The following is a 144,179-nucleotide window of genomic DNA, read 5'->3' on the forward strand; positions in this document are numbered from 1 at the left end:
AGCTTCCATTGCGAATACCAAGCGAATACCAATCTAGATTTCAAATTCTGAAAGCACAAATTTTCATGATCGTCAGCTTTCAGTGATCATGTGTGGCTCAGGATGTGCAGTATTTGAGACAATTTTATGGTGCCATGAGTGACGTAACTGTTTGTAACTGAATGGACAGATCAGTGGAAATATACATGATTCATTATTGACAAAATACGTATAAGCCAATGTGACTGTGACGTAAAATTCCAGTGATATAATTGTCCTTTTTTTATTTTGTTTGTTTTGTTCTTATGTTTTCAAACTCAACACGACAGCAATGTGGTAACACGTTTTAAAAAAATGTCATTTTTAATATTTTTGCCGACAAGCATAAACAAATTGTAATAAAATCGTTGTACAAGAAAGAACTGCAGTGTGTGGTGAATTATAGGGATTTGTTTCCAATTATGATTTTACACGATCCCACCCTTTTAAAAGAATTAAGTTGTGTATGTACTTTTCATGCTAATGACTCGCGTCGAAATTCTCACTTTAATTAGAACTGTGCACCCCAGAATTTAAGGAGGGACAAAGGAGTGATTTCCGGGGGGGGGGGGGGGGGAAGTATCCTGGGGGGGGGGGGGGGGGGAAGGGAGGGGTATGGTACCTGTCATAAAATTCTGGTACTCACTTCCTAAACAAAAAATAAGCCAAATGACGCTGGAGGAAGCCCCCTCCCCCAAATTGAATACACCTGTATGGTAAGATGTAAATCGGATAGCCCTTATTAACCGAAAATCAACTCCCTGTTTTTTAGGCTTCCATCTGAGGGCAGACTTGATAAAAGTACGGTTGAAAAATGGATGCCATTTGTAAAATGACTGCACGAAGGCTTGGGAAGTATCAGCTTTTCGGGAGGTGAGTTTGTTTTGGTGTGAATATTTATAAATTTAATTGGATAACCCACCAAAAAATGAAAAGAAATTGAAAGAGGATGGACAAGACAATAATTTTATTTTTTTTGTTTGAGAAACCCCAGTGATGTCGGCTTGCAACTTATTTGGCCCTGAACTTGGTTGATTTTACACTGTTTTCAATGGGGCAGTGCATCCCTGGGTACACTGGTGACGGTGACTTGAATGTTCTCTGCGCACTCAACTTTTTAAGCACCAGACCCATTTGCACATTCTAAAGAGATTCCATGGCTGTCATCCAAGGTGTGTACTACATGTATAATTATTTGATATATATTATATATTTGGCGCCCTCAGTTTCCAACAAAATTGCTCCCCACAGATCGGTAGGATATGCACTTGAGGGCGCTATCACAAATGTGTGGAGTGTGATTATGTAGTGGGTCTGTCGGGCGTCGGGTGATGCGTTGTTTTGTGGTTGCTTTTTTCTCGGGAAAAAAACAACTAAATCACCCAACTTGTGTCATCTGTGAAATGTTTGCAGCCTCGGCCTCGGCATGCATGTCATGCACACTAATTAGCTAAGGGGATCTACCCCCCCCCCCCCGTGTCAAAATAGGAAAATCATGCCGAAAAAAATTGCAAACTACCTGCAGTCGCCGCCTCTTGACAGCTCAAGTTAGTACAACCCCCTTTTGTATTCTTAGTCAGTTCTTGTTATGCAGAGCAAAGCCGCTTCCTGCCGCGTGCTTATCATGATATTTATTGGCCCAATCATGTAAGATATTTACCCAGTCTCCCTCGGGTAATAGTTTGGCTTCTAGACAGTAGTTGTTCATCACAGCACTGATACATAATCTATTTTACTTGTTTTGTCCGTTTATTTTCTTGTCTAAATTTCCCCTTTATACACCCTTAATCCTGCGTACCTGTAAACCTTGTCAGGAGCAATTTCCATAAAAGGGGTTCCAATCCTGCAGTTTTGTAACTCGATCCTTACAGTTAGAGAACGGTACCTATAGTTAGAGAGAAAAATTGCACTCCGACTGATCAGCTGGATAAATTGTATTGAGGGCGCTATTTCAAACAGATAGTCTGCACAAAGTACGATGACATTGGCGCGCACGCTGCATTGTTGTGCGGAAATCTATTGAATTGCCATTATTTTGTATTATCATAAGGGCGATCCATAATGCGTGAATGCGTTCGGCCAAGGTCGTGTCCACTGTGATTCCGGTAGTATTGGGGTGGTACGTAGTACAAGGTACGCCTAAAGAGCTCGGCTATCATCGTCACTGTCATGTGATGACTAAGGTAGCAGACCAGTAAATAAACTTCCATAGACCCCAATGGTAAATGCTCCCACTTCAAAAATTCGGGAAAAATACTCACAACTCTCCAAGGTGTTCGAGACACACATCAAATTAAAGCTTATTTCATCATCTTTCATGTTCTTTTCAATTTTCGGGGGGTCAACTGATGACTTTTAGGAAAAATTTCCATCTGAAGATGATCACCCCTAAAAATAGTCCTGAAGCCCATCGCCATTTTGAAAAACGATGCCTACACTCCATTGCAAAATAGAGCGCTTTTAGGGTCCAAATTACATCAAAATTACACAGAACTGCAAGCTCCCAGTCCTGTGCACGGCTTCCACCCATATTTTTTACAATCCCTCAAGTTCATGGCCCACAGCATGCTCAAATACCGAAGATTTGGCCGGCGCAGGCAATTTCGGACCGATTTACTGGTCTGCACCCCTAAAATATCCTACACCTATAATAGACTCGCTCCAGTCAGCCAATGCCGAATTATACTCCTCGTTTTAAAAATGGACGACCAGCGCAAAATCGAAGGAAAAGTATAAGCCTATAGTAATCGTACGTACTTTTTAAGGAAACTTCGACATTACATCAAATACTCGTAAATCTGATGGATTCACTGTATCCTGAAGTTAATTACCTGTGCGGTCGTACGTCAGCTGGATTGTGCTTTAATCAAGGGGCGTAGGCCTACTTCTAGTTTTTTCTTTTAATATTTTCTATTTTCAAAAAAAGTTTGATCTGGTGACTCTAGGATACGCAATTTAGACCGGTAGGCAGTGAGCTGAAACCAGTACTAGGACCTGAAGAGCTAGGCCCCCTATAGACCATTATCATGTTGCGGACATCATGATTTTTTCCCCATCCAAATCAAGGTAACCAAGGTGAGGCTAGACAGAAAGATAGTCTGGTTCCTTTTTCACACACACAAAAATCATCATTCAGTACTGTTATTGGATACAGGGATCATGACCAATATGGTGGCAGCATGATAAAGGTCCGTAGCTGTTTGGCCCGGGGGAATGCGCATTTTTCCCCCTCAAAACTTGGTTCATGACACTGGAAGGGGCAAGACTATAAAATGAGATTTGAAAAAGTTAATTTTGTGTCCTATAATTGTTGTAGTCAAAAGAACTTTCTCAAAGAATAAAAAGGTCAAAAAAGTTAACAGTTAAAATAACTTCTAAAGTTTGATTATTTAGCGTCCCGCTCAACAGCATTATACATGTATCAATCTTCATAATAATGGTAAAATTATTTTTGGAAGACCAAAAAGAGTATGGTAGTAACTGCTTTCTATTTTCGATAAAAAAATGAAGTTCTTTGTCATAATTCGAAACATGCGAACAGAGCACGGATGAAAATTCGAATGCGAGTGTGAAGCGGTATACTGTGGCACCGATAACGCTGCATCATGGGAACAAAACTTTCTGTGTTTTTAACAGTATCCGGAAGAATCGATTGATGCTTTCGTTACGTTGTAACCGTATATTAGCTTTTTGATAGATGATGTATTTTTCCCGCCAAATTTCACGACACCATCCGTTTTTTTGTTTGCTGCAGGGTTCCACTCCGTTATTCCGTGCGTGGCCATAGGAGAGTTGCTGGTACCCGTTTTCCCTGCTGAATTTAGTAACTCTAAATTGACAGAACTGTGCTAATAATCGACTCGGTAACAATCCACATTGTCCTAGACTTTGAACCGTAGACAATATCCGTGTCTGTGCTGTAAACTAGGCCTACCTGATGATAAATAAGTTAATAAGGTTTACACAATTTTTTTCTGCACTGGTTTATTTATTGTCTACGATATATTGCTGGTCAATTATATTTTGTTCATCGTCATATTCTTCAGTGTTTAACACCTGTATAGGCTTGTTGTTTTAACGCCCTTTTTATATTAATTTGACATCAGTGACATAATTAACGAGCCATGCACCCCCATCTCTCGGAGAGTAAATAATAAAAAATAATTATGATAATAATACCAAAGAGTAAGCTTTGTTTATTTGGCGTCTGCTAGATTATGGGCTGCCCCCTCCCCAAAACCTGGTCAACAAAATCATGCATATACGAAACTGTTTGACACACTGAAGACTTCCATTATTCCAAAGTTGTTTTTAAAAAATTAAGAGGGCATGTCTTTTACATTTACGAGACCAAAAAAAGTTTGGAAAACTGTACAGACAGACATAAAATCTACAGGATTTATATTTGGGGCTACCTGTGCTTGAGTCTTCATGACACGCACATGAGAAACGAACGGCAATAAAACACGTCGCTTTAAGAATAACAAAACATGAGTAAGTACATGACATTGTAAGGTTAAAAAAGCCATGCACCCAAAACTCATCAGTTTCACGACGTCTTCACTGAGAAGAACGGAAGCCCATTGTCAATAACGCTGTGAGCACTATGAGCATTAAACAAGCAGCACAAAATATAATCTGTCATTTCGGTCTTCCTATAGCCTAGGCCTAAGATGTTAATATTTGACCAGTATTGAAGGAGCCGTGCTGATAACTGTATAAAATATAATGCACTGTAGGGAACTAGAAAATTTGGAAGGAACAGCAGAGGCAATAGAAAGACAACCGGAAAAACGTCCTCTTTGTGTTTACAATTTTTTTTTTTTTTAAAGGGCCCGTGTAATGTAATTTTCTTTAAATACGATCCTTGAAAATGCACTGTTGTGTTTAATTTAACCTCATTTACAATTTTCATTTTGCCTTTTTGGTTTTTATGCTAATGCGAATTTCCATATTCATGAGCAAAATTGTGATGTCATTTCAGGCAGAAATCTCAATGTTACAACTATTTCAGTGCAAAAAAGTTGCCAAAATTTAGGATACCGTTGCTGTTGTAGATTTTCTTTTGGTTTTTTCTTTGGTGATTCGTTGTCGGCGGGGGGTACGAGCGAAGGGATATATACCCCCATCACCCAGGCCGGGATTTACGGCCCAATGATACAAACAAGATCTCAAGAAAAGTCGACCGCAAAGTAAAATCGCAACATTTTTTTTTGTAAGGACCGTTAGATATTTGTGGGGTGTGGGGTGGTGGTGGGGGCGGGCTTGTGTCACGCCCTTCCCTTACAATCGTGCCCAGGGCTGTTGCCCCTCCCATTCCCAGTTTAAAGCCATAAGGCAACTTGGCAAGTCTACCCTAAGCGTTCTGTTTATATATTGCACGACGTAAACACCAAGTTCAAAAAGTGGGTCAGCTACACTCACGTGCGGGTGAGTCATAACTGAATTGTTCGGACCAATTGTCAGGCGGTACCGGGCTGTTCGCGGGAGTTTTGGCGATCCAGTTAGTACCCTTGGACCCAATAATAGTAATAATCGTTGACATTGAATCTCGAACTTGACAATTCGGTCGCGGAATGTCTGACTGCAATACGAGTAATTGTTTTTATTCAATTCGTCACAGGGCCACCCAGATGCGTTATTTCATACAATCGCCTCCTCGACTGTTTGAACTCATGTTCGTGAGTGTCCGTCCTGCCCAACATGACGTAATACTCGGCGTCAGTGTACTAAACCAATCAGTGATCAGTGCTGCAACGTGATCACGTGGGCGTCTTCTTTTTTCGCTACTCAATTATGGTCTGTGTTCCTCGTGATCTATAATTGCGAGCTTCTATAAAAGGCGCAGCATCCCTGGATCAGCTACATCATTTACAGTGACATCATCCTACCCAGAGGTTCATCACACATGACAATATAGTGGCTTAGCAAAGCAACAGCTTGACCACCACACACAACCATCCTCATCATCGGAGAAGAAACACCGCATCATTGTTTAAGACTGCTACACTGGTAAGTACACTAGAACTTTATGCGAGGGACCTGTTTACAGTGCGGTACTTGCAGTGTTGTGGTCCAGACATTTTGAGACTTCTTCTTTTCGATCTATAGATTACAAAAAAAAAAAAAAAAATGGCAGCCCCGATATTCATTCACTATTGATATTTGACTATTAATGAGCTTGTGTCTACAAATGTAAAAATGATGAATAAAGTCCAGTAATTAAACTTCCCCGACCAGATTTTATTCTCATATTGTAAATTGGGTCTGAAATACACTGAAAAACTATGGAACATCAATTTGATGGCGATAAAAAAAAATGTTTTTCTAGTGTCCCCCCCCCCCCCCCCAGTTTTACCCCGAAATATAGAATTTCTTTTACCGAGCAATACAAAGGTTTTCACGTAGATGTGCATCGAACACACAAATCCGACCGCGTTCAGTTTATAGGGGAGAAATTACTTTGCAAGTTTGGAATAACTTTACAACCCGACAATAATAAGGCGGATATGAAGCCCGGGAAGGGACAGGGTGGATTTTTTTTTTGGAATTTCCTAATTCGTTCGCACGAATTACTAATTCGTTCGCACGAATTGCTATTTCATTCGCACGAATTCCTATTTCGTTCGCACGAATTACTGGAGTCATTCGTGCGAACGAATTGGTAATTCGTGCGAACGAATTACTGGAGTTTGCTAATTCGTTCCCACGAATTAGTAATTCGTGGGAACGAATTGGTAATTCGTTCGCACGAATTAGTAATTCGTTCCCACGAAATACTAATTCGTGCGAACGAATTACTAATTCGTTCCCACGAATTAGTAATTCGTGCGAACGAATTAGTAATTCGTGCGAACGAATTAGTAATTCGTGCGAACGAATTAGTAAACTCCAAAAAAAAATTCCACCCTGTCCCTTCCCGGGCTTCATAGGCGGACCTTACGTGCGTACAATTAGGAGGCGCAAAAACAACCCACAATGAACCCCTTTTACAAAGGGTATAAAGGTAGTAATAGAATATTCCTCTAAACAGGCCTATACAGGGCACACGAAATAATTTTTGGTTCGTTTTTGGAATAAATGTGAAGATTTTTTTTCCCAGAACACGATGAATCCATTTGAAAAAGGTTGGACTTGAACTTGTGCACGGTTATGACACTTTAAAGAATAAAAACAGTATAACAGCTGTTTCTATAAACTTCATTTTAAGTTGAGTTTATAACATCCGTCGAAAATTGCTTTTGGGCGGCCAGGAGAGAGCAAGGATTCAAGGAAACAAAATGGCGTATATCGCGTTTGGGGAAAAAAATCATTTATTGCAAGGTTCATGGAAACAGACACGAAAATTGAACAGCTTCAACATGCCTTTGCTTTTACCATTTAAACCTAACTTCGCCATGCCGCAGGAATTCACAGCACTGCGCGATCATGTGTGAAAAGAGCACTAAAACGAGTGACAACAATAATCGTTTCCACTCAACGCCAATCTCCGCATGAGGCGACTTTGTCAAAACTAGGACGCTTGACAATGCTAAATAATTACTAGGCTGCACTGCACCAACGTGAAATGTATTAATAACTGAAACTGTAGTAGCAAATTAGCAATGAAGCCCGATCATGTTGTGGAACGAAACTAAAGTAGTTTTTCAATTAATTTAAATTTGATACAAGTGTGAAATGAACCGAAAAATCTGTACTTAATATTTTGACTAAACCAATTAACAGGTAGTTTCTCGAGTAAGGAATGACATTTTTTGAAAAATGAAGAATGAAGTGCAATAAAGATGTTTAATTTCAAATTATTTGCAAGTACGAAGCTCATGTAGTGTCCCTATAGGGTTGTAAGAACTTGTCGTCTGAATTTGTTGTTAGGCCTATGTGAAGCAAATTTGTAGCAACGGGGTCCGCTCGAGAGTCCGACGCCTTATAGGCCTAAGTCCGAAGTTTCGGACTAATTAGGCGTCGGACTTATGAGGCGTCGGACTCATGAGGCATAGAATTTATTTATTTCCCCTCATATAAGTCCGACGCCTCATAAGTCTGAAATTTCGGACTTTTGAGGCGTCGGACTTATGAGGCATAAATTCCGCCTCATAAAGGTCCGACGAAATTTCAGACTTATGAGGCGTCGGGCCTATGAGGCGTCGGACTTATAATACGGCCCCGTAGAAACAATTGTTTAATGAAGTTATTGCAGTCAATATTGTTTCCTTCGCAACTTAGCGCTTCGATCGCTAGCTAGCTGCGAATGGTCCCCACCTAGCTCACCCAGACACCAGATTATATCCCTGCGGCTATTTAACAAGTTCATGCAACCTTATCGCGAATCAGTCAATGTTTGCTAAGAGTGTGTGTACACAACAACGTTCATGTAGATGGTTACAAATTGACAACAGCGGTCATGTAAAGTGGGGCATCTGCGCTCACGTGTTTTGCGTAGTTGAGGATTTGTGGGCCAAGTGGGCGTGACCCAAGTTCAATCGTAAACAAAAAGATGAACTATGCGCTCCAGCTTTACGATCTTGATCATTGTTGAATCGGATGTCAATAATATCATTGTGGATACTGACTTTATATTGGACCTCCCATCCTATGACTTAGTGGTTTGCGTAAAACCCTCAGACCCAACTGTCAACGTCATCAGTGACGTTATATGTGACTCAACCAATCACCAGCCAGTGCCGTGATAATATGGTGCGGGAATGCAGTGCATTGTTTAAACTGGTAGGGCGTTGCTTCTCAAGCGGTCTAACTCGTGATCTCGGCTAGGCCTTCTATAAAATAGGGGCATCCCTGGCCTGGATCCACTCAACATAACTTATAGCCCTTGACTAAGGCTTGTTCCCGCTACCGCACACAGCGCGCGCCGCGACACACTAGTTGTACGATGCCGTTAGCCTCAACGACCCTTGCGTGTGCTTTGTGTGCATGTAACTGATAGCCTTTGTCAAGGACATAACTTACAAACAGTCGATCCTAATTATATATTGCATCCTATTATATATTGTACCGCGTCTCGAATTAATCAGTGGATCATTGACGAAATTGGGACTTTGCGAAAGGATTCAGTGACCGTCATCATGCACTCGGAACCTGTCTCAGTCACCGAAGATTGAATAAAATAAGTGCAGCATCACTTTGAACCCGCTACAATGGTAGGTTCGTACCCTTGATTTTTTGGTCGACTCACCCTTGCACAAATGCGAGCAAAACAAAACTGCGTGTGGACTTGACCTCGAAATTCTGACCATTCAGCGGGCGCCTTGTATCGGGTCTTTGGCGACCCGTTGTAGGATTACAAAAACATGTACGCCAAATTGACCAATCAACAGCTTAATTAGTCCACATTTCTGATCGAAATGATGCCACAATTTCTAACCTCGAATTCGATTGGCTGGCGCGCGGGGTCGCATAAAATTTGCATTTAGATATAAGGCCAAAAAATATATATATTCGGTCTCTCTTCCGGAATTGACGCGGCGACGCGGCTTTTTTTTTTCTTCAACCTTGATTGTACAGACAAGGTGGGGTACTATTTTGCTTTTTTCGTGTCCTCATGTACATTGGTGTCCTCCATAATTTGCCTTGGTGCTCTCAATCATTTGCCTTGATGCAATTTCCCATTCCTTGGTGCTCTTTGGTAAAAAAAAATTGAGGAGGTGCGGCAATAGAGGGCGCTGTTGGAGCTACCGCGGAACATTTTGGAAAAACAAAAGATTGACGCGCATGATTTAAATCGACGCGCGCGCTGACCAGAGACCGACTTATATTTTTTTGGCCTTATATCAGACCTTGGATATAAATCAGATAAGTTTTTACACACCGGACCAAATATTCTTTTTTAATTGTAACGTTACTTGTTCATGTTCCCGTCCTTTCTCGTCTTCGTCATTGTCATTACTAGATCTATAGACACAAAAGCACCGTGTTTTTGCTATTTTCATCCCTGCAATTATGTTAATATTAATGCGACAATATCAATCACCATACGGTGGTACCCTATTATAACACTCGAACCTTGCGTGGACGATCGATCGCTTGCGCTTGCAATGATGAAAGCGTTCGAATAGGCGGCACTATCACTCAGTGCGAAAAATATTACGACATAATTTCTATGGGAGAGAACTCTTGAGGGCGTTGCTTATGACACATCGCGCTGTTTTTGAAGAGATTCGAGACTTCAAGTTCAAGATGTTTGCGTCGTTTTTGAGGTCAAAATTATGGATTTGGTTTAGACTCCTGTGTACATTTGGTGCATACAATGTATCAAGTAAGTTGACTCTTTTTATGCACATTCTCTTTTCTGCTTGGACTTTTTAGGGCTACGAATTCGAAGTGCCAATTTCCGGACAAGTAGACTGACATTGCCATAATGTCATGAATGTTGGCGATCGTGAAGCTTGAAGTGTAGGGCCCCTGTTTTGTTTTGATCAAATTAAAGTCAAAAATAATTACCTTTTTTGACTTTGGGTGCTGATAATCAGCATCCAGACTCTAAGCGGTCTTAAACAGAGTAATAAAAACCTCTCGAGCACACATTTATTCCCTTATTAAATTGGCAGTGTATATTTTGCCGGAGACGGCAAACCTTTAGTAAACGTTAGTTTGCCGGATATGCACTGAACATGCGCAGTTACTGGTTTTTTGTACTTAAACATTTTCCGGTGTCAAGTTTTAGTCTGGCTCCATGCCAAAATTATCGTTGTAACCTCGTATTCACAAGATGGGATTCAGACCATTTTATAATTTCGGACTTTATTTCCCTTTTAAAAAAAAATCCTCCAGAGCCACAAATCTGAAAAAGAAAATGTAATACTCTGCAAAAAATGTTTGAGACATGTTAAAATAATAAAAGAAGAATATTCTTATTTATTTGGGGATGAGAAAAAAAATTTTTAAATGTGGTGCGGTCGGAATCGAACGCGAGTCATCCCGCTTACTAGAGCCTTTGCTTAACCATTACACCAAACGTGCTGCACAACTTTTGGTGGGAATTTAATACATCTTATAATTCAGCCCTATTTTAAAGAGTACAGCGCCCTCTGTTGATATGGATTGCCGCCGGCAAACCTTTAGTAATCGTTAGTTTGCCGTCATTACCTCCGGCAAAATATCCACTACCTATTAAATTAGGATTAGGCCTAAAAGAATTGACACCTTTTTTCGGTTTTTGTAATTTTGATCAGTTTTTCTTACCTTTTCGAAAATTTGGGACTCTCAATACTGATTACTGTGTATGACTTTATTCAGTATAACTATGAGCATGATGAGAGCCCCAAAACATCTTATACTGTGCTGCTTTATAGTGCTTAAAGTTAAACAAAATGAGTGTGCATTAAATGTGCAATTTCCAAGCTTCTTACTCGCTACAGTTTCCTCAAAGTTCCTCGAAACTTGCGTCGCTAAGTACATTGTAAGTTGCTGTTGTGAGCATTGCATCACTGAAAATGCAGCTGAAAAAAATGTTGCAACCTGACGCCACTTTTTTTTCTTCATTTATCATCTTAGTGAAGGTCGTTCAGTGCTAAAGAAACAATTTCCAATTCTGTTAGAAAATACTTAGAAAAGGTTCCTGACTCTCCATAGACTTATAGTACACAACCGCTGAAGTGACGTCAGGTTGCAACATTTTTTTCCCAAAATGACACCTCAGCTAAAAACATTTTCATTGATGAAACAAGCGCCCTCTTGTAGATCTATACATCTTCACACCGTAGAAAGGCGTTTCGGGCACCAGAGTGAGTAATAGATAGGAAGGGTTGTTTTGCGCAGAAGGCATTTTTGGAATAATAAAAACACTTCATGGACCAAAAAAAGAGGGCCCATAACTACACAATCTCCCGTACAGTTATAAAATGGCACCAGTGAATTACTGTGGAGTGTGGAAGAACAACTCTTTCAAACGACTGGTTTCAATAACTTTGGACTTAATTTGAACATATTTACAGTAGAGACACACCAAGACTTTGCTACTGGAGTTGAGCAGTTGCATTCAGCATTATGGCAGACTTTGGGCAGCAGCTTCGGTATCTTATTCACCGAAACCTGCTGCTGAAAAGAAGAAACAAGAAACAGTTGTACCAGGTAAGAATTTTGGTAATGTGTACTTCAGGACCCCTATCCTATGCATTGTGTCCCCCCTAAAAAAAAAGGTAACCTGCAAACGCACTTTTGAAGAAACATTGTGAACACAGCCAGACATAAAACTTTGTCCAACATTATTTTACATACCATTTTCAAAACAATGAAACTCGGTGATGCATGACCAGATGTGTGCATCCAAGATATCAATGGAAAGCTTACAACCCACAGTTTATGATTTTAACCATAATTATGGTCATAAAGTTCATAGATTGTTCATAATATCCCTTTGTTAGTGGGTTATCTTTGTATCAGGCATGCAACTTTTCCTCGGATCCGCTGATTTCCTCGTATTTTACTTCTCATAAATATGCCATTACACATTGAAAAGCACTGCACAAAGTCTTGTGTGGTTTAGAATTTCCTTGTTTTTTTCTAAATTCCCAGTTGCATGCCTGCTTGTATAAGACGACAAAATTCATTTTTTATCTAATTGCACTCACAAAAGTAGCTGGTGATGTTGAAAAGCAACAGGAATGTTTTGGACAGAAAGTTTAGTGGATTTACACACACAGGTATGCAACTTTTCCTCGGATCAGCTGATTTCCTCTTTTTTTTTTATTCCCACTTCAGCCATTCAAAATAGAAAAACACTGTACAAAGTCTTCTGAATTTTTGAATTTCCTCTTTTTTTATGACACACAGTGTGGGTTAAAATGACGGCAATGACGACAAAACACATGACAGAAAGGAAGATAGCGACAGTGCCAGCTCAGCTCAATGGACAGTGAATTTACAAAACTTTGTATTCAGCGCGCCCCAAAATCCCTGCAACTTCTTTTTTTTGTGAGGCCCTATTATAGCGTCGGCGTAGAAACACGTACCACCATTATTTGTATACCATTTTAAAGCTTGGAATCAAACACTTTGGTTTGCAGATACAATTTATGGGTTTGTTTTCAATCTTACCAGGAGCTGCTGTTTCCGTTGCTGTTTGTCATCCTGATTGGCTACATGGGCAGCAACTTAAACACGGAGCGCTATGATCCCCTGGGCTACGGTGCGTTTCACAGTTACAAGCTGCTGCAGCCCAACGGCAACGATTCTTTCCTGCCGGACGCCAGCAAGGCGTGGGCGTTCACTCCCAACACGACCCAAACCTGGCCAGTCATGCTGGCCGTCAACGCATCCTTCGGCAGCGACGCGCCCCCCGAGTTCCTGGCCTTCGACAACGAGGAGGACATGGTGACCGCCTACAACAATTCGTACCAAGACCTCTTCACGATCGGTATCGTTTTCAGCGGGGAGTACCCTACCGACTTGAAAGTCGCCATACGCATGCCAAAATTTGATGTGCCAGATACTGATGCCGATTCCCGGTTCATCGCCTCATGTAAATATGCGATAAATAACCACTTTGCGATAAATAACCACTTTTTACATGTAGAAGCTCCTGCCAGAGATTCAAAAACTCTTTTCTTTCAGGCTTTTTGAAAAAGGATGGAGAAAGCTCAGAAGGCCAAAATGAAAGATTGATTCTTCCATTTCTTGCCTCATTTGCTGATACTTTTGTGTCCAAAAGAGCCGTCATCCATTGTACCAGATTTTCAACTTGCATGCACCCGCGTTGCTGGAAACGTATAAGAAGACAAAATATATTGCAAATGTATCAGGAAAAAAGACTGAGATCTAGTTTTCTTTTTTACTTCTTTCTTTTTTTTTACTAGTTGTTTGGCAGCATATTTTATTTGCTTCTTTGTGTTAGCAGCTGACCTACAAGTTCTGATCTTTCATCTTCTGTTAAGAGAACAAACAGTGTTTTAGTCTCGCGTAGCGTCCGCATTTTGTGAAATAGATTCGTGTCACAGCGCCACCACTGGCAGCACTGAAACCGTGTAATGGAAGTTCTATTCACCTTGCAATAGAACTTCCATTGCACTGTGCCTTGCGCGCGCCGTGCGTTAGGACAAATAATTCAATAACATGTGATCAACGATCCACCAATCAGGTGACGGGGATTTATTCAGGTGTTGTATAAAACAGTCTGTTCTCTTTTCTTGCTGTAATATACAAACTATATATGCGTATGTCTCGAATAAATCTACGGCTTAATAATAATAGTAGATAGGTCGTCGTAGATAGGTAGGAGACTAGTGGAGAGTTCTTTGCCGTCCGAGGATGCCTTGGGCATACTGCGTAGAAGTGACTCTCCTCATAACCTATAAAATCTGCCAGCATGCAAGGGGGATTGCACAAGTTTCACTTGCAGTATTTTTTTTGGTCTGTTAACAGCAAGGTGTCGGTCTAGAAATGCAAAGAATCCTGGACTTGCTCTGTGCGGAACAAATAGATACCTGTTTACTGGATTTGCAGCCCTTCAGACTGTTCTGCAAAATGCCATTCATTCGGTAAGTCTGATAGTAGAGGTTTCACACGGGAACCGTTGTGGTACGGGATATTCTGTGTGGTCTTGTGATGTCGTGTGGAACATGCCATCCACTACGCACATACACAACACTGATACATTATACAAATATTGAGTGGCTCAGAGTGAAATGGGAGGAATATTATCGCAACGTAAAATCTGGAGCCGAGTGAACTGGAAAAGTCCAGATTTTACCGAGCGATAATGTTCCTCCCATTTCACAATTTAAAGCCACTCAATATTTGTTTTATATAACTTACATATACATGTAGATCCTTGTCATTTGATATATTTGAACTTTTAGTTCACTACAAAGTTGATGGGAACTGTATTTCTCTCTTCCAAACCACCCCTTCACGAAAATGTTTGAACCCCACTCTGTAGCGCTGGCTCTTTGGAACAATACGCGCTACGCGCAACGCTGAACGCGCACACCAGCGCACACAAATACCGCGTCTTGGAACAAGAATGATCCTAACTGTTCAATAGTATTTGCCATTCATGAATGGGAGTAATAACGAATGTCACGTGATGTGAATTCCACCAATCAAATGACAAGGATCTGTATGTCGGTTATATGAGTGCTAACTGTCAGTGTGGAACGCATACATACATGTACATCGTCACCATTTTCAGGAAGAAACTACATATGTCAAAAATTATCATTTTTTAGATTTTTGATTTTTTTTTGTCGCTATTTTGCTTTAAAACATTGTACTAAACCATTTTGACATGTTTCTGTAAGCAAAACAGCATTAATTTCCAAATTACATTAATGATGCATGGGTCAAATATCTTGATAATTGAATTTTGCGTTTTCATGAAGAGACACAAACTTTTTGGCCCCTTGAATGCGTACAAAACCTATTGCACAGAAAGGCATAAAAGTACATGTAGGTCAACTGAGATTTTTGTTGGAAAAAATGTTGCAACCTGACGCCACTTCCGCGATTGTGTACAAAGTCTATGGAGAGTCAAGACAATTTTCTAAGTATTTCCTAACAAAATTGGAAATATCTCTCAGTCCCAGATTCATGTCTTATCATCATATTTGCAATGAATGACATTTATTGAGATGATATATGAAGAAAAAAGTGGCGTCAGGTTGCAAAATTTTCTCCTTTACGGTTCACGAAGAGCCACATATCTTTGTTACATTCTCAGCTGCGCGCACGTACACATGCGCACGCCTTCCACATGGAAAAACACATTGAGCAGAAAGGGCCAAAATTTAGGAAACTTGAATTTTCGTTTTCACATGGAGACACATATCTTTACTAATTAATTTTGTTGTCAATCAACCACCGCGTTAATTCTAATTACTGGGTTCATGTAAAAATTCATCTCATAAATCATGTGAAGGTTTCCTTACTGCGCAAAGTTGTGTTAAAATAGGAGAAAGTTCTGTGGCTATTCACACAATCTTTTTTTATTATGTTTCAGCAACTGGCAAGCGGGCCCCTCGATCTGCCCGACTTTTCCGTGCGAATGCTGCCCGTCGGTGCGAGCACGTCCAGTTCCGGTGATGACCCCATGAGGATCATTATTGTGATCTTCTTTGTCTTACTGTACGGCATTTTTGTGGCCGTGCTGCTGACCAACCTCGTGTACGAGAAGGAGAAGAAGATTAAGGAGACCATGCTGATGATGGGAATGTCCAATGCTGCCTTCTGGTGAGTTGTAAAAAGCTAGACATAATAATAATAATAATCGGCATTTAAGAACGCTCTTATTAGTAAACTAAATCACAGCGCTTACAAATAATGAACAATTAAATTAAATAAATAAATTAAGTTAAATAATAAAAACAGGTAGCATAGACAATGAATTGATTATTGGTGGAATAAATTGGTCTTGATCAGCTTCTTGAATTGCTCGAGAGATTTGGCATTTTGAATGGAAAAGGGCAGACTATTCCACTCCTTCGCTGCACTAACTGTGAAGGTTCTGTCACCAGCTTTGTTGTGAGTACGAGGGGAAGTCAGGCGAAAAGGATTAGAACTAGAACGGAGGTTTGGTCTGGGGGGAACATGAGGCAAAATGCAGGACTGCATATATTCTAGTGACTGGTTGTGAAATGATTTGTATACCAAAAGTAATAACTTGTAACGAATTCGTTTGGAGATGGGTAACCAGTGTAGTGACTGCAGCAAAGGGGTGGAATCCTGTCTTCGGTTAGTCCTGTTGATTAGGCGAGCTGCCCGGTTCTGGAGACTCTGGAGTCTTTTAAGGCATGTGTGGTATTGGATTTTGGGAGTCCGCGGTATACCGCCCCAAAAATATGGCGGTGTTCGGTATTATTGGGTGTTTTTCTGGGCGGACTATTATGTGATCAAAATACAATCAGATATGTGGAGTTACGGAAACTGCAAACAGGCAGCATGGGCAGAACTAGATCCCTTGGTATTGGAAGTTGACAAACTAGTTCCCTCAGCTTCGCCTTGGCAACTAGTTTGTCCACTTCCATTTCCTTGGGGAGCTTATATACAAATATGGGATGCATCGAGTGGTGTAGTAAAACTAGCCTCCCGAGGTGATCCATGGACATTCTTTTTTCCCGAGAAATATGGGGAGTCAGGTTGGCGTAGCGGTACTTTCCTTGCCTTCCACCGCTGTGACCCGGGTTCGAATCCCACCCGGGCCAATATGTGGATTGGGTTTTCAGTTCCTACCTGATTTCGTGGGTTTTCCTCAGAATATTCCTCTGGGCTTTTCCTCCCACCTCTAAAACTGTAATTTCTTCTCATTGTCTTCTCTCTACAGGTTTCTTCAGGCTTTCGGGCTACAGTGCTTAGGGCACTGTTGAGGGATCCTTGGTTTCATTACCAGAAAGAAAAAAAAAAAAAAAAAAAAAAATTAGAATGCTTAATGGATTCACCGAGGGAGGCTAGTTATGGTTTTACTTCACCACAAGATAAAGCATTTAATATTTGTTTTATAACACTTCACCCACAGATTCTGCTTGGTTTTTAATATTTTTAATTGTTTAAATCTGATTACAGTTAAAATAAACTTCTATTTCAAATTACAAAATGGGTGGGAAACCTAATTCTCTCTTCCAAACCACCCCTTCACGAAATGTTTGAACCCATCTCTGTGGCGCACTCTCTTGTGTACAGTACGCGCAATGCTCAAGGCGCACAGCAGCATGCATTTGCACACAAATACCGCGCCATGGGTATAGTACTTTGGTTGCTAATGGTATAGTACTTTGGTTGCTACGGGTATAGTACTTTTGGCCAGGCACAGAAAGATACCAAAAAAAGAAAGTACCATGTGACTCACTCTCGGCCAATCAAGACACAGAATCTTTGGGTGAGGTGTTATAATATTGACTATCCACCCTCAAACCATGTTATATTTGTATACTACAATGTGGGCAGTCCTAACTACAGTTGGAACGTAAGATAATTCTAGTGCATTAGCCGTCTTTGCTATTTCATTCAGTCTCCTGACGATGACTAGAGCAGGCTAGTCGAAACGTTGAGACCAAAGACAAGTTCTTTTAGAACTCACAGCAGGACTGTTCTAAACAGAACAAAAAAACTACTTAGCAAGTTGATAATAAGCAGGACAAGTTCTTCTCAGAACTAATATCTTCTAAGCAGTAGTTATTACCACATGGTGTTACCGCAAAACCGAAACGATACCGATACCCCACCATGCAAAGCCTCAAATCTTATATTTCATTCTTATTTCCTCTTGCCTTCAGGCTTGCCTGGTTTATAATCTACATTGTCATCCTGTTCGTTTTATCTCTTGTCGTCACTGTATTGTTTGGCCCTCTCATTGGCACCTTCCGCAAGTCGAACTTCGGCGTCATTTTCCTTACCCTTTTTTTCTACGGAATGTCACGTGAGTTCAAAGTTTATCAAAGCCTTTTTGGACATTTCTTTTTTTATGGCCATAACACCAATAATTATGTTATTTTGGATTTACCCTTTGCCGACATCATTATAATTACCAATTGTTTATTTCTTAGTGCCTGTGCCTTTGCTGTTTAATAAGGGAATAAATGTGTGCTTGGGAGGTTTTAATCACTCTGTTTAAAGGGAAAATACAACATTTGCAAACATCAAAAAATAATACTACCAAATCATTTTGAAATACCTTGCTGGACTGTTAGTGAATGACAGTGTAAAGCATCCTGTAAAATCATGGCACCTGGTATACTGTCATTTTCAAGAAAAGTGGTATTTTTGTATCAATTTCCAACGCTGGTCAGCCGACCAGCATTGGAAAAAACTGGCTTTTTTTCAAATACTGGCCCCAATTGACCATCGCACTTGTTTGCAATCGATTACACACCTATGAACGGGTACAAGCCAGCTAGACTGGTTCCCTGACCTTACAATTCCCCAATGTATGTAAACTGCTCTGTTTCTTCTTATATGGAGTCAGGGAACCAGTCTACAGGAAAATGATTGTTTTTCTTGGTTTTTATAGCATTTTCGAACCCAAAACCTCAAAAAAGTCAGTGTAACTATATTTGCTATATATTTCCAGCCCCCCAATTCCATCCATTTCTGAAAATCACAGCAAAAGCAAATGATGTTTATTCCCTTTAAGACCGCTATGAGTCTGGGTGCTGATAATTACCCGAACCGAGAGGACTCCTTTCTAAAGGGTCTTAAAAAGAGTGATTAATACCAACCAAACACATATTTATTCCCATTCATAAATACCTTTTTGGTCAAAAAAATCAAAACTTTTCGGTCAAAAAAAAACGATTTTGTTCTACAAGTTTATGTTTTTAAAAACACCCCTCTTGCTAAATAATGGAGTGTCCAGCTCGCGAGTAAGATGTAAACAACTCCTTTTATGAAGATTGGTGCAGGGGTTGCGCGTTCTGCACGATGTCGCGCAGAATGCACCTGGGGCATTGTGTTCTGAGTTTAGGACAACAAAATACTGACTCACTAGTAGTATTGCGCATGCCTATGTGAGGATTGTGAGCGCTCAACCAATGAAACAGTAAGAGACACTGGATTTAATTTTCATTAGCAACTGCTTGACTCACCAATGCTGATAACTTCATTGCGGGAAGATTGCGGGGCAGTTGTTCAGAATCCTGCAACATCATGCCCGATACAATGTCCGCAACTTGTCCAGAACGTGTACTGGATAGGAATTGAGAGGGGTCCTTAGCACAACCCCAAATGAAGGACCATGGTTTTCTAATCCAGTTCCTAATTCTGCCTGTTTTTTGGTTTTGTTTTGATTTTCCTTTGGAAATAGTGGTCAGTTTTTCCTTCATGCTGACACCGTTCTTCAGCAGGTCCTTAGTGGCAGGAGCGGCCGCTACGGTGGTCATCTTGATTCTTGGATTGATCTACATCCCGTTTGGCCTCTTTGAAATCGCTACCGTCGTCAAGTGGCTTGTTTCGTTCTTCTCACCTGTGGCATTTGCTCTCGCAATGGATCAGGTAGGGGCCCGATAACAATAAACAACAGGGGTGAGATTCCTTAGGATTTTTCCTAATTTCAGGAACTTTTTGTCTGGATTTTTCCTGAACTCAGGATTTTTCCAGTTTTCAGGATTTTGTTGGTCAGGATTTTTCCAGATTTCAGGATTTTGTTGGTCAGGATTTTTCCAGATGTCAGGATTTTGTTCGTCAGGATTTTTCCAGATTTCAGGATTTTGTTGGTCAGGAATTTTTCCAGATTTCAGGATTTTGTCGGTCAGGATTTTTCCAGATTTCAGGATTTTGTTGGTCAGGATTTTTCCAGATTCAGGATTTTGTTGGTCAGGATTTTTCCAGATTTCAGGATTGTGTTGGTCAGGATTTTTCCAGATTTCAGGATTTTGTTGGTCAGGAATTTTTCCAGATTTCAGAATTTTTCCAGATTTCAGGATTTTGTTGGTCAGGATTTTTCCAGATTTCAGGATTGTGTTGGTCAGGATTTTTCCAGATTTCAGGATTGTGTTGGTCAGGATTTTTCCAGATTTCAGGATTGTGTTGGTCAGGATTTTTCCAGATTTCAGGATTTTGTTGGTCAGGATATCTCTGGATTTGATGAAATTTTTTCCGGATTTTTCCCCGATTTTTAAAGAATATCATTTGAAATTTGGAATTCCTGAGGTTTTTTTACCTATAAAATTTTATATACAACAAAAGAAGTGGTATTTTAAGGGGTGCTTTTTGGCAAATACAAATTTAAACATATACTTTGGACCCTTCGTTGCGCTTTGACATTCAGCGACCTTCATAGCCTCTGCCGATTATTTTGTGGATTTTTCATATCCCCCAATCGCACCCCTGAGCTTGATCGGAAATATCTCGGAAGCTGCGGGCCAACAAATTCTTGTTCATGCACGAGTCACGTGATTGTACCATGTAATTTCTGAAAGTAGTGTTTTGAGTAAAAAAAAAACCCCAGATTTTTTACCCCAGTGACCCCATGATGACCTTTGACCCGAGTTTGATCATGTGACATGTTGGGCTGGGCTACTGATACTTTTGACAAAGTTTGGTTGAAATCGGTCAAAATTTGTAGGAGCAATAGACAATGTCCATGTTTATTACAACACTAACTAACTGTATGAAACGCGAACAATACAATAGTCAGCTTGGGAAGAACAAACGCCTCTGGACAACGGTTTGCCTTGGCTTATCTTTTTCTTTATACTGTCGCTGGATTTATATCCAGTTATATTTGGTCTGCGGACTGGTTTAAGAATGTAGCGACACGATCCAGCTCTCTATCCGTGTAAAAATAAGAGCGTCCAAGACCAAGTACAGAATAATCTACCACCGCATAATAATCGCATCTGAATTCACATGCGAAGTCATTGCTGGAAATCTAGCGACAGCATAAAGAAAATCATATCCCAATGCGATCCCTTTTTCCAAGGCGTCCGCTAGCTGCCCCAGTCGATTTGCAGATTGTAGCCGCAGACGCGTAAGGTCGCTGTTCGCGCTTCGTACATTGCATAGCACTAGCGCATGCTTAGCGTTGATGTTATCAGCCAGCTACCATCGCGGAGAGTATCAATGAGTGCTTGGCCAAAGTTACCGAACCTCCTGTTTCAAAGATTTATTGTTTGCAGATGATTTTACACCAATTTTTTTCTTCCTTTTTTTGTTTTAGGCTTTGTCCTTGGAGGAGGTCCAAGTAGGGGCCCAATTTAATAATATTGTCATAGATGGTTTCCCGCCCTACATGGTCATGCTTCTAATCGACTCTGTACTTTACCTACTGCTGGCCGTCTACTTTGACAACGTCATTCCAGGTACCAGACCTGCTGTCTTTCAGTTTGTGTGCAGTACAATGAAAACTAAACCTGAAGGGGGAAATCCATAGGGGATGTATTAAGGGTGTGTTCGTTTAGCTCACCCGGGTCAACACGGGTTAGCCCTGTGCCGTCATTAGCTCTAACGTCATTCTCGGGACTCACCCGGGTCAGCCACCACAGACCCTGCTCGTGGAGCAGAGTCACAGGTGGAAGTACCTCACGCTACTCACGCATGCGTTGTTCATTCCAAGAAACGGACAAATATGGCAGCCGGACAGCGGAAATCTCAAGTGGACTTAAAAGTTGACTTTATTTGAAGTCTAAAGATAATCATTTATTGAGTTCATTGCGACTGTTGAGGCTATGATTTCAGCCCAACTTTTTAGAGTTTTGCAATTGACTATAAAAGCAGTCAATCTCAAACTAACACCCAATCCGAAACGGGCGTTTTGTCAGTGGCTATGGCCACGGCTATTAAGGGCGTCACGTGAGGATCGTGATGGCAGGCGGATGAGCATTCGATTAGCCCGGCTGTCGTGGCTGACCCATCGGCCGTGTTGACCTGGGTGAGCTAAACAAACGCACCCATTAAAGGGAACAAACATCATTTGCTTTTGCTGTAATTTTCAGAAATGGATGGAATTGGTGGGTTGGAAATATATAGCAAATATAGTTAAACTGACTTTTTTGAGGTTTTGGGTTCGAAAATGCTATAAAAACCAAGAAAACAATCATTTTCCTGTAGTCTGGTTCCCTGACTCCATATAAGAAGAAACAGAGCAGTTTACATACATTGGGGAATTGTAAGGTCAGGGAACCAGTCTAGCTGGCTTGTACCCGTTCATAGGTGTGTAATCGATGGCAAACAAGTGCGATGGGCAATTGGGGCCAGTATTTGAAAAGAAGCCAGTTTTTTCCAACGCTGGTCAGCCGACCAGCGTTGGAAATTGATACAAAAATACCACTTTTCTTGAAAATGACAGTATACCAGGTGCCATGATTTTACAGGATGCTTTACACTGTCATTCACTAACAGTCCAGCAAGGTATTTCAAAATGATTTGGTAGTTTTATTTTTTGATGTTTGCAAATGTTGTATTTTCCCTTTAAATGACATTGTCAGTAAGCCGGTTTGGTATCTCGATGGAGGGGTCCGGGTCAAAGGTCATGTCGGTTGAAATTGAAACTCTCTGATAAGTGGAATGGGCAGGCTATTCATATACCAAGAAGACCACTAGCAAGTGAATGCAGTCACAACTATGGAGCAAATTGGAGGATGTTCCACTTGTTTTCTTTAGCCTGTGTCACAAAAAATGGAAGGCTTAAAGGGACGATACAAAATTTGCAAACATCAAAAAACGAAAGGACCACATTATCACGTAATATCTTACTGGATTGTTAGGGAATGACAGTCTCAAGCATCCTGTAAAATTGTGGCTCCTGGTTGTGCTGACATTTTCAAGAAAAGCTGTATTTTTCCAATGCTGGTCGGCCGACCGGCGTTGGAGAAAACTGGTGTTTTTTTTTTAAAGTGTTCCTAATTTGCCTTTAACATTTTTTTCATGGTTGGTTTCAACTATCCGGTTTCCAACATTGAAATCGAGTAATGGAATTCAAACCAAATTTAGAAAAGAAAAAAACCCGGATTTTAATCCCACCATTAGTTTTGGAGAATTAGCTAACCCCCTTGTAGTTCCTCAGGACTTCCCCGCTAAATCCAACAGAATCCTACGGTGCCTTATTTTTCAGTTGTCTGCTGGATCCAACAGAGTCCAACCTGGCGTTATAATGCAGTTCAGTTGCCAGCTGAATCGAACATATTGCAATCAGGAACGTGTGGGTTAACTGCTCATTCCAACAGGCTCCATTGGGTATATGATATAGTTGGTTCCTGTTGGATTCAGCAGGGTTAGGGTTGTTAAAGGGAAAATACAACATTTGCAAACATCAAAAAATAAAACTACCAAATCATTTTGAAATACCTTGCTGGACTGTTAGTGAATGACAGTGTAAAGCATCCTGTAAAATCATGGCACCTGGTATGCTGTCATTTTCAAGAAAAGTGGTATTTTTGTATGAATTTCCAACGCTGATCGGCCGATCAGCGTTGGGAAAAAAACTGGCTTTTTTCAAATACTGGCCCCAATTGACCATCGCACTTGTTTGCAATCGATTACAAACCTATGAACGGGTACGAGCCAGCTAGACTGGTTCCCTGACCTTACAATTCCCCAATGTATGTAAACTGCTCTGTTTCTTCTCATATGGAGTCAGGGAACCAGACTACAGGAAAATGATTGTTTTTCTTGGTTTTTATAGCATTTTCGAACCCAAAACCTCAAAAAAGTCAGTGTAACTACATTTGCTATATATTTCCAATTCCATCCATTTCTGAAAATTACAGCAAAAGCAAATGATGTATATTCCCTTTAAGAAATGCCTGGGTAAAATGTTTGTTTTGTTGGCTTTCTATGATGACAGGGAACTACGGTCAGAACAAGGTCCCTTGGTTCTGCTTCATGCCATCGTATTGGCGCAAGAGCTCAGTGGGAAACTTGGTGGACAGTCTCAGCGATCTGGAGACTATGCAACTCAACGATCAAGACGATGTGGAACAGGTCTCTGCCGTGCTGAGGGCAAAAGCTGGCGTTAGGTAAAAATGGTTGGGTTGGGAAAGTTGACGGTGTTCAACTCGTGTGCCCTGGTACATGGGTTTCGAATCCTGACCGTGGGAAATTGGTGCTTGTGCTCTTGAGCAAGGCACTTTACCATACTTGCTTCGTCCTTCGGATGGGACGTAAAGCTGCAGGTCCCGTGTGTTGTGTAATGCACGTTAAAGAACTCAGTAACACTTATTGCTAAGATAATAGGTTTGCCCCGGTGTTTCTGGCAGTGGCTGCAATAATGCGCCGCAGCACCTTGTAAACCATTACAAGGTGCTACATAATGGGTCTCATATTTCTCATAAACTTTGTTTGCCTTTTCTTTAATAATTGGCATAATTTCCAGCGCCTTGAGTACCTAATTGTTGGTAGATACGTGCGCTGTATAAGACTCCGATATTATAAAACTAAAGGAAATCTGGCTTTTTCCCCCAATTATTTAAATAATTGAAATTAATCAGCAAGATAGGGTGGCCGGTAAGCACCCCCATGGATCCACCCTTGAAATGTACCCACGTGAACAAAAAGTATAGTTAAACAAAACAAAATAGATCCACCGGAACAATGAACAAAAAGTCTTTTAGTATCTTAAAATCTTCAAGTTCTAGACTGAAGTGCCTTTAGTATCTTAAAATCTTCAAGTTCTAGACTGAAGTGCCTTTGGCTTTAAATTAAAAAAAAAATTGTTTGAGAATTTATTTTGAGGTTCAGAGCAAGTTCGGTTATTTGAAGGTTTGAATAAGTGAGCTGCGGTGCATTTGTACACACTGGTTTGCAGTAACTGTATTTTGCAGTTTTCCAGCATTCCAAGTGTTCCAACTTTGAAAGTTCCAATTATCCAAGTGTTTCAATTTTCCAAGTGTTTCATTTTTCCACGTGTTCCAACTTTCTTTGTGTTTCAACTTTCCAAGTGTTTCAATTTTCCAAGTGTTTCAATTATCCAAGTGTTTCAATTTTCCAAGTGTTTCAATTTTCTTTGTGTTTCAACTTTCCAAGTGTTCCAACTGTCCAAGTGTTTCAATTTTCCAAGTGTTTCAATTTTCTTTGTGTTTCAACTTTCCAAGTGTTCCAACTGTCCAAGTGTTCCAATTATCCAAGTGTTTCACTTTTCCAAGTGTTTCAATTTTCCAAGTGTTTCAATTTTCTTTGTGTTTCAACTGTCCAAGTGTTCCAACTGTCCAAGTGTTCCAATTATCCAAGTGTTTCAATTTTCCAAGTGTTTCAATTTTCCAAGTGTTTCAATTTTCCAAGTGTTTCAACTTTCCAAGTGTTCCAATTATCCAAGTGTTCCATTTATCCAAGTGTTCCAATTATCCAAGTGTTTCAATTTTCCACGTGTTTCAACTTTCCAAGTGTTCCAACTTTCTTTGTGTTTCAACTTTCCAAGTGTTCCAACTGTCCAAGTGTTCCAAATCCAAATATTCCAATTTTCCAAGATTTGAGATTTATTTTTTCATGTGACTGTTTACCTCGCCGTTGCATCTTAACTGAATGTCAAGCAGTTTCCTTGACGACCTTTGGTAATAATCCTCTGCAGTAAATTATTTTTAACATTTTTTAATTAATTTTCTTGCAGGATTCGCAATTTGTCCAAGACGTACAAAGGAAACGGACAAAACAACCCCGATATTCTTGCTGTCAGAGGTACGGGTTCTGATGAACATTTTGTTCAGATTTGGCAAAGATATGCGATGAAGTGGGCGCAAGTATGAATCAAACAAACAAATTGCAAACAAAGCAAGCAAATAATTACCGATGGTGGTGCGGATGGCTTGTTTATTGCAAGAACAGTACATGTACACACTGTTGAACCACTTCGCGCCGGGAATTTGCTTTGCGGAAATTATTTGTTTTTTGCAAAAGGCAACATTTTCCAGCCAACTTCTGAGGTACAGCCAAACACTACAAATACTGATTTGCAAGGGTCATTTAAAAAGTATTTGTACGATCCACTGTATACTCAGTGGCAGTTGACTATGGATCATTTCTATCAAGAGATACACTCAACCAAAAAAGAAAGTCCCCCCTAATCAGAGATGCCACTTTTCCGGTTTTAGCCGGAATCTTTTTCGGCCGTCAAAATAAACTGGAAAAAGAGAAGAAAAATTGTTGAAATGCGGTGATTTTTATCTCTTGGGCGCTCTCGAGTTTAGTACATTTAGGCACACACAAGGCACAACGTTGTTCGTTGAAGTAGTCTTAAAAACAAGTCTTTGTTGTTGCTGAGCCTGCATGCGATACAGGGGGCCAACGTACTCGCACGCATATACAACGGCGCCTCGCGCGTGCTTCACCGCGTGCGGGCATGTTGTGGGCTAAGCACACGTAGCATTCAGCCTGGAAATCGAGTCTCATCATTTCAGCTGTCGGTGGTTTGCGAATGTAAAACACGCCAGGTACCAACCGTGCTTTCGTTGCGCGCATCGCGTAGTGCAAAGGTCATGTACATCGACAGTGTTGGAATCGTGTATGTTTTGTGTTGAATACTACGTTGAAAATACAGGTAGGCAGAATAAATAAAAGGAATATGGAAACATTCACAGTGATTGAATGAACCGACAGCTTAAAGGCCATAGAATAAAAAATGAAAAATAAATGGAACTGGACTTGGCTACAAGAGAAAGATGACAACGGGGACTTTGTGTCGGAGTGGCTTTTTCACAAAAAATAAAGTTCCGTTTTTTTCAAGTTCCAGTTTTTTCAAGCAGACCCAGTTCCGTTTTTTTTTTTATCAAGCAGACCCTGTGGCATCTCTGCCTAGTAATACTGTTTTGTCGAACTTAAAAATTACTGCGCCCATCTTGCTCAAATTACGACTGATCAGTACAGAAAATCCTTAGCAATCAAGCCATACTCTTTGTTTGGCCCAAAACAGTGAGATGGTGTGCAAAATTATGCAATTTATGACAAATGCTACCGGAAAAAAAGTTGCACTTTCGTTTACTTTTTGTATACAAAAGAGCAACTGTTTTCGGTATCGTTTGTCGTAAATGGCATAATTTCGTACACGTATGGCTTGCTTGCTAAGGAATTTCTGTATTGATTAGTCGTTATTTGAGCGAAGTATGTTCAGTAGTTTTTGTGTTAGACAAAAAAGTATTGGAAGGGGGGACTTGCTTTTTTGGTTGAGCTTATCTTGGCGCAGAAATCACAAAGTGTTGGGTAATGAAGCCATTAAAATGGATCTAGTACCAAATGCCCATGAACTGTAATGGTAGTCGTTTGGGCTTTTGCTGCCATTTTCCCGAAACTGGCCTCGATAAAAGAAATGAGTCAAGCCTAGCAGAGCTGGTCCCAGAGCACACAAAATACTATTAAATTTGGGCGATTCACATGCAGTGGGCCACCAAGAGCTTGCCATGGAGAGTCAATTTTTCCCAGTGAATTGTGGGAGATGGTCGACAAATTCCCAGCGCGGGACATTTGGAATTGTTAGTTTTCCAGTCAGTAGTTTCGTATTAGCATATGATTCCAGTATAGATCTGTTTGCCCTTTTCTTTTCTTTTTTTCAATTTTTTTTTTTAAAGCGGCAGAACGCTATGCCTCAATCTATAACAAATTAGCTCAACTTGTGTCCTGACGCTCATTTAAATGGCCATGTTTTGTCGACTGTAAATTTGAATAAAATGGACTCTCCATGGCAAACTCTTGGCGGTGCACTGCATTGTGAATTGCCTGAAATTGATTCAGGATTTGTATTCACTGGAAGTTTTCCCAAGTATCTGCTCTACAAAAGATTCAGCCCATTCATTTGCATTGCGGGGTAATCCTATACAATAGCACTGCCCGACTCACAAATGGCTGAGGACCCTAGGCTTGCACTCTGGGACCAGCAAAAATAAGTCAATCCTCCTGTGTGTCATTAAAAAGGAATGAGCCTGGACATCTACGAGGGCCAGATCACCTTTAAATTGTCCAAGTGTTCCAACTTTCCAAGTGTTTCAACTTTCCAAGTGTTTCAACTTTCTTTGTGTTTCAACTTTCCAAGTGTTCCAACTTTCTTTGTGTTTCAATTTTCCAAGTGTTCCAACTTTCTTTGTGTTTTAACTTTCCAAGTGTTCCAACTGTCCAAGTGTTCCAATTTTCCAAGTGTTCCAACTTTCTTTGTGTTTCAACTTTCCAAGTGTTCCAACTGTCCAAGTGTTCCAATTTTCCAAGTGTTCCAACTTTCTTTGTGTTTCAACTTTCCAAGTGTTCCAACTGTCCAAGTGTTCCAAATCCAAATATTCCAACTTTCTTTGTGTTTCAATCCTCCTGTGTGTTGTTAAAAAGGAATGAGCCTGGACATCTACGAGGGCCAGATCACCTGCCTGCTGGGCCACAACGGGGCCGGTAAGACCACCCTGATCAACACCCTGACTGGCCTGATAACGGCCGACAGCGGCCAGGCCACCATCTGTGGCTACAGCATCCGGGATCCCATCCAGATGCAGAAGATCAGGTCCATGATGGGGGTGTGTTCCCAGGACAACACGCTGTTTGATGTTCTGTCTCCGCGCGAACACCTCAAAGTGTACGCTGGACTGAAGGGAGTACCTTCACAGGAAATTGATATGCAGGTGAGAAGCATCTACAGCTTTTTACTGATTACACTGTTCAAGGATATTCTAATTCTTGTTATTTTTATCGTGTGCTTGGGTACTGTGATTCCGTTGATCTAGAACGGCCACATGTCTGGTCTATACAGGCATGCAACTTTTCCTCGGATCCGCTGATTTCCTCGTTTTTACTTCTCGTGAATGCCATTACAAATTAAAAAAACACTGTCCAAAGTCTTGTGTGGTTCGGAATTTCCTCATTTTTTTCTAAATTCCCAGTTGCCTGGCTGTCTATAAAAACGCATGTCACACATATCAGTGATATCGCACTGCGTTCATTGCATGCGTAGATCTGCGAGGGCGCTAGCCCCGTGCAATGTCAACCGCTAAGTCTCGTGTCTGGCAGGACATCAAAACTTTCAGTTATCAAAGGTTATATTGCAGTGATTTAACTGATTTCTCTTACAGTAAGTTACAACCATTTATCCGTTCGACTTATTGGCACGATATAATAAAACAAGTGTTGACTGCTGTGATGTGGGATATGTTGTTTTTAACCCCCTCGGGGCCCATAGCACCCAGGGCGAATGTTATGCGCCCCTCGGGTGTTAAAAACGTCATATCCCACATCACAGCAGTCAACAATTGTTAAATAGCCCATGGTCCAAGACTTGAATTGGGTTCACCTAACCGCCTCGGGTGCTATGCGCCCCTCGGGTGTTAAAAAGGTCATATCCCACATCACAGCAGTCAACAATTGTTAAATAGCCCATGGTCCAAGACTCGAATTGGGTTCACCTTACCGCCTCGGGTGCTATGTGCCCCTCGGGTGTTAAAAAGGTCATATCCCACATCACAGCAGTCAACAATTGTTAAATAGCCCATGGTCCAAGACTCGAATTGGGTTCACCTTACCGCCTCGGGTGCTATGTGCCCCTCGGGTGTTAAAAAGGTCATATCCCACATCACAGCAGTCAACAATTGTTAAATAGCCCATGGCCTAAGACTCAAATTGGGTTTACCTAATGCTTCTGTTTCCTGACAAGTCCAGACACGCCACTCTCGACAAGATGAGTCAAATCCTGCCTTGGGAAGTTTGGCACTTGGATCCAAGCAATAGCTAAGCACACCTCATGTGTGCTATAGTCAAGCTAATGCACTTTTGTGACGTGTGCTCGGAAATTCTTGGGTCCAAGTGCCAAAGTTCCCAAGATTTGATTTGATTCATCTTGTCAATAGTGATATATCCGCTCCGTTCACAAGTACCCCCTCACCGGCAAAGGAAGTACAGTTGGGGGGTGCGCGGCCACTGCGTGTACATAAAACAAATCCCCTGGTGTACGCGCGTCACACACAAGGAACGGTGCGTGTCAACCAGCGAAATGTACCGCCCATGGGACGTCGTTGCTAGGTAAAAGGGCGCCCTCTTTTGGTTGCACGGAGCTCATACTGCCACGTTGGCTTGACTGCGTTCACTAGGGAATTAGACTGGCTATATTTAGGACCGAAACAAAATAGGATGTGTACAGTGTGATGATTTATTGGTGTTTTTTTTTAAGTTTGCATTTTTATTAAACCTTTCCTTTTCTCACAAGGTGGATAAAATCTTAAAACTCACCATGCTTGACGAGTCGGCCGACACCAAGTCTAAGGATCTCAGCAGGGGACAGAAACACAAACTCTGCGTTGGAATCGCACTCATCGGTGACCCCAAGGTGAACGAAAGAAACCTATTGGAATAATTAGTTAGTTCCGACAACACTTTTTTAATCCATCTTTTAACATTTTGCATTTGTGAGAAATGAAGAGAGTCCTCCATTTTCTTCATGCTACAAGGAATGACATAATTACTCATTTGGCATTGGCATTGCTACAAGGAATGACATAATTACTCATTTGGCATTGATGTATCAAGCCAGCAGTTGTATGTGACATTCTCACAAGTAAACATGATGCAACATTGATCATAGGCATACGCGTTGTTGCGGAAACTCTTAATTTAACTTGTCTATTTTTTTGCCATCTGTCCACTGTCGCTACCTGTTCATCCCTCTTATCTTTTTAAATAGTACAGGGTGAGTCCAAAAAAACTAAACCCAAAAGTCGGGACCATTGTTTTAGTGAAGTCCTGCAAGTAGCACCTTCAAAATCTAGGATATAAAAGCCTCATTCATAAGCTTTCTTTTAGTATAATAATCTTTCAAATCACTCATGTACTTTTCAAGTTATTGAAATGCTGTCCACGGATCACAAAAAAAGGTGCGCGTTCTTTGAGCAAAGCGAAAACAATTCACACACATCCCTATGTGATTTGTTTTTTGTTTTTGCTGAAAGAACACTTCCCTTGTTGTGATCCGTGGACAGAACTTTAAAACGGCGGTTGTGTTTAAAATTCCGTAACTTGAAAAGTACATGAGTGATTTGAATGATTCTTGTCCTAAAAGAAAGCTTTTGCATTGGGCTTTCATATCCTAGATTTTGAAGGTGCTACATGCAGAACTTCACTAAAACAATAGTCCCGACATTCAGGTGTTTTTTTTTACTCACCCTTTATTGTTGCCACCGGTCCACTGTGGTTACCTGTTCATTGGTAATACGCTCTTGTCATCTTTTTTTATACAACACCTGAATAAATCCCCGTCATCTGATTGGTGGATCGTTGATCACATGTCATTGAATTATTGGCACCAATGCACGGCGCGCGCGTGGCGCACAGCGCACAGTGCAATGGAAGTACTATTGCACTGTGATTAGAAGTACCATTGCACTGTCACTGCACATGTTGCCGAAGGTGGCGCTGTGGTGTTTAAATTGGCAATAAAAGTTCTGGACTTTTTGAACTGTTTAAGTTCTTAACTTATGGAAAAGTTTTAAATTGAGATAAATTGAATATGATAGTTCTCAACCTGTTGAACAGTTTGCATAAATTAAATATGATAACTCTGAACTTGTCAAACTTGTAACAATTTTTAACTTGAATAAATTGGCTATTAAAAGTCAACCAATCAGATGACGAGGATTTATTCAGGTGTTATATAAAACAAATAATGAGTGTTTCACGTTCGTGCAATAGAAAGAATAATTTCATTCGGTGACAGATAAATGGCTTCTCCTCGTGGAATGGAACATTTCATCTGTCACCTCATGAAATTATTCTGACCATTGCACTCACAAACATTCATTATTTGTATAATATAGTATTGTGCATGTGGATATATCTTCATCCCTAGATTCTGTTTCTTGACGAGCCGAGTAGCGGCATGGACCCGTACTCTCGCCGGCAGCTGTGGAATCTCTTGAAAAGCCAGCGACAGGGACGGATCATGGTGCTCACCACACACTTCATGGACGAGGCGGACATCTTGGCAGGTCAGAGGTCACAGTCATTCGTTTATTGAGCTTGAGGGGCGTGGTTTGAGTTAGTCTACCTTTTAGGGCCTGTCACATTATATGCGATCTCATAGGGGACCTTACGGCCACCAAAATATTTTATAAATTTAACAATCGCAGCGCGGACGCAAGAAAATGACAACTTTCTGTCTCAAAGAAGCTCCAGCAATGCTCATACTGTGCTCTTCCCACGCTTACGATGCGCTCAACTCGCTCTCAATGCGCCCCTGTCAAGCTCAATTACTCAATCTGGTCGCTGCCGCTGCGCTGTCACTGCGCTCACACTACGCTCTGCTCGCTGTTGATACGTCCTAGTAGCTCGCGTCGCGCTCTCTATTCGACCAAAATATGTCATGTGACGTCACTTGCGCTGTATAAATACCAAGACAAAACGGTCAATACACAGTCCAGTTTCAAAATTATTCTACAAGTTCATCGCAGTCGAGTTACTTTCTCATGGAGACTACATCGACTGTCTTGCGCCTAGGCTGCCTCAATGCCACTTCAATGTCGCACGATTCACGTTCGCACAGCGCCCGAGTTGCGTCATTACGGCGCCCTGGCCAGAGCGCAGAGGTAATTGCGATTGTTTTGAGCATGTTCAAAGACCTTTGGGCTCATCGGAGACCATTAAGCCTCTCTGGTGCCCATCTGGCGACCTATGTAATTGTCGCTGCGATCTAGTAGTTGTTGTTGTGCCCCAGCTATTTTTCAAGAACACAGTGAGAGCGCATATAAGATCGCAGACAGTGTGACAGGGCCTTAACCAATTAGCTTTTGTATTACAATGTACCTCACTGTATTTACTCCTTGTTGAATTCCTTTGGTTACGTTGATTTGAATGGGCAAAAAAAACCAAGATGGCTGCAACATGATAATGGTCTATAGGCTTTATTTACGTACGAGTCGGCCATATTACATTGAAAGCGAGGTAAAAGTTTCATTTTTGGAACTTGCAAATTTTCAATGAAAGTAGTAAAATAAAGTAAATTACAAATTAATACCAGTCTGCTCTGATGAATAATTTAAAATTTGTGGTTAATAATATGCTAAGGTTGTAAGCCACATTTAAAAATAAATATGAAAGTGAGGCCTGGAACGCATACCTAGTCTGGCACCATCCTCTACAGTTTACAAGTCCTGTTAACACATACTTGATTTTGTCGCAACGGCTATGTCGCGCAGCAATTTCGCACACGCCCGTGTGTGAACGAACAAATACGCCATATGTTGCGCGATATTGTCGCGCGGCAATTTCGCACACGCGCGTGTGTGAACGAACAAATACGCCATATGTTGCGCGATATTGTCGCGCAGCAATTTTGCACACGCGCGTGTGTGGACGAACAAATACGCCATATGTTGCGCGATATTGTCGCGCGGCAATTTCGCACACGCGCGTGTGTGAACGAACAAATACGCCATATGTTGCGCGTAATTGTCGCGCGGCAATTTCGCACACGCGCGTGTGTGAACGAACAAATGCGCCATATGTTGCGCGATATTGTCGCGCGGCAATTTCGCACACGCGCGTGTGTGAACGAACAAATACGCCATATGTTGTGCGATATTGTCGCGCAGCAATTTTGCACACGCGCGTGTGTGGACGAACAAATACGCCATATGTTGCGTGATATTGTCGCGCGGCAATTTCGCACACGCGCGTGTGTGAACGAACAAATACGCCATATGTTGCGCGATATTTTTAATTAGGGCTCAAGGATATCGTAACGTGGCAAATGCCTCCCATACGCTGTCCATTCTTTCGATGTCTTTGTAGTCTTTGTTAGCTGTGTTGTACAATTCACGATATTTCTGCACCTCGGTAGTGATTTTTTTTCGTCCATTCTGTACAACCAATCAGTTCAGGCACATGTGACATACGTAAGCAATGTTTTTTTTTTGTCGAGCGATCATAAGATCAAATCGAAATTTGATTTTAACAAATCGCGCAATATGTCGCAAGACTTTGTCACGTAAACGTAAACGTGCTCATTGTTTGTGCATATATATATTTATAAAAACGCATGGCATTATCGCACGTCAAAATCCCTTACGTGTAAAAAAAAAAATCAGGGAATGCGATAAAAATGGCTTCTTGTGAAGAAGGTCTGTAGACCATTATCATGTTGCGACCATATTGAAGGAAAAATAGTCTGGTTCCTTTTTGCATACAAAGCATTATCATTCAGTACTGTTATTGGATACAGGGAACTTGACTGAAATGGTGGCAGCATGATAAAGGTCTATAGAGTGCTTGGGCAGTTTGAGGCGGTTTAAGCAGTAACCAGCAGGGCACTTAGGGCCGGAACAGGCACTAATGGGTTGATGACTGTAGTAGTCAGAAGTATTTAGAACACAAATGCCCGTAAAGGCCAAAGCTTTTACCCGGTACTGTTTTCATAGTTTCTTCTGCCTTTGATTTGCAGATCGTAAGGCCATGATGTCATTGGGGCGTCTCCGTTGCTATGGGTCCTCCCTCTTCCTGAAAAACAGATTTGGCATCGGATACCACCTTGGGTGAGTCTTTTCCATCAATGCTACTACTTCCTGACTAAGTTGAAGGCACTCCGCCCCTTGAAGTCCTCGTCCTCCTTAAAGCATCCTCATTGAAATCCCCCCCCCCCCCTCCTTGAAACTCTTTATAGTCTGTCCCCCTCCCCTCCTCCTCCTTCAAGCCCCGCCCCATCTCCTCCTTCAAGACTGGCGGTTCATTGATCACATCCTTTTAGCAGGGCCCAATTTCATAAAGCTGCTTAAGCAGAAAATTTGCTTAAGCACGAAAAAACATTGCTTAGTAAAATTAGGTTTCCGGCCAAAACTCCATGTGATGTACATTGCTTGTGACTGGTATTTAGCTGTTGTTTACTTAGCATAACAATCGCATGGAGTTTTGGCCGGTAACCTGATTTTATTAAGAAAGACGTTTTTGTGCTTAAGCAAATTTTGTGCTTTAAGCAGCTCTATGAAATTGGCTCCTGGTTAAAGCCCTTTACGGTTATAGTTATCACAAAATAAATAATGAAAGGTTTGCGGAAACAATATGTGCGAATAATTTCTCAACTAAGAGAATTCACTTTTGCTACTTAAGTGTTTACTTTCTTAGAGTTTAGGCACTCTCCTGAAGATGGTCAGAGCATACTGACCGGAACGTCTAGTTTATACCTCTGGTTCTTTTCAAAACCATTCTCTTAGTTGAGAAATTATTCCCACATGGTGTTTCCGCAAACCTTTCATTATTTAGTATCTCCACCATGCAAAGCCTCAAATCTTACTTATCACAAAATACTCGGCCTCATATCAGTTGCCGAAACACACAAATTTTAACTGCTATTCTCTTTGTGCAACTTTGTACTGGCGCAGCACGCCGAATATTTGTTCCAATGCAGTTTTGAGTAATCGAATACTAAAAAATCGGAAATGGACAGCCCTATTCATTTGAAAATTGATGCTACAGCGAGAATCTTCCTCATTATTTTATGAGTGCTGATGGTTTAAAAACAATAAAGTAGGAAAGAATGCAGTATCCAGACGCCACTTCAGCGATTGTGTTTCCTAACAAAATTGGAAATGTTTCTCAGTCCCAGATTCATGTCTTTTCAACATTTTTGCAATGACTAACCTTTAAGGAGACGACATATGAAGAAAAAAGTGGCGTCAGGTTGCAACATTCTTTCCATATAAAAAGTACAGTCATCCTTTTAGTGTGAGTTGTAATTGATTTATTTTTTATTTTATTTTGTTTTGCTTTTCCTAGCATGGTGGTAAAGAAGAGCGCTCACATTGACAAAATCACGGAGCTGGTGACAACCCACGTCCCGGAGAGTGTCGTCTCCCGCAGTCACGGCATGGAACTGGCCTATACCCTACCAATACAGGATGCTAACAAGTTCCCAGGTACAAACAAATCCCTCGAAAAACTAATAATTATAATTAAGTGTATTCTTTTGTAAAAAAAATCCCAGTAGTATTTAAAGTTTGAAAGGGAATATGCAACATTTGCAAACATCAAAAAAAAAAAACTACCAAAGTATTATGAAATACCTTACTGGACTGTTAGTGAATGACAGTCTAAAGCATCCTGTAAAATCATGGCACTTGGTGTGCTGTCATTTCCAAGAAATGTGGAATTTTTGTATCGATTTCCAACGCCATCGTTGGAAAAAAAAAATGCTTTTTCTAAATACTGCCCCCGGTTTACCAAATTTAGTTAGTTCACATTTTGTTTGCAATCAGTTACACATCCGCGAAGCCAGCTAGTCTGGTTCCTTGACCTGAGACAATTCCCCGACATAAAATTGCCCCGTTTTGTCTGAAGTAGGGTCAGGGAACCAGACTACAAGAACAGCATTTCTTTCTTGGGTTTTTCCAGCATCTATGAACACAAAACTTTGAACAGGTCAGTGTATACAATATTTGCTATAACTATTTACCCCAAAATCCATGAATTTCTGAAAATTACAGCAGAAGCAAATGTTGTACATTCTCCGTTAAAGTGGAATTATTAAAAAGAAAGTAAAAATGAAATCTGAAAATATTGACACTCTGTGACACACAGATCTCTTCCAAGCCCTTGAGTCTGATGCTGGCATGCAAGGCGGCACGGTTGCCAAGCAACTGGGCATCAAGTCATACGGGGTTTCCATGACGTCGCTGGAGGAAGTCTTTCTGAACATCAGCGACGAGGAGAATGAAGAGGATGAGCCGATCGAGGAAGCAGATATTGTCCAGACGTCAGGTAAAGTAGGGCAAACAAACAACCCATAAAATATGCCATTGGAAGCTTGGTGCACAATTTGTTTTTGTGTCGCCGAAACAAAGTTTTGGGGGACACTTACCAGTCCGAAATTTTGTATCCCCGTACAACCAGACGTTTCAGCAGATGGGAGTTCTGGGGTACTTGCATTTTTGTCCTTTTATCCCTTTTTCTAAAGATTTCACTTGTGGGGTACCGTTTTTCTTAAAGATTTCACTAGTAGGGTACTGTTTTTCTAAAGATTTCACTTGTGGGGTACCATTTTACAGATTTAACTTGTGGGGTACCGTTTTTCTACAGATTTCACTTGTGGGGTACCTTTTTTTAAAAAGATTTCACTTGTAGGGTACCGTTTTTTCTAAAGATTTCACTAGTAGGGTACTGTTTTTCTAAAGATTTCACTTGTGGGGTACCGTTTTTCTACAGATTTCACTTGTGGGGTACCGTTTTTCTACAGATTGCACTTGTAGGGTACCATTTTTCTACAGATTGCACTTGTGGGGTACTGTTTTTCTAAAGATTGCACTTGTGGGGTACTGTTTTTCTAAAGATTGCACTTGTGGGGTACCGTTTTTCTACAGATTTCACTTGTGGGGTACTGTTTTTCTACAGATTGCACTTGTGGGGTACCGTTTTTCTACAGATTGCACTTGTGGGGTACCGTTTTTCTACAGATTGCACTTGTGGGGTACCGTTTTTCTACAGATTGCACTTGTGGGGTACTGTTTTTCTACAGATTTCACTTGTAGGGTACCGTTTTTCTAAAGATTGCACTTGTGGGGTACCGTTTTTCTAAAGATTTCACTTGTGGGGTACCGAGTTTCTAAAGATTGCACTTTTGGGGTACTGTTTTTCTACAGATTGCACTTGTGGGGTACCGTTTTTCTACAGATTGCACTTGTGGGGTACCGTTTTTCTAAAGATTTCACTTGTGGGGTACCGTTTTTCTAAAGATTTCACTTGTGGGGTACCGAGTTTCTAAAGATTTCACTTGTGGGGTACTGTTTTTCTAAAGATCGCACTTGTGGGGTACCGTTTTTCTACAGATTGCACTTGTGGGATACCGTTTTTCTACAGATTGCACTTGTGGGGTACCGTTTTTCTACAGATTGCACTTGTGGGGTACCGTTTTTCTAAAGATTGCACTTGTGGGGTACCGTTTTTCTACAGATTTCACTTGTGGGGTACCGTTTTTCTACAGATTTCACTTGTGGGGTACCGTTTTTCTACAGATTTCACTTGTGGGGTACCGTTTTTCTACAGATTTCATTTGTGGGGTACCGTTTTTCTAAAGATTGCACTTGTGGGGTACCGTTTTTCTAAAGATTTCACTTGTGGGGTACCGTTTTTCTACAGATTGCACTTGTGGGGTACCGTTTTTCTACAGATTTCACTTGTGGGGTACCGTTTTTCTACAGATTTCACTTGTGGGGTACCGTTTTTCTACAGATTGCACTTGTGGGGTACCGTTTTTCTACAGATTTCACTTGTGGGGTACCGTTTTTCTACAGATTGCACTTGTGGGGTACCGTTTTTTCTACAGATTTCACTTGTGGGGTACTGTTTTTCTAAAGATTTCACTTGTGGGGTTCTGTTTTTCTACAGATTTCACTTGTGGGGTACCGTTTTTCTACAGATTTCACTTGTGGGATACTGTTTTTCTAAAGATTTCACTTGTAGGGTACCGTTTTTCTAAAGATTTCACTTGTGGGGTACCGTTTTTCTACAGATTGCACTTGTGGGTTACCGTTTTTCTACAGATTTCACTTGTGGGGTACCGTTTTTCTAAAGATTGCACTTGTGGGGTACCGTTTTTCTACAGATTTCACTTGTGGGGTACCGTTTTTCTACAGATTTCACTTGTGGGGTACCGTTTTCAGCCACTTGTGGGGTACTCGTACAAAGCGAATGGTACCCCACAAGTAAAATCTTTAGAAAACGGTACCCCACAAGTGAAAACTTTTGAAAAAGGGATAAAAGGACAACAATGCAAGTACCCTGGAACTCCCATCTGCTGAAACGGACGGCCGTATCCCCGTTTGACTGTACTGACCAGGACCACTTGTATCCCACAAGTGAAATATTTAGAAAAAGGGGTAAAAGGACAACAATGCTCCTACCCTACAAGTCCTTTTCCGTGATAGCGTCCGTATCCCCGTATTCCCCGGGAGGGAAGACACAATTCTTCATCGGATTACTGAGGTCAAAGGTCACGTAGGAGTCATTAGAGGTCATTGTTCAATTATGTTGCAAATGTTTCGTTGTCTACAGAATTTGATGGATTTTAATGTAACTTGGATGGAGTGATCCTTGGGTGGGAGGTCATATCAAGTCTTTCGAAATTGGAGGTCAAAGATCATCTAGGGGTCATTTGAGGCCATTTAAAAAAATGCACAAAAATTGACCTTTTTTAAGATTTACAAAACATAGGGATCGACCACGGAAAAAGGCGACCTCATTGTTGTCCCCATTGTATTCAATGTAGCAAGGTCACACATACTGGAATTTGTATTCCTGTGGAGACATTTTTTTGTTCTCGTGTAGTAAAGTTTTCGAGTTTGAAATTGAAGTTTCAAAATGCTCTTATTTTAACCAGAATTAATTTCCTGGGCTGAAATTTGGACTAAATATCCCTTTTCTAAAACTCTTCCATTTGCGACAGATCAACCTACCTTGGAAATTCCTAGTTTTTGAGTAAAATCCATATATCTATTTCGTGAAAATCTTGTGGAGACGTATTCATCTATAGAAATTGTCCTGTGGAGACGTATACAATCTTTTGTTCCCTATTGTGTGCATGTCTCCGTAAGGTAGTAAATTCCAGCACTACTGTATGCGAACCCACCATCTGTGTGCACACAAAGTTTTCACCTTTGCAGGTTTGAACTTTGACCTTCTGTTCATCTCCCCGTTTATAAAAAAAAAACCCAGACATTGCACCGATTAACCCAGGACGCAGTAGAAACTACAAGTCGATGGGAGACCAGTCGATGGCCCTGAATGTGGAGCATTTGATCACCAAGCCGTTACAGCCCGGCAAGTACCAGATCAGGGCGTTGTGTAAACTGGAGTTCCTGCAGATGCTGCGCAACCCCAGAGTGAGTTGAAACGTTACAATCTGTGGAAATCGCAGTGTTGTAGTCCAGCTGCTTGTGAAGTCCATCGCAAGTCAATCACAAGTCAGTTGTAAGTCGTCTAGTCCCAACTCAATTCCCAATCAAACGGTGACAAAGGCTTTCCTTTCTCATCGTTGACTTGTGAATTGACTTGTGATTTAATTGTGAAAGCAGTAGCTAAAAGAAATTGTATTCGTGGAGTGGGGGGAGGGGTCTCTTTTGTTAAATCTTTGAAACCAGACGTGCCTAAATGGTTTCAATTGACGATTGAATTGTAGATCGAAATGTGTGAAATAATTCACTGTGCCCATGTAGAAGTATATGGCACAAAACAGTTGTTTGATTGTACTTTTGTAACGTCATCAAAATGGGCTTGTAGCAGATGCTCCTGACGGCTTTTGTAGTTAAGAATCTAGGCATAATTTACACATCTTTTGAAACTAAAAATAAAAAAATCGGACGAGGGGTTGTCGCGCGGCGAAAAATTTTCCGCCGTGTACACAGAGCAGAATTGCCATTCATACATATGAATAATTAATTGGCCATAATTCCAAAACCCTTTGACCTATGGTCATGAAATTTCTTGGGTATGTTCATGAAGAGTTGCTCTATGCATGTACTGAGTTTCAAAATTTTTCGTCACTCGATGGCCGAGATCTTACGCCCCCCCTCCCCCCCCCCGGCTGAGAGATGGTCAAAATAACCCGGCCCTTTTAGGGTTAAAGCTGTATAAAAGCCTGCAAATGCAAACAAGTAAGCTTACATGTATTTGTTTAATACAGGGCATCATATTCCTTAACAATTTATTCAGAAAAAAAATGTAAAATTTTGAAAAAGCATGATTTTACCAATAGGCCATCATCCTGGGGGTTTGGTCTGTACCAAATGAGGGGAATAATGCTCATTGTGATTTTTGGCAAGGTATGCACCCCTGAAAATATGTGATAGCATTGCAGCAGGGGCAGCCTTTTGAGTGCTATCACTTTTTTTTTTTAAATGGCGGCCTAATGGCGACCATTATACCAAATGGCGACCATTATAATTGATCCAGTAACAAGCATATTGGCGGCCAAATTAAAAGTGATAACACCCAAAAAACTGCCACCGCTCACACTGCAAAGCAATCACCCATTTTCCAACTCTAGATGTGCATACCTTGCCAAAAATCGCTATGAGCATTGCTCCTTTCGATCATTTGATACTGGTGGCCCAATTTTTGGACCGAAGCTGACAGCCTACAACTATAAAAATAGTTATAATATGAGTCATTGAAGTAAGTTTTTCGGTATTTTTTACACAAAAAAGTGTCGTTAATGTCATGAAACATTGCAGTCGTACGTCACAGGTTTTTTTAAAGGGACAGAAAGTACTTTAAGTTGTTCTTATTTCATCTTGCAGACGTACATATTCCGTCTGCTCTTTCCCATCGTCCTCCTGGTAGCGTGTGCCATTGTGACCGGCGTGGTGCAACCTGATGACGGTATAAACAAAGACCAGCCGGAACTGGCCCTTGACCCCACACTGTACCTGAAAACAACTGCCTCATCGCCGCTGAGTGGTCTGACTAAGTTGCTGTACCAGAACAACTTGACTAGTGGTCAGGGTAAGGCAAAAAGCCTCCCCCCCCTCAAAAAAAAATGTAGTAGTTTCCATACCTTAAAGCTATAGTCCATCATTTGCAGCCATCCGAAAAGTAACTGGCGTAATTATTGTTGAAAAACATACTTGGTTGAAAGATAGTAAGGGGACTAAACTCCCTGTGAAATTATTCTTTCTGGCAAGCTGTCATTTTGAAGTAATCAACGAAAGAAGGCCTTTCCAACGGTGCCTCTTAAGACGCACCGTAGGAAAATTTAAATTAATAGTTCGTTTTGTTATTCGGCGAAGCGTGCGCAAGCACTGGCAAGACGTACACACGCACTGGCAAGACGCACACACGCGCGCGGTTGCTATAATTCATCGGATCAGTGCGCGACATCGCGTATAGCTGCAGTCGGCTCAGTGAGAACGCGTCTCGGACGCTGAATTCAGGCCCAATTCAAAACATGATTCAGCAACTTTTGATTTGAAATTGAGATCCTAGAATGCTGTTTTTCTCGGAATATACAGCTGAAGCTGAGCTGAAACTTCATCAGGTTAGTTGTTCAGTATCCTTCATTAGATTTTGAACACTTTTGTTGCTTCAAACGAACAAAATGCACAAATTACAAATGATGGACTATATCTTTAAATAATTGCTATGACGTCACAGTATTGTTAAAAGTGTGGATTGGGAACTTTGAATCTGTTGCTCTGGTCAAGTAGTGTGGATTCGGAACGATTAAACCATTGCTATGACGTCACACTATTGCTAAAAGTGTGGATTCGGAACTACAAATCTGTGACACTGGTCACAAAGCCTGGATTCGGAATTACGAATCTTTAGTAAGGTGTTACGAATCCACACTTCAAACGTGTCGGACAATTGTTCTCCTTAATGAGCATTAATAGGAGACGCATCCTTGGCAATTTCTTTAGTAAATCAATTTTTTTTATTCGGCGAAGCGCAGGCAAGCGTTGCTGTTATTCGTCGGTTCAGTGCGCGACATGGCGTAGCTGCAATAGGCTCAGTGACTACGTGTCTCGGACGCTGAATTCAGGCCCAATTCAAAACATGATTCAGCTGAATCGAGATCTTAGAATGTTGTTTTTTCTCGAAATAAACAGCTGAAGCTGAGCTGAAACTTCATCAGGTTAGTTGTTCAGCACCCTTTAGATTTTGAGCACGTTTGCTGCTTCAAATGAACAAAATGCACACATTACAAATGATGGACTGTGCCTTTAAGTGTAGAGCACAAATTTAACAATCAGAAAGATTAATCGTTATACAGCAATGTTCATTGAAAAGTTTCAACAGTAGCATTGCCATTTAAAGAGTAATAATTAACTAAAAAATAAGATGAATATGGATAAGTACAACCGGTAATCTAAAAATGCTACCATCTCCTCTGCAGACATCGAGCTTCTCAAGAAGGAATTTGAACGCATGAAATTGATCAGTGACGAAATCACCGATATGAGTCTAGTGAATTCAAAAGCTCCGCGTAGCATGGCTACTGTGGCAAATGACTTGGGTACAACTGTAAGTACATAAAGTATATGCACTACTATCGTTACATCTAGATAGGCATCTCCATAACTGTGATTTATTTATTAGCGGTAAAACTATTGGATTATTATGGCTGTAAGAAGGCATTCACTTTTTCAGCTATCTTTTGGTTTTGGGTAGGTATTACAAAGATTGAGGGAATTTTTTGAAAAAGAAACCCACAGCTCATTAGCTATTTAACAATACAGGGTGAGTAAAAAAAAATAACGAAACCCAAATGTCGGGACCATTGTTTTACTGAAGTTCTACATGTAGCACTTTCAAAATCTAGGATATAAAAGCCCAATTCATAAGCTTTCTTTCAGTACAAGAATCATTCAAATCACTCATGTACTTTTCAAGTTACGGAATGTTAAACACAACCACCGTTTTACAGTTCTGTCCACAGATCACAAAATGCTAAGTATTCTTCAGCAAAAGGAAAACAAATCACGTAGGGATGTGTGTGAATTGTTTTCGTTGTGCTAAAAGAACGCACAGCTTTTCTGTGATCCGTGGACAGAACATTGAAATGGTTGTTGTGTTTAAAATTTCGTAACTTGAAAAGTACATGAGTGATTTGAATGATTCTTGTACTAAAAGAAAGCTTATGAATTGGGTTTTCATATCCTAGATTTTGAAAGTGCTACATGCAGAACTTCACTAAAACAATGGTCCCGACATTTGGGTTTCTTTTTTTTGGACTCACCCTGAGCTTGTTGACTGCTGTGATGTGGGATATTACGTTTTGAACACCCGAGGGGCGCATAACACAAGAGGCGAAGCTGAGGGTTCTGCATGTATGCGCCCTGAGGAGGTTAGAAACGACATATCCTACATCACTGCAGTCAACAATTGCTTTGTTATATTGTGCCAATAACTCAGATAGATAAATGGTTGTAACGTACTGTGTGAGAAATAAATTGAATCACTGCGATGTAACCTTTGATAAGGCCAAAAAAAATAAGTATCCGGTATCTGGTATGCGCGTGCGTCGCCGTAGCCATGCGTGTCGGCAAAATGAAAAAGGTTTTTTTTCACTGAAAGATGATGTCTCAAAACCACCAAACTCACTGGTTTGACTGGAATCCTGCTGCTGCACAATTTTAACGTGTTGTTAGATGGGGTTATGATCGAGAATAAGCTTTATGTGGCCTCTCTGGACTCCCATATATTTGCACTAAGTTTAGTCGGGCACCATTTCGCAGTCATCCGCCGACATTTGAAGCAAAAAAACACAGGTAAAAAAAAAAAAAAAGCCGCATCGCCGCACCACTTTTTGGGCAAGCTCCATACCAGAAACGGGAGACTTTTTTTTTTTGGCCTAACTGAACTACGTCAAAAACTTCAACATTTGATCAAAATTTAAAATTCACATATTCAAACATTTCAAATGTTTCAAATTCACTCCTATTGAATGAAAAATGCACTGACATGTGAATTTTCAAACTTTCATAATATTCAAATGTATTCATGGTATTAGAATTGACTTGGGTTGAATAGAAAAATCAATGGAAATTTGAAGTTTCAAATGTAATCATATATTCAAATGTATGTAGATTATTCAAATTGACTTTGCTCAATGCCGGTTTGAACCACCCCCAGGGCAATGCACCAGAGTTCCTGGCACTGTATAACAGCACAGCCCAGCACTCTATCCCCGTCATCTTAGGGTTGCTGAACAACGCCATCGCCCGCCTGCAGGCGCCAGGCAAGGATTTGAACGATGTGATCATCGCCAGCAAGCCCTTTCCTAGGCAGATTTTCGGAGCGACGATCAGTTACACCTTCCTCTTGGTTTTGCTAGTGGCTTTATCCGTCAGCCTGCTCCCCATAGGATTTATCACTGAGGTTGTGAAACTAAGACAGGTATGTGAGGAATAAAAACCTCTTTTTATCCCCCTGGCTTTTAAAGCTATAGTCCATCATTTGTAATTTGTGCATTTTGTTCGTTTGAAGCAACAAAAGAGTTCAAAATCTAATGAAGGATACTGAGCAACTAACCTGATGAAGTTTCAGCTAAGCTTCAGCTGTATATTCCGAGAAAAACAGCATTCTAAGATCTCAATTTCAAATCAAAAGTTACTGAATCATGTTTTGAATTGTTTTGAATTGCAGCTATACGCGACGTAGCGCACTGATCCGACGAATTATAACAACCGCGCGCGCGTGTGCGTCGTTCCAAACCTTGTGCGCGCTGCGCTGAATAACAAAACGAACTACTAATTTAAATTTTCCTACGGTGCTTCTTAAGAATCACCGTTGGAAATGCCTTCTTTTGTTGATTACTTCAAAATGACAGCTTCCCAGAAAGAATAATTTCACAGGGAGTTTAGTCCCCTTACTATCTTTCAACCAAGTTTGTTTTTCAACAACAATTACGCCAGTTACTTTTCAGATGGCTGCAAATGATGGACTATAGCTTTAAGCCAAGAAAGGGGGATTTCGCAGGTGTATTCATTTCCTTCTGTTTGTCTTTGTGTTTCGTGTTTATGGTGTAAATCGAGGACCCACACGTGCAACATCATAGATAAATCGAGGACAGAAACCGAATCGAGGACTCTTTGGTTGGAAAACGTGTATGCAATCAATGAGAGCTGTTGCAAGTATAAACAAAGGAAAAGGGAAGAGGAACAATAGAAAATCCTCAATTTACACCATAGACAAACCTATGTGGCCGTGTGTCTGTCTGTACTTGTTCTACATAACCCCCGAGGACAGACACACAAAGGGAGAACAACAGATCCTTTCAGTCCTTGGGAGTTGGGTCTCAAAATGGTCCTCTGTGTTCAAAATGGTCCTCTGTAGTAGGTTTGTGTGCTTAGTCTATGGGAGAGTGTTATATTACAGGGACAAAGGTAAACACAAAGCATTGTCCTCGGGAGTATAGTAAAACAAGAGTCTGTGTCCGCGTTTGTTTATGGTGTAAATCGAGGACACACACGTGCAACATCATTGATGAATTGAGGACAGGAACCAACTCGAGGACGACCTCGATTAGAAAATGTGTTTAAAACCAATGAGAGCTGTTGCCAAAAAAGTTTGAGTATAAACAAAGTTTATCTCTGTTGTATCTGCAAAAACAAAACAGGAGAAGATACGCACCCAGCTACGCGTCTCGGGGGTCAAAATGACCCATTACTGGGCCTCCCACCTGCTGATAGACGGCAGCCAGCTGTATCTGATTGCTGCCGTTGGTATCGTCGTCAATCTGGCCACAGGCTTCGCAGTGGGTGGCTCCGCGTTCACCACAGCAGGGGCAATCGTCTGCCTCATCGTCTTCATAATCTTCTACATTCCCTTGGAGGTCCTTTTCTGCTTCTGTCTCAGCTTTCTCTTCAGGGAGTTCAAGACGACCCAGTCGATGGCTCAGTTTTTTTACATATTCGTAAGTACATATGTAAATTCAGAAAAATAGACCATTATTGAGTACTTTTCGAGTACTGCTATTCCAAAATTTTTAGTAAAATTAGCGTGTTCGATTACTCTCCCCGCGCTTTCTTGTGCCTCTAAATCGGGGAAAGTTGTACATGTGCAATACATGAGAGTAAATGAACGATCTCGGGTCACTCGACGACATACGAGTGACAAACGTGGTCGTAATGAATAACAAACGTTAAATATCGGGGCCCATTTTTAAAGTGAATTGGTTTTAAATAATGAAAGGTTTGCGCAAACACCATTTGCGAATAATTTCGAGGGATTTGTTTGTACCTGGGAACTTGTTAGCATCCTGTATTGGTAGGGTGTAGGCCAGTTCCATGCCGTGACTGCGGGAGACGACACTCTCCGGGACGTGGGTTGTCACCAGCTCCGTGATTTTGTCAATGTGAGCGCTCTTCTTTACCACCATGCTAGGAAAAGCAAAACAAAATAAAATAAAAAATAAATAAATTACAACTCACACTAAAAGGATGATTGTACTTTTTATATGGAAAGAATGTTGCAACCTGACGCCACTTTTTTCTTCATATGCCGTCTCCATAAAGGGGAGTCATTGCAAAAAATGTTGAAAAGACATGAATCTGGGACTGAGAAACATTTCCAATTTTTTTAAGGAAACACAATCGCTGAAGTGGCGTCTAGATACTGCATTCTTTCCTACTTGATTGTTTTTAAACCATCAGCACTCATAAAATAATGAGGAAGATTCTCGCTGTAGCATCAATTTTCAAATGAATAGGGCTGTCCATTTCCGAGTTTTTAGTATTCGATTACTCAAAACTGCATTTGACCAAATATTCGGATATTCAAAACTGCCAGCTGCACACTGCGTACTGCGCCGGTACAAAGTTGCACAAAGAGAATAGCAGTTAAAATTTGTGTTTCGGCAACTGATATGAGGCCGAGTATTTTGTGATAAGTAAGATTTGAGGCTTTGCATGGCGGAGATACTAAATAATGAAAGGGTTTGCGGAAACACCATGTGGGAATAATTTCTCAACTTAGAGAACGGTTCTGAAAAGAACCAGAGGTATAAAGTCGGTTTTTGACAAATCGGCCATTGTCAAACATTCCCACATCAACGACCACAAAGTTGATTGGGATGCGGCCGAACTCATCGCACCGATCCAGTTCTGGCATCCAAGACGCATACGGGAAGCCATTGAGATCCGCAAGCACAACACAGTTCCGCAAGACATCGGGTTTCACCTCAACGACATCTGGCTCCCACTTCTCCAGACTGATGGGTCTCCTATACCCTAGGTCCTCAGCTACCACCTTAGACTGATGGGTCTCCTATACTCTAGGTCCTCCCTCTACTGAGACTGCAACCCTACTGTTCCACTTCAGTGGGCACCAAGCTTGCTCTAGGATCCCGTCTACTTGGCATCCTCACAGGATGCAACTTCACACTTCATTGATTTCGCCTTTTGCTAAGTATTCACTTTCTTAGAGTTTAGGCACTCTCCTGAAGACGGTCAGAGCACACTGACCGAAACGTCCAGTTTATACCTCTGGTTCTTTTCAGAACCATTCTCTTAGTTGAGAAATTATTCGCACATGGTGTTTCCGCAAACCTTTAATTTTTTAGTATCTCCACCATGCAAAGCCTCAAATCTTACTTGGTTTTAAATAATTATATTGAAGGTGACATGCTTGACTGAAGCCATGCTGCTTCAGACACACTGTTAACACAATGTCTCAATATCCACCCATCGTCTAGAGTTGTTTTTGAACTTCCCAACGCTGGCCCACCGCTGGCGCATTGCCGCACATATTACCCGCAAACTTTCCGGTGAGCTTGCCTGCAAGCTTGCTGCAAGTTTGCCGCAAGTTTGCAAGCTTGCAAGCTTGCCGCGAGCTTGCAAGCTTGGCTGCAAGCTTGCTGCTAGCTTGCTTGCAAGCTTGCTGCTAGCTTGATGCAAGCTTGCAAGCATTTCTGTAAGGGATGGGAGCCATGTTTTAGCACAGTCTTATTTTTTATGGGATACTTTAATACCCAAGTAACTGGCTCGGCAGGTCAGTTGCTTGGGCCAGGCTCAAGTAAGCGCGAGACGTCAGTTGAGAGTTTAATCGAACGCAGTCGCGCTTGCATGAGTGAACGCGGAAAGTAATTGAACACGCTAAATGTATTTTCATGTATTCAAATACCTTAGTTTATTTTTCTGTAACACTGACTTCATTTGCTGTCTACTGTCAATGTTTCTCATGCATTGTTCACAACAAACAGCTAAAGTACTTGGAAAATACTCGACTTCAACTCCAGTTTGAACCCTGACAGGAAACATGCTGCTTGGGTTCTTGGGCAAGACACTTTACTGCAATTGACTCTCTCTCCAATATCAACGGGTATCTGTGAGGATAGAAGCTTCATCACGCTGACCTCAAGCTTCTGCAAGAAAGTGGTCTCATGGCCTGATGAACGGGGATAATATTCTGGAACGCCTTGGCTAGATATAAGTCCCATGCTACCGGTTGTTTGTTTCTCCATTACACTTGCAGTTACCCGTCATTCTGATGACTATCGTACTGATATTTGATGCCACAAACTCCCAGGCTGTTGCCATGATTATGCATTACGTAATGTGCGTCCTGTGGCCACCCTACATTATCTTTGGTGAGATGTATTACTTCAATCAGGTGAGAGAGGCTGGGAAAACAAAAATTTACTGATTATAAATATTTGTTGATTTAAAGGTAGCGTCCATCATTTGTAATTTGTGCATTATGTTCGTTCGAAGCAACAAAAGTGTTCAAAATCTAAAGAAGGGTGCTGAACAACTAACCTGATGAAGTTTCAGCTCAGTATATGCTGTATATTCCGAGATAACAATATTCTAGTATCTCGATTTCAAATCAAATGTTGCTGAGACATGTTTTGAATTGGGCCAGAATTTCAGCGTCCGAGACACGTTCTCACTGAGTTGATTGCAGCTGCGCGATGTCGCGCACTCAGCTGACAAATTATAGCGACCGTGCGCGTGTGTGTGTCGTCGAAAAAAGAAACAAACTACTCAAGGAAATGTCCAACAATGCGTCTCTAGAGGCATTGTTGGTAAGGCCTTCTTTCATTGATTTCTTCAAAACGACAGCTTGCCAGAAAGAATAATTTCACAGGGAGTTTAGTCCCATTACTGTCTTTAAACCAAGTATGCTTTTCAACAATAATTACTTCAGTTACTTTTTGGATAGCTGCAAATTATGGACTGTACCTTTAACAGTTGATGACTGCTGTGATGTGGGATATGGCAGGTTTTTTAACACCCAAGGCTGAGGGTGCTTTACGCCCCGAGGCAAGGGCGGATCCAGAACACAATTTTTTGGGGGGCCAAAAAAAATTTTGGTCCCCCAAAAAAGTGGGTCAAATTTTGATTCTAGATGCTCTGTGGTGCGATCTGAGGCAATTTCTGACCACTTTAACTAATGTTTTTTTGAGGAAAAGAAGGTGGTGTACTCATTGCCTGCCTTTATTGCGATGTCACATAAATAAAAATTAAAAAAAATTGGTTTCGGTTTTTTTTTGGGGGGGGGGCCATGGCCCCCTTTGGCCCCCCCCCCCCTGGATCCGCCCTTGCCACGAGGGGGTTAAAAACGTCATATCCCACATCACAGCAGTCAACAGTTGTTTTGTGATATCATGCCTAAAGCCAAAAAGATCGTAACTTACTAGAAATGAAATGAGTCACTGCATTGAGCCCTTTTGATGCCTGCGAGCTTTACTGGGTCACTTTAAACTGCCATTCATAAATACCGAGGACAGTTTACCCATTCCTATTGGTCGAGAGCCCGTCACGTGGATGGTTTTAAACGGTTGGCAAAACACCAACTGGTTTGAAATACTTTTTTTTCCCAGTGTCCAATGAATTTGGACTCGGGTCCCTTTGACCCTTTTATTGGTTGAACCCGATCACAAGTGACCACTCACTCTCCATATTATCTTCATGTAGGTATGCGCAATACTACACACTGGCACTGCTAAGTTCTCCAATCTCCATAAAAGGAGATTTTTAGTACTACTCGCAAGAGGCACATACCATAACCATAGCTAGAGGGGTGTTTAGCTAAAGGGTCCCTTTGACCCTTTTATTGGTTGAACCCGATCACACGTGACCACTCACTCTCCATATTATCTTCATGTAGGTATGCGCAATACTACACACTGGCACCGCTAAGTTCTCCAATCTCCATATAAGGAGATATTTAGTACTACTCGCAAGAGGCACATACCATAACCATAGCTAGAGGGGTGTTTAGCTAAAGGGTCCCTTTGACCCTTTTATTGGTTGAACCCGATCACAAGTGACCACTCACTCTCCATATTATCTTCATGTAGGTATGCGCAATACTACACACTGGCACCGCTAAGTTCTCTAATCTCCATATAAGGAGATTTTTAGTACTACTCGCAAGAGGCACATACACGTACCATAACCATAGCTAGAGGGGTGTTTAGCTAAATGGTCCCTTTGACCCTTTTATTGGTTGAACCCGATTACACGTGACCACTCACTCTCCATTATTATCTTCATGTAGGTATGCGCAATACTACACACTGGCACCGCTAAGTTCTCCAATCTCCATATAAGGAGATTTTTAGTACTACTCGCCAGAGGCACATACCATAACCATAGCTAGAGGGGTGTTTCATAAAACATGCAGTAAAATGGTTGAACAAAATCATTGGAAATTTATAATTTTTGAATTGTTTTGACTTCTTGAACGAACACTATTTACGAATGGGTATGAATATGTGCTTGGCTGGTATTAAACAAGTATCCTTGATCTACCAGTTTTCTAAGAATAATCTATGGTTTTTTGTTTTGTTTTTAATCAACTTAGATCTATGATGGTGCGAAGTTCAACAAACAATTGGATCAGCTCACCTTCGGTTACTATCTTGACTTTAATCAAAAAATTCTGCCAACCATTCTCTGTGTGAGTAGCACGTTTGTCATTCTCAGTGTGTTCCACTTTAATACACAAAGAAATCGCTGTCTGTGGCCATAACATTTGCCCAGACTCTAATTTCTGGGTAGTGTATGTAATAGACCACGGGGAATACTGTGGTCTATTTCGCGTGAACAGATTTGCTGATTAATTAGGCAAGACCCCGCCTCTTGACCTCCCAGATTTTGACCAATCAGCGGGCGCTTTCTATATCGGGTCATTCACCCGTTGCGCGTCACATAGACAATGGATTTAAAAAAAAAACGTGTCACGCGCTCTGTATCATGTTACACGATATGGGGCCGGTTGTTGTGGTATTACAAAGCACTGCATTCGAATTGACCAATCAAACCATTTATTCCTGATTTGGGAAGGAAATGACGTCACGATTGAGTAAAGTCGACTCCGATTGGCTGGCGCGTGGCTTGCATAAATTTGCATGTCGGGAGATGTCAGACGTTCTCCAGGATTTGGCTCTGTGGATAATGGGTGATACTCAGACTAATTTCTGGGTTGGTGCCAGCCTTAAGGCAAAATTAAAAAAACAAAAACATGTTAGGCCAAAACAAAAAGTCTCCGGTTTCTGGTATGCGCGCGCGTCGCCGTAGCCATGCGCGTCAGCAAAATGAAAAAGTTTTTTTCCAATGAAAGATGATGTCTCAAAACCGCCAAACTCACTGGTTTGACTGGAATCCTGCTGCTGCACAATTTTAACGTGTTTTTAGATTGGGTTATGGTCGAGAATAAGCTTTATGTGGCCTCTCTGGACTCCCATATATTTGCACTAAGTTTAGTCGGGCACCATTTGCAGTCATCAGCCGACATTTGAAGCAAAAAAATCAGGTAAAAAAAAAAAAAAGCCGCGTCGCCGCACCACTTTTTGGGCAAGCTCCATACCAGAAACCGGAGACTTTTTTTTTTGCTTTAAGCGTGCTTCCCTTTTGGAGGCCGCCTCCTTCTTTTTTTTTAATTGAAAAGAAAAAAACTGGAAAAAAAAGGATAAATTTTAAACATTGACATCATGTTGGCCTCTTTGTCTGTTGCATGTAGTCCATATAAAGCTGGTATGTCATTTCCTGAGTTCAAGTGGCCGCCATTTAAAAAAAACCAACTTGCGGCCATCTTGAAAAATAGCCCAGCCTGTCTTTTTGGAAAAAGGGTCGGGCGGCCATTTTGGGGAAAGATGCTACTACATTTGCCTCCCTCCACCTTGGAGTATAGATGGGTACCTTAGTCGAGGACCGATTGAGCGCTGATATCAGCTGCCGCGTCCCATGGCCTTATGAACGGGGTAATAATTGTAAAGTGCTTTGAGATTGTTGATACGATGAAAAGCGCTATATAAGCACTACGATTATTAGGTTTAGTCTACCTATCTTTTTTCAAAGGACAAATCTGCGATGGCCCTTTAGCCATATATATCATTTGTAAGACATATACTCTGACTGTGTGCCAAATGCCATGCTTGTATCATCAAAGGCATTATTCCCCCCAAAAACGTCCCCTATCTGCCCCATTAAGAGATTCTTTAGAAGGTCTAAACAAAATTGCTGACTGAGCAATTGTTTTTGGATGAAGACCGTTTGACGATCAGGTTTATGTATTGCAGGTCGTGGGTGAGCTCGTACTGTTCACCTTCTTGCTGTACGTCCTGGAGATCCGCTCAACCGGAGGTTCACTGTTGGAGGAATGGAAGTGCAGGTAGATCCTTGAGTACTTCCTGGCAGGGGCGTCAATCGCTTCTCAAAAGTGGGGGGACATACCTTGATCAGAACTGATGCGAAGCTCGAAGCCCTTACGGCGTGGGGTTCGGGGCCCGCTTAAGGGCCCCGAAAAAAATTTGATTCTAGATGCTCTGTGGTGTGATCTGAAGCAATTTCTTACCACTTTTCTCCATGCTTTAACTAATATTTTCGTAGCAAAAATAATTATTTGAACATCGTTTTCGAGGTTGGAGTCATTGAATTGGCTACCAGAATTCTAAGCTACATGCGTGGGGTTCTGGGCCCACTTAAGGGCCCCGAAAAAATTTGGATTCTAAATGCTCTGTGGTGCTATCTGAGGCAATTTCTGACCACTTTAACCAATATTTTTTAAGCAATAGATACATTGAAGTACATAATAGGGCCCTGTAAATGAGACACGAGTTCAAAATCTGGGGGGGGGGGGACATTTGATATTGTGTCCCCCACCCTTCAAAAAGTGGGGGGGGGGACATGTCCCCCTGTCCCCCCCAGGATTGACGCCCATGCTTCCTGGTCAATCAGGGAGCCATTCACAACACAGGCTGGTTCAAAATAAAGGAAATCCACTTTTGACAGCAATTTTCACCTAGAGTTAACTTATTTCAATTTTTTTCACATAAAAAAACATAAAAATTTACATAAAATTACATAAATAGTAAAGTATAGCCCTTTAACCATGCATGGTGAAAAAAAGCTCAGTGAAAATCGCAAGAATGGTGATATTATGCTAATTTGAATACTAGAAAGCACTCAAGAGGGCGCAAACCTCTGCCAAAGCAAAACAACTTCCAAACAGTGAAACATTTTACTGTAAGCCAACTGTGCAATTATCCTTCATTTGTGCAATTTCTTTAGTATTTTGAAATATTCATGGTGCTGAAAGGGTTTAAACTTGGACTAAAAAGGATGAGATACCTGTTCAGGTAGAAATTAAAAGGTATTTCCTTCAAATTCATTTGCACTCTTGTCTCATTATGTGCCATGTTGTTTGTAAGGATTAGGAAATGCTCAAATAAATACGGTGAAAATCCTTTACTGTGGTAATTTTTTTGTGTACAGGATGAAAAATAACTACTTTTACATAATTGGCATTTTCTCAGCAACCCAAAGTGCTATTTTCATGATTTTTTTTTTCAGTATTTAAAAGAAAAAGCTGTCAGCTGATACCAAAACCATAAAAATCCACCGATCCCTTTTTTTTTTAAAGAGGCAAATGTTTTGGGGTTGCATTTTTTTGGGGTCACCCTGTAGGCTTGTCTAGTCTGTTCTGTTATCAAACTTTTCTCTATACCGTAGAAAGAGGCAAGGCGGGGCCTTCAACAGAGACATCATTGAGAACGAGGACCCCGATGTCAAGGAAGAGAGGGAGAAAGTCCAAGCAATCTTTGACCAAGGCCTTAATACTGAGGTCAGTCCTTCAGTGGTGTTTGACTTAGCGTTGGGCGGTTCCAGCATTTCCGGAGCAGGTTCCGGTTCTCTAAGGGACTGTGGCCATTCAGCCCTGGTATGAAAAGGGCCCCCGGGTACCCGTCCGGTCCAAAGCCAGTCCGGTCTTCAGCCCAGTCTCGTCCGGTACATGGTCCTGTCTGACCAGAAGTTTTGAAGTCAGTCAGGCGCATCAATTTATTGCCCTGCAGAGAACGTCCAGAGCAGAACAATAGCAGACTTACCGGATTAAAGATAAAATCCTTCCATAATGCCTTGGTAATTTACGGTCCCATTGTGTGCGAAACCGCATGGCAGGGGTTTTGATCTGTGCCGACGAAAGTGTTCTATTGTTTCGCGATGAGAGATGAAAACCACAAGCGGGTTTCTTCTGGGATATATTACATGTGTCAATGCTTGCAAACAATAGACCCCAGGATAGAGGAGTTCCTGATTAGCAACAGGACCAGCTCCTGGGCCGGTAACTGGGACGGTACGAGAGGACTTCTTGGGAGGGGACGAGCTAACCGGGGGGCCCTTTTCATACCGGGGCTGAATGGTCACGGGCCCTAAACAGAATCGGAACCGGCTCCCGAAAAATTCAGTGAAAAACATAAGCCCATGAAATTCCATGTAAAGTGAACGGTGTCACCTTGTGAGGTCCGTGCTCCACAGATTGCGGCATGCAATACCTGTTATTCCACGATGTCTTTGGTTTCAAATGTGTGTCTTTTTCCTGTGTGACTATGGGGATTGTGTTATTGACAAAAATTATACTCGTTATTCTGTCCCTAATTGCCTATGATTTTAATAATTGCGGCAACCGCCGAGCGTGTATCTCTCCAAGATGTATCTGAGTCTGTGCAGTTTTCCCTGCCATTGTTTTGACTAGCCAGAGTGAACGTCCCTTCGCTTCTGGTGAATTTCTCCCTTCTAGAAAAAATCCTGGCGACGCCCGTGGCTATTAGCCTATAGTGATGTGACACAAAGGCACATTATACATATACAAAGGTGTTATGTTTCTCCTTTTTTTTTCCCCCTTCTGAATTTGCCTCCAATTGCTCAGAAATGTGTCGTGGCAGCATCAGGCATCCGCAAAGAGTTTGATCGGTCCAAGGGCTGCTGCCGGAAGCAACACAGCAACAAGTTGGCCGTCCGTAACCTGTCACTGAGCGTGAATGAAGGGGAAGTGTTCGGCCTACTGGGACCCAACGGAGCTGGTAAAACCACTTCCATGAACGTCATCACAGCAGATACTGAAGCTACCAAAGGACAGGTCGGTGTTTGATGAAATATTTTGGGAACAGCACGGCGTCAAGTAAACGTCCTTCCTTTTCCCTGTCTCATCTTTTAATACTAATACTAATAAAAACTGGATTTTTAAAAGTGCACATATCAACCAAACAAGCTGTCGAGGCACGGTACATTATTATTACCCCTGCTCAGCGGGCCAATGAAAAGAAAAACTACTGATCATTTTTTTCTTGAAAATGTGGGGTATGAGGCTATTGCCTATGGAGCGGAACAGAAAATGACCGTTCGTGACAGACCTTTGGTTGTTTATCTCAACATATCTCGAGATCCCAATGTCAGAACACACTGGGGGTAGCGGTTTTGTAAAAAAGATGAAGTTCTCTTTTCATTCATATAAGGCTCGATTTCATTGGTTAAGAAACTGCTGATCATTTTTCATGACTGGTTTTCTTGCAGAGGTCAGTTGTGTGAGTGCACATGGCCAGCGTGTTGCATGTGCTATGCAAATCGCAAGGTCAATTGGGCAAGCTGTGGAGCTGTATCACACACATTGATCTTTTGCGCGTTTGGGCCCCAAACTTTTTGTTATGTAGACAACGACCGTAAACATTCCGCACGCTAAGTGCAACACAAATTCGTTGGGAGTCCGCAGCTAATTCCGAGATCATATCGAGCTTGTTATTTATCAAATTGACTGTTTAGTGTCATGTCCTGTCCCCCCTGTTCAGGTCCAAATTGCCGGCTATGACATCACCTCCTCTCTGAGCGAAGCCTTCCAAGTCATGGGCTACTGCCCTCAACACGATCCGCTGTACTCCCATGTGACAATGCAGGAACACCTGGAGGCCTATGGGTTGATTAAGGGCATTCACCCTACCGACGTCGAGACCGTAGCTCAGCAGTGAGTAGCCTCACATTCGCAGGGTGCATGAATTCTAGAGGGTGCCATTTTGTAAGGGCCCTGTCACACTTCTGCGTATCCTAATTCCTTATGAGTTGCGCATTGACATTTTTTTCATAGGCAGTCGTACGCACAATACGCACCTCATATGCATCTCTATCGTTTTGTGTAAGTTTTATGTACGCAGGCATACACACGGTATGGCCCAGTACGCTGGATAGTTTTGGGCATGCACAAAACTACGCTGCGTACGCTGTTACGCAGGTCATGAGTTATAAATACGCAACACATCGGTCGAGCGCGGTACGAGTACGCTATGTGTTCATGGGGGACAAGCTGTTCATACGCGGTAATACACTGACCTCCTATATACTATGCGCAGATACAACGCACGCTGAACGAACTCCTATCGAATGCCGACGTATTGCACGAATTAGTACCGCTCGTCCTGCGAGCGGGCAGCGCATTGTACTTATTCGTAACTTATGAGAAATGCACAGATACGCAGTGGATGCGCTGAATTCGTTACTTGTTCGCTAGATGTGCGTCGCACATAAGTCAAAGTAATCAAAAAATTTCGACGTTTTTGATCGTACGGCTGCGTATTGAAAAATTTTGATAAGGAACTCATAAGGAATTGGGATACGCAAAAGTGTGACAGGGGCTTAACATTTTATTCAGAGCTGGCCGTTATTTGTGTCAGACGACGCAGGTTTGAAAAAGTTGAAAAAGCAAAACTTGAAAATGCACCTGAACAGAAAACCCCTGAAGTGAACAGTGTCTTCCTGAAATGGCATCATAGCAAAAGCGCCCTCGTTTGTCAGATATTCCCAAGTAAGATTCATGCCAAGTATTTTTTTTTACTTCAAAATTTGCCTGTGAATTCAGCAGATACAATATTTTACCCTACCAGGAATGTTAGAGATAAGGTGATTTTAGTGAAAATGTGTCAATAAAGCATTTACTTTCATGACCACTTTACCGTTTGGTTTCTGGGTCACTTTTGTACCTAGACAAATGTTGGTTATATTGAATGCCAAAAACCATGTACTTTGGTGAACAGTTAAATTTTAATTCAGCTCCAGTTGCCATCATGATGTTTGAATGATGAAATCTACATGGTCAATTTGTTTTATCGGATTCTATCGGATATAATTCTTTCTCTGTCATTATCATCTGGCTTGTGTTATGTTTCATTGTATTTGCTGTTTTGAGAATGAAATTGAAATGATGGAATACTCTTTTTGTACCCAAAGTTTCATGGATGCCCTGAACATCACGCAGCATGCAAGCAAGAAACCTTCAGAGCTGTCAGGGGGCACCAAGAGAAAGGTTAGTCTATGTAAAAGACCCTGGCTAAAGCCTGGGTCTATGATATGTAGGCAGATTCGGCAATTAATTATGCAAAAAGACTGCATTGTCACCTCGAGATTCTGACCAATCAGCGGACGCGTTCTATACCCGTCGTCGCGTCATAGACATCCAAAAATAAAACCCAGACACAACATCCATTATTCTTTTGGCTTCAGTCACGCGCTCTGTATTATGTTAAGCAATACGCGCCAACCTTAGAGCCAAATAGATCTCGATGCCCGGCCTGGCGCCGTTGTTGTATTGCAAAAACACTGCATCCGAATTGACCAATCAAACATTTAGTCCAGATTTGGGAATGACATGACATCGTGATTTTGTAAAGTCAACTCCGATTGGCTGGTGCGCGGTGTCGCAAAAATTTGCATTCCTTGATATATGAGATGTTCTTTTGGAGAAAGGGCTTCTCGGAGAACGGGTGATATTCAGACTAGAGAAAGGTATGATGCCTAGCTAGGAAATTGAGGAGTTTGTCAAAGAAAAATTTGAAAGTTGATATTCCTTTTGGAATGCTCAAACACTTGAACCAACACACAAATTTCACTCATTGGCTTACTGCCATGTACTGACGCAGCAGCAAATCTCCGTACAAAAGACAGTTTACAACAGCAAAACATCCAAAATTCTGGCAACTTTTGTGGTGCTGAAATAAATGTTAACACAGAGGTTTCTGCCTGAAATGCAGAGGTGGTAGCAAGTCATTTTTTACAAGTCCAAGTCAAGTCACAAGTCTTTTTTTGCAAGTCCAAGTCAAGTCACAAGTCATTAGGTCCAGTCACAAGTCAAGTCACAAGTCATTAGGTCCAGTCACAAGTCAAGTCACAAGTCATTTGGTCTAAAAACAAGTCAAGTCACAAGTATCTTTGTCCAAGAACACGTCAAGTTGCACATTATTTTGTCCAGCTGTAATAAGCTAAAGAATTAACCTGGCGTGAACTTACGAGTTATTTTGAACATGCCTCCTTAATTCCCCTTTTTCAATGTGTTGCAATTACTATTCTTGTAGTTTATCACATGTCTGTCGGATATTAGCCCTTTGTATACTTTAATAAATATACTTTACATTGTAGAAATAAATGTTGAGATGACCTTGAAAAAGACTTCCTCACTCGATTACATGTAGTATATTAACACTTTATTGTTCATTTTTCATGTATACTAAACGCCTACCAATGGGTTAGGCTATCCGGTAGTTTACATGCAATTGACAAAGGCCTGCTTTCTTTTTATGACAGGTTCCTTTCAAAGTTTGTTCAACCAATACATTAAGCAAGAGACAATTGGTCATTGAAAACTGTAGTTTGTTGTGACAGTCTTATTGAAAACTTTTGAAACTAGTGGGAACTATTCATTTTACTGGATTCAGTCACTGAGGTCTATTTTATGGAATGAAAAAGCTGATTAAAAGTATAATAGCTTAATTAAAGTGTATTGGTGGCTCAAGTAGCGTCTGACTTGGGTTGGTAACAAGTAATTTTTTGCAATCCCAAGTCAAGTCACAAGTCATTGTTTGCAAGTCCAAGTCAAGTCACAAGTCAAAGCTGGTATTTACAAGTCAAGTCACAAGTCACAAAAATAGCGACTCGAGTCCGACTCAAGTCCAAGTCACATGACTCGAGTCAGCAACTCTGCTGAAATGACGTCACACTTTTGCTCAAGAATTTGGAAATTTGCATTAGAACTGAAACAAAAAGGCACCAATTACCCTTGAAAATGGCGACTCAAAAAATGAAAATGAGATTAAATGGGACACAGAGGTGCATTTTCAAGGATTGCATTACAAAAATTGCATGGGCCCTGTAACGATTCTGTTTTTTCTTCCATCTTGCAGCTATGTTTTGCTATCAGCATGCTGGGCAGGCCAAAGATTGTCTTTCTGGATGAGCCGTCGACCGGAATGGATCCTACCTCCAAACGTTTTGTCTGGTAAGTCGGCTCAGATATTCAGATGCTGTCAAAATCACTTGTTATAGTTTTGAATGAATTTTGTTTGCTAAGAAGTTATCTACCCCTGATTTGGAGAAATCAACTATTGGAAGGTGGCTTTAAAAAAAGTGTGCCCGCTGACACACTTTTAAAAAGATTTGACGATATTTGTTGCATACTGTGACCTCAATGTCACATGCACAAATTGTCTGTCTGAGAATTACAACCGGAGTGCGGGTTTAAGGATTGTACACAAGAGAATCTGATTCCAAATTTGAAACAGCTTTTTTTTTTAAATTGGAAACGCTAGCACCCATACCTGCTAACGAGACCAACAAATTGTGCATAGGTTTTGCATGTTTTCTCAAGATGTACAGTATCCACTGAGCTGAAACTTGAACAGGTTAATTGTCATTGGACCCTACTTAAAATATTTTTTTTGCAGTTTTGTCGCTTCAAACAAACAACTGCACAATTCGGGCGATTCACAATGCAATGCGCCACCAAGAGTTTGCAACGGAGAGTCCATTTTTCAAGTTTACGGTCGACAAAACATGGCTCTTTTGAATGAGTGTCGGTAGACAACTTGAGCTAATATGTCATAGATTGGGGCATAGCGTTCTGCGGCCTTACAAAAAACACCATATTGATAACAAGAAAAGAAATGGGCAAACAGATCCTCGAATCATACGCTTACGAAACCACCTGACCGGAAAAACTAACAATTTCAAATGTCCCGCGCTGCGACTTTGTCGACCATCTCCCACAATGCACTGGGAAAAATTAACTCTCCGTGGCAAACTCTTGGTGGCGCACTGCATTGTGAATCGACCGAATTGCAAATGATCTTGTGTACGTACTTTTGGTATATTTTTTTAAAGGGGAAAACATTTCAATGAATTTCAAGTAAATCACAATATGAATGGTTCTCCTAGGCAGTTTTGCTCGGGAAATTGATACAGTGAATAAAATGTTGTTTATCTTTGGTTTTATTTTTTTGCAGGAACACCATCATTGCGAGTTTCCGTGACGACAGAGGAGCTGTCCTGACGACACATTACATGGAGGAGGCAGACGCCGTGTGCTCCCGTGTTGGCATTATGATCTCTGGCAGGTTAATGTGAGTAGCATTCGGGAAAAAATAGTTCTGTGTTCTCAACCCTTTATCAGGATGAGGGACGTTCAACTTATCTAGTGTTCCCAATCGAAATGGGGAACAGCTATTGTTTTTGTTAATTTGTTTTTCTTTTCTTTTTTCTTTTTCCACTTTTCCTATAGACTTTGTACACGTTTTTATTCTACAAGACCCTAGACCCTAATGGTCATATCTCATTAATTATGAAGCTGATGGGGTTTATACCTTATAGTATTAGAAACAATATTCAAAGTTTACTAAATTGCATTATTATTACTGTGCAGTTTATTGTACTTATGTTATGACGTCATGAATATTTAATGAGGCAATTTCATGGTCACCATATCTCAACAATACGATAAGTTAGGATTCCAGTTTTTTGCACATTTCCTCATATCAGTCTGAAAATGCACCTCTTGGAACGCCCAGGTCATGTGACCCTTACTACATATTACTACATTGTATCACATTGTACTAAAAGGCTCATGCAATGTAATTTTTTTTAATGCTGTCCTTGAAAATGCACCTTTGTGTCCCATTCAACCTTACTTTCGTCTTGCCATTTTCAAGGGTATTTTGGTGCCTTTTTGGTTTTTATGCTAATGCAAATTTCCATATTCATGAGAAAAAGTGTGATGTCGGTTCAGGCACAAACCTGTGTTACAGCTATTTCAGCACCAAAAGTTGCCAGAAATTTGGATATTTTGCTGTTGTGCATTTTCTTTTCTTTGGTGATTTGTTGAAATACGGCAGTAAAGCCAATGAGCAAATTTTTCTCACAATTGTTTTCAACGAGCAGATTTTTTTGGTTCACAAGTGAACAGAAAACCCCTAAACTGAACAGTGTCTTCCTGATATGGCATCACAGCAACAACGCCCTCAGTTGTCCAGAAAAGCATGGAAAATTGTTCATGTTTAAAGAAGTGCATCTTTGAATAAAATTAACCAAAAAGGGGATGTCAAATAGTTTTCATACATTTAAGAGGAGTAGAAAGTTGCGCAAAATGTGTTCCTCAGAATAATTCATTTCACGGACACTTTAATTTCTAGATGAATCCTGATAAAAGCAAACAATGCTGGGGCGGTTTTTCGCAGTACGGGGAGAGATTAAAAGGCAGGGCGGTTTAGGGCAATACAAGGAATAATTAGCTCCTCAATTTGCCGAGAATGACCGAGCTTCCTTGGTCTTTTGTCAGGTGCTTGGGTACGACCCAGCATCTTAAGGGCAAGTACGGAGGCGGCTACCTGCTAGAAGCCAAGCTCAACCCTGGAGAGGCCTACTACTCCATGGACCACACCACGGGGGAAGCCACACGGCTGCTGGAGCAGAAGATGCAGGCATTGGACGACAAAATCCACCATGTGTTTCCCTCGGCGGAGTCAGTTGAGAGCTTCGGGGAGCGGGTGACTTACAAGATTCCCAAAGAGGATGTCGGATCGCTGGCGAGGGTCTTCGCTGCCTTGGAAGAAGGTAGGTGCATCATTGTGGGCGGGGCTTAGATAACTAGGAAAGAGAGGCGGGGAGATTGATACAGGCCTTTCTTTTGACCTAAGCCTTGCTTGGCTAAGTCGCATAAAGGTATGTTAGGGGGAGGTGAGAGAAGACCAACCTCGTCCCCAGTACTTACTTTATTTTTAACCTTGTTTCCAATAGTAAGCCCTGGATAGGAAACTTTCTTCCTGATTTGATACCGCAATTGGCAAGTAATGGATAATGTATCGTGTACTTGGTGTTATTTCCAACATGCATTACGTGATTTCACGTTCATTTTAATTATTACGTCCACACCTTCCCCAAAATACTCCTTTCCTTTCCAATTTGCTCATATTAATATGAATGTGATACTGCATAATGGCTGGAGAAGATTGCAACATTTAAATTTTGGAGAAATTTTTTTTGTTTACGTAACTCACGCCGTGATAAATTGATTGTTTTTACCCCAGAGACTGCATACAAAATAAATACTAACGTAAAGCACAGGCAGGCGCCAGACTATTCCTAATTTGCATACATGTCCTGAACATTTTGGACATGCAAAATAATGATCCAATACCAGGATGAGAGAGCAGGTAGTGGTGGGCGCATACTGCTCGACACCCCTGGGGACGAGGTTGGGAGAAGACAGATACAGATCTGTCTTGTAACCTTTGACCTCAGCTTTGATTGAAAAATGTGCATAAAGAATCATTTTTGATTGGGTTCGTTTCAGGCAAAGAGACGTTAAACATTGAGGAATACAGCTTCAGCCAAGCCACCCTAGAACAGGTAGGGTAAAATTTGTTGTTAACATTTCCTCCGGTACAATATGTCTACTCTACTACAGGGGAACGCCGCTATAACGAACATCGCGGGATCCACAGAAAATGTTCATAATAGTGATCCTTCGGTATAGCGATTTTAAAGGGAAAATACAACATTTGCAAACATCAAAAAATAAAACTACCAAATCATTTTGAAATACCTTGCTGGACTGTTAGTGAATGACAGTGTAAAGCATCCTGTAAAATCATGGCACCTGGTATACTGTCATTTTCAAGAAAAGTGGTATTTTTGTATCAATTTCCAACGCTGATCGACCGATCAGCGTTGGAAAAAACTGGCTTTTTTTCAAATACTGGCCACAATTGACCATCGCACTTGTTTGCAATCGATTACAAACCTATGAACGGGTACGAGCCAGCTAGACTGGTTCCCTGACCTTACAATTCCCCAATGTATGTAAACTGCTCTGTTTCTTCTTATATGGAGTCAGGGAACCAGACTACAGGAAAATGATTGTTTTTCTTGGTTTTTATAGCGTTTTCGAACCCAAAACCTCAAAAAGGTCAGTGTAACTATATTTGCTATATATTTCAAACCCCCCAATTCCATCCATTTCTGAAAATTACAGCAAAAGCAAATGATGTATATTCCCTTTAAGTTGCAGGTGCTCTGGTACTCACTTTTCAATAAATAGCGCCCTTCATAACTTCACCCTGCACGCCCTGGTAGTTACTGAAAGACGACTTCGAACACGTGCCGACTATTGAATTATGTAATTACACAGTTTTGAGTTTACTACCTACATCGATGTGGTGGCTTTCTCTTTCTATGCCTTGGGGAAATAATAGCCACTTGTCACTCTTCTGTTGAAGGTTTTCAACAACAATGTTAGGTTTGTTTTGTACACAAAAGTCGGGAGCCAAGGACGATGTTTGTTATAGCCGAATGTTCGGTATAGCGACATTCCACTGTGTATGTCTAATTCATTGAACCTTACCCTTTTAGGGTTATTTTGGCTAGAAACGCAGCAACATACATACAGCAACATATTTGTGAAATATTACAAGCCTGCAAGATCCATCCGGGCAAAAATCTCAGGGCAAAACTGCCTCAGAGTCCGTGGTCACCAACTGCAGCAGCAGGGCACAAGTAATGAAACACCTCCTTTCGTCTTTTGTTTACTGTTAATTAGGACAGAATGACGTAGCCCCTTGAGACAATATGTATATCAAAAGAAAGATACTTCCAAGCTCTATCAATTACCTGAAAAATCCGAATTTGGCCTTTTGACCCATTTTTCGCCCTTATGACCTTCTTCCAGGCATCCGACGAATTACTCTTACAGATCATTTGTATTTGTATCAGAAGTTGGCTGGAAAATTGTACCCTTTACGATTTTCAGCAAATATCCCGGCCCGGGTTGTCAAGCAGATTCTCTTATTTTGTTCATTTCCCAGGTTTTCATTGAGTTTGCCAAGATGCAACGTGACGATGACCAGCCTTATCAGCGGCATCATCAAGTAGCATGGAACAACGCAGACCCGCACGTTGTGGTGGCATAGGTGTACACTTCTACTAGGATTTTGATAGACCAACGTATATGTGGAGTGCCTTGGTGCAGTGATTACTGTGTCCAACTCATGGAACCTGGTACTTGTGTTCTCGGGCAAGACACTTTACTACAATCGCCTCTCTCCACCCAGGAGAATAAATGGGTGCCTGTGAGGGTAGTGACCAGATTGTGCTGATCTCGAGCTGCTGCAAAAATTGGTCTCATGGCCTGATGAACGGGGAAATGATTGAAGAGAGCTTCAAGACTTTGGTATAAAGCGCTATATAAGCAACACATTATTATTAGTAGTAGTAATATATTACTAACAGCTCGAATAGGGTGACAGTTTGTTATTAAATCTGCTCTAATAGGGTGACACACCTTATTAGAGCCACACATAACATGTCGCCCTATTATGAACACTGCCATTTTGCCCCATTCTGACAAGAGTTTTTCATTTTCGCACTGGTTTCATGTACAGTGAGTCCTGTATTGTCAGAGCAGGTTTGGACGCACAAAGATATGTGCCTGTGTCCCTAGGCATGACACTTTACCCAACTCACTGGAGTCCAATTTGAAGTGTTTCGCACTAGGTACATGTACAGTCCTGTATTGTCAGAGCAGGTTTGGATGCACAAAGATATGTGCCTGTGTCCCTAGGCATGACACTTTACCCAACTCACTGGAGTCCAATTTGAAGTGTTTCACATTGGTTACATGTACAGTACTGTATTGTCAGAGCAGGTTTGGATGCACAAAGATATGTGCCTGTGTCCCTAGGCATGACACTTTACCCAACTTACTGGGGTTCAATTTGAAAAGAAAGAGTTGTCAAGTTGCCATTATTGGATAGAAAGAGTTGTGAATTGCCATTGTGCATTGTCTTTCGACTGGAACTTTACTGTAAGTAAGAGAAACTAAACTAGCATAACCTGTTTTGGAAAAAAAAACCTACTTTGTAAAAGTATTTCTGACTATAAAATATTATGTAGCTTATGTGATATGCCAGTGAACATGAGCGTAGATTTCTTTCTCAGTGTGTTTCGGTACATATATTTAATATTGACAAAAACATAGTTTTATCGGCTGGTGTTCTGTATTGGCAGTTTTGGAATGACGTAAGTTCCTACTAAGAACCGTCTTGAAAAAGCTTCTTGCAATTTATATATTTGAATATCAGAATATATGAATATGTTTGGTTCTTACTTAGAATAGTCTTGGTGTTTTTTTGGTGAAGCAGCTTTCAGTTTATATGTTTGAATATTACTGTACTTATGAGCAATCCAATTTTTATTTAGTTATTTGGGAAATATATTCCATTATTTTGAACAGTTTTCAAGTAGCTTGTGTCAGCACTAGGCTGAATCCAAGGCAGACATTTGAAAAAGCTAATTTCAATGTATATGCAGAAGTCAGAATATCAATAATATAAGTTAAAAAAAAAATACACATTTTATGCTTTTATCGTTGCCCAAAGTAAATGCGTATGAAATACCTAAAAACTTTCTTAGACATTTTATCAATATGTATATATGGATGATGAAAAAGTGCAAGTATTGTTAAACTTGTTGCATCTTGTCTTGGAAGGTATCAATATTAAGTATACATAATGTTGTTGACAAACAGCTTGATTTTGAACGGTTCAAAAGCAGAAAGTATACATGTAGATCAATTTATGCAAAAAGAATTGATGTAAATTTTGCAACTGATATGAAATTGAAGTATTTTAAGTGATACAAAAGTACATATAGTACATATAATGGAATTAATCAGGAAAAAACTGTTTATGTATATTTCTGCGAGCATAATGATTATTATAACTGCTGCCCAAGAAATGATACACAAAGTGCAATTCATGAAGAACTTTATGTATAATTTGCAACTGAAATGAAATGGAAATATTTTTTACTTAAGTGATAAAAAGTACTTGTAGCACAGATGATTGAGTAATATCGGAAAAATAAGCAGTTGATATATATTTTGTAATCGTAATGATCTTTGATATATATATATTTTGTAATCCCAATGATCATACTTTTTTTAATGACATCAACTTTCACACGGGAATAATGGAATTATTGTGTATTGGAAAATTAAAGAGTTGGTGTGTATTTTGCAAGTTCAATGCTCCATCTTGAAGATTGTACAGTTCTCGAAAAACAGTGTTCTATAAAAAAATACTTCTTCTCTTAGAGAACTTGGTTTATTTTACATCCAATTAGCAGATACTAGTTCTGTTTGCTTCAACCGGGCAACGAATAACTGACCGTTAATAGGATGCCCGTTTCCAATTTCGTTGGTTCCATAACTAAAATGATTTTGACTTTGTGTTTTCCAAACCCAACACTCCTTAGTACGGTTTTTAAATTTCAGCTCGAAAAAGAATTAATCTATGTTTTTAGATTGCTATTTTTCCAGTAAACTCAAATACCTTTTATTTTCAACCGTTAAAAGGGTTGTTTAGTTCTTTTAACTGTTCAGTACTTTTTAGGTTATCTTTTGCCTCAAGGTACAGGTACGCCCTGCGACTAGACTGCTTTTTGTTCTAGTCCTTGAACAACAAATAAGCTAAATCGTACTGTAAAGCACGAACCGTAGATTCGGATCATATTCTCGACCAGATTTACTCTCGATCTCGCGTGTGAATCAAATACATGAGAACCCTCGTAACTGGGGTGCCGGGCGACATAAGTCGCCGATAGTTTCCCCATAGACAATGCGTGTACGGGACCTCATTGAGCCGTTTTAACAAGTGAAAATGTGTCCCTTGCAAATAAGCTTTTGCCTGCGGCGTGATTCGTACATGCACGTGTGGCATCGAGGACGTTAGAAATGGTCTCCATAAAGCTGATAATATACAAAGTATGTGTTCCGCCATTCTCATAGACAATGTACAGCATGCGAAGCGTGTGTGCGCGATATATGAAAACGCATAAATGACCATTTTTGTCCCGCACACTTTTCATATACTGCGTGTGGAAATATGATTGTTACGAACGGTCCTCATAAGGCTGGTTATATACAAAGAGTGTGTGTCTCACCAATCCCATAGACAATGTAAGCATGCGAAGTGTGTGTCCGCGACATATGAAAACGTATAAATGACCATTTTTGTGCCGCACACTATTCATATACTGCGTGTGGAATTATGATTGTTACAAACGGTCTCCATAAGGCTGATAATATACAAAGTATGTGTTCCGCCATTCTCATAGACAGTGTACAGCATGCGACGTGTGTGTATTTGACATTTGAAAACGCATAAATGAGCATTTTTGTCCCACACACTATTCGTATACTGCGTGTGGAATTATGATTGCTACAAACGGTCCCCATAAGGCTGGTTATATACAAAGTGTGTGTTTCGCACACACTTAGCATGCTGTATTTATGGGATTGGTGCTCGACATATGAAAACGCATAAATGACTATTTTTGTCCCGCACACTATTCATATACTGCGTGTGGGATAATGATTGCTACAAACGGTCCCCATAAGGCTGGTTATATACAAAGTGTATGTGTTTCGCCATTCTCATAGACAATGTACTGCATGCGAAGTGTGTGTATGCGACATATGAAAACGCATAAATGACCATTTTTGTCCCGCACACTGTTCATATACTGCGTGTGGTATTATGATTGCTACAAACGGTCCCCATAAGGCTGGTTATATACAAAGTGTGTATATTCCGCCAATTGTATAGAAATGTACAGCATGCGAAGTGTGTGTTGTGGACATTTGAAAACGCATAAATGACAATTTTTGTGCCGCAAACTGTATTCATATAGTGCGTGTGGAATAAATAATTATGATTGTTACAAACGGTCTCCATAAGGCAGGTTATACAAAGTGTGTGTACAGTGTATGCCGTCAAATTGGCACGCAGGAACCTAGTTGGAAAATGGCCATAAGCCCGTTTCACCACGGGTTTGTCCCACAATGTGGGGACAGACAACTTTGCCATAAAGAAAGCACTGTACGCGGCAGTAAACGAGCGACTCCAGCCCGGTAAATTCGTCCCCGGCGGGAAACACTGTTTTGACTGATTCAGTGTGTGGAAACTGTACATACTGCGTGCACGATTTCTAGCTGTACAAACGGTCCCCATAAGGTCGATTTCCGTGTGTCTGTCCTGAAACACACACTCTCATTGGAAATGTGCAGCGGAAGGAGCCGTGTGTGCTTCGCCGTGCTGCGCTGTGGAGACGCAGAAACGGCTACTTTCGTGGCACAGTTGTGATCACTTGTTTCTGCACGTACGCGTTTGCAGGAAAGTGGTTATGAATGCGTTTCTCCAGGCGCGTGTCGTGGAAAGTGGGGACAGACACTTTGCCATAGAAAATGCACTGTGTTGGCGCTGACGTACGAACTCCTCAGCCAGCACATTCATTCCGAAAGGAACCTCCATTTTGCCTGATTTAGTGCGCTGGAAACGCTGCATTATGGTGTGCCATAGAGCAAGGACGGTTATGGGTGTACTAGACGTGTAGTGTACCGTATTTTGTGCAAAGGCTAGGCGAACATAATAATTACCAAAAACAAAATGTGGGTGTCAGAGCGGGGGGGGGGGGGTGGGTTCACCTCAGTTTTTCTCATGAATTTCTATGGATTTTTTTTTTTTTGACAGAGTTGACTTTTTTCCTTTTACACCCGAACCCTCCACGGATCCGTCTGCTGAACGTCGCCCCTGCCGTCGTGCGTCGCGACGTGCTACGTCCTAGGGGGATGGAAAACTGGTGACAAAAGAATGTCTCCGTCACAGTTCATTTCATTATCTTGTCACGTTATTTAGACACTAACTTTTGAATGACTTATGATTGACTAAAGTACGTAATGTTAATAAACCAGAATCAAGAACAATTGTCACCTTCCACAAGACAAATCAGATGTAATAAGAGATGCATTTTACTAATTCTGAAAATTGTGACTGAACAAAAATGGAAAAAATTTGACTTCAGAATTTGAAATTTGTCAATGTTTTGATACTTGTTCGATACGGTGCAATTTCAGCTGTTGTCCTTGGTCGATGCAGATTGTGTGGCTTTTTGGTCGAAAATAATGACCGCTGCAAAAACCTCTTTAAAGTATTTATCACCATTAATGTCAAAGTTACGAGAAGAATGTAAAACTAATGTATAAATTACATGGTAGTCTGCAAGTATTTTGTACTCGCTGCATTGTTTAGTATTTTACCTCAGTTGTTTAGGCCATTAATGTAGCTATTAATTGCAAGGATATCTGTGACTTATATTCATCTGGAATTCTATCATACTATTAAGAAGCAGCATGGTTGTCGTTATGGTCGTGTTTGTTTAATGTGTATGTTAGTTGAAAAGGTAATGACTTGATAAAATGTGAATCATGACTTTTGTGTTGGAATAATTGGATTTTTGTCTGACCGACAGAGGTCGCTATAACCTTTGGTTGCAAACAAAAAGTGAATAATTATGTCCACGAACAGAATGTATGTTGCTTTAAATTTGATACGGCAATGACAAATTTTCTTTTGAGTTTGATGACATATCTCCTGATGACATATCTAACGTATTCTGTATCATGTCTACCCAAAATAAGCAAATGAATGGATGAATATGTTAATGTATTGCTTGCATTTTTGTGAAATATGCGTAAGTTTTGTTTTGTTTGCATTAGGAGGATTATTTACTGCTCAGTGTCTGTAAAGTATCTGTCGTTTATGTAAATAATAAATTATGCATTGAGAAACATTTCAAATGTACTTTGAGTAATTTTTGGTCTCCTGTTTAATATTAAAATGATGTCTTTGCCCAACATTTCTCACTCATTAAGAGTGTCGAAAAGACCCCCCCCCCCCCCCCAAAGAAACTCTTTGATTTCGGGAGCAAACAAAATCAGGCATCTTTAGAAAATTCCAAATGTATGGGTTTTTTTTTACAAAAAAAAGTGTCATAGCTGGGAATCGAACCTCGGTCGCCGGGTTGGGAATCCAGTGCTGTACCACTCAAGCAAAACCACCCTTATTCAATACGGTGTTGGGCATAACTATAACCGTGTAAGATATAGGCTTATGTAGCTTTACACGTTGCCCATATGTACGCTTAGACGTAACGTACAGTCTGATAACGTTAACACGAGTTTGATTCCGACGTTCCAGTCAATAAAAACTGATTCACTTGATCAGAATTTGATTGCAAATAAGTAGAGGGTGTAAACTGAATTATAATCGTGAAAGTCTACGCACTCAACAGGTTCAATACGTGTTTTCTACACGAAACACACGTGTTCAGCGGATGCAGGGAAGGCCATTTCTTTTGTTAATTTCTTTTGTTGAATCTGGCGTTAACAATAAAATGTTTCCATTGAGGCGAAAGGATTAAACGCCGCGATCTTTTTTCACCCTTGAGTGCCTCTGAATGGGGAATATTGAAGCGGAAAATCACAAAATACAGCACTTAGGCAGCGTTTTATCCCACATAATGATACTTTTTGAAGAGGAAATTACATACTGAAAACAACCATAGTTTCAAAATGCAAAAATTCGCCGTATTTAAAAAGTCGAGGTAAATTTTTTGGAAAAATTTGACCCAAACTTTCCTCTTTCTAACGTAGGTGGCGCTATTTAAAATTTATTTCACATACTGCATGCACTAGTACGATCGACCGGCCGGCCACAAGGGATCGGAGGCGGGACACTTCTTTGGGGGGGGGGGGGGGGGGCAGAGGCGGTGTTAAGCCCCAGACATTAATTCATATTTTAATACAATATGACAATATATGCCTGGGGCAAACAAAAAATTGGCTGTCCTTGTCTGTAATTATAATAGTGGCTGATGGACATGCTCATGGCGGGGGATGTTTATCATTTGTTGTATTGGCATGGTATGTAGCCCCCTTCAAAATAACAATAAGTACCACTGATTATTTGTTTTCCCCAGGCATATATATTATTATATTGCATTAAATTATGAATTAATATCTTCAGTTCCTTATCCCCCCTCCCCCTTTGTTCCCTCCCCCTTTGTTCCCAACAGAAAAAAAACCCGCCTCCCCTTTGACAATAACGGTCGCCCCCAGCGGTACAAGCGTTATACCGCTAGGGCGACAATAGTGGTCGCCCCCAGCGGTACGCGCGTTAATGTATACCGCTAGGGGCGACAAGAAAGGTCACCCCTAGCGGAAGTTCCCCTGGGGGCGATCAATATCGGTCGCCCCCAGCGGTATACCGCTAGGGGCGACGATAATGGTCGCCCCCTGCGTTACGCGCGTTAATATATACTGCTAGAGGCGACAAGGGACGCCCCCAGCGGTACAAGCGTTATACCGCTAGGGGCGACAATAGTGGTCGCCCCCAGCGGTACGCGCGTTAATATATACCGCTAGGGGCGACAAGAAAGGTCGCCCCTAGCGGAAGTTCCTCTGGGGGCGACAATATCGGTCGCCCCCAGCGGTATACCGCTAGGGGCGACAATAGTGGTCGCCCCCAGCGGTACGCGCGTTAATATATACCGCTAGAGGCGACAAAGGGCGCCCCCCAGCGGTACAAGCGTTATACCACTAGGGGCGACAATAGTGGTCGCCTCTAGCGGAATTTCCTGTAGGGGCGACCGTTATTGGTCGCCCCTAGCCCAATTGGCTAAATTATAAATAAGCCTTTGTATGACGCGCCTGTTTTGTTCCGTTAAAGTTGACTTCTATTCGGATCGCATTTTCTCGCTGACCTCATGCTATTGTTTTAGTTGAAGACCCATTCAACTTATTCTTAAGTTTTCATTATAAAATATGCTTGGAAATAAGATCAGGCGGCTAGCACGCACTGAGAAATAAAATCATATATAGCGCCATGGCGCTAACCAACGGCAAATGCGAGAATGAAATATATATAGCGCCACCTACGTTGAAATGAGGAAAGTTTGGGCAAAATTTTTCCAAAAAACTTTCCTCGACTTTTTAAATACGGCGAATTTTTGCATTTTGAAACTACAGTTGGATTCAGTATGTAATTTCCTCTTCAAAAAGTAACATTATGTGGCATAAAGTGTTGTCTAAGTGCTGTGTTTCGTGATTTTCCGCTTCAATATTCCCCATTCAGAGGCACTCAAGGGTGAAAAAAGATCGCGGCGTTTAATCCTTTCGCCTCAATGGAAACATTTTATTGTTAACGCCAGATTCAACAAAAGAAATTAACAAAAGAAATGGCCTTCCCTGCATCCGCTGAACACGTGTGTTTCGTGTAGAAAACACGTATTGAACCTGTTGAGTGCGTAGACTTTCACGATTATAATTCAGTTTACACCCTCTACCCTTTTGCAATCAAATTCTGATCAAGTGAATCAGTTTTTATTTACTGAAATCTCTGAAACAAACTCGTGTTAACGTAATCAGACTGTATGTTACGTCTAAGCGTACATATGGGCAACGTGTAAAGCTGCAGAAGCCTATCTCTTACAGTTATCATTATGCACAACATCGAATTAAATAAGGATGGGTTTTGCTTGAGTGGTACGGCACTGGATTCCCAAGCCGGCGACCGAGGTTCGATTCCCGGCTATAACACTCATTTTTCTTTCTTAAAAAAAGAACCAACACATTTAAATTTTGAAATTGTCTAGGGATACCTGATTTATTATGCTCCCGAAATCAAAGAGGTTTTTTTTTGGGGGGGGGGGGGGGTCTTATTACGACTCTCTGAATGGGAGAGAAATGTTGGGCAAAGACATCAACAGACCAAAAGTTACTCAAAGTACATGTCATCAAACCCAAAAGAACACTTGTTTTCATCGCCGAATCCAATTTAAAGCAACATACGTTCTGTTCGTAGATCTATCTTGATCTATCTACATTCAAGAAAGTTAGACATTCAAAACTGTTTTTCTTTTCTTTTTTTAGAGTACTGACATTTTATTTTCTCAATAAATAACATATGATATATATTTATATAACACAAATCCAAATCCAAAAATTCCAAATGGAATGATTTACACATGAATACAATAAAGAACACTGATTATTTACCTTTGTCATTTGCTAGTTTACCACATTTTCATCAGTACACCCGCTCCCATTTGTGTTAAAATCTATTCCGTGCATATCTAATTCTAATCAATTTTAAGCAAAAGTATTGTGAGTTGATCTAAATGTGATATTCCTACAAAGTACCATTTCAAAAAACACAAAAACTGATGTTACTCGGCTTCAATAGTACTACAATTCTTGTTGTGCATAAGTTCTTAATCGCAAATTAAATCCTTCCTTTCAATAAAGTCAAATTACCAAGTACAATTTCAAAAACACAAAAACTGATGTTACTCAACTTCAATAAACTACAATTCTTGTTGTGCAGGAGTTCTTAATGGCAACTTAATTCCGTCCTTTCGATAAAATTGAATTTCAAATAAGAATTAGTTCGTATTGTTCAACTCGTACTAGAATATCAAGGTGAGGATATATTTCATCTCTTCTTGCGACAAAACTATTATTTGAATACATGGCAATGCAATACCGTGTCTTTGTAACATTTTTTTTTCATAATAAATATCTTATTTACAAATGAAAACTGTTCATGGACAAGACAACACAATGATAAATAAGCGCAGTATTAACCCGAACTCCCTAACTGTCTTTTACTAAGAACTGTACGAAGTCCACAAAAATCCATCACTGACCCTGCTTCACATAATGCTTCAGGACCAAATCTGCTGAAATCCACCACAAGACCACCACTGCCATTTTGATGGACTTTGATGGACTTTGTACAGATGGCTTGTATGCCAAAATTCACCCGAAGTGGGGATGGATTTTGATGGATTTGGGAAGGTTAGGGTTAAAGGGAATATACATCATTTGCTTTTGTTGTAATTTTCAGAAATGGATTGATTTGGGAGGTTAGTATTTTATAGCAAATATTGTTACACTGACTTTTTTGACGTTTTGGGTTCGTAGATGCTATAAAAACCAACAAAAACAATCATTTTCCTGTAGTCTGGTTCCCTGACTCCATTTAAGATGAAACTGAGCAATATATAGACGTTGGGGAATTATAAGGTCAGGGAACCAGTCTGGCTGGCTTGTACCCATTCACAGTTGTGTAATCGATTGCAAACAAATGCAGACTTAAAACTAAATATGGTCAATTGGGGCAAGTATTTGAAAAAAAGCCAGGTTTTTCCAACGCTGGTCAGCCGACCAGTGTGACAGTACACCAGGTGCCATGATTTTACAGGATGCTTTACACTGTCATTCACTAACAGTCCAGCAAGATATTTCCTAATAATTTGGTAGATTTATTTTTTGATGTTTGCAAATGTTGTATTTTCCCTCTGACATTGATTTTAAATGACCAAGTTTGAGGACAAAAATCACTTGTGGTAAAATTCATTGTAGGCAAAATATGTTCAACTTTTTCAAATTTGCAGCACAAACTGTCTTGAGTTATAAACTAGGGGTGTGCATTTACGGGTAGTACGGAAACCGGGTACCCGATCGAAAAAAAACATGGGTACCCGAATACCCGTTAAGTAACCCGGATACCCGTTAAGTAACCCGGATACCCGTTAAGTAACCCGGATACCCGTTAAGTAATCCAGCCCCAAAATTCAAATCTTGGAAGTTGCTGTTCAGTTTGATCATGAAGGTGCATCAATGCAGCAAGATACAAGTGTGTACAGTGAGCATATCTTTACAGTGTAAAGTGCAACGTTTGAAGGCATCATAAACTAATTTTTTGTTTTCCAAAGTAGCCTGGTTTTTATTTTGAAAATTCCCCACAAATGACATTCGAAACCGTTCTTTTTCATTGTCTGAGAAGTTACTATAAAGTAATTTGTAAAGCCTAGGGGTACCTGATCCCTTAATCTGGAACCGATTCCTGACATCAGTGGTCGGGTACTCGGGTACCCGGTTCCGATGCACAGCCCTACTACAAATTTGCAAATGTTGCGTTACATTTGCAGAGTGCAAACTGGCATTCAGCTATATGCAAAGCTGACAGCTACAAGCCTCATTACATGTCTCCCACATTTTGAAATGGTACCATTACCTTTTTTCCCCTTTTTCTTTTTGCAAACAAAAGTTTGTGATGCATCCCAAAGTTAACACCAAATTCCCCCGAAAGTTGAACGACACTTCAAAATGAAATAAATTTATAAAAAAGGTACTTTAGGCCAAAAAAAAAAGTCTCCGGTTTCTAGTATGCCCGCACGTCGCCGTAGCCATGCGCGTCGGCAAAATTGAAAAGTTGGTTTTTTTTTTCAATGTAAGATGATGTCTCAAAACCACCCAACTCACTGGTTTGACTGGAATCCTGCTGCTGCACAATTTTAACGTGTTTTTCGATGGGGTTACGAACGAGTATAAGCTTTATGTGGCCTCTCTGGGCTCCAATACATTTTGTACTCAATTTAGTCGGGCACTATTTGCAGTCATCAGCCGACATTTGAAGGGAAAAAAAAGTAAAAAAAAATTCTTAAAAAGCCGCATCACCGCACACTGTCACTCCCATGACCACGCGTACTACGGTAATGATCTCGTAACATTTATCGCTCTGATCTTGAACGTTTTTGTCCCACCAACATCGTGATATAAACACCGCTCATTTGTTATATGGCTTGTCTGTTCAATCAATCATCAACAATTCGTTTTGTATTTGATACATTTTATGAAATTGTGGTTTTTTATCAATGAAATTGCAGAAGTAATTTTGTTCAGATTCAAATTCCGTTTTCCGTTTCGAGGAGCAGATTCCGCGAATTCCGTCCGTTTTCCGCGATCGCTGAAAATCATTGGCCCTACACTTTGGGGCAAGCTCCATACCAGAAACCGGAGACTTTTTTTGGCCTGAGCTGTTTTTTTTTTTATTAATGTAATGGCATGAAGAACAATGAGGAGTGAAAAGTGTATCAGATGCTTTCATCTTCTGTCTACAATCTAAGAAAGTTGACATCCTTCTTTCAGGATGTAACCTTCAGAGCTGCATACCTGAGGCTTTGACATTTTTGACATAAATCTTCAAGTCCACAGAAGCCGATCACAAGTCAATTACAACTCAATCACAAGTCATCCAGTCCCAATAGAAGTCATAAACTTTTCAAATTAACTCTAACTAGGGCCAACTCTTTGTTGTTCATCTACTGTTAGTTGTAGCCGGACCTGTGAATTGACTTGCCAATAACTTGTGACTGGGCTTGTGATGGACTTGTGGTGGACTTGTGATGGACTTGTGATGGACTTGTGATGGACTTGTGATGGACTTGTGATGGACTTGCGATGGACTTGTGATGGACTTGTGATGGGCTTGTGATGGGCTTGTGATGGGCTTGTGATGGACTTGTGATGGACTTGTGATGGACTTGTGATGGACTTGTGGTGGACTTGTGGTGGACTTGTGATGGACTTGTGATGGGCTTGTGATGGGCTTGTGATGGACTTGTGATGGACTTGTGATGGGCTTGTGATGGACTTGTGATGGACTTGTGATGGACTTGATGTGGACTTGTGATGGACTTGTGATGGATTTGTGATGGACTTGTGATAGACTTGTGATAGACTTGTGATGGGCTTGTGATGGACTTGTGATGGACTTGTGATGGGCTTGCGATGGGCTTGTGATGGAGCTGTGATGGACTTGTGATGGGCTTGTGATGGCAACACTGCATCTATTTGTTCATGTAGCCGGTGAGATGAGCTCCTCCTCCGCCTCCACCACTGCATCCACTTCTTCTCCCGCCGCATCGTCATCTTCATCGTCGTCAAACCGGTTAGCGGAGTCGTAATTGATGGTGGTGCGCAACAGATCCACCTCAATGGGGAATATCTCGGCTTCCTTCATCTGTTGATGGCAGTCTTGCAGATAGTTGGCCATGGCCGAGACAAGCCTTTGCAGCTGGAAGACTATGTCTTGCACTGGAAAAAAAAAGTAAATTGGTATAAGTATAAATCATCAGATGGAAATAAGGTTGTTTTTTCCCCCTAGAAATTTCTCAAAACCTCCAAAAAACTTACACAAGATTAAACCGGCCAGCTGACCCCAGCAAGCTCGGTGGGTGAGTGGTATGACCTCAGTGCTAGTTTAGCAGGAGGTTGTGAGCCCAAGTCGGACTTGAGTAAGCTTGAGGAAGCTTGTGAACATGTTCTCTCAAGCCCCTCGGACAGCACTTACAACACATTGATTAACCCTAACCTTCCCAAATCCTCCAAAATCTTCTTTGCAAAATGTACGATATTGCAGGGCTGAGGCTATATGGCAAAAAGTTGTGGCCAATTTTGGAGGATGAACTGCGTCAAGGTCTTGGGCCAGACCTTGTGTTGTTTATGCTCAGCCGTGCCTAAATTGAGGCCTACATTATACTTGAAATCCTCCGCACTGTTCCAGGATGTCACTGGCTCTGCCTCAACATATTGACAGTGATTGCCGGAGGATTTTGCAGGATTGAGGCAGTGGCCACCCCTACCAAGGACCACATTCAAGAAATAACGGAGGAGTTTGCAGGATTGAGGCTGTATGCAATTTTTACAAGGAGGCAGTTGGAGGATTTTGCAGGATTGAGGTTGCATCCTAGCAAAAATGCCTAGGGAGTTGGGATTAATTGAGAACTAATCGGGGAAGGGCAAAACCCAATGTCGAAACTAACACCGTCTTGGCAGTTATTTAAGGGCCCTGGGTAGTGTCGACTTCCAAATGCCATCTCCTTCCAACTTCCTTCATTTACAAGAAATGTCATTGCAGTCAAGTCTCTTGCTTAAGGACATCAGCTCTTAACGAAAACCCAAAGTCAACTTTACCGATGTATCCAAAGACCTGGAGTTTAAGCCAGTGAAGACCGCTTTCAATACAGGATCCGCAATTTACCAGCAGGTTTCTTATTAAAAAAATTGTTTACCGGACAAATCTCGTGATTGTCTGGGATATAGGAGTAACTCATTACCACTAAAACTGTATAGCGCCCTCTTGAATTTGTCTTATGAAAGGCCAGTCATGCAGTTATCGACTGTTCTAGAATACACAGTTGTTGGTCAGAATCCTGTCTGCACATGTGTCATCTTTCCAAGCCTCAATCATAGGTAAGAACCCCGTAACAGTGACGACCTCTCTAATTTCCAAGTTACTCCAGAAATAATCCCATAATGGAAATGATATTGCTCATGTGTAATTGCACGTAAAGATGACCTCGGCTAGGTCCTGAGGTTCAAAGGCCAAGGGTCACTGTCATGCCTTACCGTGTTTTTGGTCCAGCAGCTCCAATTTTACCATGACGTCAGACCGCAGCTTGGCAAATTTGGCTCGTGCTAGCTGACGACACCTCAAAATTAACCTTTATAAAAGAGCAAGAGAAAGATTTATTGACAAAGGTAAAGCTTCAAAGGCAGTAAAGTCTGCTTAAAATGGAAGTATTATAATATTTACGTACTATTTTTCAATGCCTCTTTTGTAAGTACAGCCTGGGTTTGAATCTATCCCAGCTGACTAATATGGGCATTTCTTAGTCCTTTTTTTTTAAAGGTTATTAGATAGGAGTAAATCTTTCAATACCAGTCTTTAAAAGATTGTGACCAGAATCCAATAAATGAATAATGAACTTATTGCGCTGTACTTCACAAAACTGATTGTAACCAAAATCGTTTAAATCTCTTACTAAAACAGCTGACTTACAATAGTCTCATTTATTAAATTAGAGATTTTTGATCCCAGTGACCCCATGATGACCTTTGACCCCAGTTTGGTCATGTGATATGTTGGGGCTGGGCTACTGATACTTTTGACAAAGTTTGGTTGAAATCGGTCAAAATATGTAGGAGCAATAGACAATGGCAACATTTGTTACTAGCAAATCTACATTTGTTACTAACTAACTGACGGAGATACATAATGATTCGTTGAGCTGCTAACCCGCAGCTAAAAATCTTTATTAGTGAATTGAACTTAGACGTATTGATTTACCTGTATTCATAGTTGCCCGTTTCAACTCTGTAGAGTGGTTCCCCCAATGTAGCATAAGCATATTCCTCATCATCCATCTCTTTTACTTTCAAGCAATAGGACTGGAAAGGGGAACAACACACCATAAAAATCAGGGTGAATACACACATTCTATTCAATGAAAAAAATACTTTCAACCCATTCAAAGATGTTCTAAACTTTGTTCTATTGTTCTATTGATTGACAATGATTCCATGTTCAAGTACACCCTCTACAGTTTAAAGGATGAAGAACGCCACGAAGGAAGAACCATTGGACACTATCTTGCCTCGTGGACACTGGTATGTACGTTAATAATTATATAAATGGTCTAAACAGTGTGCAGAAACCAACAGTGTCCTTTATTTGCTCTCGTTATTTGAAGGTGGAGTGGACCATTAAAAAATTAACTTATTAAAAAAGTAACCAACCAAATTATTCTTTAAAGGTTACTTGGTTTAAAGATAGTAATGACACTATTAAAACTCTCTGTGAAATTATTACTTCTGTCGTGCTGTCATTTTGAAGAAAACAACAACAAAAGAAGGTCATTTCCAAAGATATGTCAAGTGACACATTTTGGGAAATTTCCATTTGTGGTTGGTTTGTAAATTGAGCGAATCCGTGAATGGGTGCAAGCGTTGACATGATTCGGTGTGTGACATATCCCTCAGCTACAATCGGCTACATGAAAATCACGTCCCTAATGCTGATTTTGGGATTGCGTCACGAGAGGGCGCAATTCAAAATATGACATGGCAACTTTTGAACTGAAATCAAGATCCAGAATATTGTGTTTTCTCGAAATACACAGCTTTCACAGAGGTTAAAGTTCATCAGGTTAGTTGTTAAACATCCGTCTTTCGATTTTCAGAACTTTCGTTGCTTCAAATGAAAAAAAAATGAACGAAGGACAAATGGTCCAGTCTGCCTTTAAAGCTTTCTTTTGTTCACACATTGAGTCCATTTTCCTACATTATTTTGGAACCTGTAAACATGTATCTGGAACCTGTAAACGGTTTTTAATGAGCGCAATATGAAGGCAGCAGACTAATGACCAGCGTGGCAGCTCATGCACAATGTCGATGTTGCTGTATGTTCTAACGTTACTACTGTTTTCTCCGATTTTCGTCTTGACTATCCAAATTTCCCGAAGAATGTCCGTGTCGGTGGAGATTGTAAGTGGGTGCAGAACTCTCAAGCCTTATGGCCTTACTGAGGTCACCTCAAGCTCCACTCTGAAGGATATTTTTGAGAGTTTTAAGGGGATCAAAGCGTCATCTGCAACATCAGCCAACATTTTAAGAAAAACAAAGTAGGGGAAAAGAAAAAAAAACGCATCACTGCACCACTTTTGGGGCAAGCTCCATACCAGAAACCGCAGACTTTTTTTTGTGGCCTTATTGTCCTCTTTGTATTTAATTGACTGACTGGCTGACTGACTGCTTGTGAGTCGGGCAGTGCTATTGTATAGGATTACCATGTTACATCCCATTCTGTAGACCACAACTAAACACTTCCAGTCAACAGCCGTTCCGAATAGAATTGTTTGGCATCTAGGACCAGTTTTACTACACTTGCCTTGTAGTATTTTGTGTCCATGGTGTATACAATGATCTAACACACACACACACACAAACTTACCAAATACTCAAACTTGGCATCTGCGTATTTCTTGATGGTAAGGCGGGTATCTGGAATGGCTTTGGTGAGAAAGGTACCCAAATCGGTCAGCATCTAGAAAAGTCAAGTACATTCAGAACAAAAGGAGTTAATATCAGACCTGCTCCAGGAAAAGGTGATATAAGGCCAAAAAAAAAACATATTCGGTCTCTGGTCAGACCAAAGTCCTGGAATTGACGCGGCCACGCGGCTTCTTTTTTTTTTTTGCTTTTTTTTTTCTTCTTCAAGCTTGGATTGTACAGACAAGGTGGGTACTATTTTGCTTTTTTGGTGTCCTCATGTACATTGGTGTCCTCCATAATTTGCCTTGGTGCTTTCGATCATTTGCCTTGGTGCAATTTCCCATTCCTTGGTGCTCTTTGGTAAAAAAAAATTGAGGAGGTGCGGAAATAGAGGGCGCTGTTGGAGCTACCGCGGAACATTTTGGAAAAAAAAAGATCGACGCGCATGATTAAAATCGACGCGCGCGCTGACCAGAGACCGACTTATTATTTTTTTTGGCCTAACTCGCGTTATGCCTTGCCCTTTACGTGTAATACCCTGCTGAACGTTGAGAGGGTGGAATTTTCCATCAAAATCCAAATTCCTTTTTTTGTCTTAACTGACGTCTTTGATACCTAAAGTTTAAGGATTCATTCACAGAAATGTTGATTTCGATGAATAAAGGGAAAAAATTACCTTATTTTGTGTGCATTTTGCTCTTCATTTTACAAAAAAAACTATAATTTTAATCAATATGCAAATTAGCCAAAAGATAGTAATCTGGTTTCAAAAAATCTCTTTTTTTTCCAAAAATCATTGAAAATAATCATTGTAGAATCACTATATCCGAAGTTTGAAAGTGATAGTAAAACAGGAACATGTTTGTTGCTAAGATATTAAAAGTGAGTTCTTCTTGCCCAAATATACAACAGAGCCAGCTATTTCAAAGCCTGTTTTCTCAGTTGTGTAATTTGAACTCCATGGAACTAATTAATATGCAAATTTGTCATATCTCCACAACGAGAAGGGCTACAGAGATGTGTCGTATACCAAATGAAAGCTTAAATTGAGGGCTTTCCAGTCATGTATATAACTTTCAATTTATTATTTACGACTTATAACCCCTTTTTTCTGGAGTGGGTCACATATCATAATGTGTTGTGCTTAAAAATTATATCTACAAATATGGAAAAAAATACATCATATAAAGAGTGTAGAAGTAATGTTTTTTTCTTAAAAACAGTATGCAGAATTAAGAATATTAACACTAACAAAACTCAACCCATCAAACCCCAACGGCATGTTTTGTTGGAATCTGTCGGGATGGGTACAGCACCCCTAAACTGACAGTCTTTTACATTGGGTTGGCACACCTCCAGAATCAAAGTCAGAAATGTGTGTGCAGTTTCCCATATGGTGTTGGAATTTGCCAGGATGGGTATGGTTCCTAGTAAATCATGCTAGGGAGTTAGGGTTAATGTGTACCATTAAAATGGTCAGAATTTTTTCAAAATAATGTAATTGTTTTTTTGTTTTTTTAATTAATCTGTGTGCATATATGTGTTTTGCTGTACAAAAATGATATACATGTACATGTATAGTACTTCTCTGAAGAAAAAAAAGTGTTCAATATGCCCAAAAATATTCTTATCTGAAAAAAAAAATATGACCAAGTCTCGTAGAAAACTTACAGGCTTGACTGTTCTAAGGAGACGGATGCCAAACTTCTCCATGTTCCTGTGAGCGTCTGCAAACACTGTGAATGCCTCGCTAGCCTTTGGCTGGGGCTCCCTGGCACCAATGACACCAAAGATCTCGCCAAAAGCTACATGAGTGGGAAAAAAAGATTCCAAAAGAAGAAAAACATGATGAGTATTGGATTAAAAGCTTTGTCCTCTGTTTTCAAACATGTTATGCACAATTTGGTTGAATAGACTTAGGGGCAGTTTTACGGGAAAGGTTGAAAAATAAAAAATTGGAAATACCTTCATAATTTCCCAAGAAAAGAAAAGAAAAACTACACAATTTTTTCAACAACTCCCCCCCCCCCCCCCCCCCAACTATTGCAGCAATCTACAAATTTGTTTTGATAGGTTTAGGTAAAAAAAATGCAAAGTGTAAAAAAAAAAGGGAAAATCAGAAGAGACCATAAGAAAAGTTTCCGTTATAACAAGCTAAAAAAAAATGCCCTTTGCTGAACACTATTTTTACATGCATTAAAAAACCTCAGAGGAGATTTCATAATAAACTCAAAAATTTTTAATGACATTTTGTTCAACCTTTACTGTTAAACTGCCCTTGTTGCATTTCAGTACCTTAATGTAAAAAAGAAATTATCTTGTTAATCAATTCAGTGCCTCTTTGTTGTTTTCCTTAGTGAGTTTGTTCACTTTTTCAATTGTTCAAAACGTGCGACTTCAACATTATTTCAGAAGGGGAAAACAATATCTGAATTCCAAGCTGTGTATTAGCAAACCTTGGAAATTACCTTGGAAAACAAGTAATATTGTGATTTAATTAATTTTTTTTGGGGGGGGGGGGGGGTGGGGGGTGGGGGTGGGGGCCGGGGACGATTATTCCCCATCACATATTTTTACATACCTTTGTGTGTCTGGGAGAGGTCATAGAATGCTTTCAGCATCTTCTTGGCATGTTCCATCAGGCCCTTGTACATCACCGCTGTCCCCTGAAGCTCGTCCATCTTCTTAATTAACACATCTGCAGCAAGGGCAATACACAAACAAATTTGCATGATTTTTCACTGTTTCTAAGAAAGTATCTCTCGAATTCAAAATTTCAAACACACTATGACTGCTTGACGAACAATCATTATCAAACTCAGAAACAAATATATATAGCCATTAACCTTAACTCCCTCGGCATTTGTGCTAGTACGGTATGCAGCCTCAATCCTGCAAAGTCCTCCAACTTCCTCCACGTAAAAATTGCACACGTCTTCAATCCTCCAAAATCATCCATTATTTCTTGAATGCAAAATCCTCCAGCAATCATGCACTGTCAACATGTTGAGGCAGAGCCAGTGACATCCTGGAGCAGTGCAGAGGATTTCAAGTATAATCTAGGCCTAAATTTAGGCACGGCTGAACATTAACAACACAAGGTCTGGCCCAAGACCTTGACACAGTGCATCCTGCAAAATCAGCCACACGTTTTTGCCATAAAGCCTCAATCCTACAAAATCTTCCATTCTGCAAAAAGGATTTTGGAGGATTTGGGAGGTTAGGGTTAATACGAGTACAAGTACTTTACAACAAGTAACATTTTTTTATTTCTGCAGACCTGGTTCACAGGTTTCAAGAAACGGTTAGCCCAACAATAAAAGATTGAAATTGGGAAAGCTGCTGACCATTGCACAAGATGGCCCGACTGAGACCCAGGGCATCTGCAGTGGAGGAGCTCATGTTCTCTACCATGCGATGCTTGGCCTTCTTCAAGACGATGTCCAGGGACTTGCCCTGCTTGGGGTCGGCGTGCAACTTGTTGTAGTTCATGATCACCTCCGACTGCAATAAGAGTGACGGGGAGACAAAAAATTAACAATATAAGTAGTGTTACATACATTATTAACCCTAACCCTCCTCAAAGACCTCAAATCTCCTAAATCCATCAGGTGTTTTGGGAGGATTTTGGAGGATTTAGGCTGAATGCCTGTTTATTAAGTGTCCATTCACTGATTTTGTAGAATGCACTGTGTCAACGCCTTGCGCTGTAGTGTACCCCCTCCCAATAATTTCTCTCTGTCTGCATTTAAAGCTTCAGTCGGCATATAACCCACCAAATCAAAACACTGAACAAGGACATGTCCCATGGGCATTGCTAATGGAAGGGTCGGGGGGGGGGGTGTTTCCCACCCCCAATTAAGTGTTTGTCGGCATAAATCGTATGTGTTAGCAAATATGCCATAACGAACAGCGCCACCCATTGTCCGACAGTGTCAAAGATCATTTGCTTTGCTTGAATAGTGCCTCCATTAGTTAGATGGTGTCCAGGGTCTGTTGGCAAATTTGTTGTGGTCCCCCCCCCCCCCAATTCATATCAGTCTCGCTATGCTACACCCCTGATTAGGGTACATTGGTTGTGCCAGAGCAGCAACATAGGTAAAATGGACCCTGCCACGTCATACCCGGTAGGAAAGCCACATACACACTTGAAATCATACTTGCAGAGATGCCAAGTTTACAGACTACAAATTAGTAATGATTCTTCCTGCAAAGAGTAATGCTAATGTAAATACATCGGACAACAGTCAAGTTTAAGAGTAACCACAGTACTCTTCAGAGTAACCACAATGTTGGCATATAGGACAGCTGGAATTTTCAAGAGTAGTAACATGCCTCAAAATCCTAACAATTACTCCAAAAGAGTAATGGTTGGCATCTCTGTACTTGATGGATTTCAATCGATTGAATACAATTCATAGTGCATGCATGTGGATTTATGCAAGACCAAGCTCAAAGTGTTGAATTGTGTTCAAAGTTTCATGAAAACATTCTTGGCAAATGCTTTCACAGTCGGTCGTCTTGCGACGATCCAAGAATTTCACCTCTCACACCGCAGTAGGAATGCCCCCATCAGTCCTTCTTAATCATTACCTCGAGTTCCGAAAACCAACGCAATAGAACCGAGGTCATATACCATTATTCCACGCTCTGCTGTCCAGGCGGTCGGCCTGCTTTGAACACTCCAATTTTTTTGTCAAAGTAAACGTTTCAGCTGCGCTCGGCACTCTCTCGGAGACCGAGAGGAAGGCCAGGCGGGCAGTGGCGCGCCTTGCAGCGGACCACCAGCATGCACCCAAGATAAACTACGAGCTTTTTAACTCACACCCTGTGAGTGACCACTGATAAAAATAGCTGAAAACAGCTGAAAAAGGTGTAAAAAAGGTGAACTTTGGAAATCTCCTATACTTTTGTACACAGCATGTGAGGGAAAAAAGCTGAAAGCCAAAACAAAAAAAGCTGAAATCAGCTTTATTAAAAGCTGAGATTTCACACCCCTGTTAACTGCAGCAATTTTAATATACGCTATTGGAGCTGGAATTAACGCGGCTGCTGGCACCAGACTTGCCCTCCAATAGATACTCGTTAATCCAGTTCGTTAGTGTGACGTCAGTTCATTCTAAACCACGCCCACTGGCCATTAAGTAGCATTGGAACCATTGCAACCGGAAGTTAACGCAACTTGAGTGCTTATCCAATGGGCGCTAGTAATAAGTGGTGCACGTGCCTGTATGACGTTTTTACTAACGAACCGAATAGGCCACAGAATGTTGTTGTATTCTGGCTAAGCAAAAGGCACAGAGACCCTCACCAGTACCTCTCCATCTGCACTGACAGTTTCTCAAGCACTTGTTTGAATTCCTGCTCACCTTGATGGCCTGTATCATCCGAGCCACCTCCACTTTTGTCCTCCCTTTAACCGACTTTCCATTGACTCCCACAATCTCGTCTCCTGACGCCAGCGTGCCGTCCTTAGATGCTGGGGTATTATCAAACACCTACAGTCAAATCGGGAACAAGAAATCCATTTAATCAATATTCATAAATACCTAAGACAGTTTACGCATTCCTATTGGTCGAGAGCCCGTCACGTGGCCGGTCTTAAACGGATGATAAAGACATGGCTAGCTGGTCTTAAACACTTTTCCAGTGTCACAATAAAATGTGGACTCCTAAAAATACAGTGCCTCTTATCGTTTCATTGGTTGAACGTTCACAATCCTCATGTAGGCATGCGCAACACCACCAGGGAGTCAGAATTTTATAGTTCTAAATTCAAAACGCAACGCGCCAGGTGCGTTCTGCGCGACATCGCGCAGAACATGCTACGCGTGCGTCAATCTCCATAAAAGGGTTGTTTACATCTTACTCTTGGCTGAACACTCCATTATTTTGCAAGAGGGATGTTTCAAAAAGCATAGAGTGAATTTGTTGAACAAAATCGGGATGTTTTGAACGAATTATATGATTTTTTTTTTACTGAAAAGGTATTTATGAATGGGAATAAATATGTGCTCCGTCGGTATTTATCACTCTGTTTAAGACCACTTTGAGTCTGGGTGCTGATAATTACCCTCGCCTCCGGCTCGGGTAATTATCAGCACCCAGACTCTAAGTGGTCTTAAACAGAGTGATAAAAACCTCCGGAGCACACATTTATTCCCTTAATCATTACAGTTACAAGACCATGCTGGCCTAGTTTAGCTGGACCTGAAAGTCTTAGTTTAGGGCATTCAGTCAATAAGGGGGCAAAAGGCTGACCCTTTAGATCAAGGAAATATTATCTATTATTATTTACATCAGGCTTCCAGCAGTAAAAGTAAATCAGCTTATTGTACGCTTTCATAAAAAGTACCCAGATGACTGCCATAATTAAGTACCTGCTTGACTGCAGTCATCCGGGCATTTTCGCTGGTTCCCGCACGATCAAGAGCATAGAAAGTCACAGTTGTCAACCACTCAACCGAGCGTAGCGCGCGCGTACCGTCGAACACGGAACACGCTGCGCACATGCAGCGGCCACATGCAGCGCGCAGAAGGCCAGGTATACGCGCACTGTTGTCAACAATATTACAGTGGCAGCTTAAAATAGTTGACGAAAAAGACGAAATGAGGACAGTGTCTTGAATTGTATTTCTTGCGGATCAAGTCAGCCTGATATAATTATAATAATAATAATACTGGATGGCTTTTTTTCGCTGGATACAAGAATATATTGCACTTGCTATGATAATATTGCACAAGTCGAATAGCTCGTGCAATATATTCTTGTATCCACCTCAAAGCCATCCAATATTATGCAAATATTTCATCCATTATAATTTCTGTACAAATGAGGCAATGGGCAGGTTTTAGAAACAAAAACGTTTCCCCGAGCTTTTCTATCATCAAATAAGAACTATTTAGCCTACCGTGTACATTTTGAAGAAACGATTTCTGTAATGGTTTTGATTTTGAAAGTAAATTCTGAGTAAGACAAACGAGGCAAGCCTAGAAAAGCTGGACCAAGAGTGCGTAAATTCTATTGAATTGAATTGTTTTCATGCATCTGTTCTAGTGATGGGACAAATTGGAGGTTTCAAAATCCTCTGGAGCTGTTTTGGGACAGTTAAAATCGACAAACATATGGTTTTCTAGAATTAAAATAAACAACTTGATTATTTTCTTCCTGTGCCGATATCGTGAAAAAGGAAGTCCCCACTTTTTTTTGTTTTGTTTCGGATATTCAGTTTCAAAATTCTAAATAGTAGAATCAAAACCGGATCACCAACAATTCGGATTTGAGTCCCAGTACTAGTCTGTTCTACACTATGGACCAGCTTTAGCTCACTCATTGGTGCTTCAGGGTAATCCTATACAATAGCACTGCCTGGCTCTTGTTACCAGTCTACAACTACTCTAAGTCACGACAAGTGACGGGGAGTCAGTCAGTCGGGGAGTCAGTCAGCACAAAGAGGACACTAGGCCAGCCCTCTACGCCCAGCAAAAATTATTGCATCCATTTTAATCTCTGTTCAAATATCCCAGAGTTACAAACCAGAAAATAGTTTCCCGTAGATTTCAAAAACAATTTTTCGAAATGGTTTGAAATATGAACTGTTATTTCCCACTTGAAAGAGTATATTTCCTATTCAATTTTCTGGACTTCTCGTTTATAACTTGTGAAACTTTTGAAAGTATTTTCCATTTGGTGGTTCTGAAGGTCAAGAATGTTGGGCTTTTCCGCAAACTTTGCTGAAAAGCCTTTGTTTTAGTTCTGATTTTTTTTCTTTGTTCTTTCTTCTTCTTCTTCTTCTTGTTCTTAAGTAAGATTTGAGGCTTTGCATGTTGGAGATACTAAATAATGAAAGGTTTGCAGAAACACCATGTGCGAATGTGCGAATAATTTCTCAACTAAGAGAATGGTTCTGAAAAGAACCAGAGGTATAAACTTTTCTTGTTCTTGTTCTTGTTCTTCTTCTTTTTGTTCTATCCCTTTTAGTTTTGTTAAAAACACATATAAAGGTAGGTCTGATCATCAGGAAACTTGGTGGGTAGGTAAATAATGTTACTAGTATGCAAAAATTGAAATGATGTCATGATGACGTCATCACATGATTTTTAAAAATATTTATAATATTTTTTTTACCACTATCAAACTGACATAAATTGCGCTTTGAACTCTGATGGTACATGAAATTGATCATTTACATGTACACGACTACACATCCATAACAAAATATTATGTAACTCATAAAATAAGCGGAAAAGCCCTATGTTATGTTCTTAAACAGACACAGACTTTTAATCTGATATCCCCAGAACAACATAATAAAAATGTTATATTGTGGAGGGTACTAACCTGAACAATGTAGAGACAGGGGCATAGCGGGGCACCACCCCCTATGCTGATACCAACCAGGTTCTGCTTGTCCTTGATCAGGCTAACATTCCCCGGAATGGCCTCCATGCCCCTGAAAGAAAACCAAAGGAGAAAAAAAATTGACACTTGCACGAAATTTCAACACACATTACACCCACAGTATGTTATAACTCTATAACTTATAACTTATAGTCATTCTTGCTAGGATGCAACCTCAATCCTGCAAAATCCTGGAAAAATTGAATACAGCCTCAATCCTCCAAAAATCTCTGTTACATCTTGAATGTGTTCCTTGGAGGGGTGACCACTGCCTCAATTGTGCATAATCCTCCGGCAATCGCTGTCAATATGTTGAGACAGAGCCTGTGACATCCTGGAGCGGTGTGGAGGATTTCAAGTAAACTCTAAATTAAATCAAATAATGGTTTGGGGGTTTTTTTGGGGTTTTTTTGTCCTTCACCGACGTTTAAACACTGTATACACAGTGTGTGACCTCCCGAGTGAAAGTTGGAAAAAATAACTGGGGTGGGACTCGAACCCACAACCTCCTGCTTTCTAGAGCAGATGTCTTACCACTCGACCACCGTATTTGATTTATATCACCCCGACGTAAAATTCCGTCTTATAATAGTTTGTGCGGTACCCGCTGCCAGTGCTACGTACATCAGATTCGAACCGGCCAACAGATCCCGTTAGCTCGAGTGGTAAGACATCTGCACTAGAAAGCAGGAGGTCATGGGTTCCAGTCCCACCCGAGTGATTTTTTCCAACTTTCACTCGGGAGGTAACACACTGAGTATACAGAGTTTAAACGTCGGTGAAGGGCAAAAAAAAAACCAAAAAAAAAAAACACCTTATCTGATTTATATCACCCCGACGCAAAATTCCATCTTATAATAAACTCTACATTGTAGGCCTAAATTTATGCACGGCTGAGCATAAACAACACAGGGTCCGTCCCAAGACAGCGCATCCTCGACAAGATTTGGGGAGGTTAGGGTTAATATGTGGAGTGCCGTGGCCTCGTGATCTGGAGCGTCACAAATTCTGCAGGTTGTGGGTTGGAGTCCAGCCTGGGGTTGTGGTGTGTGTGTCCTTGGGCATGATACTTTGTCAGTATAAATACATGTACTTCTCTCCAACCAGGAGTAAAACAGGGAACCTGTGAGTCAGAGATGGTTATTGTACCGGGGTATTTGAATTACATGTGTACCATAGCTGAATGAGAGCCTGATTTCTGATTTAGTGTTTGTGTGTACACAAGAAGATGCAAATCAAACTTTTAAACGGCAAATTCTAAATAAAGAAGTGGAAGCAATGGAATTATCCATTTACGGTACCAGACCCCAAAAAACAAACAAGTTTGTTACCTTTCCAGCATTGAATAATGCCGGTGTAGCGTGAATATCCGACTCCATGAAATGTGGACTCATTGGTAGTACTGCGCACGCGTGAGTACGATACTATGCTATTTTTAGGATCGTTTCGGGCGAGTGACCTGTCACGTGCGAGGGATCAACCAATAATAGGGAAATAGGGGTCCGATTTTCATAGGAGTCGGATTTTCATGTGACACCGGTACCCATTGAACACCTGGGTTGAGAGGAGTAATTGAGGTAAAGCGCCTTACTCAAGGGCACAACACGCATGGCCACGGCGGGGCTCGAACCCACAACCTCACGATCATGCATCCTGTGCCCTACCGATAGACCACACGTGCCCATATGTACATGTACAAGTACATGTTCTTCCTTTACAGAAAGTAAGAAGTTCAAAACAAGGTTTACCTTTTATCATGTTTATATTGGAAATCATCAAGTTGTCCATAAAATAAGGAGAGTAAATGGGCATCTCCAACAAAGTCCATTGGGTCGCTGTAAGCCTGTAAGCTGCCCTTCATCAACGGCCCAATCCAAGCCCATAAACCCTATCGACGGCAATCACATTTTTACCCACTTTCGACAGCAACATGTACAAGTCCAAAGTGCTACACAACTGTACTGCTATTAAGCACAATAGGGTAGTGGACTTTGGGTAGTAAAGCCAACAAGCTGACCTGCTTTTATTTGTAAAACTCTATGGTTCAAAGACCTTTTTTTGTATTGTGTTGACGAGTGCAGGTGGCATCTAAAAAAGGTGTCTCTCAATCATTTTTTCTTTATACTATGGTAGCTTTCAATGTAAAGTTCAATGGGGCACTGATGCTTTATCATGCTAACAGACACCAAGATGACATGTACAATGTACGGTACATGTCATCTGCCTTAAGGGCCCCGGAAAAAATTGGATTCTCGATGCTCTGTGGTGTGATCTGAGGCAATTTCTTACCACTTTAACCAATAATTATCTTAGCACAAAAGATAATAATTTAAACATAATTTTCGAAGTTTTCTCAGCTAAAGGCATTGTTGAACATTGTTTTCGAGGTTGGAGTCATTGAATCAGCTACCAGAATTCTGAGCTATAGGCGTGGGGTTCAGGGCCCGCTTAAGGGCCCTGAACAATTTTGGATTCTAAATGCTCTGTGGTGCTATCTGAGGCAATTTCTGACCACTTTAACCAATATTTGCTAAGCAAAAGATACATTGTAGTACATAATAGGGCCCTGTAAATGAGACATGAGTTCAAAAAATCTGGGACATTTGATATTGTGTCCCCCACCCTTCAAAAAGTGGGGGGGGGGGGGGGGGGGGAAGGACCAGTCCCCCGTCCCCCCAGGATTGACGCCCATGGCGTCATGTAGATCAATGATAATTTTTTTAGAAACTCAAAATCTCAGTGGGGGGCGACTGGGGGGCGACAAGGTTTCATGGGGGGGAGGTCGCCCCCCCCCCCCCCCCCCCCCGGTGGCTATGCCACTGCACACAACTACCGTATCCTTTCAAAACTGGGTGTTTTTGTGTTATTCCTGTATTATGCTTGCCAGAACGAATTTCGGGGTCCACTTTTGCGACCCCATAAATTCGAGCTGTTTGGGGGCTAGTTGTGATTTCATTCATAAAGTGTTCGCCTTTTGCCGACGTTGAAGAAACCACTTTTTTTTGCATAATTGGTGATTCATCACCGCTGTTCCTGAGACACACAATGAGTACATGTATATCATGCACTGAAAGCGCCTTACTCAAGGGCACAACACGCATGGCCATGGCGGGGCTCAAACCCACAACCTCACGATCATGCATCCTGTGCTCTACCGCTAGACCACAAGTGCCCATATGTACATGTACACGTACATGTTCTTCCTTCACAGAAAGTCAGAAGTTCAAAACAAGGTTTACCTTTCATCATGTTTATAGTGGAAATCATCACGTTGTCCATAAATTAAGGAGAGTAAATGGTCATCTCCAATGAAGTCCATTGGGTCGCTGTAAGCCTGTAAGCTGCCCTTCATCAACGGCCCAATCCAAGCCCATAAACCCTATCGACGGCAATCACCTTTTTACACCACTTTCGACAGCAACATGCACAAGTCGAAAGTGCTACAAAACTGTACTGTTATCAAGCATAGTAGGGTAGTGGACTTTACAATTGGCTTTTAATTGTAAAACTCTATGGTTCAAAGACCCTTTTTTGTATCAATTGTGTTCACGAGTGCAAGTGGCATCTGAAAAAAGGTTTGTCTCAAACAATTTTTCTTTACAGTATGGTAGCTTTCAATATTAAGTTCCAAGGTTAATGAAGCATGGGGCATTTATTATGCTAACAGACACCAAGATGACATGTACAAAGTACGGTTCATGCCATCTGCCCTGGTTCATTGTAATTCAATTGGCATATGGAGTGTGTGACTTCATCATATATAAAGATATATTTATCTTCATATCTTTATTAACAGCCCTGGTTAGGCAAACAATATGATTTATAAAATCAACTTTTTTTAAAAGACGGGCCTTCAGAGGGACTTTGTTGAATATTTTTAACTTTTAAACTGAGGTTTTATCGCTGGTGATATTTAATAGACAACTATGACAGCGATTCTTGAAATCAAATTTTTGGACATGTACGTCTAGGGGTACAATTTTCCCACCGATGACATTCGAAACCTTTCTCTTTCATTGTCTGAGAAGTTATTCAGTAATTTGTGAAGTTGGTTACGGGTACCGATCTCATAATCTGGAACCGGTTCCTGACATCAACGGTCGGGTACTCCGGTACCCGGTTCCGATGTACAGCCTAAGTACATGTAGGTCTACATGTATACCGGTACCTTCGGCCGACCATCATTGGAAATTGTGACAAATATTCAATTTTTCCTTGAAAATGACTGCCATGATTTCACAGGATGCTTATGAGATTAAGACTTTAATTCAATTACAGTATCAAGTAAAGGATTTCATAATAATGTAGTAGTTATGTTTTTTGATGTTTGCAAATGTTGCACATTACCTTTAAAGGTACAGTATTGTAGATCATTTGCAGCTTTCCAAAAAGTAACTGACAAAATTATTTTTGAAAAGCTTACTTGGTTTAAAGATAGTAATGGCAATAAACTACCTGTGCAATTATTCTTTCTGGCATGTTGTCATTTTCAAGAAAACAATAAAAGAAGGCCATTTCCAAAGATGCGTCAAGTGACTCATTTTGTAAATTTCACGCAACTTTTGATTTGAAACTGACATCCTGGAATATTGTTTTCTTGGAATAGACAGCATTTAAGAAAACTTCTTCAGTTTACTTGTTAAGCACCCGTCTTTAGATTTTGAGCACTTTTGTTGCAAAAAAAAAATTGCACAAACGACAAATGATCTACCCAACCTTTAACTGTAGCTTAAATTATACCACATAATAAACGCAAAAGAATTTTAAGCATATAGGGCCTATCCAAAATATACGATGCAAATCAAGACAGATGTTCTACCTAATAAATTTTTTTTTAATTCAGAGTGTCGTGAATTTCATACCAATATATATTTCCACACATTTTCACTGGAAGTTTCTCAGTACACCAGAAGTTGCCAGTTCATTTTTCTAAGATGTTATTGCTTATTCTTTGTCATTCATTTTGTAAAGGAAAAACAAGGAATCCAAGGAGACCATGACAAAAAGTGTCCACCTTTTCTTACACATAAACAAAAGTCAATTCAGTACAGTTCAGTGTAACCTTTAGCCCTAACTCCCTAGGCCTTTTTGCTAGGATGTAGCCTCAATCCTGCAAAATCCTCCAATTGGCCTCATGGAAAAATAGCATATAGCCTCAATCCTGCAAATTCCTCCGTTGTTTCTTGAATATGGAGGGGTGACCACTGCCTGAATCCTGCGAAATCCTCCGGCTATGACTGTCAATAGGCTGAGGCAGAGGCAGTGACATCCTGGAGCAGTGCGGAGGATGTCAAGTATAATCAAGGACTAAATTTATGCACGGCTGAGCATAAACAACACAAGGTCCGGCCCAAGACCTTGACACAGTGCATACTCCGAAATCAGCAACGCACTTTGGCCATGTAACCTCAATCCTGCAAATTCCTCCAATTTGCAAAAAGGATTTTGGAGGATTCAGGGCAGTTCGGGTTAGTGGAATATAGTCGCGGATAAAGTATCAACTCAAGCAGCTTGTGAATTGGCACCATTTTCCCCAACAAAGTTAATGGCAAGAAAGGAACATACATACTGGCACATGTACATGTACTGTTACATGTGTAGATGTGTAACAATTTATTGATGTATTGATAACCATTTACATGTACAAGAATGCCACGATACATTACATATCCTCACAATACGGAATTCTTTATTAGACAGTGGGCCAGAAATCTTATCTCGCCTAGAAAATGAAGTCCGTTCAAAGCTTTTGGTGGCTACATAAAAATGCTTGCTCTGTGTCAATTTGAGGGTGCTGAATTCAATTCTTTCAGTTGCCAAGCTTTCATGTTGCACGTTTAGGCAAAATTTTCGTCCAAAAATCCCCCCCAAAAGTCCGTTTTAGGGGCCTCTGACAACCAATGGCGCAATCCATAAAGATCTCAGGAATGGCCCCTCCGATTTTAACGCAGATTGTCACCCACTTAGAATAATTAATGATAAATAACTGTAAACAATTCGTCGGTTGCACCACGAACCGACGTATCGCATTTTTTTGTGTTTCGAGAAAAACCGATTTAAAGTTGGTCATTATTTTGTAGGCTCATTCCATATACTCCCTGTGTAAGAATTCAAGCTGTTTTGTTTTGCTAGTAAATTATAGATTGAACTTTATTGTATGCAATCCGTGTGCATCTGAGTTGCTTAGTTTTTGAGAAATTCAGTTCCAAAGTTATTCGTCACTTCGTGAAAATGATTTTTCTCATGTTTATCGTATGTCATACAACGCGCGTAATAGTGGCCGTCTGCCAGACACGGAGATACGTCGGTTCGTGAAACGCTAAATTCCAATTTTTCATGTCGACGCTCTTTTGTGACGTCATAGCACTATGGGAATAAGCGTGTAAAGTGGCGTATCGGGATACGCCACTTCGTGGTGCAGCATTTTTCATTTTTTAGAGATACGCCGCACAATCTAATTAGCGTTCTCAGTTAATTAGACCTCAGATTGGAATAAAACTTTCTGAGAATGAGCACTTTGATGAAATAATAACGTTAATGACAAAAACTCAATTTGGCAAAAAAATCGAGATACGCCGGTTCGTGGTGCGACCGACGAATTGTAGGCTCATAGTCAAAGGGATTTCATAATAACGGTAATAATGCAAAAACAATGCTTTGACTGTATACTTATGTGCAATGGTTTTGAGGCATAACTGATTTAAATCCATAGGTCATACCCAACTATTACCAATTTTCCATAAATGTAAATGACTGAATAACATGTACTGGTATGTCATTAAATAGTCTTTGAGGCAAAAAAAATCATATTGAAAGTCTGTTTGTCATTGTTTTGGTAATTACATTGTAACTACATGTAAGTAGGAAATTATGCCATATTCAGTGTTGTATGCTAACACAGCATTTTCCAATGTATCACTGAAATTGTCCATGTGATGCTGAAAGATTACCTAATTATGTCGTTCATCCCAATTAAACAAACTGTCTAAAACTTGAATTCCAAAGATTTTATAATTCTGGGAAATAATTATGTAATAATACAACAAAACAGGCATTATTTTAAGGCATTATTTTTCTAAAATGCAGAGCTCGAAGAACTCTTTGTAAAATGACCGAATTACGTCATTAACCTAACATGAAGTATTTTGATGCCAAAAGTTTCATAATTTTAAGGGTTTCATGGTATAAACATATGTATGAAGTACGAAATAAATGCAAAACTTAAAGCTTTGGCCATATTATGCAATGTTTTATGCTGGCAAATTGTTTTTTTTTAAGGCATCACTGAACTTCCTTTCGATTCCACAAATGTGAAGCTGAAAGACTATTGCAGATTACTTAATTATGTCATTAACCCAAAATGCACTGTTTAGAACTGGAACTTTTATAATTCCAAAGATTTCATAATTATGGTAATTAATTATGCAGGTTTGTAACATGATGGTTTTTTTCAAGACATTTTTTAGTTTTTCTCTTATATTCTTCTCTTCTTTCTGGACAAACTATTTGTAGATGATTGGATTGCCAGTAGCCTGAAATAAACTCTTTTGAAACTGGAACTTCGTTATCAAATCGAAGAAATATTCTTCACGAAAGTCGTGATTACAGTTCACTTTTCTGCTACCTTCACCATGCTAATAAAATGATCATACATATTAAATGATAGATACATGTTGCTGTGCATATACACTCAACCACAAAACAAAGTCCCCCCTTCCAATACTTTTTGTCCAACTCAAAAACTACTGAGCGCCTCTCGCTCAAATAACGACTAATCAGTACAGAAATTCCTTAGCAATCCAGCCATACTCTTTATTTGGCCCAAAACAGTGAAAATGTGTACGAATTTGTGCAATGATACTGAAAACAGTTGCACTTTTGTATACGTGCATGTTGTGGTTCACACTCACCTTGCACGTATACAAAAGTGCAACTTTTTTCCGGTACAATTTCTCATAAATTGCATAATTTTCTACACATTATCAGTGTTTTGGGCCAAACAAAGAGTATGGCTGGATTGCTAAGGAATTTCTGTGCTGATCAGTCGTAATTTGACCAAGATGTGCCCAGTAGTTCTTGAGTTAGACAAAAAAGTATTAAGGGGGACTTTCTTTTTTGGTTGAGTGTACCGGCAGTTACAGGTGGTATGAGCCAACTCATTGAAAAATATGGCTGATCCATGATGACGAATACATGTGTGTATTGTGCATACTTTTGATACATGCTTGTAGAGAGGGGCATAAGTCACTGTGTCTAGATATAGATCAATGTCACTTTAAAACTATAGTCCATCATTTGCAGCCATCCGAAAAAGTAATTGGCGTATTATTGTTGAAAACCATACTTGGTTGAAAGATACATGTAGTAATTAGGGGACTCAACTCCCTGTGAAATTAATCTTTCTGGCAAGCTATCATTTTGAAGTAATCAACGAAAGAAGGCCTTTCCAACGGTGCGTCTTAAGACGCACCGTAGGAAAATTTTAATTAGTAGTTCGTTTTGTTATTCGGCGCAGCGCGCGCAAGCATTGACACGACGCACAGGCGCGCGCTGTTGCTATAATTCGTCGGATCAGTGCGCGACATTGTGTATAGCTGCAATTCAAAACAATTCAAAACATGATTCAGCAACTTTTGATTTGAAATTGAGATCCTAGAATGCTGTTTTTCTCGGGATTTACAGCTGAAGCTAAGCTGAAACTTCATCAGGTTAGTTGTTCAGTATCCTTCATTAGATTTTGAACACTTTTGTTACTTCAAACGAACAAAATGCACAAATTACAAATGATGGACTATATCTTTAATCATCATGACGATTGGCTTTTTACTTTTTACCTGACAACGTCCCAATGATCATAGTGATCGTAAGCCAGTCCTTTGCCGTACAGATAACATTTCGACATGCATGATCCACGTGCATGCATAGTGCGCACATGTATGTAGTGCCGTCAGAAACCACAGTCAGTCACAACACAGATTGTGCAGACCACTCTAAAGCTGCGATTTATTCCGATAAATGCACACCCGAAAACCCACGCACGATCGCTGGCCTCAATAAGGGCCTCTGCAAACTCGAAGCTAAGAATCCCTCTTTCATTGTCGACGATCACAATACCACATGTAGTGTACCTGTGGATTTTCCAGATCAATGCAGCCCTTACAATTCACAATGTGTGTTTGGTTCACTTTTTGGTCCGTTCCAAAACAGACTTATTCGCTGGAAAAGGTGTGACGTCACTAGACAACTCGGTGCACGCATGATGACTGGTTCACGTGCACTGCAACGGCCCAGTGAACACTGTGGTTCCACTGTGGCTGTTGTGAATTCTCCTCTTTAAAGGGAAAATAAGCACAACTGTGTCTAGTCAAACTGGGTCAACAGACAAAGCAGGCAAGTTGTGCTCACAGCTGTTTTATCACTCACCCGGAGTCAAAGCATAGCTGCTTCAAGTTAGTCCTAGCCAGTCAGTCCTGCTTTATGCAGGCTTGGAATTCTTAACTGTTGAAAACAGTCACTTGATTGATTTTGAGAAAAAAAACATGTAGTCCGAGTAACTACATGTAGGACTCTACAGATAGCTTTTTTAACATTTGGACATGGTCGGGCCGAATGTTAAACAGCGATCCGTAGAGTCCTAGTAACTCGGACTAGTTTGCATGCATGAATCTGAAAGGACAACTTTCAGTCAAAAGAAATGTATGTTTCAGGCACAGAATGTATGTTTCCATAGTGGTTCTAGACATGTATTGAGCAATCCCCCTTGCATTGACACTGTTATTATATGCAAGTTTTGAGTAACTCAATTTTTCTTTCAGACTTATGACAAGCATGACAGATATTTCGGTGGTTAATAAAAAACATTTTACACCTGCAAATACCGGTAACTGGGCTGACATCTCTCAGGAAACATCCAGCATTTTGGCATATTCCTGCCCGTTGTGGTGTCGTGCCATCGTGGCTCGTGCCTACCGGCAGCCTCGACTCCATGGGCACGTGTGCTTACCTTCACTAACCCCTGGCTGTGATGAACACTTAAACGACGCTGACTGGCTATTCAGAGCGTACTGCGTGCGCATTTCAAAGACTACATGTATACACCCTATCCGCTCCGTTCACAAGTACCCCCTCACCGGCAAAGAGAGTAACCGCTAGTGTCATGGCCTAGCGGTTAAGAACACCGGACTCATGTTCTGGTGTTTCAGAGGCAACAGTGACGTGGGTTCGAGCCCAGGCGCGGACACTTGTGCCCTTAAGCAAGGCACTTAACCATTATTGCTTCGTCCTTCGGATGGGACGTGAAGCCGTAGGTCCCGTGTGTTGTATAATGTCTAATGCACGTTAAAGAACCCAGTACACTTATCGCTAAGAGAAGGGGTTCGCCCAAGGTGTTTCTGGCAGTGCGATTATCTTCAGCCATGAAGTCTGCACTTGTATTAGGAAGAAGAAGAAGAAGAAGAGTTGAGGGTGACCGACTGACGCCATCTTGCCCGACTGCAATTCATTTGCTGCGAAGCGCGGCCACTGCGTGTACATAGTACAAATCCCCTGGTGTACGTGGGTCACACATAAGGAACAGTGCGCGTCACCCAGCGAAATGTCCCGCCCATGGGACGTCGTTGCTAGGTAAAAGGGCGCCCTCTTTCGTCAGTGCACGGAGCCCATAAAGTGCTCGCATGCTTAGATATGCACGTCATGTCACATACAGAACTTTTTTTTTCAAAACTGCGCGATGCCTGTACGATATAGATTATGGTACCCGGTAGCCTTTTTTTTTCGCACCAAAAAACCTGTATCTTCGGTTGTAAACGGACGAAAGAGGTACGTACATTTAATAAAAGTCGAAACCTTGTCTGAAAAGATTGATCTTAAAAAAATTTTTTTAACATTTCAAACATGGCGCCGCGCGTTAGACACATTGACTGCAGTCCTAATTTACATGTGCCACTTTTTGACACATTTAAAAGAGACAATTCCAGGGGTTAAGATCGTGCAAGGCATGATGGGAAACAACATGGCGCAGCAAGATCGTACCCATGGAAACGAGGTTGGCCTACCGGTACCTGACCTAAGATTTGTCAGAATAATCAGAATCTTTTGGTCTGGCAACCAGACTCAAGTGTCTTAAAGCTAAATGATTTTAGAGAGGTGGGTACTCACTTTCTGTCTTCCAGGGCGGAGAATCCATCTTTATCACTGATCAAGTCTAACTTCATAATTTCCGCCATGCGTATACTAAACAATCCATGCAAAGTCATCCTGCGAAATATGATGGCACTATGTGTACACTTGCACTAAATTGCCAATCATCTTGCAAACAAGCTCATGTACCGGTATGCCTAAAACCATGTTTTCTTTCCTCCATGCTGAAACTGACGCAGATTTATTCGGGAAATACAGCGCTAGTAAGGACTACAACCAGATGCTACATGTATATTACAATTCAGAACATGTAGCTGAGAAACTTCAGTACAGTATTCAGGAAGTTGGTGACACAAAACTACAACTTAGAAAGAGCTCAGACTATCACTTTGTGTGTACATGCATTGACATGTGTCCCATACATGGCAATTGGTTTTCTATTGGTTTTCACTGTTCAATAACTCAGGCATACTTTTTTTTTTTTACACATGCAGTTCAATAATGAAGTGAACAACACGCACAAAAACCCCTCTGTCCTATTGATCGGCTTAGTAGACTGTTACACAACGACCTATTATTTCCCTGGAACCTCGAAAAGATGTGTCTCTGTTCACCAGGGCTGCCTAGGCACGGTGGGGGCCATCTGTACAGTACAGGCAGGACAGATCAATGATTGTACAGTGGGGCAATCGTGCATGCATCCATTTCAAGGAAAAATTTTAGGAATGTGTGCCGGGCAAGTCCACAACAGAAGTAGGTTTTTTTTAACACGAAATTGTCATAAAAAAAGGTTATTGCACTTCCAATCATGCGCTCAATATCACCTCTGCCCCCCCCCCTTTTTTTAAAGGTACATGTGTACACCATTGTAACATGTGTAAGATCTTTAATTTTCACTTCAAAAATCTAAAACAAATTTGAATAATAAATTGCATGTACATGTACAATGTATAAAGGCAATGGGTTTGTGATACATTTGTATACTGATGTGCAATGTATTAAAGTGATTGATTTTACCATGGAGGTAGATTTTACCAAATGAGTACTGGGGGTAGGCCTGTTAAGCCCCAACTATAGCGATGGCCCCAATTATAGTTGGGACACAGCTGATGTTTATAGACATCTAAAGTTTAGATGACGCTACATTGTACAGTTGGGGTTACTACAAGTATGTAACAGGCCACCCTACACTACAGAGGAAGATCCAGGTTTTTATGGAAAAGTTGGGTCTGACCTTTTTTAGGGCTTCTGTCCCCGTGGAGTAGTCAGGTTGTTATAATGTACATGTATAATATGATTTTCCAAGTTTACTTTCTGTATAACAAATATTAACAGAAGGGGCATAATAGACTCCTTAACCCCCCCCCCTCCTCAGCCCCCCCCCCCCCCCCTCGATCCAACCCTGCCTGGTCATGCCTGTGGGGAGACTATTGCCATGATTGCAGCGTAAACATGTGCAAGCAAACAGTTGGGGAATCAGAGATATAAAATAATAAATCTACATCATTGTTACCCTACTCATTGAGCCAATGAAACATTCCAAATACGGTACCATAATTGGCTCCCTGGGGAGTATACAGCTTGATGCTGCCGTTTTGGCGCAAAGCAGCTACATGTAATATCAACCACAATAACCATCTGTGCCCTCACAGGTACCCATCTACTCCTGGGTGGAGAGAAGCAATGAGTGACAAAGTGCCTTGCCCAAGGGCACACACACCATAGCCGCAGGCTGGACTCGAACCCACAACCTGTAGAATTACCCGCAGACCACCAATTCAATGCTTTAGACCACAAGGCCACACAAGGGCGTCAATCGCTTCTCAAAAGTAGGGGGGGGGGGACATACCTTGATCAGAAGTAATGCAAGCGCAAAGCCCTAAACGGCGTGGAGTTTGGGGCCCACTTAAGGGTCCCGAAAATTTTTGGATTCTAGACGCACTGTGGTGCAATCTGAGGCCATTTCTGACCACTTTAACCAATTTTTTTTAGCAAGAGATTAATATTTAAACATCATTTCGAGTTTGGAGTCATTGAATCAGCTGAGCTATATTCTGGGACGGAAAAGGGGGGGGGGTGGGGCAAACGATATGATATCCCCCACTTTAAAAAGTGGGGGGATCCCCCAAGGTTTTTGGAGTGGTCATGCATATTTAAATTTATGCAAATAGAGGGGGGAGGTTTGCAGAATGATCAGCTGAATCAGCGAATCACCACATCAGCATACATTTACCTACCACTTCCGTATCCTTTCACCGGTGGAATTATTGGAGGAGGGCATGAAAGTGGGCGGGGAGGTGTGCCTTACCTACCCACTGGCACGTCGTTGCTAGGCATATCCATGGTGACAGTGCACATAAAAGGACCGCCCATGGGTGGGGGAATACCCGGTGATAAATATGTGGGAACATATTAGACAATGGAACTTCTTAAAACCACCAAATATAAACAAATCAATTCCCACGCCTTTTTCCGAAGCACATTGCTTGTCCCTCGATCAAGTAGTTTCATCAAGCGCCGGGCGTTGCCGACGAGAGAATGTACGAAATGATACGGCAGACAACGAAACTTCTCCAAGCCAACAAAAAGGACAGCTTCTTGTGAGGTTTTGCATTATAATTGAGACCACGAATTCAAGCGAATGTAAATCACTAAGCATCTATCGTCGCTTGGCATTTCGCGATGTTTTATTCTCGCTCACAAACACAATTTCCACCGGCATTTATTCCATTATGCAGCAACTGTTAAATACAAAGTAAAAGCACAAAGTCGTACATGTACATGTATGTGCCCCGCACTGTCTGGCAGTAAGGGCTTTTGGCGCTGGGCACATATCAGTACACAAAACAGTCATTGATTATTAAAAAAGCGCGACTTGTTTTTCTTCAATAGTGACGTCACACACGCGCTCAATGATCGATATAGGCGGTCAAGTCAGTGAAATGGACTGCACAACTCGGCAGACACGTTTAATTGTGAGAAGTTCATAATATTTTGTTCTCTTTTCAAAATTACCGGTTGTTTGGAATAATTTAAGGGGTCTTATGGAATGTCATGAATGTGTGGATCTATCCAGGGTTAGGGCCTACTTTCTTTCTCATTTGTAATTGTATTCTCTTTACGCGCTCTACTGTCGTACCCTTTTATGCTACCATATGAAGCATGTCAGCTGGAGTTACTCAAGCTACATCATGGGGTCGCACTAAAAAGCGTCAACACAGCGTCAACACAGCGTCAACACAGCGTCAACACAGCGTCAACACATGACAGAAGCGTCAACACACCGTCAACATCCAAAACACATTCTGAATTGACAAAAAAGGTATATAATTGTATTGTAAAGCATAGAATACAAGAGAATTTCCATTGGATTGAATTTCCATTTTGTTGTTAAAAATAAAGTATTTTCACACGAAAAAATGACCTTTAACTTACTGCGCAATAGTCTACGACTGCGCAATAGTCGTAGCCTTGTTGCCATTTTGTGATTGGACAATTAACGGCCGTTGTCCGCCATCTTGACTTCGCACAAAGCTTGGACTACACCATTTCAAGTAGGGGTGTGTAGGTAATAGGGCTGTGCCGAATATTCGGTTATTCGATCGATAAACGAATATTCGAATATTTATTTTCGAATAAGAATATTCGGTGGTGATATGCAATGAAATAAAAAGTTGGAAAAAACTCCTTTTTTTTTACAACAAAAGTGTATTCTCAAAGTTAAGTTTCAAGTTGCTGCCAAAAACCCCCATAAAAGTAGCTTGTATATATGCCAAGCAATAATGCCATACATATATTACTTCTGCTTTGGGAGTGCTTGCAGTAAAGCCAACCCATTTTTTTAACGCCGGACTGCAACACCAATCGCTGATTCTTCCGACAAGATAAACAAGACATTTTGTCTTTCATGTCTTCACAAAACACTTCCTGACACCTTTTCATATCAAACTTCTAGCATGAGTAGTAACGTTTCCGCTGTCCGTATTTTTGTTTGTTGTTGTCCTACTTACAATCCCTACTTTCAAAAGAAAACCGCCGCTGTTTTTCCCCGATGCGATCCTGGCAAGTTTCCCCGCGCGTTGGTGTTACATGTACATGTGTGCAGCATAGGAAAATGCAGTGTGGCATTGGAGAGGAGCACGTGTTAATTTGCCCACGTGCGCAGTGGGAGGGGCTTACTGGATCGGCTATTGACATCGCGAAAATGGCATGCCAACATCGATGTAGAAGACCTCTGCAATCTCATGCAAAGAACTTGATTTCTTTTTTCTGTGTGGGCCTTTGTATTTTCCGTTTTCATGTACTTATTTTGAGGACGTACTGCTCGCACAGGGTCGCACAAGAAGCGGTACATTACACTGATACAGCGAAGCCAATTCCCCCCAAAGTTTTCCATCGCCTGTTCAATCGTGTCGAATGCACGTGGTTATAGGGAATCGCCTTGCACGCAGTATGCTGCTCACAGCACGTGGCGGTGTTGTAGAAAACTTGTCATGAACCCCAACATTACATTAAAACGTTTTGAAAACCTTGGTTCATTTACGTTACGGACTCTGGGATTTTTCTAAAAGAATTTCTTGTTTACTTTTAGGGGTAAATTTATTATGGCTGTTAGATGCCTCCGTAATTATATACATGTACATGTACAAAATAATCTAGTTCTCTCAACTGATCAGAGCACCCTTTTATCGAACACATTTTCGTTCGCTGTCCGTCAGCTTTGTTCGCTGGGTTAGTCTGCTAATTGCACCCAATATTTGCACAAATAAAACATACATAAACACTTCAAAAACTAGTTCAGCAATTATACTTTCAGTAATAATAGCGGGAACCTCTGGCTTATGTCCTCCAAGTTGAGCAAAACGCAAGAAAAAGGGCAGACAACAGAGAGGATTTCAAACTCAAAAGAGCTCTCATTTATTTCGCCAGACAGACTTTGCGGTCAACTCACCGCACCGTACCCCTGATTCCCAGCATAGAAAACCACAGCTAGATAAAATGTATCAAAATGTTACAAGTTGGAATATCCAAACCTTTTAGTGGCCTATTTGTTAGAAAGTTATCTCCAGAGCACGCACTTAGCCAGACAAAAGAACCGGGTCAGCGCACCTGTGCCCTAATTAGCCCGCCAACAATGCGCCCGCCGGAGCTCGGCTGGCGATTTTTTTTTTTTTTTTTTGCTGAAATGTCACCCTTCGTGTTTTGGGTACACAGCTTATAATACATCCCCTGTGGGCAAACAAGGAAATACTGCTTTGCACGTGTCAAGCTGGGGCGTGTGTATGCCGCGCCCACGCCCATTATTTGCATAAACTTAAATATGCATTTACAATTCAAAGACCCATATTTCATTGAATAAAGACATTAAATATCATAGGTTTTTTTCTTGGAGTTTTTGGTTGTTGAGAATAAGTTTATTTAAAATGATTTAAAATCATTTCCTCAATTCTTGGTGACAAAAAGTGCGAGTTATTATTATAAAAGTGATTTTTTATCCTCAATACTGTGACTAGGAAGTACACCGTTTTGTAGACTTCAAGAAGCTTCCAGTAATAGATATGCTCGGTTCCTGTTTGCGAGTTAAGGGTCGGAGAGTCACAATAGCTGACGCCACCCGCCGTGTTTGGGGTTCACGGCTTAATACGTCCCCCATGCAAACAAGGAATCCTTCACTCTAGCTTCTCTGGTTATTGTTAATCTTTAAATTACTGACGACTGAAGAACAACTGATTGTTGTCAAATACCTGACTTACCTGTGAAGAAATCATGCATGGCATGCTGACGTGCGCACGTACGTTGACTATACATGTACATGTATGGCATATTTTTGCTTTTGAGGGAATTTGGAATGGCCAAATAACCGAATATTCGAATATTCGAATATTCAATTATTCGAATTGACTCAGCCCTAGTAGGTAATGACATTATCTTATCATAAACAACAGAGGGCGCCTTGATGCAGAGGGATACCAGTGCATTCTGATCTGTGAGAGACTGAGGGACTGAGGTTTATTATACAACGCTATCACCCTTTAGCATAATGGAATGGTCTGCAATGCCACTGAGGCAACATGGCAGCCGATTTCGGAGCGGCACGGAGAGCCAATTTTCTTGAAGTTGAACTGAAAATCGCAATTTTCAGACGTTTAACCTATTGATTTTAAGCCAAAATCTTGTTTCTGTCCACACTCCATGGGTTGCATACTGCTTTTGTCACTTTTAATGCATTTTGGATGTGTTGACGCTGTGTTGACGCTTTGGAGCGTGTTGACGCTGTGTTGACGCTTTTTAGTATGACCGACATCATGACATGACCCTAGCCCAGGTTGGACGAAGTCTTCATTGCAATACAACTAACGTCCAGGGCAAGAATTCTTTACATGAAACCACCCAACATTTTTACCAGAGTTTTGTTATGTTTTACCTCGTTATAGAAGCTTATTTCACGCCTACATACTCTATGTATCCTTATCTATTGGCCGCTGGGTTCAGGAATTCCATATGCGATGCTGACTGACGTTAATCAGGAAAATAAACTCCAAAGCAACGTTAAACTTGTATGTGTTTGTAGTCTCTTTTCATCAGTTTATTTACGGAGTCGTACGTCATGCATCATGTACAATGTACATGATATGTACAAATGTACGTGCGTACGATCCGAAAGCGCGCACGCACGCTAGCGCCCTCATTTGTTTAGTTTTGGTTGGAACCGTGACGTCACTCCAGCCAACCGATGTCACGAAAACGCTCAACCAATGACCAAAGCCGAAACGTGTTTCTGGTAACTGGCGCGAACACACGCTCGGTCATTGGATTAGCGACCGCGCCTTCAAGTAAGTGCGCGTGCGTATGAGGGTGGTTACTAAGCAAATCGCGCGTGCGCACTGCATATTCATGCGGCATAGTCTGTCCCCCGGACCAGATGTGATAATGAGCGTCGAGAATAATTGTCCGGTCTATAGGGCTGAGTCAATTCGAATAATTGAATGTTCGAATATTCGACCTTCCAATCGATCGAATATTCGAATATTCGGTTATTTGGCCATTCCAAATTCCCTCAAAAGCAAAAATATGCCATACATGTACATGTAGTCAACGTACGTGCGCACGTCAGCATGCCATGCATGATTTCTTCACAGGTAAGTCAGGTATTTGACAACAATCAGTTGTTCTTCAGTCGTCAGTAATTTAAAGATTAACAATAACCAGAGAAGCTAGAGTGAAGGATTCCTTGTTTGCATGGGGGACGTACATGTATTAAGCCGTGAACCCCAAACACGGCGGGTGGCGTCAGCTATTGTGACTCTCCGACCCTTAACTCGCAAACAGGAACCGAGCATATCTATTACTGGAAGCTATCTTGAAGTCTACAAAACGGTGTACTTCCTAGTCACAGTATTGAGGATAAAAAAATCACTTTTATAATAATAACTCGCACTTTTGTCACCAAGAATTGAGGAAATGATTTTATATCATTTTAAATAAACTTATTCTCAACAACCAAAAACTCCAAGAAAAAAACCTATGATATTTAATGTCTTTATTCAATGAAATATGGGTCTTTGAATTGTAAATGCATATTTAAGTTTATGCAAATAATGGGCGTGGGTGCGGCATACACACGCCCCAGCTTGACACGTGCAAAGCAGTATTTCCTTGTTTGCCCACAGCGGATGTATTATAAGCTGTGTACCCAAAACACGAAGGGTGACATTTCAGTATAAAAAAAAAAAAAAATCGCAAGCCGAGCTCCGGCGGGCGCATTGTTGGCGGGCTAATTAGGGCACAGGTGCGTTGACCCTGTTCTTTTGTCTGGCTAAGTGCGTGCTCTGGATATAACTTTCTAACAAATAGGCCACTAAAAAGTTTGGATAATCCAACTTGCAACATTTTGATACATTTTGTCTAGCTGTGGTTTTCTATGCTGGGAATCAGGGGTACGGTGCGGTGAGTTGACCGCAAAGTCTGTCTGGCGAAATAAATGAGAGCTCTTTTGAATTTGAAATCCTCTCTGTTGTCTGCCCTTTTTCTTGCGTTTTTCTCAACTTGGAGGACATAAGCCAGAGGTTCCTGCTATTATTACTGAAAGTATAATTGCTGAACTAGTTTTTGAAGTGTTTATGTATGTTTTATTTGTGCAAATATTGGGTGCAATTAGCAGACTATCCCAGCGAACAAAGCTGACGGACAGCGAACGAAAATGTGTTCGATAAAAGGGTGCTCTGATCAGTTGAGAGAACTAGATTATTTTGTACATGTACATGTAAATAATTACGGAGGCATTGAGGCGAACATCTAACAGCCATAATAAATTTACCCCTAAAAGTAAACAAGAAATTCTTTTAGAAAAATCCCAGAGTCCGTAACGTAAATGAACCAAGGTTTTCAAAACGTTTTAATGTAATGTTGGGGTTCATGACAAGTTTTCTACAACACCGCCACGTGCTGTGAGCAGCATACTGCGTGCAAGGCGATTCCCTATAACCACGTGCATTCGACACAATTGAACAAGCGATGGAAAACTTTGGGGGGAATTGGCTTCGCTGTATCAGTGTAATGTACCGCTTCTTGTGCGACCCTGTGCGAGCAGTACGTCCTCAAAATAAGTACATGAAAACGGAAAATACAAAGGCCCACACAGAAAAAAGGAATCAAGTTCTTTGCATGAGATTGCAGAGGTCTTCTACATCGATGTTGGCATGCCATTTTCGCGATGTCAATAGCCGATCCAGTAAGCCCCTCCCACTGCGCACGTGGGCAAATTAACACGTGCTCCTCTCCAATGCCACGCTGCATTTTCCTATGCTGCACACATGTACATGTAACACCAACGCGCGGGGAAACTTGCCAGGATCGCATCGGGGAAAAACAGCGGCGGTTTTCTTTTGAAAGTAGGGATTGTAAGTAGGACAACAACAAACAAAAATACGGACAGCGGAAACGTTACTACTCATGCTAGAAGTTTGATATGAAAAGGTGTCAGGAAGTGTTTTGTGAAGACATGAAAGACAAAATGTCTTGTTTATCTTGTCGGAAGAATCAGCGATTGGTGTTGCAGTCCGGCGTTAAAAAAATGGGTTGGCTTTACTGCAAGCACTCCCAAAGCAGAAGTAATATATGTATGGCATTATTGCTTGGCATATATACAAGCTACTTTTATGGGGGTTTTTGGCAGCAACTTGAAACTTAACTTTGAGAATACACTTTTGTTGTTTAAAAAAAGAGTTTTTTCCACCTTTTTATTTCATTGCATATCACCACCGAATATTCTTATTCGAAAATAAATATTCGAATAACCGTTTATCGATCGAATAACCGAATATCCGAATATTCGGCACAGCCCTACCGGTCTAGGGAACCAGACTACACGCTGCACAGTACAGACGTACATGATGTACGACTAGAACAGACTCGGCGGTGAGAAACTGATGAAAAGAGACTAAACACGTACAAGTTTAACGATGCTTTCGAGTTTATTTTCCTGATTGACGTCAGTCAGCATCGCATATGGAATTCCTGAACCCAGCGTACTAACAGATAAGGACACATAGAATACTACGACGTAAAAATTAGCTTCTCCAACAAGGTAAAAATATTAAAATTATTGGTCAGAAATGTTTTCGTTCGGTTGTGAGCACATGTGTACCCAGGACTCCCTCCGTAACGTAGGGAGGAAAGGGAGTCCACCAGGGCTAGACATGGTATCAGGTCAACTCGGACCCAAACCAAGTCGGACCCATGCCAAGTCGGACCCATGCCAACTCGGACCCATGCCAACTCGGACCCACTACCAACTCGGACCCACTACCAACTCGGACCAACTACCAAGTCGGACCCACGACCAACTCGGACCCACTACCAACTCGGACCCACTACCAACTCGGACCCAAGCACGACCAACTCGGACCCAACAATGACTCAATCATTAGTTTCAGAGATTATATTTATAGGTGATCTTAATGTTAGTGCTTATATAGTGAAGATATTCTGTAATTATATTGGGCATAATGGGGCTTTTAGTTTTGTTGTTTTCTTTTATTGCCGCTGTGTGGAGCGCTATTTTATGATGCGTACAGTAAATACTGTTGCTAAACGCTTATCGTTTTGAACGTCATGAACGTGCTTAGCTTTTTGAAACCGTGACATTTGAAGCTAAACCAAGAGATATTAATAGCGTATCCATAGTTCAAAGGATTATAATTTTCAGTAAAAAATAAATTACTTGTTTGTTTTTGCAGCCCTTTGTGTCGTGTAACAAGTGGTTTTAAGTGGCACATTTTGTTTCAGTGAGGATCATTTTTTAATTCACATGCTGGCTTTGAATTTTGTGGGTTTTTTTACGAATCCGATTAACTTTTTATACTTTTTTGATTTAACTTTTTTGTTTAATATGGAACCTTCGTTTTTCTTGCAGTGTATGCAATCGTGTATATGTGGGTTTTTTAAATAGAGATTAGAAAAGACTTCGTTTTTATATCTTATTTATTTTATTTATTGGCTTATAATGTTTACTTATATTTATTGAGTTAATAATGTTCTGTTTGAAAGTGTTCATGTTTTAATGCCATACTTTCCAATTTTATTTTTCTACGAAGATCTGTTCTTAATTTGTATACTTGTTAAGTTGAAGTTTGGATTAAAAACGAAATAAATTGCTGTTAAATTTAGCAAGATGGTGTGAACGATGTCAATTAATATGTTTTAATGAAAATAAATAATTTGTGACACTTTTAAAGCGCAATATGTTTTAATGGAAACAAATAAAAATAATAAATAATTAATTACATTTTTAAAGCGCATTATGTTATACTGCTGCAATACAGATATGACTGAGATAATTTACCTTACAATTACAATGAAAATGTATACTAAACAGCATCACTGTAATAACATGAGAAGTGGACAAACTTTATGAAATGAATGATTGAAAACGATGTCGAATGATTGAAAACGATGGGTCCGAGTTGGTCATGCATAGGTCCGAGTTGGTAGTGGGTCCGAGTTGGTTGTGGGTCCGAGTTGGTAGTGGGTCCGAGTTGGTCGTGGGTCCGAGTTGGTAGTGGGTCCGAGTTGGCATGGGTCCGAGTTGGTAGTGGGTCCGAGTTGGCATGGGTCCGAGTTGGCTTGGGTCCGAGTTGGTTTGGGTCCGAGTTGGATCGAAACCCTAGACATGACCCGATCCATGCCATGGCATATTGTAAAAATAAAATTACAAAACATAGCAGATATAACCGATTTTTTAAGTGCTTATTACTTACATTTTATCTTCCTCCATTTCGTAGTCCATAATGGGATCTCACTTCACAAATCAAGCTTTAAAAACCCGCAAACTATTCGTAGAATCGTACCAAAAAAACAGAAAAATTATTGTTCGCAGACGTCGGCCATTTTGTATTATTATGGGTGAGCCCTCTATAGTTCTTAAATTACAGTCAATTGACCGGTTCCGCAATTTGACCAGTTCCGCAATTTCGGAAAACTAGCTCTCGTTTTCAGGAAGACGAAAACGCCAAGGACTTAAACTTTGGTACCGATGGAAAGGTTATTCAATCTACTTTTCAAAAATGGTTTTAGTTTTAGGATACTCACTTACATTTAAAAATAAATCCCCTACGACCGTCACTTGCCGTTAACGAACTGCCGAAATGGAACGCGCACGGAAGCGTGATTTCATGTTTGTCGGCCTGCTACACGATTGTTCAGGGGAATTAAATCATGGCAATAGATGCAACTTGTTCGGAAATTATTCATTATTCCACCATACAAATATAAGATTTGAAGTCTTTGAATTTTTTTTTCTATACCCACCAGAGTAACTGCTGGTCGTTTGGCCGGTTCCGCAAACGCATTCATACTGCCTATACAATACACTGGCCATGGTGTGACTGTATTAACCAGTGCTGCTATTGACAAGTATTGTTGATGACGGCCCCCTAGCGCGGTGCACTTTATTTATTTTGCCATGAATCTTTTTTTTTTTTACAACTTACAAAGAAATTGAGAATTTCTATTAATCCTTGTTTAAAAATGTCGAATTTGATGATCATTTCTGGGTGTTTAGTGCAAAATTGAAAACAAAATTGAAACAAAATGATTTTGTTTCTGTCCAGCTTCCGGATAGCACTGTAGGTTTTTGATAAAAAAAATGCGGACTTCAAAATTTAAAATACAAAAATCTTTCTTAGTGAGCAAAATTCCCACTAAACATTTTTCCTTTGCTCTAAAAAAATTCACCCCATACTTGGTGTTGAAGCGGTTGTGCCTCAGGGGTTTGGATTCATTTTAGAGTTACAACTCTCCACATCCAGGGTGCATGAGTCAGCCCAGGCTAGGAGGTGAGGTTTGTGGGGAACAATTAAAAATAGTGCATAATAATATGGAAAATAAAACGCAGGTGTGTTTCTAACCCAAAGGACATTTCCAGTAATTTAGTAAATTTAAAATTATCATTTTTTCGGTGGGTTCTTACCTTACTCTTTACTGTTTTAAACAAAAAGAAAAATAGGTACACTAATATTTCATAATGAAGACCAGTCTCTCGTCAGTACAAAGACACAAATTTTGATTGTTTTCTTGGAGCACAAAATTTGTCAAAAACTATAAACCATTTCTCAATTTTTGTTTTCAACTTGGTCATAAACTAAATGATTTATATAAAATTTCTGTTTCATACAGACAATGCCAAAGACAAAGAAGAAGATTACGCCAGCCTCCTGATACATGTAGGCCATAAGAGGCCATCAGCACATCTTTTTCAGTTTTACCTGTGAAGGTCAAGAAGAAGTTGAATATTATAGTGAAAGTACATGTAGCTGTGTGTCTTCATCACCATTCCTTTGAAATAATTTATTTTTTTGTATAGTGCTAGCTAGCTTCTGGAGTGCTTAAATTATTTGTGTATAACAATTAAACAGACATGCAGGTGTCATAAAGGCAATAAATGTAAAGGCATTACATACATTTTTATTAACCAGTACATGTAAAAGAGAAGTGAGGTGTTTGAAAAACTATGCTACTTTGCATGAAAATCCACAGAACATGTCTATTTCTGTGATTCATCACCATTTATTTATATGACAGGTATATTTTTGGATTTAAAAGGGGTAGCTTCTTGAGTGCTTTAGTTTTGTATTACATTTACTTTTTACACACGATTATGCAGGTATCACATGTCAATATATTGAAAGGGTTATCGGGATGTACGTGATGAATGTGTTGACATTTTCTTTTAAGAGCATCACCGAACAGTAGATGAGGTTTGCTAATACAGTTGCTCAAGCATGATACACGTACAGAGTTAATATGTGCAACAACGTATGAGGAGTAATCGAACCCTCTCTTTAACTTTCCAACGACATTATAATTAGAAATTGCCATTGTTATGAAACAGCCATAGGATTTATGAAATTTTTAACAATTTGTTTTTATTTGTTTGTAAAATTTAATTTGAATGTGAAACAATATGTATGTGGCCTGTATGTATCTGGCCTGCTGAGGCCTGTTCCCCCTCCCCTCCCGGCCCCCAGGTTCCCCCTCCCCTCCCGGCCCCCAGGTTCCCCCTCCCCTCCCGGCCCCCAGGTTCCCCCTACTGGATGTTGGTGCACACAAAATTAAGCATATTGTGTTTTTACCCCGAACAAATTGAAACACTCCCCCCCCCCCCACAAAAAAAAAGTAAAATGAAAAAAGGGGAGGGAATAAACAAAAGTAAATAAATAATAATAATTAAATAAACAAATAATATTAATAAACAGTGCTCCCCTGCAGACAATGATTCAGTTCCAATTCATCCAGCCATGCAGTCACTTCCTTAAGTGTCATAGGAATTAAAATGATCCTGGAGAAAATATTAATTCAAATTCATAAATAGCTGGTCTGTGCTTATGTGAGAAAAAAAACAACCAACTGGAGCAATTCGGTACAAGGTTTGTGTCTGGTTCTATCCAAAGTCAGAGTGTGTCTAATTAAATAAGAATAAGACAACAACCAAAAAGAAAAATATTATTAGTGATTGCAAGATGATTGACAGAATGCACAAAAAGCAAGAAAGCCATTTAATTGGATTATTATTATTATTTTTATTATTATTAATAATTTCTGGTAATGAAACCAAGGATTCCTCAAAAGCGCCCTGGCCCTAGGCACTGTAGCTCGCAAGCCTGAAGAAACCTGTGGAGAGAAGACAATGAGAAGAAGTTACAGATTGAAGCAAGTCAAATAATTATAACGTAGAAAAAGATCCAACAAACCATAAGGCATAACAACTTCATGGAGTTACATTTTGTAAATTTGGACGCATTATAATGTGCAGACCTTGGCTCATGCACAGGGAAATATAATCCACATCTTTTCTTGGCTGGTTTTGGGGGCAAAAACGATCTAGATTTGGCCAGTAAACAAGGAATATTTTCAGTCCAGTCTCACAGAGGGCGCCGTTTGCGAAACCGGCAAACGTTTGCGAAACCGGTCAAAGCACCGACCTCTACAAAATGTCCTGGCAAATTTCTCTTTCAAACGATCGCAGAAAACTATTCATATCATGAAGTAGGTGAGTAATTTGCGCATATTTTTAGATAGGTAGCTTCCTGTGAAAGCGCGTTTTTTCGCCACAAGACGCTTCAGACGATTTGCGATTGCGGAACCGGTCAAACGACTGTACCAGTCACCAATTTTGCGGGGGTGGGGGTTGGGGGGGGGGGGGAGTTGCATGACTGGAGCTCACCCTAGCTCTAGCTCTGTGAATATTTTGTGACATGGCTCTTACGTCATATGAAACACATTACTTTCTACAAACGAGGAATCGGGATAGGGTGGGATTAATGTTGCAAGGCAGCAGTTGCGTAACTACTATGCCCCGCCCTTGAGTCCTCCCCGAATTTGGGGTTTTTTTTCTCATAATAGCAGATCTATTGAGTGCACGCCCAAAAGGTCCCTCCCCTACTGTGGCCTACACACTGGACCCCAGCCTATATGCCAATGGTGGGCAGTTGTCACCCCGCTGAGAAGTCGGTGCGGCCGCAGCGCGCTGTCCGAAAAACTTTACTAAGTGGCGGAGCCTATAGCGTTCGGAGGGTACCCCAACCCCACCCGTGTTTAGCAGCTGAATAATAATGTTATGATATTAAGTTCCTAAATGTTTTCTCATGCCTTAGAATGCACGAGTATAGGTCATCACTTCAAATATGTTCCGGGGCCATGCCCCCGCGGATCCCCCTAAGGCGTCGCCTTCTGCACGTTTTCACACCCCTCCCCCTCCCTGTTTCCTGAAAGATAGATCGGCCCATGAACTTGACCTTGAATTCAAACTGGAGCACGGGATTTGCGGAACCTGCGACCTGCAAAGAACCGGAAGGGTAATCCGATGGTCGCAAATCCCGCAGCAATTTTTTTGTTGAACTAAGTTATTTGCCTAATTATGCACTTATAATGAGTAAGATTTGAGGCTTTGCATGGTGGAGATACTAATGAAAGGTTTGCGGAAACACCATGTGCGAATAATTTCTCAACTAAGAGAATGGTTCTGAAAAGAACCAGAGGTATAAACTCGACGTTCCGGTCAGTATGCTCTGACCGCGAAATTCCCCCTTTGTGGTTTATTCAAATAAACTTTAAATTTAATTCGATTAGTGCCAATAAAGCAGGAATGAGAATAAGGTCTTAACTTTACAAGTCAAATTTATTACTAAAAATGCCCTTGTGAAAAAGTGAAACAAAGGAACTTTTTTGCAATTTCGTTCAGATTTAATTTTTCACGTATAAAACACTAAATTGTTTCAATCGCATTTGCTTTCCTGTTGGAATAATTCGCATGAAAATATACTCTTGAATGTAATACATCATGAAGAATTATTGGACGGAATTTCCATTTAGTACAACCAGTAAATCATGACTTATCAACCGAACCGTGGAGTACTTTTGTCATGTATGATGACATTAATTGATTTGGTCATATTTTTTTTGTTTGTTGGTAAATTCTCATGAAATTGAACTGGCGATCGTGAGAGGAAATATTGAGTTAATACATTAATCACTTCTTGAGATATTGCTCGAACCATGAGTGTCTTCTTGTAAGGAAAAAAATCATAGAGGGTAGCAAAATGTACGGAGCGTCCTAGTGCACTGTTGACCGTTGGTTATTGTCGTTGTATGTATTTTTTTTCTTCCACGGTTCCAGTCGATTTCCACTTTTTCTGTCATTACATCACGACTTATTATCGAACGAAGTTTCGTTTCAGTACAAATTGTTTTTCTGGAGTTACTGTCTCCAAAAGAGTGCTTCATTTTTTTTTTCAATTAAAATAGACTCAGATTCGGAATGAATTTTTCGTAATTCTACGTCAATTTTCAAGATTCTTGTGTCAAATATCATGGGTAATTACTGGACGCAATTTGAAACCAATGCAATATGTTGTTCTTAAGTTATCGTCTCAACAAAGAGTGTCAAAAGAGACTAAAATTCGGAATGAAGTTTTCGTGATTAAATTAAACGCTTAGTCCTATTTGCTTTAAATAAGGGAATAAATGTGTGCTCCGGAGGTTTTTATCACTCGTTTAATACCGCTTAGAGTCTGGGTGCTGATAATTACCCGAGCCGGAAATTCAAAACGCAACGCCCCAGGTGCGTTCTGCGTGACATCGCGCAGAACATGCTACGCGCGCGTCAATCTCCATAAAAGGGTTGTTTACATCTTAATCGCAAGCTGAATACTCCATTATTTTGCTAGAGGGATGTTTCAAAAAGCATGAAGTGAACTTGTTGAACAAAATCGGGATTTTTTGAACGAATTATTTGATTTTTTTTACGGATAAGGTATTTATGAATGGGAATAAATATGTGCTCGGTCGGTATTTATCACTCTGTTTAATACCGCTTAGAGTCTGGGTGCTGATAATTACCCTCGCCTCCGGCTCGGGTAATTATCAGCACCCAGACTCTAAGCGGTATTAAACGAGTGATAAAAACCTCCGGAGCACACATTTATTCCCTTATTAAACAGAGTGATAAAAACCTCTCGAGCACACATTTATTCCCTTATTAAATGTATTCTTCATCGGTACACGTCAATTTTCAAACAGGTTGTGTCATCACATTTTATGGTCAATAATCGGACGCAATTTCAATCCGATACAATATGTTGTTCCGTTGAGTTATCGTCTCCACAAAGAGTGTCAAAAGAGACTAAAATTCGGCATGAACTTTTCGTGATTAAAACGCTTTTACTCAATAGTAGTGAGGTGTTGACGCCATATTTAATTGTCGTAAAAGTTGGTATCTGAAAATTTCTATGCAATACCCCCTACACCGGGGGTTTGTGTAGAAAATACGGTTATTTATTATTACTCCCCATCAGGTTAAATTAACTTCGGCAGCGACCGCAAGCCCCATTTCAAAGAAAAATTTAAGACCGAATCAAATTAAGGTACCAACTTTTACGACAATTAACGTTCTGGTAATGAAAATGAACGGCCCGCCCGAGATCCCAATATTGTGTGGAAGCCAATAATTCGAATTTTGTGAAGAAGTAATTCAATTTAAGTTCGGTGGATTGTTTTCGATTTTGCTAGGGAAAAAAAACAGTTAAAAAACAACAACCTATTTTTCGAGTTGAAACTCGAAACGGGTATAATAACGCATCTTTAAAAGCATGATGATTTTCTTTATTTTAGGGTATTTTCAACCCAAAGTAAAAACCTTTTTTTCCCGTTCCAGCCGCCCAAAGAGTGTTTTTTAATTCCATGAAAATGTCACATACAAACTGAAAATTTGTTAATTAAGAAAAAAAAACCCGAATTTTGTTGAAGAGAACTATGAGAACGTTATATGCAGAGAGCAACTTTTAAATAAAACATACAAATTAAAATTCCTCTGGAGAATTTTTTTTTTTTAGTTTGTTGAAAAGTGTGGAGACTCGGACTGTAAGTCGAGATGGGATCTGAATCGCTTTTGTCATGTTATATTTGATAAGAATTATTTGTTCATATTTTTACTGAAAGTATTTATTATGCAGGTTGAAAAATAGAAACAGTCACCAACGATCGACGTGGAAGAAAAGACGAACGAACACATTACATCCTAGCCCGACTGCGTCTGGCCGTACAGTACTATCGCAAGCTCTGTAGTACGGCCAGACGCCCGATGCTTCCACAGAGACTGAATTTTGTTGGCCGCCGATGTAGCGATTTTGCTACATCTTTCGATCCCGATTATCTTTTCATCCAGGACACAAATTTCCAAAGTTAAGGTTCGTAGTCGTAGAGCAACTCATACCTTTTCGAAAAAACGTTGTTTGGTCTCAATATTTTCATCCATCTGGCCACAAGACGAATTTCAGTCATCAGATTCCACAAATATCGTCCCCCATGCGATCCCCCATGCGATTTCAAAATGGCGGCCGCGCTGTAATGTATGCAATATGCAGGCGCGCCCGCGCAAACTCATGAATATGCATAAACAGTCTGTGACGTATGACCTCGTGTTTTTGGAAATACGGCCCCGCCGCACGCACGTCCAAAAACACGAGGTCATACGTCACAGACTGTTTATGCATATTCATGAGTTTGCGCGGGCGCGCCTGCATATTGCATACATTACAGCGCGGCCGCCATTTTGAAATCGCATGGGGGATCGCATGGGGGACGATATTTGTGGAATCTGATGACTGAAATTCGTCTTGTGGCCAGATGGATGAAAATATTGAGACCAAACAACGTTTTTTTCGAAAAGGTATGAGTTGCTCTACGACTACAAACCTTAACTTTGGAAATTTGTGTCCTGGATGAAAAGATAATCGGGATCGAAAGATGTAGCAAAATCGCTACATCGGCGGCCAACAAAATTCAGTCTCTGTGGAAGCATCGGGCGTCTGGCCGTACTACAGAGCTTGCGATAGTACTGTACGGCCAGACGCAGTCGGGCTAATTACATCCAAAAGACAAACGTAGGTGGCGTGCTTTGCAAACTTGTACGTACGCGTGTTACATACATGGAGGCAAGTTATGCAAAATTCTCAAAAATTCTTTGACTGAGCTGAGCAGCTATGGGAAGCACAGCCATGGATTTGTCCTCGGTGAAGGTTGTGGTTATTGGGGGTGGGCTGGTAAGTATAATCTGATTGTTAAATAATATTTGGAGAGTTGTCATGAGTTGTCCTTGCTTGGTCATGGTCGTGTTAAGTTTACGGAATTTACGTCGTTTGTGCATGGAAGGAAAACATAAGGCCTACACTGTGCAGTGTGCACTAACCAGTACATATACATGCAGTATGAGACTGGTCTGACAACAAATTCCAAGTGTTTTCTCAATAAATGCTTCAATATTTTCCCTGCGAAATTTGACTTTTTAGGACATGTTGTCGCCTTCTGATGGCTGATAGGGCACTGTAGGGAAAATTAGTGTCGTCCATGAATGGAATATTCTTCCCAAATTGGGAATTGTGTAGCCCCTAGCCCCATAAATGTGGCCAATTTACTGGACTACCTCCGTAAATAAAGGCCACACTTCCACCATGTACAAAAACATGTCGAACTTTGTCAAATTTTGATTTTCACACTGTACTCCTGTAGGCTTAGTTTGTAGTTTATTTTTGCTTTAGATTAGAACTTAGTCTTAGAAGCATACTCACCCTCTTTATAGGCTAATCAGAAAGTGCTGCGTTTTTCAGATGTCTAATTTTCGTGAAATTTCATGGTGAAATTTTGATACGCAAACGTGTGCAAACGAATCTGGAAATTTCACGAAAAATAAAGAGGGTGAGTATGCTTCTAAAAAAAACAAAAAACCTACAAACTAAGCCTAAGTGTGAAAATCAAAATTTGGCAAAGTTCGACATGTTTTTGTACACGGTGGAAGCATGGCCTTTATTTACGGAGGAAGTCCAGTAAAATTGGCCACATTTATGGGGCTATGTGGCCCCAAGCAGTCTTGTTTTGTTTTAGATTAAAGTTTTAAACTGACTGTGGGTTTTGTAATTTTGATTAGAAGGCCTACTTTGGAAGAAAATGTGCATTTTTCTACCGGTTTGAGCACTTACAGACGTGCTGGTCACAGCATGCAGTTCAGGTGCTGTCATCCTTTATTTTTAATGTCCAAAAAAGATTATTTTTAATGTCCAAAAAAGATTTTTTTAAAAATAAACCCTGCCCTCTTTCTAAAAAATTAAGCCTGCTGATATTCCTTATGGCATTTTACTAATTTTTTTAGCGAACTTAAATTACAAAGCTACATTTCCTGCTGGTAACTATTTTGGTACTTAAGGTCCCTAAACATAAAAGTGTCTTTTCGTTCTCTTATATGGAATGGGGTCCTAAGGCCAAAAAAAAAAGAAGTTCTGCTTCCGGTTACCCTACCTACATGTACCCTACGTTGACAGCCCCTACCCTAATTTTTTGGGGAAAAATGAGGAAAAAACCCTGAAAACCATCAATTACTACCTTTTACCCTTGACTACATGCAGACACCTCCATATGATCGTACACAAAAAAATTGCCAAAAACCAAACAAACCAAAATTCCCAACCTACCTACCCTATTTTCAAATGCCATGTAATCAGAAGCAGAACTATTTTATTTTTGGGGGGCCTAGCTTATCTACACGATTAACGATTACTAATTGAGATTTACAAATGTAAACCCCCGATTACCGATTACGAATTGAGATTTACAAATGTAAACCCCCGATTACCGATTATGAATTGAGATTTACAAATGTAAACCCCTGTTACCGATTACGAATTGAGATTTACAAATGTAAACCCCCGATTACCGATTATGAATTGAGATTTACAAATGTAAGCCCCCGATTACCGATTACGAATTGAGATTTACAAATGTAAACCCCCGATTACCGATTACGAATTGAGATTTACAAATGTAAACCCCCGACTACCGATTACGAATTGAGATTTACAAATGTAAACCCCCGATTACCGATTACGAATTGAGATTTACAAATGTAAACCCCCGATTACCGATTACGAATTGAGATTTACAAATGTAAACCCCCGATTACCGATTACAAATTGAGATTGAACCCTTAGTTTTCTTAATTATACATCTGAGTTGCCTGTTTGTTTGCACATTAACATATTGACTCTGCTCTCCATAAAGCAGATAGGGTCCATGAAATGAATTTTTCTTAGTGAACATATTTTGTGCGACTTTCTGCCTTTTCTTAAATGTATGAAAACTATTTGACATCTCTTTTTGGTTAATTTTATTGAAAGAGTGCTTTTCTTTAACCTTTTTCAAATTGTCTTTGCTTTTCTGTACAACTAAGGACGCTGTTGCTGTGATGTCATTTCAGGAAGACACTGTTCTGTTTCTAGGGTTTTCTGTTTGAGTTGCAAACCCAAGATTTGCTCATTGAAAACATTTGTGAGAAAGGGTTGCTCCTTGGCTTACTGACATTTACACAACAAAGAATCACCAAAGAAAAGAACATATACGATAACAAAATATCCAACATTCTATTAACTTTCTGTGCTGAAATAGCTGAAACATTGAGGTTTCTGCCGGGAATGACATCACACTTTTTTATATAAGTAGTGGGTATTTATATAAAGCGCACATATCCACCAGGACTGGTGCTCAAGGCGCTACATCATTATCACCCCTGCTCATTGGGCCCATGAAACATTCCTAACACCATCTCAGCTGAGCATACAGCTCGATGCACTGCCATTTCGGTGCAAAGCAGCTATATCAACCACACTAACCATTGCTGCCCTCACAGGTACCCATTTACTCCTGGGTGGAGAGTAGCAATGAGTGACAAAGTGCCTTGCCCAAGGGCACACCCACCATTACCCCAGGCTGGGCATGTAGCATTAAAGATATAGTCCATCATTTGTAATTTGTGCATTTTGTTCGTTTGAAACAACAACAGTGTTCAAAATCTAATGAAGGGTACTGAACAACTAACCTGATGAAGTTTCAGCTCAGCTTCAGCTGTATATTCCGAGAAAAACAGCATTCTAGGATCTCAATTTCAAATCAAAAGTTGCTGAATCATGTTTTGAATTGTTTTGAGTTGCAGCTATATGCGATGTCGCGCACTGATCCGACGAATTATAGCAACCGCGGGCGCCTGTGCGTCGTGCCAATGCTTGCGCGCGCTGCGCCGAATAACAAAACGAACGTCTAATTTAAATTTTCCTACGGTGCGTCTTAAGACGCACTGTTGGAAAGGCCTTCTTTCGTTGATTACTTCAAAATGATAGCTTGCCAGAAAGATTAATTTCACAGGGAGTTCAGTCCACTTACTATCTTTCAACCAAGTACGTTTTTCAACAATAATACGCCAGTTACTTTTTCGGATGGCTGCAAATGATGGACTATAGCTTTAAATGTAATCTTGGTAATAATGAGTAAATACTGATATTTATACTCCTACCTTTATACTGACAGGTTGGAGCAATGGAGGCTATCTTTATGGCCAAGCGAGGCTTTCAAGTTGATCTGTATGAGTCCAGAGAAGGTACATATAGGGCCTAATACACTTATATTCAGAAGAAAACAGTTGACCAGAGGGCCAGCCTAGTGTCTCACTGACTGACTGGCCCACTGACTCCCCGACTGACTCTCGGATTGACTTTCACTTGTGAGTCGGGCAGTGCTATCGTAAAGGATTACCCGGTTACACCTATGAATTAGGCCCAAATTTGGCCCATTGTGCAGGCCAGATGCATGAAAAGACTTCCAGTGAATAGCCGTGCTGAATCAATTGAGTAGAATGTGTGTGCACTCGGGGACCAGCTTTACTAAACTTGCCTTGTCTTATTTGTTAATCCTAACCAACTCCATCAAAATCCATCCCCCCCATTTTGGTGGATTTTGGGGGACTTGGTCCAGAAGGCCTGGCGTGACTAAATATTGATGGAGTATGATGGACTTGGGCCTAATGACCTGAAGCAGTGCTAGGGGTATCCGATTGATTTTGCCTAGCTTCCTGTACTGCTATTGTGATAAAAGCCATGTGTAGCAAGTCCATGAATGTCAACCAGTGCGTCAGTGGTGGATGCCATTATGTCATGTACAGTTTTGTATTGGACGCACAGTGATTGATGGATTGTGATGGAATTGGTCCAGTTCCTAGTCAAAGATGCTAGGGAGTTTTTATTCAGATTCATTTCACAGATTTTTCTGGGAAGAAAAATTGCTATGTGGGTTTCTAAACATGAAAATAAATTTGGTTTGTTTGATTTTTGTTCAATCAAAAATCACTTTAGAAGAAATTAATCCTTCACACATTTGATGCAAAAGTCATTCAAATATTGTCGGCATGCATATTATTATTGCAATATTTATTACAGGAATCTGGAGTTTCTTTTTTCCATAAGTGCCATTTTGAAGTACTATGTGCCTTACTATACGTGCGTTTCCGTTGGACAGATATCCGCACTTTGGAGCATGTGAGTGGGAGGAGCATTAACCTGGCGCTGTCTATCCGAGGAAGAGAAGCATTGCGATTGGTCGGTTTGGAAGACCAGGTGAGGAGAGTTTTGTATATATAGTGTGGTATGGGTGGCTTGTGTGTAAAGCGCTCGCCTCTCACCAAGGTAACCACGATTCGAATCCTGGCCGCGGATCACATGTGAGTAGAGTTGTGCGTTGGTTCTCTCCTGTGCAACGAGGGTTTTTCTCCGGGCCCTCCGGTTTTCTCCCTCCGGAAAAATCAAACACTTTTGATGTCGGGCTGTGCTCCGTGGTCATATATGGGTCGATGTGGCCGGCAGCCATAGGCGCCTTTACGTGCCAGCGGCCCGACCACGTTGTAGCCGCGTCCTTCGCAATTCAACATACCAGCTGCGAGTAAGGATGATTAGCCTCCCAAATTATTGTTATTATTATATGCCACTGCACTCCGTGAGCAAGTACCCCCCAATGTTTCAAAAGGGAGAGTTGGGGGGGGGGGACACTGAGAGTTTGGGAGGGACATTCGAATGCAATTAACAACAGTGCCTGATGGTCATGCCAAGACGCTATGCCTTTGTTCACATTCAAAATAAAATGAAAAGTGCGTATTATGCGCTAAACGTGCGCAAACCACTTCACACACCCGTTGTCCCCCTCCCACTGCGACTTTTAAATGTGGTCACAAAGCGTTATCTACTGCTCTCGCACGGAGTCCAGAACTGATCTATTTCCGACGTTTCCGTACGTCTTCATCATAAACACCGCAAAAAATTGAAAGGCCACACTTACTGGAGGGGTCATAATTTAGAATCCAATCATCTTATGATGACGTCATTTATATAGACCTTTGGGAATTTTGTTTGCTACATTTTGATACCCCGTTTGCTACCAAAGACTGTAAATAGTCCAAGATTGACAACGGTTTATGAAAAAGGATGCAGTTTGAAAAGTTGCAAATTTAAAGAGTACGCGAGGAGCAGTTATCTGAACAATGGCAAGTACAATGCCCTGCCATTAAAGGGGGCCTCCGTGATAGCAGTGATCGCATGGCGTGATGGGCCTATACATTCATGGTGTGCGTTGTTTGATTCTCATTCAGATTGTTGGTGGGGGCATCCCGATGCATGCCCGTCTCATCCACGGTGTTTCAGGGAGGAAGTCCGCCCAGCCTTACGGAAAAGAAGGGCAGGTATACACAGACTCATGTTGTTTATATCGTAGTTTTTGCCATCACTCATAGGTTTTCTGGCACATTACCTTGTGGCATGGGTGGCTAGTGCGTAAAGCGCTCGCCTCTCACCACAAAAAAGGTGTGGGTTCTTTCATCAAAACAGTTCACACACATCCCTATGTGATTTCTTTTTGTTTTGCTGAAAGTACGCTGAACTTTTTTGTGATCCGTGGACAGAACCTTAAAACGGTGGTTGTGTTTAAAATTCCGTAACTTTAAAAGTATATGAGTGATTTGAATGATTCTTGTACTAAAAGGAAGCCTATGAGTTGGGCTTTCGTATCCTAGATTTTGAAAGTGCTATATGCAGAACTTCCCTAAAACAATGGTCCCAACATTTGGGTTTCGTTTTTTTTGTACTCTGCCCATCGTTAGGAGACTGAAGGGTTTCCAACGGTGAAGGGGTGTTACATGCATGTTGAGTGACTGGAAGCTACGAAGCGCGTGGAGGATGCAGCAGTGGAGTCCTCAGGGGAGAATTTCCTTTTACGTTTTGCCTTGCATGCCATGCTTGGGCTAATGGCGAGTTTTGAATTACATGTGAAGTACCCCCTCAAGCTATTTTTTTTTTTGTCTTACTTGTTTCTATATTTTGCCTAATTTGTTTAAATATTAATTTTGCAGTTCATTTCATCAGTTGACAGGCGGCTCCTGAATGAAACACTTTTAACAGGTTTGTTATGCATTGCATCTTTTTTATGCATTTTATCTTAACATAATTTGATTTACTAATTTCACCTCTCCTCTCCCGAGTCATGAGTTATGCTGGTCGAGTCCGAGTCACGAGTCACCTTTATCCCTAACAGAACTCAACCCGTCAAACCCCAACAGCATGTTTTGTTGGAATCTGTCAGGATGGGTGCAGTACCCCTAAACTGACAGTCTTTCACATTGGGTTGGCACACCTCCAGAATCAAAGTCAGAAATATGTGTGTGCAGTTTCCCATATGGTTTTGGAATTTGCCAGGATGGGTATAATTCCTAGTAAATCATGCTAGGGAGTTAGGGTTAATATATATAGGGCTCGTTCAGTGACGGCCATTTCTGTAGGAGAACTGCAACTGCGTATTTTACGCAATCAAGCACGCATTGCGCAGTGTTGAAAATGTTCCAAACGCACGCGCTTGTTGCTCGAAATGTGTTCAAAATACGGCGCAGCCGATGCGCATTATGCAAGTTGACGCTCTAAATACCGATGCACATGGATGGTCTGTAGGAAATGACGTCATTTGAACGAGACCTATTGCAAATACATTTTGGGGTACTGCTAAAACCTCACACCGTAAATGTTTCCGTTTTTTACAGCTTTTGTTTAATTTAATGAACTGGACATAAGGGGCAAGGCACCAGTGTTCTGGAAAGGATAATCTGGAACCCAACACTATCAAGCTTGCATTTAATACGCAATATCGAGTGTGGATGCTGAGGCACATGTTTCAATACATTGATTTCCCAAGTGCTTAGATGCGCTTTTTTCTGCACCGCACGGACTTTAACGCTTGCTCAGGAGAGGATCCTCTTCAAAATAATTTTGTAATGATATTGTTTAAGAAATAAGTGATTTGTGGTAATTTTGATCGAGTCCCGGGTCACGCAGGTCGAGTCCAAGTCCGAGTCCTCGGGGTCGAGTCGGTGTCTGGGTCATTTGTCATCGTGACTCGAATCTCAGTCCAAGTCATTTGTCATCGTGACTCGAGTCGTACAAGTCTGACTGACACACACTCATAACACTTGATTGCCATTGGCAACATGGTGTCGGACTGAAATAATGTGGTTTTTCAACAACAGGGGGGAAAAAAGATGTAAATGACATATCAGCTTTTGTTACACTTGGCGGAGAATCACAAAATTTGTGCTTTTGATTCTTCACTAACCATATTTTAAGAGTCTGGGTCACAACAAATACTCGTAATGTCTTATATTTACGGAAAAACTACTCAAAACTGCCATTTGTTTACATCCGATGAACATTGTGTGAACGTCCGTCGTCCGTATTCTACTTTTTAAGTATCTTGCCAACTAATATCATTTCATAGAAAACACATTTTGTAGCCCAAAAAGGCACATTGTCTTGAAATTTCTCCTTTAATTAAACAGAGTGTTGAGCTGAAAAAGCAAAGAGATTTGGTTTAAGAGAATTTCAACCAATTGAGTCATCATCAATTGAGGAGACTCCGACAACTTCCAACAACTTTGTTTTTTATTTTTCTATCGTTTTTTTTTCCATGAACAAGCATGAACAAAGCTGTTTTTCCAAGCCCAATTATTTGTTTTTTGTTTTGTGCAGAAGCTGAAAAGTACCCCAACATTCGTCTGCATTTTTATCACAAGATGGTGCAGGCTGACTTTGACAACGGAGTCATCTTCTTCACAGAGTAAGCATTCAGAAAAAAACCCAAACTAAAGCGCGTCATTGACGGTTCAAAACATAGATATTCGATATCTATGGTTCAAAAATACGTGACGGCAAAAAGCATCTGCAGCGAATACGCGCACACGTTGCGCTGTTTGCGTAGAGCAAAATGACACGCTCATTTGCTGATCGAGCATTTCGGTTTTGGGCATATCGGCTTCGATAACTCACCGGTATGGAATACAAACGCAAATATGCAAATAGCCGTACAAAAGCCGTACAAAATTTCTAGGTCTCCATAGGTTTGTGCACAAACGTGGATGTGCCCAGCAGGCATTACTTTGTACTTGAAGTTAGCCCTCTAGTAATTTAATATAGCTCTATGCTTGTGATTGACTTATGTTGGACTTGTTTAGGACTTGTGATCATCACAAGTACCTTGACTACAACCTTGCTTGAGAAACAGACGGAGATCTCGCCGTATTTCAAAGGAACATTTTCTTTTCTAACCCAACCCCTCCAGTAAGGACGGGTCAAAGGTCAAGGCATGCCCGGACCTGACCATTGGCTGTGATGGCGCGTATTCCACCACCAGACGCCAGATGATGCGGTGCGGACGCATTGATTTCAGTCAGGAGTACATACCCCACGGATACATGGAGCTGTGCATACCACCGAAAGAGGGCAAGGCAAGGCTAACTCCCCCTCCCCCTCCCACCCCCTATAGAGCTGTGCACAAGTATCCAACGATTTAGCCTGTTCCAAAACACTGTGCCACTGCCATGCCAAACTCAATTTAATTGAGCTTGGCAATAGCTTGTCTATCCGGTTCGTAAGTGTGATGCGTTATTTCAACTTAAACCCAGTGGTGTAGTCGAGTACTTTTTTTCCGAGTACCGAGTACTGCCAAGTACTTAGGTTGCCGAGTATGAGTATGAGTACTTGGTCTCCGAGTACAAGAACAGATCTCCGAGTACAAGAACAGATCTCCGAGTACAAGAACAGATCTCCGAGTATGAGTACTTGTACTTCCGAGTACGATTACGAGTACTGTACTTCCGAGTACAAGTACGAGTACTTGTACTTCCGAGTACGAGTACGAGTACTGTACTTCTGAGTACAAGTACGAGTACTTGTATTTCCGAATACGGCCATTGGGCAAATGGTTCATTGTGCGTAATTGGCCCAGGCCCAGTCAGACCGATATACAGACCCACTCACGGCTAGCTTTTAAATGTGTTTGTCCGGACGTGCACAGAGGAAAATCAGAAAACCTTCGATTTCTCCGCAAGCCAATCAACCATTTCAAACTGAAAGTATCGATAAAATAAGGCTGTGGTATGTAAAGTCAAGCTATACTATTTTTTCCCGAGTACCGCTATTCGAGTACGAGTACTTTGATGATCAAGTACAATTTCGACATGTGCGAGTCAAGTACTTTGCTGCCCGAGTACGAGTACAGTCCTTTCAAGTACGAGTACTTTGTCATTTGAGTACAAGTACGAGTACCGAGTAGAGTACTACAACACTGCTTAAACCACGCCCACTACACACGGAGTTGCATTGAAATTCATTGGAACTATTGGAACCGGAAGTAGTGTGAAATGGCGTGTTCAGCCATTGGGTGCTAGTTATCAGTGTTATTAACAATTAAAATGTAGTTTTTCCTGAACATTTGAGAGTGAACTAACAAAATGGTGGCAATATTAAGCTTGCAGGATGTTAAGTCACCGAGTTTCGGACCTATACAGCAAGTTTCAGCAATTACATTTGTGTACATTTTGAGAAATTTGTCTGCGACTTCTGTTAGTCGCAGTCCAGTGTATGTAGGCAGAGTCCATGGGCTAGTTGATCTCCAAAATTAGACGCGCACTGCAAAATGACGCAATGTTAAATCCCCTCTCCTCTTCGCGCAGTTTGCCGCTGAAACCAACTACCTGCACATCTGGCCGAGGGATGAGTTCATGATGATAGCGCTGCCCAACCAGGACTGTTCCTTCACCTGCACGCTCTTCATGCCCTTCGTGAATTTTGACGAGATCGAGGCCGCGGGGGGCCAGGCTCCCGTCGACTTCTTCCGGAAGTACTTCCCGGATGCGATCCCGCTGATCGGGGAGAAGGCCATCAGGACGACATTCGAGGAAGGTCGGGCCCTTCCCATGGTATCAGTCAAAGTAAGTTTGTGTCTCCCAGAAACGTGATAGAGCTAAAGAGAATAATACAAATAGTAATAACTGGACTTATAGAGCGCCAAATTGCCAAAGGATACATTCCAAATACCATATCAGATCCCTGGGGAGTATACAGCTCGATGCTGCCATTTTGGCGCAAAGCAGCTAAATCAACCACAGTAACCATCTCTGCCCTCACAGGTACCCATTTACTCCTGGGTCGAGAGAAGCAATGAGTGACAAAGTGCCTTGCCCAAGGGCAGTGTTGTAGTCGAGACCCTGCAAGACCATCACAAGACCAACACAAGACCTTCAGTCTCAATTCAAATCACAAGCTATTCAAACGAACTGTGACAAAAGCATTCCTTTAATTTTGTTCATCCACTGTGACTTGTGACTGGTCTTGTGATGGTCTTGTGTCTGGTCTTGTGATTGTCTCGGCTACAACACTGCCCAAGGGCACTCACAATAATTTGGGACTTCTCTTGCTCTGACAACAGTCCTTGGGATTAAAGGGAACATGTACTGCTTATTTCAGTGTAACAGTTTATATACTCCGGATAATAAGGACTAGTCTATAGAATATCCTCTTGCACAGCAAGAGCCTATGATATGTGAGCAGATTCAGCGATCAGTTATGCAAACAAGACCGCGTCTTGGCCTCGAGACTCTGACCATTCAGCGAGCGCCTTCTATCGGGTCTTCCATATTAGTAATAATAATAATAAAAATAATAGTGGGTATTTATAAAGCGCACGTATCCACCAGGACTGGTGCTCAAGGCGCTACATCATTATTACCCCTGATCATTGGGCACATGAAACATTCCAAATACCATCTCAGCTCCCTGGGGAGTATACAGCTCGATGCAGCCTGTTTGGCGTAAGGAAGCTACTTCAATCACAATAACCATCTCTGCGCTCACAGGTACCCATTTACTCCTGGGTGGAGAGAAGCAATGAGTGACAATGTGCCTTGCCCAAGGGTACACGCACCATGACCCCGCCAGGACTCGAACCCACAACCTGCAGCTTTACCCACAGACCACAAATCAGTGCCTTAACCACGAGGCCACAGCACTCCACACTTATTATTAAAAAGACATGGCATCCAAACTGGCCAATACACAGCTTAGTCCACACTGCTGATTGTAACGAGGTCACAGTTTCTGAAAACCACTCCATTTCTGGTTTCTTTTTTGTAGTGTTCCCCCTATAACTACAAGGACAAGGTGGTCATTCTGGGAGATGCAGCCCATGCCATGGTGCCCTTTTATGGCCAGGGGATGAACTGTGTAAGTTTGGATGCCTTATTGGTGTTGTGCTCACACGTAGGGACAGTTTCATCATGTTTGTCACTCATTTTTCTGTTCTGTACAAAGGCAATTCCACGGAAAGTGGATTATGGCTGAAAAATGGAACATTTGTGATATCTTGAGAACTAGAAGCATCACAACCTCTAATGTAGTATTAAGTACATTAACCCTAACTCCCGAGAATTTTTTACTGTTTTGCCCCCCCCCCCTTTTTCCTTGCCCCTCCCCCAGTTCCCCTCCCCCCCCCCCCCCAGATTTCTCCCAACACTTTATCAACAAATAAATTGATTATGTTTATTTTCTTCACTGTTAAGATTCATAAAATATGGACACATTTTGGGCCAATGAAAGCATTATATACATCGGTACTTAATACAAAATACGCCACATATGCAATTCATACAGCCGTAGATAGTGTGCAGCCAACGTCTTTGTACATTTGGTATACATTTGTTATACACCATTCTGCGGTTTGATATATTTCTCATTCATGAAAATGACTACACTTAAAAGTTGCTCTAGTGACTTATTTCCGGACCATTGACAATGGGCACGCGCACGCGTACACAGGCTTAAGATTTTTTTGAATGCATCCCAAAAATATTTCCTTGCCCCACAAATTTGAAAGTCTGGTGCCACCACTGCTGCAGTTATCAATGGGTTACAATTGCAGTGATTTCATTTAGTTCTCGCATAAGTTACATGTACAACCATTTACACTTTTGACTTACTGGCGCGATATAACAAAACAATTGTTGACTGCTATGATGTGGGATATGTCATGTCCCCCTCATACAACATGCGTAGCACTCTCGGCAACAATAATTGTTAAATGATATCGCTCACTATTCTTGCTTGCGCTAATCCCGTGTCCAAAGGATGGAGTGGATACGCCTTTCCACAATGCACTTAATATTTTTCATTTTTACATCAGGGTTTTGAAGATTGCATTGTCTTCAATCAGTTCTTGGACAAGTTCAACAATGACTTCGGTGAGTGGAGAGTAGTTAGCGATATGTTGCATTAGGCCCCCCCCCCCCCCAAAAAATCTCCGGTTTCTGGTATGCGCGCGCGTCGCCGTAGCCATGCGCGTCGGCAAAATGAAAAAGTTTTTTTTTTCAATGAAAGATGATGTCTGAAAACCGCCAAACTCACTGGTCTGACTGCAATCCTGCTGCTGCACAATTTTAACGTGTTTTTAAATTGGGTTATGGTCGAGAATAAGCTTTATGTGGCCTCTCTGGACTCCCATATAATTTGCACTAAGTTTAGTCGGGCACCATTTGCAGTCATCAGCCGACATTTGAAGCAAAAAAATCAGGTAAAAAAAAAAAAAACAGACGCGTCGCCGCACCACTTTTTGGGCAAGCTTCATACCAGAAACCAGAGACTTTTTTTTTTTGGCCTTAGGCACTTTTGTTTGATTTTAGTTGTGTTTCAGCAAACCTCAAGATTTGAATTAAATGTAAAACATGTGCCCTGTTTGGAATTATTCTTGAAAGGTCATTTAAAGGTAGAGTTCATCATTTGCAGCTATCCAAAAAGTAACTGACAAAATTACTGTTGAAAGCGTATTTGGTTTAAAGGTAGTAATGGCACTAAACTCCCTGTGAAATTTTCTTTCTGGCATGCTGTCATTTTGAAGAAAACAATAAAAGAAGGTCATTTCCAAAGATGCGTCTAAAGACGCATTTAAAAAAAATTTCCGTAAGGTGTTCGTTTTTATTTCGGCGAAGCCGTTAAATGAGTGTGCGCAAGTGTTGACATGACTCACACACGTGCCCGGTTGCTATAATTCATCGGTTCAGTGTGTGACGTCGCGTAGCTGCAATCAGCTGAATAAAAACATGTCCAGGATGCTGATTTCGGGAACATTTCAAAACATGACTTAGCAACTTTTGAATAGAAGTCAAAAACCTAGCATATTGTTTTCTCGAAATTTTCAGCATTCTATAAGCTAAATTTTCATCAGGTTAGTTATTAAGCATCTGTCTTTACATTTTGAGCAGTCTTGTTGCTTCAAACAAACATAATGCACAAATTACAAATGATGTCAAGTAACTGTTTTTAACAGTTTAGAGCTCTCAGCCTACATAAAGCAGGATTGACTGGCTGTGACTGTTTATGTAGAACTTGATACAGCTTTGCTTTGACTGTAGGTGATTGATATGCCAGCTGTGCCTACCAATTGTCTGCTTTTGTCTGTTGACTGAATTTGACTAACCACAGTGCTTACTTGAAATATGAACTGATTGTTGTTGACTTGCCTGTGTAAAAGGCATGGCAGGGGAAGAGGATTGATTTTTTGACCGCCTGTGACTGTTCAGACAGCAGGAGGGTTAATCATACAGTGTTATTATAAAGAGATATATCTTGTCAAAATTATAATTAGCAACAACTGTGTATATTTAGAGTGACATACAGTTTGTTTTGAAGTGACTAGAATCTTTTCTTAGGAACTGAATTGTCTCCATTGGGAATCGATTGCTCAAAAAAAGGGGAATCATGATTCCGATTCCAATTTTAGAATCATTTCTATTCGATTCTGGCCTGGAATCACCCAAGCCCCCCCAAAAAAGGAATAATTTTGGAGGATTGCGGCAACATGGAGGCAGTTGAAGGATTTTGAAGGCCTAGGGGGTTAGGTTTAATAACTGACCGTTAAGTCCTTTGAGTCACATGGATGTAAGACTGACCAATATTTCTGACAACATGAATTCTTTATTATTCAGCCAAGGCCCTGCCTGCCTACAGCGAACACCGCAACCCAGATGCGAAGGCCATATGTGACCTGGCTATGTACAACTACGTTGAGGTACAGTCATAAATAATATTCAAGTTTTTGTTGTTTTTCTTCATCTTGTCAAGTTGAACATGGCAAATCTTTTTAACTGGTTAAAGGCATGTTAGGAAGATTTGTAATTACTAAGGGAATAAATGTGTGCTCCGGAGGTTTTTATCACTCGTTTAATACCGCTTAGAGTCTGGGTGCTGATAATTACCCGAGCCGGAGGCGAGGGTAATTATCAGCACCCAGACTCTAAGCGGTATTGAACAGAGTGATAAATACCGACCGAGCACATATTTATTCCCATTCATAAATACCTTATCCGTAAAAAAATTATCAAATAATTCGTTCAAAAAATCCCGATTTTGTTCAACAAGTTCACTTCATGTTTTTGAAACATCCCTCTAGCAAAATAATGGAGTGTTCAGCTGGCGAGTAAGATGTAAACAACCCTTTTATGGAGATTGACGCGCGCGTAGCATGTTCTGCGCGATGTCACGCAGAACGCACCTGGGGCGTTGCGTTTTGAATTTAGAACTATACAATTCTGTCTCGCTTGTAGTGTTGCGCATGCCTACGTGAGGATTGTGAACGTTCAACCAATGAAATGGTAAGAGGCACTGAATTTTTAGGAGTCCACATTTTATTGTGACACTGGAAAAGTGTTTAAGACCAGCTAGCCATGTCTTTATCATCCGTTTAAGACCGGCCACGTGACGGGCTCTCGACCAATAGGAATAGCTAAACTGTCTGAGGTATTTATGAATGGAAACTAACGTACTTATTTATTGAGGAAAACCTTACTCAAGCTTCCAGAAGAGATTATTCAAACTTCCTGAGATCTCAGCCCTGTCCCATGTATATCTTTTAGGACAAAATCCTGTATCGCAGATAGAGTTTTTCGATCGCATTTTTGTGTTTGTTTGCAGATGAGGTCTTTGGTGAACTCCCGTTGGTTCCTGTTCCGGAAGCGAGTGGACAAGTTCTTGAGCTGGTTGATGCCAAGCAGATACATTCCCCTGTACTCCATGGTGACGTTCAGTCGCATCCGATACCACACCGTCATACAGCGATGGAAGAAACAAGACATGGTGAGTGCATTTGAAAGCATTATCACATTGTTGAGATACTTGCTGAGAACATGGACTCCAGGCACATGTACCCGCTCACTTGGTCACACAGGAAGATTTGGGTACCAGACTGACTGATTGACGCACTGACTGGCTGTCACTTTTGGTCATAGAGTTATATTTTAAAAAATTTGAGAGCGCACTCCGTATACTACGAACGTGCACGAAAAAATGCACAATACAATGGTTTGGAATTTCAGCTATCCAGAATGAGTCATGCTACATTTCCAAAAAAATACTTACGGATGCAAAATTCACAGATACACATCAGGAATATTTAAAGCTATAGTCCATCATTTGTAATTTGTGCATTTTGTTTGTTTGAAGCAACAAAAGAGTTCAAAATCTAATAAAGGATACTAAGCCACTAACCTGATAAAGTTTCAGCTAAGCTTCAGCTGTACATTCCGAGAAAAACCAGCATTCTAAGATCTCAATTTCAAATCAAAAGTTACTGAATCATGTTTTGAATTGCAGCTATACGCGACGTCGCGCACTGATCCGACGAATTATAACAACCGCGCGCGCGTGTGCGTCGTTCCAATACTTGCGCGCGCTGCGCTGAATAACAAAACGAACTACTAATTTAAATTTTCCAACGGTGCTTCTTAAGAATCACCGTTGGAAATGCCTTCTTTCGTTGATTACTTCAAAATGACAGCTTCCCAGAAAGAGTAATTTCACAGGGAGTTTAGTTCCCTTACTATCTTTCAACTAAGTATGTTTTTCAACAATAATTACGCCAGTTACTTTTCGGATGGCTGCAAATGATGGACTATAGCTTTAAGAAAATAAAAGCCAAAGTGAAACATATTCAACTTACGGTTCTTCACCCTCTCGGTGGGAATTTAGAAGCACAACACAACCGGAAAAATAACTCGGCAAAATTGCAGGTGGGCAAGATTTTGCAGCTATCGCTTCATGCGTCACGTCGGTTTGAGTCTCTACAAGCTCCTGTCCTGTACCAGATTCCCGCGCTGTGTGCTCCAGTACGCATGAATGAAACCCTGATATGTTACATAACCACGGCTAAAAGAAATGCAAATCTATGAATTTAAAGGACAGCTGTAAATAGACAAAGGACCGGACAACAGACGATTACACTAAACTCAAACCAAACTTATACCATCTTTAATACAAAAGCAAAGGGGGAAAAAAATAAGAATTATGAAAAACTGGCAGCACCGCTGAAAGCGACATGGACGCGCGGCCGCCATACTATAGGTGGAACAATAGACCGATCAGGATTGGTAATAAGCCCCGCAAACCTTAGCAACGGCTTAGGAATGTCATAGGCTCAGTCAAAGTAAACTCAGAAACTCAGTCTCCGCATGCAAGGTGTAGCGTATGTCATACAAGGTGTAACGTACGTCACACAAATCTCAGCACTAAGATTGAAATTTTGTTCAGAACTGGCAGTACGGTTTCTTTTGAGGTTTTACATTGGGGAGACCAGGAACTCCAGCAAACACAGAGCACAAAGCGACGCCGCTTGGCATTAGGGGATGTTTTTCTTTTGATTCACGAGCCCAAGTCGCTGCCATGATTCACAAGCACAAGTCGATGCCGAGGTATATTTCATATTACAGCATACTTTAAAAAGCACAAATGGGAGACTTATTTGGACGATAGTCTGACGCATTTTCAAAATTTTTGATATCATTCCTCAATATCGAAAATCTTGATATTTCGATATGATAAAAAAAAATTGCTGTCGGCAGTATCGATATCAAAATAATATGGAATAATCAAGTAACATCAATATATCTACGGTGCTTAGACCAGCTTTACTAGGTTTACGTTGTCTTGTTTTTAATATTCACCCGGTTTTGATGAGTTTTGACCCGTCACCCTCTTCACAGATTGTCAACAAGGGGCTGTTCTATCTGCTGTGCCTACCTGTCATCATTGCTGGAGCCCTCACGTTAAAACGCTTTAAACCAGACGTATTCAGTTGGCTGAAATTCAGTGGAAAGACCTAAATTGTTTTCATTTTTTTTAATATTTCACTCACGGATTATAGGGTTAAGTTTTCCTTTTTTGGATTCAGTATTCAAAACTATAGTAGCTGAAAGTACATGTAAAATTGTAAACCATACTATTTGGGAGTGGAATTTAATATTTTTTGTACCCAGACTTTTTTGTTTTGTTATAAATATAAATGTGTGCATTCAAATTGAAATTTCCCAGATTAGAAGAAACTGTTGTTTAGCAAATGATCTGGAAAGTTCTGGAATGGTCAAGTATATTAATAATAATAATAATAATAATAGTGGGTATTTATAAAGCGCATGAATCCACCAGGACTGGTGCTCAAGGCGCTACATTATTATTATTACCCCTGATCATTTGGCCCATGAAACATTCCAAATGCCGTCTCAGCTCCCTGGAGAGTATACAGCTCGATGCTGCCTGTTAGGCGCAAGAAAGCTAATTCAATCGCAAACCATCTCTGCCCTCACAGGCACCCTTTACTCCTGGGTGGAGAGAAGCAATGAGTGACAAAGTGCCTTGCCCAAGGGCACACGCACCATGACCCCAGGCTGGACTCGAACCCACAACCTGTAGCTTTACCTGCCGTCCACGAATCCAATGCCCTGAACCACGAGGCCAGAGGCTTTCAACCATAAACCATTGCGAACAATGAGTTTGGTTATATCCTGTCTTTGATACTGTCATTTCAAAGGTTCCGTTTGTAAAAATAACAGTATACATGTATCTCATATACACTGCGTTGCAATGCTGCGTTGCGCGCTTGTACCTATGTAGGATCGGCCAACGCACTTGGGACTCTCATGTCTGCAGGAAAGTTTGCAGTTATCAAAGGTTACACCGCAGTAAGCTTCTACCCTTTATCTTTTATACTGGCACGATATAACGCAACTGCTGTTTACTGCTGTAAAACGCATCCAACATTACAGCAGTCAACAGTTGTTAAACAGTGCGTCTCTAATGCATAGCTATGCAAGAACGTGCCCCAAAATTGTAATAAGACAACAGCATCTAAAGTACAGTAAACTCCGGCTAAGTCGACATCGTACAACTCGTCAAATCGCTCAAGTCGGCCGTCTGACTAAAGTCCTGATTGTCTGTAATGCATTTCCATTGAATTTTTTATTTCTAAGTCGGCTTTTATAAGTCGCCATATCGCTCAAGTCATTGGTTACTCTAGGTGCCTTTCCACAAAAGGCGTAACAAAATTTTTTGTGTAAGTTAGCATTAAAAAAATCAGGCATTGGCATCGACTTTCTGTACTGCGGTTGGCAAGAAGTGTCGAGTGAAAAGTGGTTTGGCACGGCCCCTGATAGCTGCATCGGTACTAGGTACACGGTGTTGCTGCACAGCCAAGCTAAAGGGTTTCCTACAGCATGCATCGTGAGCATATCAATACCAGTACCCCCTCTAGTCTGTACGCATGCGCTCTGTCCATTTTAGGGGTCGTCTTATTGAATGATGCAGTCAAAACCAGTGGTGCAGTCAGTGCGTGCGTGGTATACCACGCACGCATTTAATTCGTAACCGTGCACATACATGTATTACTATTTTTGTAAACGTGGTCTCCACTATCAATACCCCAAATGTGATGATACAATTCGAGGATTATTTTGCTGGATTCAACTCAAGCATTAAGGAGATAAACCAGGGTAAATTGAAGCCAATTAGTGCAATGAATCATGTGTGCAAAAAGGCCATTCATGTAAGTCGGCAAAATGACGACTTGTACAGCAGTCGTCACAAATTCTCGGGTCTCGAGAGTGCCGACTTAGCCGGAGTTTACTGTATACGTTAACTTATGAACAGGTCAGTGTACCAGACGTTATTTAGATTTCACTCAAAAAGAGTCACTCTCAGATGGCTCGTGTATTTCCCACATGGTATCTTAAGAAGAATCTTTATATTTTTGTGTCGGTGCCGTTCCACTGTAGCTTATATTTTAAAGACACATAGGTTTTGCCTGAATTCTTTGGAAAATTTGTTTGAAATGTCTATTTTGTGTAAGCTTGTTAAGTTGTTTTGTGATCAGCCTTTGGACAATTATGAGTGAGCAGTGCTTATAAATTGTCATCGTTACAGGGTAAAACCCAATATTGGATTGTCAACTTGCCATTTTGCATTTCTGATGTCGGCCCAAGGCTTATAAGGGTATTTGGGTATTAGTTTTGTATATCTACTACATATGAAATAGCAGTATTATGTGTATTTATGGAACTTTTTGTAGCCCAAGCATAGTCCTGTGAAGTGGATCTCGGTCAAAAGAAAGCACCTCATTTTTTTGTGGTGGTGGTGGCTGTGCGGGAGGGATAGGGAACTAAACACCCCCCCCCCCCCCCCGGCCATCTTGACATTTGGCCGTTTTGTTGTTGTTGTTGGTTTGACAGCACCAACACCTCTCGACCAGTACTAGCAGTAACACCCCTCCCTAGTTCTATAATATATTTTTTTTATAGAAGACAAACGGATCGAGGGGGGGGGGGAACCAGCTCTGTCAAAAAAAAAAATTTCCCATAGCAATTCATGAAACAAAATGCGACCCCCCCCCCCCCCCCCCACACCCAAAAATATTTTGTACTGGTAAAAATGTCCGCCTCTGCACAAAATATGGACAGAGCCAGCTTGGTTAGGGGTTATATGTACAATATTCTGTGATATGGTGTTAATAATCGTCAGATTTGAACAGCGCCCCCATTGACACTATAATACGAGCCTCCCCCCCCCCCCCTTGCCCCTCCCACCTATTGATTTTCGGAGGCTAAGTGTCCGGAGAAAAAAACCTGTCTACATAACAGATTGTTTTGCTGATACATAAAGTCATGAAAGTAATGATTAGACTGAATTGAATCAGATGATTTTTCTGTTGCTTGTTAGAAATGCTCGTGGGCGGCCTAAAACTAAGTTAGGCTTGAACTCGAAAAACAATTTTGTGCTGAAATGTCGAGAATTAGCACTTTGAAAAGATGCAATCCCTTGATCATACAAAACCCAGTTGTATATCATGAAATATCCTGTACAAGGTGAAGTATTCAACACACTAAAATCAAAAGAAAAGCACATACCCAGCACTTGGACTGTGCATGTCTCTCACAAGAGATAAAAAATTAAACCAAACGCACATGGAAAGGACTACCAAAACGAACCTCTAGTTTTGAATATTTAAACAGCTGAAAAGTGTTGAAAACAGCCCAGAAATACATTTTAAAAAATGAAACAATACCATCTACCTTGTCCTTTTAGTTATTCCTATCAGAATATCAGCTTTCCAAAAATATGGAATGTACTATGTTGTTTTATATTCATTGTTTTGCTTATACATGTATTCTCTTCTGTACTACTTGACGTGCCTTAATAAAAATGTACTACGAAGGTAAATGTTCTTGTTAGCAGTGTTTCGTATTTATTTATATCATAGGAGGAAAGGCATTCGTCCCTGAAATCATTTATGAATGGGAATAAATATGTGCTCGGTCGGTAATAATCACTCTGTTTTATAAGACCGCTGTTTAAGTCTGGGCGATGATAATTACCTTCGCCTTCGGCTCGGGTAATTATCAGCACCCAGACTCCAAGCGGTCTTAAACAGAGTGATTATTACCGACCGAGCACACATTTATTCTCTTAATTATGATACCTTAACATTAACACGGATCAATTTTTCGGTGGATGTCTCATTTAAAAGTGAATAATTTTGTATTGTTAGAAATTTAGAAATCAAATTGTTTTCGGGATGAAATTCGATACAGCACGGTGAACACACATTTAAGTAGACCGTCGTGCCAGTAACCAGGAAGCGGGGTGTTCCTGTGCAGTTCTTGCAGTACCTACAAACACTCGGCCAAAAAAGAAAGTCCCCCCCCCCCCTTAATACTTTTTTGTCTAACTATAAAAACTACTGGGCACATCTTGCTCACTATACTCTTTGTTGGGCCCAAAACAATGATAAATTGTACAAAATGATGCAATTTATGACAAATGGTACCAAAAAAAGTTGCACTTTTGTATACGTGCAAGGTGAGTGTGAACCACAAGTTGCACGTATAAAAAGTGCAACTGTTGTCGGTATCATTGATCATAAATTGCATAAATTTGTACACATTATCACTGTTTTGGGCCAGATAGAGAGTATGGCTGGATTGCTAAGGAATTTCTGTACTGATTAGTCGTTATTTGAGTGAGAGGTGCTCAGTAATTTTTTAGTTACACAAAAAAAAGTATTGGGGGGGGGATTTCTATTTTGGTTGAGTGTATGCGAACCATTATAGAGCTATATTTAATATAGCTCAGTGCATGGAGCTATAAAATATGCTCAGTGGTACGATCCAGAGTGATGCACATTATTGTGTTGTGCACTGCATGCACCAATGAACAGTCTCAGTACTGGGCAAAAGACACAATCGACCATATTCAGTCTGGTAGCTTCTATTATGGGCTCGAGTGCATGGGGTTAGCTTGTACATGACCGCTGGGTGCGGCGCGACACACTATCAATTTTTAGTGTACAGGATGTACATGTCTTTTTGAGTTGGATAGATATAGTGGATTGCGAGTTTACATTCTCTGAGAAAAAAATGGAATTTCTCCACTGAACAATTATTAATTTCAACCGAGAGACTGGGCCAGTGCCTCCGGACAGATCTGAGGAAGGAACTTGCCGACTCCAGTGAGTTATAATATTAGAAGTTTCGAGTAATTGAAAAAACGAAAAACGATTCAAATCAATCAGTGCCGGCTCGGCAAGTTGAAATTGGGGAACGTGATTATCTTTATGAATTTCATGGTATTCTGGTAAGTTCATAGTTAAAACTTTAAATACAGTTTTCTCAACCTTTCACTTCAGCAGAATCTCGGGTTGAATCACAGGCTAGCTGCTCCGGCACAAGCGATGTCACGCGGTACGTACGTCACTAGCCAGTGATTCAGCCTGTGGTTCGGCCCAAAATTGACAATAATGTTCAGACTATACAGTTCAAATTTGCTTCCTTGGTTAAAAGAAGAATTTCGTCTGCGGTCCAAACTTTAAATGAGCAGTAAACTTTAATTAAAAGTATTATAATGCCTCATGTTTTACCATTATAATGTTTTTTTTTCTTTCAATCCAGGAATCCTGTATGCTTTAAGCTGTTCATGAAAAAAATTATCTGCCAGACAGCTACAATGGGTGCCATCAAGGGACCCATCGTCAAGCAAGAGGTTCATCTGGAGACCAAATCATACTGTCATGACATTTGTAGCAAGGTCGTTCAACACAGAAAGCAGGGGCATCACGAGAGAAGCCGAGGAAAAGATATTTGCTTGTGAGATTTGTTGCAAAGGCTGATAACACAGTACGCGTACCTCACTACGACATCGGAGGGTCCATACTAGTAAGAACCCATTTGTCTGTGACATGTGGAAAAGGCTTCTCAAGGAGCTGTAACCTTCAAAGACATGCAGAGAGTCAACACTGAAGAGAAACCATTTGTTTGTGGCACTTGTGGCAAAGGCTTAATTCTCACGGAGGGTACTCTACAAAATTAACTGAGCGTCCACACTAAAGAGAAACCATTTGTTTGTGACATTTGTGGCAGAGCCTTCTCTCTAAATTGTAACCTACAAAGCCATCAGAGCGTCCGCACTAAAGAGAAACCATTTGTTTGTGGCATTTGTGACAGGAGTTTCTCGATGAATAGTACCCTTAAAAGACACAAGATGGTCCACACAAATGAGAAACCATATGTTTGTGACATTTGTGGCAGAGCCTTCTCTCTAAGTAGTACCCTAAAAAGCCATCAGAGGATTCACACCAACGAGAAACCATTTATGTGTAACATTTGTGGCAGGAGCTTCTCGGTGAGTGGTACTCTAAGAAAACACCAGAGGGTCCATACTAATGAGAAACCATTTGTTTGTGACATTTGTGGCAGAGCCTTCTCTCAAAATTGTAACCTACGAAGGCATCAGAGGATCCACACCAACGAGAAACCATTTATGTGTGACCTACAAAGCCATCAGAGCGTCCACACTAAAGAGAAACCATTTGTTTGTGGCATTTGTGGAATGAGCTTCTCACTTAGTCAGCACCTTCAGGCACACAAAAAGGTCCACCCCAAAGAGAAACCATATGTTTGTTACATTTGTGGAGAAGGCTTCTCTCTAAGTTGTAGCCTACAAAGCCATCAGAGGACCCACATCAACGAAAAACCATTTGTGTGTGACATTTGTGACAAGAGCTTCTCGATGAATAGTACCCTTAAAAGACACAAGATGGTCCACACAAATGAGAAACCATATGTTTGTGACATTTGTGGCAGAGCCTTCTCTCTAAGTTGTCACCT

The 144,179-nt window shown here is 40.8% G+C and overlaps 3 protein-coding genes across 4 annotated transcripts; 2 read left to right on the forward strand and 1 right to left on the reverse strand.

Annotated features, from left to right (window-relative positions):
* The first annotated feature begins 10,146 nt into the window (after positions 1-10,146).
* Positions 10,147-67,438, forward strand: LOC119722300 (ATP-binding cassette sub-family A member 5-like). Its single transcript, XM_038192344.1, has 33 exons — positions 10,147-10,288; positions 11,967-12,102; positions 13,072-13,492; positions 14,392-14,507; positions 15,968-16,197; positions 18,237-18,379; positions 19,763-19,950; positions 21,617-21,758; positions 24,242-24,413; positions 26,000-26,067; positions 28,696-28,982; positions 30,557-30,676; positions 32,192-32,330; positions 34,781-34,871; positions 36,109-36,248; positions 36,910-37,089; positions 40,039-40,205; positions 41,622-41,826; positions 43,217-43,344; positions 44,956-45,219; positions 46,442-46,738; positions 49,297-49,434; positions 51,634-51,729; positions 53,351-53,442; positions 54,783-54,894; positions 55,978-56,187; positions 56,894-57,066; positions 58,323-58,398; positions 60,269-60,363; positions 61,367-61,483; positions 62,695-62,969; positions 63,709-63,764; positions 65,219-67,438. Exons 2-33 carry the CDS (start codon positions 12,019-12,021, stop codon positions 65,321-65,323), a joined length of 5,127 nt encoding a protein of 1,708 aa, XP_038048272.1. The 5' UTR covers positions 10,147-10,288; positions 11,967-12,018; the 3' UTR covers positions 65,324-67,438.
* Positions 67,439-77,864: 10,426 nt separating this feature from the next.
* LOC119722301 (PRKCA-binding protein-like) lies at positions 77,865-112,874 on the reverse strand. Of its 2 annotated transcripts, none has more exons than XM_038192346.1 (10): positions 112,729-112,874; positions 90,272-90,383; positions 87,300-87,428; positions 85,278-85,434; positions 84,512-84,628; positions 83,602-83,735; positions 81,890-81,982; positions 80,228-80,328; positions 79,507-79,601; positions 77,865-78,192 (listed from the first exon to the last, which is right to left on the reverse strand). In XM_038192346.1, the coding sequence occupies exons 1-10, from the start codon at positions 112,755-112,757 to the stop codon at positions 77,954-77,956; spliced, it is 1,206 nt and encodes a 401-aa protein (XP_038048274.1). In that variant the 5' UTR covers positions 112,758-112,874; the 3' UTR covers positions 77,865-77,953. The 2 variants fall into 2 exon arrangements, with proteins under 2 accessions (XP_038048274.1, XP_038048273.1); XM_038192345.1 differs by lacking the exon at positions 112,729-112,874 and adding an exon at positions 101,489-101,919.
* Positions 112,875-120,403: 7,529 nt separating this feature from the next.
* Positions 120,404-137,985, forward strand: LOC119722302 (kynurenine 3-monooxygenase-like). Its single transcript, XM_038192347.1, has 13 exons — positions 120,404-120,567; positions 123,875-123,944; positions 124,859-124,956; positions 125,982-126,071; positions 126,738-126,786; positions 128,401-128,488; positions 128,990-129,155; positions 130,383-130,640; positions 131,842-131,931; positions 132,887-132,944; positions 134,685-134,767; positions 135,670-135,831; positions 137,733-137,985. The coding sequence occupies exons 1-13, from the start codon at positions 120,508-120,510 to the stop codon at positions 137,850-137,852; spliced, it is 1,392 nt and encodes a 463-aa protein (XP_038048275.1). The 5' UTR covers positions 120,404-120,507; the 3' UTR covers positions 137,853-137,985.
* The last annotated feature ends 6,194 nt before the right edge of the window (positions 137,986-144,179 follow it).

This window comes from Patiria miniata, unplaced genomic scaffold (assembly GCF_015706575.1).
Source record: "Patiria miniata isolate m_02_andy unplaced genomic scaffold, ASM1570657v1 HiC_scaffold_15, whole genome shotgun sequence".
Taxonomy (NCBI): domain Eukaryota; kingdom Metazoa; phylum Echinodermata; class Asteroidea; order Valvatida; family Asterinidae; genus Patiria; species Patiria miniata.

Coding starts and splice junctions, on each gene's coding strand:
- LOC119722301 (XM_038192345.1), bottom strand. CDS start 101,586: ATGACTTTGCATGGATTGTTTAGTATACGCATGGCGGAAATTATGAAG. Junction 84,629..85,277: donor TCGGGCCATCTTGTGCAATG/GTCAGCAGCTTT, acceptor CCCTTGCTGCAG/ATGTGTTAATTAAGAAGATG. Junction 81,983..83,601: donor TCCTTAGAACAGTCAAGCCT/GTAAGTTTTCTA, acceptor TGACTTTTCTAG/ATGCTGACCGATTTGGGTAC.
- LOC119722300 (XM_038192344.1), top strand. CDS start 12,019: ATGGCAGACTTTGGGCAGCAGCTTCGGTATCTTATTCACCGAAACCTG. Junction 36,249..36,909: donor GGATGCTAACAAGTTCCCAG/GTACAAACAAAT, acceptor TGTGACACACAG/ATCTCTTCCAAGCCCTTGAG. Junction 57,067..58,322: donor GTCGAGACCGTAGCTCAGCA/GTGAGTAGCCTC, acceptor TTGTACCCAAAG/TTTCATGGATGCCCTGAACA.
- LOC119722302 (XM_038192347.1), top strand. CDS start 120,508: ATGGGAAGCACAGCCATGGATTTGTCCTCGGTGAAGGTTGTGGTTATT. Junction 120,568..123,874: donor TGGTTATTGGGGGTGGGCTG/GTAAGTATAATC, acceptor TTATACTGACAG/GTTGGAGCAATGGAGGCTAT. Junction 126,787..128,400: donor GAATGAAACACTTTTAACAG/GTTTGTTATGCA, acceptor TGTTTTGTGCAG/AAGCTGAAAAGTACCCCAAC.